Here is a 144,179-nt window from a genome sequence, read left to right as displayed (position 1 = left end):
CAGAACATCAAGTTGCTTTTTATAGATCTGTCATCCTTCCAAGGTCTCTTTCCTAAAAGGTATTGGCTAATACCAGAGCATATCTAAAGAACATGTCATTACACACATTAATTGAGGGGACTTTTTCCTTAGGTGCCTTACTCTGATTTATCAGTGCTGAATTCCTTCTGGCATTTTTTCATCAGCATTGTGAAGCTGATTTATTGTGTCTGCATGTCTTCATGGTAAACTTTCATTTTTACCCTGGCCAGTCCTGCCTGGGCTGGTGAGCAAGGTCTGTACTTTCACCAGACATGGAGGTCATTTAAATAAGTAAACATGTGTGTGTTGCACAGCTCCAGCATAAACAGACTTACTTGGAAAGCCCCCAGCAAACATTCCGGAGCTGACCATTATTCCCTACTTATTGTTTTCCCTCTTTTACACAGGTATGTACATGTAGCTCTTACCTATCTCCCAGCAGGTTCTCTAACAGGCTTTGCTGAGGGGCTTTGTTGATTTTGTTTAATAAATCCAGTTAGACTTTGTCAACCAATTCTCCTTTGTCCATGTGCTCACTGGATTCCTCAAAGAACACAGTAGATTTCTCTTCCTGTCACAGAAGCTCTTTATAAATTAACAAAGGTTATTTTCTCATCTATCATGTTCTTTTTCCTTATTATAAGCTCTACCACTTGCTTGGTACCCAAACTTGTATGTTTCCACTTGAAGAATTTTATTAAAAGGCAGGTTTAAATGAGAGCTCACACTCCACAACCAGAAGATCCATTATTTCCAACTTGCCTTTCTTTAAAACTCATTTAGTGAACAATATATCATGCTGACAATTTATTTCTCCTGATATTTCTTCTTTGTCCTTGAGTTGAGGCAGACAAAATATGCATTAAGGCCTCAGGGTGAATAAATATGGAAAATAAAAACTCATTTCTCTTTTACGCTGTTGCTTTTTCTCATTGCTACTTTCATGACTTCCCTGTCTACTGCTCTGCAAAATCTCTGCAAGACATTCATAATATAGCTCGGTAATTTATTATTGTTCAATCTTTATGCCTTTTTTAAAGGTGATTCCAAACTGATTTTCAGATTTCTCTTTTTGAATCTGCATATTTCATAGAATCATGGAATCATAGAATAATTTGGTTTGGAAGGGGCCTTAAAGATCACCTAGTTCCATCCTTCTGCCTCGGGCAGGGGCACCTTCCTCTACAGCAGGTTGCCTAAAACCAGATCCAACCTGACCTGGAACACTTCCAGAGATGGGACATCCACATCATCTCTGGGCAACTTCTTCTAGTGTCTCACCACCCTTTATAGTTAATCTGCAGAAAATAGTTCTCTTCTTTTTTCCTCAGTTGACCACAGCTTCACCTTTTTCAGGAATATGCCTTCTTTCTTCTAACAGCCTCTCTTATTCCCTTGCTTAGCCTTCCCATAGTTTGTTTCTTTGGTCTCTATATATGGTATTTTGGTGGATAGTGTGCATTTGATCAGAGCTGTCAGTAAGGAAGTATCCTCACAATTCTTTTATCTGCAAATAGTCCTTTTTACTAGCTGGTGCTTCATGCCTCAAAGAAATTGGAACAAGCACATCCCTCACCAGTTGTCTCCCATCCAATGCAGCTTTTCTAATTATTTTCTTTACTTGTCAGTCTATCTTTACATTTTTGTTGCTTTTACTTGAGTTCCTTCAGTTACTCATCTGCCTGCAAGGACTTGTATTGCTGATGAACCTTATGTTGATGTTTAGCTCTGCTTCTGACAAGTCCTCTGAAATCCAGGTAAGGTCTCAGCAGGTTTGAATAGAAACCTATGCAGAGATGTCAATCACCAGGATTGCTCAGGCCCACACACGGCTGCTTGTGTCTCCACAAAAAGAGTGCCACAAGATAATATTGCTATATAAATAAATAAACAGAGCCTCTGATTCCCAATGTCATGTAAAGAGATGTGCAGACATGTGCAATGTGGCCCAAGGTTGGCACTGGGGCAAGAGTCAGCAGTATTTGGGGCTGAGAACAATAATTTCAATTTTTTTTCTGGGTTGTTTGTTTGTTGGTGGGGTTTTTTTTGTTTGTTTGGGGTTTTTTTTGAGTCCATCACCTGTATGTCTCCATCCAACGAGTATTCAGCAGTATCTTCAATAGGAAGGATTGACACCCTGATGGTCACTTGGTACACAGATTTTCTAGGTTTCACAGCTTGGTCTGAATTAGGTGTATTGAGGGGCTGCTTCTCTGTCTTTATCAGTGAGGTCTTTGCTTTTGTGTCATTGGCAGTGCTGCAATGTGATCAGGAGGCAGGGACTGGTCTTGCCATTCATTTAGAAAGTTTATCCTCAACACAGAATAGTGTACCTGGACCTTACATTGAACATTTCAAATCTGGCAAACCAGCACTTTCAAATAAGGGGAAAAAAATAAAAAAGGTGTCTATCAAAAGCACCTTGGCCAGAAGTCTGGATATCAAGTGACTTGGGAAGGGACACATTTCTCAGGAGCTGTATGGACATGACATAAGGTTTTTCATCCCAATTTATTCTCAGTGTCAGTAAACGTTGTATCTTTAAACTAGGACAACTCAAAGTCTACTACTGGCATCTCAGGGGATAGTAAATCCCAGCCATGTGATGAAATTCACCCTGCAATGTTCACAAACATAGGTCAGCAGGAGGCTAAATGGATTCATAGGGTTTGGCAAGTGAGATGGAAACTGTGAAGATTACTGATGGGCTAACATCATAATATCAAGAAATTACTCTTTGGAGTATCCATGGAAAGTATACAGCAAACTCCCAGAAAATAAACTTTAATGTGAATCAGCCATCTGCCCAAAATCTGGATTTATATTGCAGCTGAGCTTTATTAAGAGTTTCAGGAGCACCAGTTCTGATGTGAAAATTTAGGTTCTTCAACAAGGTGTTGGCTCTGTTGAGTGAAGATATTCAGATCTGTTGGGTTAGATGAGGCAATAGGAGCCATGAGATGTAAAATAATGGCCACTAGAAGATAATAAGTTTCAGAAAGGATTGGAAATAAATATGTGAACACTTGCTTTTCACATTCTTGGCTAAAATTCTGTATTTACTTCACATTAGCACAGATGTTAATCAACCTACACATTCCTAAAGCAACTTTTGTCTCACACAACTGGTAGAAATGGACTGTATGTTTTTTTATTTGATAAAACCTTTCTAAAGCAATAATCTGTACAGATGCAGAGATTTATTTGTGTTTAGAAACACAAGGTGCATCTAGAAGTCCCTTCTCAAAAAAGGGGGATGATGGAAGCCAATTACAGATCTCCAATTTCCAATACTGGTTCTGAGATTTTAGAAAAAATTACAGAGTATTTGGGAGCGTCAAAAATTAATTCATAATCTTAAAATATTTTCTGAATGCCATTGTCTCACAATTTGAATCATGTAACATGTATGGATTACTGCTGTGATAGGAAAATAGAATTCCACGTCTGTTCATTAATTAAAATATTTTTCCTCCATTAAACTTCTTCATCATCAGAGCTGATTTTGAAAATCTTTACTTTATAACCACCCTCTTTGCAGAAAGAGCAGTGTCACCTGACATTTCCACCAGAAAAAGGGTCCAACTAGCTGTGTTTTGCAGGAAATAAAATTTAAAAATGGCATTGATCATGCACTAGAAATGTGTGCACATACTTGCAAACATCACTGGGAGCAAAGTCAGCACTCTTGAGTGTTAGGGACCAGACTGGAGGCAGAAGAAGTCTCCTTCACAAAGGAGATCTGATGGTTTGGCACCTGCCCCTCACACTGCCAGACATTTCATTCCCTTTCTAATAGTTTTCTGTTTTGTGCATCTCAGATTAGTTCTTAAGCCCATGGCTCTTAATAACAATGCATCCACCAACTTTTAGCATGGATGTGAAAAAAGTGGTTAGCATACATTTTCTACTTTAGTACAAATGATACTTTGACCTAAGAACTACCAGGTTTCAACTTCTAAACAACTGACTTGATCAGGTGAGCTCGTTCAGAAGTGATGTGGCAGCAACAATTCATAGCTGAGGAGTGGAAGAGAATCTTCACATCCAGTACAAGGCAGATATTGCCCTGTGCTGTGTCGGCCCTGATTTTACAACATTACTTCCGTCATAAACACGTCTGTAAATCCTTGCTGGTTCACTTTGTTTTAGTGCTCATTTAAAACGAATGCAGCTCTGTAGCGTTTGAGAAAACACAGTGACAAAGCAAAAACCATAAAATTAAGCATAACTGAAGTGTTTGTTAAAACAAAACTGACGCCAATCTGGCACACTTGCATTTTATTCTGCTTTAGTGCTGGAATAGTTCCCTCCAGCAGAAAACAAACAAACAAAAACCAACAAAAAGCTGCAATGACAACAACAACAAAAAACTCAAACAAAGAAGCAAACAAACAAAGCAACATAACCAACCAAACTAAATAAAAAGTCTGAACCTCAGAAAGGAAAATAATTCCGTCCAGGCTAAGGGTATTTCTGACAGTCCCAAAAGAATAGCTTCACATGAAGGAAGCTGTTTTAAGAAACAAGGACATTAAGGTGATTTCCACACCATTTCAGGGCTGTCATTTTCTATGATGACATTATTATGCCAACTTTTTCAATCTTCTGTGCCTGAAGTCAAGCCTTGTCATAGAAGCCCGTGTTCCCAACACCTCCAAGAAGCAGAACTGCTTTCATGTAGGAACCAAAATCCAGACTTTTAGGTGTCAGCATACCTGTGTGTAAGTGAAGGCATATGTTTGTAACTCTGTTGGTTTCCTTGTTAGGAGGAAGCTTATTGTTAATACCAGAGGGTCAAACTGTATGAAGTGAATTTGTGCAGGAATTCACCAAAACCACATCAGCTCTCTGACAGGAAGGACCTAAAGAAAGGAATTAGCAGGATCGGATGTGGTGCTTTCTGACAGACGGCCAAACCTACAAGGTCAAAACAAGAAGCCAGTGAAAAAATAGATTTATTCTTAAAATGAAATGTGCACAATTCCCCTTTTTATTGCCATGCTCTGCATTAAAGAACTATTGTGTGGAAGTTTATATATCCAAAAGCCCTAGGCTCAAAAAGCCCATTTCACCATAACTTCGTCCTCACTCAGCAGGGTTGCAGATGCAGCATTTCTAGTGGTATTTTCCCCACTTTCTCCCCCAAAGGGACAGGGATCTGCATGATTTTTCCCAGGGATGTACATCCCAGGCTCCTTTGGAGCACCATGTAGCTGAGCCATCACAGGCAGCCATCACAAGCAAGGCTCCTTGCACGTTTCCCTCTCTCTTTACCCCATCCACCACCTTGCCCAGGGTTTTTAAGGACAGGGTGACATTCTTCAGCCTGGAAAGGGGATGTTCCCATTGCCCAAGGTGGACTGTCAGAAGTGCACAGGATCCCTTTCCCTGTGAGTATGAGGCTTTGCTCATGCAGACCACATAACCACAGAGATAAGTACCTGCTTCCTGAGGCAGGGGAGCAAATGCCTTGCAAGAACAGTGTAAGAACCCACATTTCAAACTTCAGCCTGAAAGTGCTGACCTACGCTGAAAATAACCTCAGCAGATTGCATGGAGAGGTTCATTGTTCTGTCTCAGCCTCTCATGGCCTTAACTATTCACTGGCAAATGTTCAGGTGGTGAGTAAGCTTCCCATTCCACTCTGTCCCTTATTGACGGGTTGGGAGCAGCTCCTTGGAGAGAACCCCCTTGTTCCACGTGCCTCATGTTTAACCTGATCCTGTCCTTCCAGGTCAGGCATCTCCAGAAGTGAATATCCTACAAATGGAAAGTATTTATCCTTCAAGATATTATCCTCAGGGTGTAGGGTGGTTCAGAAGAGTTTCCAGCTCTGTGCTTAAAAACTGCTTTATCAGCTTCAACAATTTTCTACACTTGTTTTCATCAGTGTGTTTTAGACATGCTTAGTGAGCTGTCAGCATCAAAACATCATTCCTTGTTCAGTTCTGCCCACCATGAAGGCACCTGAAAGGGGACCACTGTTCACCTCTCCTCAGGAGAAACCTCACTGGACCAAAAGTTGATATACATGAGGACAGAGAGCTGAACAAGGCACCTGTAAGTGCACCTGTGTTATCCAAGGGGACAGCAGGTTTCCATCCACCCAGAATGGAATTTTCATCACTTTCCTTTTCATTCCAGCTGTGGGAAGCAGCAAAGTGATTTGTTTACTACACATGGCTCAGCTTTACCAGGTAAGAAGTTTTTACTAGGACTTGTAAACTCTGTGGTGGCACTAGGAGTAATTAACACCATCTTTGCTCATGCTGCCTGCCCATGCCTGGGATGCACTCTGCACATCCCTAGGCCAACCTGCTAAACCTCTGCTCTGCTCTTTTACCCAAAAGGTCACCATTCCTTGCCCATAAACCAGAGCAGGAGAGAAATAAGAGGGCACAAGTTGCTGCTGAAATGGGGCACACAGAGGTGTGGGTACAGTGCTCCTGAAGTTACTGCTGAGGTGCTGTGGCTTTGGCAAGATGTCTAGATGCATAGCTGGCTAATATAGACCCTTCTTTTCTCCAGAGCCACCTCAGAAACAGCTATTGATTCTTAAGGCAGTAATATTCATCTGACATCTCATTCATTCCAAGTTAATTGCTTAAATGGGTGGAAAAGGAAATTTGTGAAACGAAATGTGCTGCTGCATCAAGCATAAAGGAAACTTCGTCCCTATTAAGCTGAAAACACTTCCCAAAGACAACACATAGGCTCTGCTGTGCTGAGGCACTTAAGTTCAATTCTTCAGTGGGGCCACTGTTTAAAGAGAGAATTACTAACTCAGTCACAGCAAGCTTCTGTGCTTCGACTTCCCAGTCGCTCAGTTTACTCTTCAGGATGGTTTCCCCTACAGCTTAAAAATATTACCTTGGAAAGAATTGCTAAATAAGTAAATACTTGAGTCTACCAGGGTTTTCTTCCTAGATCCTAACCCTGGCACAGGCTGAAGCCTTGCAACTATGTCCTATCTGCTAGGGAGGCTTCTGTTGGTATTGAGTGGCATATTGTTTAGAGAAATAACATATTTTCCTTACGGAAGGAGAGAAATATTCCAAATAAGCTGCTGGTCAAACACACATTTTTATGCATGTCAGCAGCTTGAGGAGAATAAGGAGAAGGGAGCAGTTTCATTTTAAGTTATTCACTGAAGAAAAGTTCCAGTTTACATTATCATGAATTTCTCCTTCAGAGTGCTTCTCATTTTCAGGATGCAATTTTGTGCTTCCTTCTCACAGCAGACTTTTCACAATCTGTGTAGCAGTGCTCATTTTAGAATTGGCTGTTTCACCTCTCTAAATAAAGCTACTTTAGTACCTGCATTAATCCCTTGCACTGGCCATTACTAACATTAAAACATGCCTTTATGCAGAGATACTACCACTGCAGCTATTCACTGAATTATTGAAAGTAGTTGGTGTGTTTTAAAGCAGCTCTTTTAATGTTTCTATTCATTATTTGTTTTTACTTGTGACCTCCATTGTATTGGCTCACAGGTAAGTCTGGAGAAGTTTCTTTTCCCTGAATTAAGGCCTGATGAAGATTTGAGGGGTGTTCAAGGGATTGGCCCAGATGCCTTCCTGGGGTCTGCTGCCATCAGCTTTCCTGTGCCTGTGAGCAATTTTCTCCAGGAAAAAACCCAAAAAACAACAAACCAGTCAAAGGAGACTTTAATCCTCAGTGGAGTGTTTTTTCTTCCCCAGCTCTGGTACTGCCGTGTGACAAGCTGTTCTCTCCTTACACCTTAGCTACCAGCAGCCTCAAGAGCCAATGCAACCCATGATTGCCAAAATAGAGACCTATTCCTGTGCTCTCATGGTCCTCAAGGCTCTCCAGCTCAGTGGCAGTAGGGTAAGCCAGGCATTGCCAGCTCCTGTGGGTTCCTAATCCAGAGATCCCATTCCCAGCTCTTGGTTCAGGGACCTGGTGTGGTCTAGGAGTGCATGACTTTGCTGGAGAACATCTCCTCCAACTGCAAGGGCCTGCTCAGTTTAAGTTTTCTCCAAAGGAAACAAAAAAACCCCTATTTTTTTCCCCCGAAGAAAATGCCATATTGTCGTGTTTGTGGTTTTGTTTAAGGGGTTGAGGTGCAAACTGCTGTGCAGTCAAATTCTGTGGGATATGGTTGAGTGGTCAGTTTAAGAGTTAAAATTACAGGCAGTCAGAGAAAGGTGAGAGAGAAGAAAAGGAGGAACAGCAAAGAACTAAAAGGAACTGTCAGAGATTGAAGTGGAGCAAGGCAAATCTGGAGGAATGGCGCTGAGAAAGTCAGGATTTTTTTGAAAGTGGCAGAACAAGTTTTGTGCAGTTTGGTGCAAGTCTGTAGCTGTGAATTCATTGGCCTTCCTTCAGGCATCAGCAAAACAGGCAAATATTCTTCAAATTCAATATTCCCTCATATTCTGCCTAAAGGACCATTTTAGCTGCTTTTTTGGTGCTGAAACACTTCACTTTCCTGCTCTGGAAGGAGGTGGCTGCAATGAGGTAGGTAATGACAGCTGACAGCAAGATTTGGTGCTCAGGCAATGAGAACACCATTGCCTTGCTGGGCAACTGGCTTCACCAAGGCTGAGGAAACAACAATTTAACCTGGATCTCTAAGGCTATCCTTTTCCTATCAGGCACACACAGAAACAGCAAATCATTCCCTCCTTCTCTATGTCAGCAGCTTTCTTATTTCTGGAGAACCCCTCTGAATACATTTCAGTGGATTTCCAACTTCAGTACTGCTTCCAGGGTTTGGCCCCCCAGGACTGCTGCTTTACTTTCTGCACAGCAAAACAAAGCTAGAAGTTTCTGTAAGGGTCTCTTGTAATGAAAATAAGGAAACCGACAAAAAATTAATCATTAATGCTCACTCCCACTGACATACCAAGTCTGTTCATCCTTGTGGCTCTTATTTTGCACTTGTTACTGCAGTGTGTGGTTTAGAAGTAACTTCATCCTCACTCTTTTTATGGGCACTGTTTCTAAACATAGGAGATTTCAGCAAAACAGCCACACACACCAGACACATACACCCCACCCCAAATACTAACCAGGTACTTCTGTAGGACAATGAATTTCATCTAGGGGAGGTGGAAATGATTTACAAGAAAGAGACACTTGTAAGAAAAAAGCCCTAAGAACAAAGCCTGTAAAGCTGCACCTTTGAACATAAAACAGCATTTTGTCTCTCAATCAAAACTGCTGCCCAGAGGACATGTCATACATTCTGTACAGCATCAACATTTCTACTGATGCAGAAGGTCAAGGCAGCCACTCTGTCTAGCCCATGTCTGCCATTCCTGCTGGAGGGCAGAGTGAAAAATGAGCCTTACCTGCGACACTGCTCAACGCCACAACAGCATCAGGCTCTGCCCAGAACCCTGGGATTTAATGCAGTGTTTCACAATCTCAGATGATTTTTAAGTGAAGCTTACAGGAGAGAAAGGCTGATGAATATTTACTCAGGAGTTTGTTCATGATTTGGCTGAGGTTTCACTTCCAGGAGCCTGTGACTGATGCTCTGCACTCTTGTTCATCAATGCACGGAGTGTTGGGGATGGTTGTGGAGCAACCTCCGTTTCAGAGGAAGGGTGTGCAAGTTCAACAAAACATTGGTGTCCAAAGGAGCCTGTGGTGAAGGAGACCTCTAAAGAGCTATTAATTGAGCTAAAAAGAAAACCTTGTGAGAACACTTTAGCTTTCATAGGTTTTCTGCCCCAGGGAGATCTGTAAAGGGGGAGCCGAAAGATAAAGAAATCTACTCATATTTGCCTGTTTGTTTGCCTTGGTGTCAGTTATCTGGTACTTGATAAATGCAGGAATTGTATTCACTCAACTGCTAGGATGATGAAATTTTACTTTCTTCATCTGCTGTGGTTCTGGCAAGACATAAAGAATAACAAAAACCAAGTTATTAGGAAACTCAATGGCTGAACCCTGGAACTGCTCAGGTTTAACTGACCTCTCTCAATGAGAACAGCACTCACTGCCTTCATATTTTAGGCTTAGGTCAGGAACCAAGTTCCTGAATAAATGTGCAAACCTTCCCAAAGTCTTGAGTTTGGTCTATTGAGGCTTTCATCTGCCTTCCAGAGAGATTAGGAATGGTACTAGAAGAAATAATTTCTGGAATCCAGGATGAGTGAGAGTCTCACAAATCACTCCAATACAGGTTTAGTTCCAGAAATAAGTGAAGAGCACTGCAGAGCACTCAGTTATTCTGCTATTTTTTCCTGTAGGAGAAAAGTAGTCATTCATATATCTGGACAAACTTGCCTTGCTTCCTTTCCAAACTAAATGAACACTTTGCTCTCAGTTTGGCTTCAGTACACAACAGTGAAAATGAGAAAAGAATCCAACAACACATTAATAGATTCCAGAAATTCTGTACAATGTCAATAAAGAGGTCGCTGAGCTATTTCAAAAAATGTGAAGTATTTGCAAGATATCATGAAGTGAAAGAAATTGTTCCTCTTATGGCTCATAAAAGAAGCCCTAGGAAATGTAGAAAGGATTCCAATTATTATTTTATCAGAAAAAAAATAATAATTGATTTATATTTAAGCTAAATTGTAGTAATTTATTAGAAAGATTGTTTCACTTGTAACCAAATAACTTGGTTTGCAGCATGTCATTTCAACTGAGTGCAAATTTCAGGCAAACAGAAAATCCTCTTCTGCTAAATGGTTTCATCATCTTTTGTATAAATATTCTACAAATGCTCATGGTTGTGCAAGCCCTAAATGAAAGACATTTTTTCAGAAAAGGTAAGGAACAAGTCCAAGAAAATTAGTAAAATACTGATAGGTCTAATAGGAGACATCTAATTAACAGTAAGTCAAAAGTCATCTATGGATTAAATCAGTGCAAACACTTTTTCCTACATGGTAAAGGAGGAATTGAAGTGTCCAAAGTCATCTCTAACACAGGCAGCAGACAACTGGTAGGAATCTGAATTTTGGACAAATGTTTCTCCAGGAACATCTGGACCAAACATAAGCTCCAATTTCCTCTGGTGGAGTTGAGTCTCTGGTGGTTTTGCTCTTCAGCTGTAAAATGGAGGCATCTACTGTATTTTCCTTCCTCACCAGAATGTTGTGAGACTGACTCAGAATAAAACTTTCAACAGCTGGCTCTGAGGAGCGGGGGGGTTGTCTGAGATGTTAGTTTGCATTGCAGTGTCAGGAATGGTATCCACTTGATGGTCTGATTACTACAGGGATTGTTTTCTATGCAAGTGCTAAGAAAAGAATTAGAGAATGTCAGTTTTCCACTTCCCATTACCTTGTTTCCTTTCTCGAGGGCTGCTTTCTTTGGGTTTACAAAATGAGATTAGTTATCACTAACTGTGGATATCACTATTTATTCAGCTTGTCAAGATTTTTTTTTATTGCCTAGAAGGGAGTGTCTGCTATTTCCATTTTCCTGAGAAAAATGGGAGTTAAGACATATATCTGGAAGCAGCCTATAGTGATGACACATGAGATCACAGACCTCTGACCACACCAGAGATTTCAAAGAGAATTTAAACACCTTAAACATTGTGGTGGGCTTGGTCATACCATCCTACCAAAGTCATTTTAGGCTGGTTCAGGTAACTGAATATAATTCTCCAGAATCTGAGAGTTGCTGCTGTGGTGGCACCTTCCTTCATTGCTTTGTTTTGTTTTCACCAAGCAAGAGTAAATTCCAAGCACCTGATGAGAGTTTGCAATTCTTGTTTATGAATACATCCGCTACAGAACCCAGAATGTGGAATCTCTTGTTCTGTTGATTCATCCATACACCTAATTTGGTTTTCATTTCCACCCACCTCAGTTTAAGACCCAGCACTATGTAAGTGATAGAAAGACACAGGCTTCTTTCTAAGTGTGATTTCTGGAGAATAAACTCCTGAATTAACAACTTGGTCTTCAAAGAAGAATCTGGTAAAGGAAAACAAGGTTATTCTGAAAAACACCACTGTTTACTATGTCCCTGGAGATCTTATCATTCCAGAATAGCTGCAGACCTCACAAACACTGGAGAACATAGAAAATCTTGTGTTTTATCATTAATATTTTTTTAATTCACTTTAAAATAGTAAAAAAATCCAGGCTCCACTGAATTCCTGTACATTCAAAGGCAAAATGTAAATATTCCCCTAGAGAACAGTCTACTGGACAACTAAGGAAATGGAGAAAATGAAATTCAGGTGAATATATAATAAAAAACAACTCCTTTCATGTAGCTGCATTATTATAATTCATCTCTAACCTCTTGCTGAATTCTTAATGATGACAAAACTAATTTGTGGCAGTGGCATTAATGTTGAAATATCACACTTCAGCACAGCTTTTTTTCATTCTCTGAACTTTCATTCTCTTCCTCACTTTTCTGACTTTTCCACCTCTGCTCTCTGAGCTTATAATCAGATATACTGTATAGGGGTTTCTAAAATTTTTCCAGTGCTTATTCTTGGGGGGAAGGGTTGCTTGTTTGTTTGGGGGTTTTTGGAAGGGAATAAACTTGTCACTAAAGAAATGTTAAAGGTCCTCTTTTGTCTCTGATACTGTTTCTGCATTTAAATCTCTGGCCAGGACTGACTAGGCCATGCTGCTCAAAGCCTTTTCCTTTGTGTAGGCAATAATTCTAATCAGTGCCATTTCTGATTTAGGGAATTTGTCCTCTGACTTCATTAGAAATTGATAAGCTCATTTGCTAAATAGCCTCAAAAATTAGGTTTGTGTTGTCCTGAAAAAAAATATCTTCTTTGTCTTGGTATAAGTCTAAAGCAAATCAATTTTTTATCCTTCTCCATCTAAATACCTCAGAATTCAGTGTATTCCCTTGTGTGCAGAGAGGCTGCAAATGTATTTCTGATTCCACTCATAGGTGAACAACCAGGGCACAGAGCAAAGAAGGGATTTGCCCAGGGCCATACAGACACTTTGTGGAGAGCAGGGACCTGAACCAGCTTTCCCACATTCCTTCTCTGGTTCAGTGAGGAACCAAGGCAATTTCAGTCCATAGACATCACAGGGTTCTTTGCCTGACCTGCTCTCCTTTTTCCCAGCGCAGCAGCCAGGTACAATATTTTCTGCAAGATCATTCCACTTTCCTAGAGTTCCAACTTACCTGCTTTACTATGGGTGTGCTCACTACTTCCCTCAGAAAATGCTGGCAGGAAGAATAGTGATTTTACCATCAATCAAAGGTCTCCAGATTTAGCAGAAACATTGTCAGTGTGGCATTCCTGATGGCCAAGCCACAGGCAAGGAGGCTTCCTGAAAATATGCCATGATTCTTCTTCTAGAAGTTGCTGGTATATATATAAATGCTTTTTTTTCCTTTTTCTTTTTCTTTTTCTTTTTCTTTTTCTTTTTCTTTTTCTTTTTCTTTTTTTTTTCTTTTTCTTTTTCTTTTTCTTTTTCTTTTTCTTTTTCTTTTTCTTTTTCTTTTTCTTTTTCTTTTTCTTTTTCTTAATCTAAGGTTTCCTATTTAGAAATATGCAAGAGCTGCTGTGTCCTTTTCAAGGCTATAGGAATGATGAGTTACTTTTTGCCATCTCTGAAATATCTCCATTTGGAAAATCCAGAAGCTCCTTATGCCTTGTAATATTTTGGTGTAAGTAATACTCTAAATTGCTTACACCAGAGACTGTGCTTGCTTTAAAATGCTACCAATTTCTACAGTGAAGCCTAGTGTTTCTCAAACTTAGTAGGAAGAATAGAGGAAAAAAATTAAGTGATTAATGATTTCTATATCTTCACTGCACTGGTAAATTCTAAAACACTGCTCAGGAGACAAGAAAAAGGTTTTGAGGGATTCTAGGAACCTTTCTCATGTCTGTATGTGCAAAACACATGACAGTAAAACTAATTTGATTTATCTTCACATGACTGCTAGCGATAATTTCAGTCTGAGATTAACACCTGTATGTCAGCAGGGAATGTAGGCATGCATCGAGGGGGAGGACAGAACAGCAGTAACACTGTACAGCTCTTTATTAATTATCTGATAAAAGACTGCTGGTGAAAAAAATATGTGTTAAAACACCATCCTGATGTTCAATGCCCTTTAGTGTATGAGCAGTTTTACTAAGGCTTCTCGGTTCAGTATTTTTAGAACTGTTTAGTATGTTTAGAACTGTTCCTGGTATTTTCCTACTTAAATCTCATATGTATCATAGCTCACAAGATCCCTCTGTGCTCAGCCCCACAAAGATGGCAGAATCTTTAAGGGCACTGGTTTCACAACTGGCATCTATATTCTTTACAAGAAATAATATTCAGGAGAAAGATTTCTGAGGTGATCACACAGGAATAGCAGAAATTAGGTTGGCTGCTGCTAGAAAACCACAGCATTCCCTCAATAAAATGTAACGATAGGTAGTGCTCATCCTATGAGCGAGATGTTTTATCCCAACACATCTTTCTGGGAAATACTGAATTACCACTCAGCTCAGCACTCCTGCCAGCCACCAGAGGCATCCCCCAGAAGGGCACCATGCGGCCAGTGCCAGTGTGAGGTCTGCAGCTCCCCTGCCCTGCTGAGCCTCACCCAGGAGCTGCTGGATGCTGTCTCCTCATTGATGCCCCATCAGACTTGTGGGGCCTCTCTCGTGCCTCCAACCACAGGCGACTCCGTGTCTCTGTGCCTCTGAGAAATGATGTGCCAGAGTGCTGGGCTCCTTTGGAAACAGAGCTGTGACTTCCCAGGCAGAAGCATCCACAGAGAGCTAAGGAAGGTTTCTGGGCAGTAGCCAAGCTAATTCCTGCTCTCGTTTCCACCAAAATAAACCTGAAACTGTGTGACAGAAGCAGAGAAGCACATCAGCACCTCAAACCCCACACAGCTGAGATCCCTCTGCATCTGCACACAGCAGCACCTTCCCTGTGGACACGGGCATGCCCTGCCTGGGACACAATTGGCCCAGGGCTTGTGGAGTTTGTCCTCAATCCCCCTCTAGACGAGCTCTCCTTGCAATTCCAAAAACGTAGTTCAGTAGCACAGCACAGCTTGGCTGATGACGAGGGGACACAGAGCAACTTTGGAAACACAAACTGGCACGGGGAGAGAGTCTTCTTGGCTTTGAAAGGACAGCACACACGTTCAGAGCCAGAATGTGTAAAGGCTTTTGTTCACAAACAGAAATCCCTTGTGCTGACAGGCCTCGAACAAGGCTGGCACTCTTGTGAACGCAATATGAAAGTTGCCTTGTACTGGGATTAGCTGAGTGAACAGTTAGCAGCAAATAATTGACTCAGAAAATTTAGAAGGATAGTACTCCAATATTAAAAAAAAAGCAAAAAAAAGAAAACAAAAAAAAAAGAAAAAAGAAAAAGAAAGAACAAAAAAACTGACTGTGAAAGCTCTGTTGTTTTGACTCTCTAAAATCAGCAAATGTTTCAGGAGAATAGTCTTCAGCCCAAGAGTGGCTCATGGTCTGCCTATTACAAATATTCACTCTTCAAGGTGTGATACTCAGTCTGTGTACTGTGACTGTTGTCTATGTGCATCTCTGGAGCAATGAACTGCTCCCTGCAGCAGCAGGACCCTTTTCCTTACCCAAGGCTGTGTAAAGTGAGTAAGGTCAGATCTCTGTGCCAAGTCACAGAGGGATTCTCAGCCAAATTTGTCTTGCTCTGTCACAGGCACATCATAATGTCAGAGACACAAGCTCTGCTGGCAAAAGTCTTACCTTCCTGGTAGAGGGTTCTTCAGAAAATGGAGTGTCCACATGGACACTCTCTCCTGGCCACAGCTCTCCCATCTGAGGCAGGATTGGCTTCCCTTGGACCAGGTGCTGCTCCATAAACTGGAGATGGAGCACAAACAGGCCAAGAAGCTGTCTTACAGGCCTTGAAGGCTGATGTGGAGGAAAGAGGCTGAAGCCATATTGTGCTGTTGTGCTGAAATTTCTGTTTCTGATCAAAGCCCTGTATTTTACAGGCCACCTTTCTTATTTTTTAATTTCTCCTCAAAATAATTAATTAATTCCAGATCAGTTTAAAAAAAATTGCTCAAATGTCACTTTTCTCTGTGAACATTCATATGTCCCAGCTTCTCCAGACCAAGCATTCTCCAAAGAGGTCATGAGCACAGACATTATAAAATCCCAAGATTATTTCCAGCACCTTCTCCTCACTTCAGGCAGATGCAAGGCTTGGTTCTGCACTACTGCTGTAATTTCACTGCAATGGTTTAGATCCTACACCCTGTTGTGTTAATTACCTGGAATGAAGCTAATTATTACTGGATAAGTCAATTTATGCAATGTGACTAACAGAGAGAAGAAGAGTGAGCTAAGCCTAAAAATTACTGGATTAAAAATTATGAGATTCAAAATTTTTTTAAAAGTAATTAGATTTTTCTCTTTGCTAAAACTGAGCTCCACATTTCCCTTCAGTTTCAAGCTTTCTGCAATGACAAGAAACTTCTTGCAGTCTCAAAGATCAGTGCCTTGCTGCTCTGCAGGGCTCATCTGGGAAAGCGCCAGCATTGGCAAAAGCTCCAGTGTTTTGTGGGGACTGGGAGGGCTGTCCTGGGCAAGCAAGAAGCTCAGAGAGGGACCTCAGTGCCAAGGAAAGCAGAAGATGCACATGATTCAGCTCCATGTGAGAGCAGTTTGGGACCAACAAACACCCTTGAGTGGTTCCCTTGTACGGCTCAAGCCCTGTGTGTGTTGCCATCAGCTGTCTGGGAATGAGGATTTAGGGGTTTGTTGTCGTATTTCTTACATACCTGTCACAAGACTGTGGGTCCTAGAATCACAGAATCATAGAATGGTTTGTGTTCAAAGGGATCTTAAAGACCATCTTGGTCCAACCCCCTGCCATGGGCAGGGACCCCTCCCACTAGAGCAGGCTGCTCAAAGCCCCATCCAGCCTGGCCTTGAACACTTCCAGCAATAGGGCAGCCGCAGCTTGTTCCAGTGCCACATCACCTTCACAATAGAGAATTTCTTCTTAATATCCAACCGAAATTTCCCCACTTTTAATTTGCATCCATTACTCCTTGTCCTGTCACTGCAGTTATTGATGCAGAGTCCCTCTCCAGCCTCCCTGTGGGCCCTGTTCAGACCCTGGAAGGCTGCTGTGAGGTCTCCACACAACCTCCCTTCTCCACGCTGAACAGCCTCCCATTCCAAGCCTGTATTCACACCTCACACCCTGTCCCACCAGGCTGTGACCACTGAGGAGCCCCAGGGAGGTTGAGTGGAAGAAGTTCTGTGAGAATTCCAAGACCAATGGCAAGCCTGTGAGATCCAGGCCTGAGCCCAGGTGGAGAAGCTTCAGGTGTTTAAAAAGACACTTTAACCTGCTTTCCTCTCTGCCACACAATGTGAAGCAGCATCTGTTCCCCACTTGCAGGACATGCCTCCAAATGGGCCTTTTCCCCCCCTTTTCCACACTTACAACCCCTTCTTCATGTCTTTACTCAGTCACTATCTCACATAGAGGGACTCTATGCAAAACCATCTGAGAGTGAATGGGAAAGACCCTTCCACTGAATATGTGGTTAGGACTCACAGGCACAAGCATTTTCCAGCAGCACTGAAAGGATTAATTGAAATGTTGAGCCAGAGCAGTAATTATTTTACCAAACAGTGAAACGCTATTCAGCCCTCACTTTTCAACTGCTACTGATGCAATCAAGGCCAAACAGAGCCAAGATATAAAATTACTGCTGCAGCCCAGCATTTTAAAAGCAATTAAAAGTGAGAGGTGCCCATGATTACAGTGCAAGAAAGAGGGTTTTCATTAAACAAATGGGTGTAATGCTTGCTCCAAAACCCTGCTTCCCAGCAAAACAAAACACACAGGACTGGACTCACTCCTGACTTTCCAGAATGAATCCATTCACTTGAGGAGAGTTACTCCAGATTTATTCGGTGAGATCAGAGTCACACCTGCACAATGAGGGACGTTGGAGGTGCTTTTGCTTTGCTTTGTGGTACTTTCCTGTACGTGTATTTTTGTCTCTTCCTATTTGCAGTTCAAATACCGGGACAACAATAAAAATCCCAAAGAAGAAACTCAACTGGGCTGGGGAGCAGGAAGTGAAAATATTCCAGTCTTCATGTTTATTCTTGCCGTAGGAATAAATAGGGCTTGGTTCAGTGCACAGTTCTGTCACAGCATGTTGTGCAAGCCTAAGGTTTGCTTCTCCTTAGGCTGGTGAAGCTTCACTGACTGCTGTGAAATCACCTCTGCAGTGAGCAAATAGAAGCTGGCTGATGCTCAGGGGGGACAGCAGTTATCTGGAACTGCTGAGTGATCTGCTCTCTCAGTGATCCTCACCCTCATGCTGGCAGTGAAGAGCCCTGCACATTTATCACTGTGAATCTGCCTCCTCTAGTCAGTGGAGGTGAAGGACGTTTGCCCCGTCTGCATTGCATACTCTTATTTATCAACCATCTTTACATATTTTTGATCCTTAATACACTCTGAACTTCCAAAAAAATTCAACCACATTTGCTGAAATTTTCCATGTTTCATTTCTGACCAAAGGTGGGCCCTGGTTTTTTGAAAAGCCAGAGGAAAATTCCATTGGCTGCTTGTGAGCTGAAAAGAAGTGCCAAAACAAAGAAACTCTTTCTCCCATTTCAGACGTGTCTTTAGGGAGTGAAACACCAACCATCCAGCATAAAGGAGCTGCACACAAAACTTATGAAGGTCTCACTCCACCTTTCAACAGGCAATAGAGCTACACCTGGACTTGCACAAGAAATGCCAGCTTGGAAACCATATGATTCAGTTGGTTTTCCTATGCATCCAACCCAAACCCTGCAGAAACCTGCAGCATCTTTCCACCCATCTGATAACAACTCAGCTGGACCTGAATATCAGCAATAACATGGTGATATGTGGGGCTTCTGTCTGGGTATTGTCTGTTTTCTTGCTAGTTGGATACCTATCACCCCAAAAGGCTCCCTGCATGCCTTCTATCCACTTTTTGTCACCAAAGCAAACATTTTTCCTAACAACTGTCCTGATTCTAGCCTGAATTGCCAAAAATTACCCTCTGACTCTGAACAGATAACATGGCCGGTAATTTTCTACCTTTCATGGCCAACACAGAGCTAGCTAGTCTCCTTCCAAAAGAACCAAACCCTGAGAGAAAAAAAGATTTTCATAGGAGGAGGAGGAGGAGGGACTATTCCATCATTGAAGTGATCTTGAAAGTTTGCAGAGATCTCCTTGATCCAATAGTGGAAAGCTCTCCTGAATGCAATTGCCTGCATCACTTTGCTTTGGAAAGCATGAAGGATAAGGATGCCAACCTTTCCTGCTATTTAATTTTCAGTTTTGTTTCTTTCACTCCAGTTTCTGTTTCTTTCTGCCCATTGTGATGTTATCCCTAAGCTGCTGGGGGATTTTTATTCTTCCTCTCCGTGCTAGTGCCATCTGACTGGTTAGAGAGTAGAGCTGTTCGGCGCTCAGCAGGAGCTCTCTGGGGCAGGCCTGGAGCACGTTAGGGGAGTTTATTATGGCCCCTGCCTTGGCTGGCACCCTGGGGTTGGGGTGGGTGCCTCCAGAGCTCAAAGCCCAGGTTGTTGCAGGCCGGGGTTCGGAGCCAGGCTGCGGGGCTGGAGCAGCAGCAGCTCCGATCCTTGCGGATTAGCACAGAGGGGGAGTTGTGAGTGCTCCGTGTGATATCTGCTCAGGAGGTAAACAGAGGGCTTTAGTCTCCTGGCCTGTCTAACCAACTCCTTTGACAAGCTCTAAATTCACTTAAAGCCATGTAATTTGAACGTGCTGTGGGGTCCAAGTCTGCTTCACCCTTGATACTGCGTAAATGGGCCCATTAAGGTGTAGCCAAGTTTTGTGTGGTTTGTTCCCAAACAGTCACCGCGACGCCTACTTCGGGGAGATAAGCTCTCCTCTGCCAGGGCACAATGGGGACTGCTCACAGGATGAGAATCCACGGCTTTAAAATCATCAGAGGGGGGAAAAAAGAGCAAAACAAGAGCTGTGCCCAAAAAACGTTATTAAACCTCAGCAGCTTCGCCATCCCAGATAAAGATGGTGTTTGCTAAGCTGTGATTTCATCTGCACTTGAATCATAAGCACAGTCTTTTATAAATCAGGCATAAACCTTTACCATGGGACAGAACTTTGCTTACAACTCATCATCTATGAGAGAAACATTTTTTTTCTTTCTAAGGTTAAGAAATTCAAACATTGTAGATACCTCTAAGTGCCAGGACAAGAAAATTGCATGCAGAAAAACATCATACTGCACTTACATTTGATTCGAAGTTTTGGGAGTTTTTTGTGAAGTCACTGCAGCATCAATGCAGTCTCAGCCCTCAGATTGTGCTCACAGTTCTTGTCTGAAGCAGCACCAACACCACTTGGCAGTCATATGAACCAGATGCAGTCTTCCATAACACTGAGTATGAGTCTCAAACAGGATGATTTGGCAAATCTGTTCCAAACTTCAACAAAAAGTACAAGCTGAACACTGTCACCTAAATAGTTCTGGGGGGAAAAATCTGCCTTTTTGATTGGAACCATACCAACTTCTTCAAATCAACATCTGTGATTATCTTCAAGATATTTTTAAGATTCTATTTTTAAGATTTTTCCAGTGGCATCTTTGAGTAGGAGCCCAAATTATTGCCACAGGTAGGAAAAACCAGTTAAGGAGAAAGAAACAGAAAGCTGAGTAGCCCACAGATGCTGATTGAAGCCACAGGGAACATAAGGTTGCAAAGGACCAGTATTCATCTGAGTTGTTGTTTTCAAACATCTTAGAAGAGAGCATGGTTTAAAAAAAATTGCTGAGAAATTGGACACATAAGAACTCACTGTTGGTCATGCTGTTGTCCCCAGTGTGACAGAGTAGGACATGAAGAGGACATGCACAGAGCTGGGCAGGGTTAGAGCGCTCCTGAGGGCACTGGGGGCAGACAAAGCACAGGGCCCCAAGCCTCCCAGCAGGGTCACAAACCATGCTCTTCCACACGCACAGCACTTGGTTAGAGCCAGGTCCTGGCAGTTTGAGCATGGCTGTGTGAGAGCACAGGCAGCCAAAGCAAGGTCTTCTTGCAGCAGACTGCTCCTTGCCCAAAGAGAGCTGGCCAGATTGTGTTATGGCTATCTGCTATCACTGGCAATATTTGTTTTATCAGTTTTGTGCCTTAGTCATCTCTATGGCATGTAATAAGTTTGCAGTGGTGGGTTAACCCTCTTTTTGCTCTTATTATCCTTTGAAGGGCTGTGCTTGCAGTAGGCCCAGTGCAGAATAATTTGGATGCTGATATATTCCCACCTTGAAGGCCAGTGAAGGGCTCCCACTGACTGCTGCAGGGCAAATTCTCCTCTGTTTTTTTAAGAAGGAAGCAGCCCTGAACCCCTCCTGGAGCTGGACTCAATCTCACTTCACAGGACTCCTAAAGCCAAACCCCACCTTTCCGGTCCACACTTCAGACCCTGAGCCTCTGCAGCTTTCCAAGCCCCTCATCACTCTTCTCCTTCATGTTTTCTGAGTGCACACAAAACTTCTGCATCATTCCCCGGTGTTTAGGCTCAGTAGTGTCCCTTTGCATTGTGAGCTGGATGAGATGAATGCCTTTTTATCAGCTGGAAAGCAGGAAACATCACCCTGCAAAAACAGCAGCCATCCAAGCACCAAAGCTGCTGGCACTCCAGGTGTGTCTTGGCTCCACTCAGGCACATTTGCTCACCTTCTTTAGCCCCTTGGTGTTGCTTTAATGATTTTCTATATACCTGATGCTCTGTCCCTTGCCTAGGCTTCCCTCTCTTTCCTGTGTCAGTTTTCCAGCCCTCCGTGTGGAAAGGACCATCCCTCTCACACGGTGAGACTTCAGGGAAAGTGAATGAACAGAAGAGAGCACTTAGAGCCCAGACATTGAAAGGCTTCTTACACAAAACACAAAAGAGCTTTTCTTCTCATCAGTGTTTTCAAGAGACAAAAGAAAACACATTTGCTGAAGTGTTCCTTGGAGATACTTTGTTTTGAAGTGGTTGAAGAATTTCGAATGTGAGATAAGGGGGAGACACTGGCATGGAGCAAGGATAACAGCTTGTTCCTCCAAGGGCTAGGATTAAATTGCAGGGAATGCTGGCACTCAGCCCAAGCTCAGCTTCCCCGGCCCCAACACTTGCTTGAAAAGGTAGAACTTGAAACATGTGCTTTGCACTCTCTTCTTATCATCTCCCTCCCTGCTTCAGCCATTGTTCATGTGCTCTGGCACTCACAAAGCCTGCATCTAGGCTTTGCTCAGGACAGCATTGATAAGCCAGATGATGAATGTGGAAAACTCCTCCCCGAGAGGGTTTGATTGGAGCTGCATTTGAAGTTGCTGGCAAAGCACTCTTCTGTTGTTTTTTGTTGTTCTGTGCCCAGCATCAGGACAGTGCCATTCTGCAGGAGGCTGCACAATGTGGAGCAGAGATGCTCCACTTACAGGTGACTCATTATCAGGCTGGCAGTACTTATTGCTGGATTATATCAGTTTCTGTTTTGACATTATGAAGCTCAGGATCTCTTCAATGAGCAGTTTGCACTCTGTCTCCTTACCTTCCTCTGCCTTTTTTTTTTTTTCAGCAGCAGAGACTTGCTTGCAGACATTTCAAGCTTAACATTATTCAAGCCAGAAACTGTGCAAATCACTCACTAAGTCCTCCCTGCTCAGTTTGCAGGCATTGCTGACAGATATGAGATGTTTCACCTATCTAACCCTCAACACACAAGTTCTCACAGCAGATGGGTGAGAGGGGATTTTCATGTCCTCAAAGGCAGCATGGAGTGGCAGATTGGTCAAGTCTGTGAATCAGAAAATGCTGCAAGGACTTTTTTGTGTGCTGACAGAGAGTGTCAAGACCTGTGTTTGCCTACATCCATTTATCATGGCTTGGTATGTTCAAAAATGTTGTTGATCTTCGTTAACTCTTTCATCTGTAAAAAAGCCAGAATCTTCATGTTGTCTTTGCAGCTGCATTCCTGGAGCTCCCAGGTTAATTGATTAATGAAGTGGAGCTGCTGGTATCTGTGTAAGAGAGGGCATCTTGATTTAATGTAGATACCAAAAAGATGGTCTGATGTAAACACAGGGGGCTGGTATGCAAAAAGAAAGACAGACCCCTGAGAGCTCTATGTGTTAAATGGCAAGGCAGAATAGCATTTTGCCCTTTCAAAATAAGGGAGGAGGTGGGAGCTGGTGGAAATTAGGGCAGGAAACACAAAATGCCTTGTCTGAGATCAACAAGTTAGCAGTGGGACACCTAAAAGCTATGTGTCCCAGCCACAAATAAATCAACTTTCAGTTTTGGGTGCGTATGTCTTGTTAAGTATGTGAGCTGTGTGTCTATCCCTGGCTTACTCATTATCTCCTGGTGAGAAATGAAGCACAGCTCCATCCTCCCTGGACAGAAGGCAGGGACACACACTGAGCCAGAAAGCTCCCTGCTGGCTCCTAAACCCAGCCCCTGTAAGGAGGTAAGCTTTGTGCTGCTCCCTGTCTCAACCACCAAGAGCAATTTTGGCATGTACGAGCATGGCTGGGCTGCAGGTGATCCTGTGTTCATCATGTGCCCAGTCATAACAGGTCCCAGAACCAACACAGCCAGGCACAAATATTATTATTGCAAAGGTTAGGATTCCCCTGGGGATCAAATAGAGTCATAAAGCCCACTTCCCAGTTAGGGTACAAAACATACTGGCACTGTACTGGGGCAAAAAATGACCCATCAACATCAGAAATGTCAGTTTGAATCTTGATCTTCTTGTGACTTAGAAGGACACTGCTGTGTGGTTTGTGTTGGCTCACTTTCATTTGGTTTAGGATTTTGGGAGACAAAATACAAATTCTAGCCCATATATCTTAAGTAGTTGTATCACAGAATTTGGCCTGTGTTGTCTTTGACATATTGTATGCATGCAGCTTTATTTAAGTAACAGCTGGGATATATGAACATATGTCATCCATCAAAGATTGGAGAGGGAAATGCATGAGCTGGTGCATTTTTGTATAGCTTGCTGTCATCACATTCAAAAAGAATTAAGTCTCAAACAAAAATACTTGTTGCTCCATCTGACCATGGAAATCTTCCTTTAACCTTATGGCCTGCATGGTTGAGTAACTGTACGGAAAAGTTTAAGTGGATAGTGCAGAGATCAAAAGAGCCCCATCCATTATAAATTATTGCAGTCTCTTGTTCTTCAAAAAAACCCCAGAGTCAGGTTCTGTTTGTGTTCCTGTGGGTTGTTGTTGTTGTTTTAACCTGTTTCTTTAACTTCTTATTTTGATGCTGACTGTGCCCATCAGCCAAAGCCTAAAAATAATCATAAAAACGGGGACTGTAAGCTCTGTGGAGTTAGGACATTTCATGTTTCACTCTTGGAGTGGCAGGGATCTGTTCAAATATAGAAATAAAGGTTAGCGATTTGGGGCCCTTTCATGGACTGACAAACCTGAAGGGATTGAAGCCCCTAGGGAAGATGTTGTGTGTCTATGGGGACTTTGCAGAGGGCATCAGATTCTCACTTTCCCAGGTAACACAGGTGATATGGATGTGATACAGGGGATGGGAGAGCCTGTGGAGGTCAGAGCACACCTTTGTGGGATGGATGAAATTCCACCCAAATTGAGACAGTGTCTGAAATGCACTGTTTTGGTAAAATACCTTCTCTACAAAAGCTCCAAAAGATCCAAACACTGGTTATTGCTCACTTTAGCCTCGCTCAGACAGCAAAGGCAGCTGGACTTTGAAACACTGAATCTAGGCTAGGATAGCCTTTGTTCTTCATGCCACATTAGCAAAGTCAGTGAGGCATAAAGGAAAGACATGAAAATTGTATTTATCTTCTGCCTATCTCACCTACAGATCTACAGATTGTCTTCCCCCATCCTCAGAATACAGAAGCTGACATTTTAAAGAAGACCCAAAGCTGATCTAATCCAGCATCTTGACTCTGACAGTAGCCAGTGGCAAATACTTGAGATAACTGCATTAAATCATGACTGCAGGCAAATTTTAAGTAATCTTCCCTCTCAGAATACTCCTTTTGCATTGGAATCATTAAGGAATGACTTCATCTCTTAACACGGAGTACTAGCCCTCCAAATGTACTTGCTGTTAGGATGTCTAATTTACACCCAGGTAGTTTCATTATTGCTAGGAATATACTTCTTACACCCAGATATCTTCATTATTGCTAGGAATATACTTCTTACACCCAGATATCTTCATTATTGCTAGGAATATACTTCTTACACCCAGGTATCTTCATTATTGCTAGGAATATACTTCTTACACACAGGTATCTTCATTATTGTTAGGAATATACTTCTTACACCCAGGTATCTCCATTATTGCTAGGAATATACTTCTTACACCCAGGTGTCTTCATTATTGCTAGGAATATACCTTCTGGATATGGCTAAGCCTCTCCCTGCAGCAGGGAGTGCCTTATGACTTCACCTACCAGGAGATGGTGTTTATTTTTATTTAGATGGCAGTTCCCCTGAAAGCCATGGTTTGGAAAGCATGCCAACTTTTGCACTGTGAGTTTGGAGAAACACCTTAGGAGGCCTCCCAGAAACTTATTTCTATCACATTCTCTGGTATTTACCTCCTCTCTCATTTGGTACAACCACTGCTTATCTGGGCCCCTTCAGCTGAGGAGCTGTGTCCTTGGGTCCATTCCTCCCAGCAGCAAAGGCTCACACAGATCTCAGCCAAATTCAGGCATCTCAGGAAGCTGACTGAGAAGAGGACAGCTGATATCTCCAGAGGACAGCTGAGATGTGATGATCATGCCCTGAAAGATCATGACCCATTCTTTTTCAGAAGGGAAAGCTGAGCTTCCCAGTGCCCATGTCTTGCATCAAGGGCAATCAAGGCATCTCCATCTTGAGTTTGCTTACAACCACTCCTACCTGCAATCCACCTGTATATCCACTTCCGATCCTATCTTGATTTAGTGAAACACCATGTCTAACCATGCTCTAAGAGCAGGAATCTTTCGAAAGGTGACAGGATTTACAAATATACAGTAAAGCAGTTACAGATTGCATTCAGCTTTGGCTTTAAAATGCTCAACAAGTAACACCAACTGAGGTTTGTCTTCACAGCCTTCTCGTGTCCTGAATTTCAGCACATGCCAGATCATGTCTTTCCCATTCCAAGCTGCTGGGTGGAAGGAGAGCTGTCACGCTGTTCCCCATTAACACCACCACTGTTCTGCTCCTCACTCCCAGACTTTCTTACAGAAACCTAATTCCTTGCATGAGATGTAGGTGGGTTTCTAAGATCTAAATTTCCCTGGAAGCCTTTTCCTTATTTATAAGCATTTTCCACAGGCCTATCTGTAACTCAGTCTCTGAAAAGGCTTTGACATGGATGCCACGTATCTCCACAGGCTTGCTGCTGCCCCAAGCTTGATCCTGTTATTCTACTGCAAATAACATCATTTCACTTGTATGCATGACTCTTCAGCCAAAACCATAATCTGAACTCTGTGTTCTGGTTCTGAAGAGCTTCCCACTCCATTTCAGCACGTTGATTTAAATGTCCTTTGTGGAAAATGCTGTTAAACCCATATGGACTGGGTTTGGCATACCAGCACTGTTCCAGTTATCCCTCTGTGAAATACTGCCAGATCAGGAGAGCTGTGTTTTACTGTCCCTCATCCTACAGCAACTGACAGCACTGCACAGTCCCATGGTTCATGTTTAACTTAATCTATGGCTGTTGGAATTACTGGATACTATCAAAAGAAAGGAAGGAAAGAATGGAAAATCTTACTTCCACAGGGCTGTGGTCAACCGAGTGTTGAAACTGGCATAACTGACATTAGAGAGACACAGAGTGAGGCAGCCTATAAGTAGGAATAAAGAAAAATGATGAGCTGTGAGGATAACCCAGGTCTGTTAAATGTCCTGCAGTCCACGCTGGGAGGCAAAGTTCCTTAGAAGGGCAACAGATGAGCTGCTCTGCTCTCCCAGTGGAAATGATGCCATGGGCAGGGGGTGGCCTCTATATCTGGCTTTGCCCCTTTTTGCAGCTAATGGGAAACTTTTGGTAGATGAATGAATTTTGAGAAAGAACCACTCTGGCTTCCAGATGAGGTCTTGCAGGCCTTAACATTGCTGGAGAAAGCAAGGCCCACAGGGTGAAATACTTTGAGAAAAGGGCCATACAAAGCCATGTGTGTGTGGCTATTTATCATGCTCTGCACCCACACAGACCTCAGCATGCTGTGTGCAGATTTGCACCTGTACCCACCCCCAGAAGGTGCTTCCTCGTGGCTTTTCATCTTCTAGTGAAATGTCTGGGCAAATAGTGAGCGATTATTTCCTTCAATTGTTGCCACCATCCTCCACCACCCTCAAAATTATTAATTTTAAAGGAAATTTCAAAAAGCTTTTGTTTGAAAATTCCCTCCCTCTAATTGAGTGCATTGTACAGAGATCAAAGCACTGTTTTCAGTGGGTCTTGGTGGGCAGGAGTTTTCTGAACAGACTCCAAGCTTTTGGTGTAGAACAGGTCAAAATGACCTTTGCTTTTTCTCCCTCTCACATTTTTAATTAGTGACTGTTAATTCACATTACCTGGCATGGTCTAGACTTCACCTCTAGGCTGATAATTCTTAGAGCCTTGTTGTTTTCTACAGAGTGGAAGAGCAAACATTGCTCCTAAATGGCACATTTGAATCTTGGAACATCAATCTAGAAAGGAGAATATCCCACTCAAAGTCTTTTTTATGGATACATTTCACCTCTAGTAGGTTTCCACTTGTTGGACAAAAGTAGAGGGAAGCAGAGAAAATACTGAACCCACAGCAAACTAATGTTAAAGAGACCCAGATCACACGTGTGGATGAATTTCCTAATCCAGGACTCTTATAGGTTGGCAAAGCAAACAATAACTCATTTTATAGCCCTGAACATGACAGAAATATTCATCACAACGAGGAACAGGGACTGTTAAGGACCTAAAAAAGAATAATAAACAAGCAAATTTTATACACCATCCCTGGGGAAATCTCCTCCCACGCACAAGTGTCAGATGCTAGTCTTGGCTTGACTAATGCTAAAACACTAAAAAGGGGAAGGAGATGGGCACTTGAGCATGGCTTCAAAGCTGCAGCTCATGGAAGGAGACATTAATCACCTGCAGGAAGTCCTGCATTTATAAGGGCCAATGGCTTATCAGAGAAAAGCACTGGTGGAATGGCTCCAGAGAGAAATATTTAATGGAAAAAAAAAAAGCAAAATAGAAGAGCGGAGAAAGATAATGTGAGGATTTACTCGTAAACAGACACATTTCACTGCTGCCAAATCAGCAATCTTACTAATGAGGGTTTAGAGAGCCTCTTGCCAAATAACTAGTATTACAGTGTGTAAAAAAGCTCAGGTTTTCTAAATGCATGACTCTCCAGCCAAAACCAGCTGAATGCTTCCTCATTTAATGCTCAGTAAAATGTTTTATTTAAATATCTCATAATGCTTCCAGTGTTTCTAGCGTACTGAAATGCAATATGTATCATTTAAATACTGAAAATACAAGCACTTTGCAAGTTTGTTCAAGCTACCAAATATATCATATTGTCCAATGCTGCTATGTTTGGGACCATTTTGAGGAGAGACATAAGTCCAAAACAGTATTCATGTTACAGTAGTTTCCCAGTCTCAGACAATTTTTTTTCCTAATTTTCAAAGTCTGCAACAATCCATCTGGAATTTTACATCTATGATCTTTTGGAAGAACGGGTTTTTCTCTCTGGAAAGTTTGAAGTAGAAGTGGACAAAGCTTCTTTGAGACCTGGAGATTCAACAAATGAGGTGTTTTCATTCTTGGAATAGTTGCCCAGTTTGTGTTTATTTTGGCTCATCTGATTGTACATGGCTGGAGCTACAGACAACCAGGCAGGATCAATGCTTTTCACCAGCTTTTAGGAATGTTGTTTAGGGACAAGGACTGGAGACCTGGCCCAACAGATGGAATTTAAAAAATGGGCCAATACACTGGAGTTTAAAGCTGAAAATCTTAACATGAAAGATCATCAAGTCCAAGAGGCAACTAAATTACAGTTGCCTAAATGAATGAGGCTCCTCATATATGGTACTGTGGGGCGCTTTGAGAAGGAGGAGGACTGTCAAATTCACATTAAATGCAACATAATTTTTCCAGTTTCTCCCTGGCAGACCAGTCTCCAGAGGCTGCAGGGGATGTCCTGCTGGGCTGCAGCTCCTCCCCTGGTGCCAGCTCCCCTTCCCAGCAGTGAAGTTAAAGTCCTGCTGCCAGTGCTGGTCCTCAGCCACATCCACAACCCACCTTTGTGCGCCTGGACTTTGTACCTAACTTCTTCACCTTCCGACCCACTGGGGTCAAATCACTTTGGATGTTTCCAGCAACTGGAAGTCCATTTTTCTTCAACTATCCTTTTACTATTCCAGCATTACATGTTTGCAAAGATGTGACTAAGCTGTGGAAGTCCCTGAAGTAGAAATTGTTGAATCTTGTTTACACTTATCCTTTTCTTACACCTTTCTTAGGCATCTGATCCTGACCAAGACTTAGAAATAGGATAGTGGGTTATCAGGGTCTTTATAAAATCATTCCTATGTTCTTGAGCTTTCATAATGCATTTTTTATACTATTTTATAATGAACATAAATCTGTGTGAGTGATGAGTCTGTATTACTTTCAGGAAAAAGGATGTTTCTTCTTTTAGGTGGAGCACTGATCTGTGTATGCTATTATTAACTATCCTTTCTGTCACATCCACAAAGGAAGTGAATTTAGGACTGGCAACTCAACAGAAGGAGTGGCTGCAGCCTTGGCTGCTCAGTCCAGGCAGAACATTCACAGCAGCACTGGCAAATGGTGGTGCTGGGTTTAGCAATGGCACTGTCAGTGAGGATCATGGTCCCAGGAGAGTTCTCACCAAAGCTCTGGCTGTGGGGTGTCTGCTGCTGCTGCCATTTGCTCCAAACATTTACCCTCTGATTCCACATTCTGATGGAAATTTAAGCCTGGTTTTATAGATTGATGCCTTTCCAAGCATGATGCCCAGTGTGAGCTCAAAACAAGGACATCCAAGTGGCCAAACCTGGTCTACACTCCTACACACAACTCAATTTCTCTACTGTAACCTTAATTCAACCCACAGATGCCAGAGAGGCAAAAGCTCTGCTGAAACCACACGGCTTCACTTCCACAGCATTGCATCAGCCCTGAATTTTGAAAAGTCCTACACCCTGTGCAATTTGTGTTTGTAAGGTGTTTGAGAGGAGTCACAGAGGCTGAGCCAACCCCTCACACTTCCTTGCCCCACTTTGCCATTACAGCACTTTTTGTGTCACATCACCCAAAATATTAAAAACCAGCATGGAATGACACATGTCAAACACCACTCCAGCCAATAGATTACCAACAGGTAGTCATGTGAGACTTAATGATAGGAAAAGAAAACAAATATTTTGTATTTTCTAATGATAAATATGCTTATGCAGCTACAGTAATAATGCTTGTTTGATATTAGCCAATCTGCTTCAATAAATGTAATGTAAAATACCTCCTAGAAAGAGTTCAGGATACTGAAGAGTTTGGAAATTGCCTAGGATAAATAATACAGGAAGCAACTTTCCTTTTAAATTAAAAGCCAAGCTGATGAAGGAGTACAAGAGGAATTTCCAAATGTGACAGTCAGTGATTACAAGCTTGCCTGTGTTCAGTTGTGTACATATAAGTGCCAGTGAAACAGGAAACTGCTTACAAGGAAAAAAAAAATCATTCCAGGTCCTGGATGGGAGGGTAGATGAGAGAGGAGCAGCAGCATCAAGGTTTGTGTCACTTGTTCTGCAGCCTTCTAGGCAATGTCATTACCCTTTTCAAGTTACTGTACAAGCTGCCTGGATAAAGAGACTGTGTCTCTGCAGCATGAGGGTGCTCTGTCTCTGGAAAGTCTCAGTCACTTGGAAACAGAAGTAGCAAATGCTGGCAGTGTTAGCAGAGTCATTTTTCCATCACCCAGGCTGCAAGTTGTTTAGTTGTTTTCTGCTTCCAATCTCTTCAATACAAATAGTTTGATTTGGGAAAGAAAAAAAAAAGTGAGTGTGCAAAGAAAACCATTGAACAGAATGGGAAGGAAACATGTTTGAAGTGATCATTTATTTGGGTCCTGTTGTAACTTCTGTATTTTCAGGGTTCACAGGTTGCCCACTTCATATTAGAAAAAATCATAGATAAGCACTCTTTACAAAATTCTGAGATTTTCTTTAAAAAAATCATGAGATGTTTGAGCAACAAACTTCTACTACTTTGAATTCTAAACATTAAAGCATCATGACCCATATTCTCAGCCTCTTCTTTACAACTGCTGCTTATTTTTTTGGGGTTTTTTTAAAGGTGAATTCTTGCGTTGTCAGCCATAGGAAAACAGTCATAAAAAGTTCACAGAGGCTGGTGATTTTGGTTCAGTCAGGTGCTTATCCAGATAAATGCAGTCAGAAATGTCATGGTCCTGCTAGAAATCTCACAATGTTCTGTGGTTTTGCTAAAGGTCCATCAGGTGGGATAAAGAGATGAGCATGAAAATTCAGCTTTCAGTTAGAAAAGAAAGGGACATCTAGGCTTTTACATTGCAGAGAAATATTCATATGTGTGAGGCTCAGATGTTGGTTCACATCTTAAAGGCATGACTTTTACAGTGAGATGACAACACTTCTGAGTGAGTTTCTCAGGTCTAAAGGCCTGGCTCAGAGTTCAGGCCATGAAATTGGGGTTTTAGTGGTATTCCAAAATACTGAGCCAATCTGGGGAAAATCCGAAGTTAATTGCACAGGGAGGACACTAATTGAACATGTGCCTCTGTTACAGGTGCTGTTTATATACAGACCAGTCTGAACATGTTTTAAAAACCTGTATATTAACAGAAGCAAGTTCTGGGAGCATTGAGAATGCTCTAAAGGTGTAATTCAATGATGGTCCCAGCTTGCAAACCTGGGATGCAACAGCTGCAATCAAGGAAGGCACAGCTTGGATTCTTCTCAAGCAACAGTGAAATGTGAATGATAAAGCTACCATGTAAAGAGCAGTACATTATAACACCACCTTTTACACCTCTGAGCCTTGTTTGGAAGGTTACTGTAGGAAACCCAGATCTGGTGCATGAGACACATGATTACACAACTGCTGGCAGGATGCAAAATTATTCCAAGTGTTGTGGTTCAAGAAATGCTTCCCTACATCCAAAATGATTCCAGGTGCTGTGGTTCAGGATATGCTTCCCTATATCCAAGAGTGACATAGGGACAGCCAGAGCAATGCCTGGCTTGACACCTCTGCACAGAGGAAACAGGCACCACCTCACCTAGAAACAAAAGCTGGAATTTTATGTCTTCTGTGACAGTCACAAAGAGACACCCATCAGTCTGTACACAGCATGTATGCCATAGAATCATAGAATGGTTTGTGTAGGAAGGGACCTTACAGATCATCTTATTCCAACCCCTAAGGCATGGGCAGGGACACTTCCACTGGACCAGTTCACTCAAAGCCCCACCAGCTTGGCCTTAGATACTGCCAGCGATGGGGCATCCACAACTTCTCTGGGCAGCCTCTCCCAGAATCCCACCACCCTCTCAGGAAAGAATTTAATCCTAATATTTAATCTAAAAATCATCATCATCCTACTATTTAATCTAAATTAAGTCTCTTTCAGGTTAAAGCTGTTTTCCCTTGTAGTGTGGGTATGCAGTCCAGAACCAAAAGAACATTCCAGAGTCAGGCTCCTGCTGCAGCAAATTCTGAAAGCTGTGGGTCACAGTGGGTGGGTCTGGCTATGGAGGGTCAGACCTTTGCTGTGATCCTACCTCAGCCTGCAGGGACCTCAAGGAAATCATAATTCAACTTAGGTGTCAGACAGGTGAATGCTGGGCAGCTCCTCCACAGGGCAGAGGCATGAAGTCATGGCTCTTAATAGAGCTACAAACAGCCCAGCAATGTTCATCCTTGCGCTGAGTCCGAGCTGGGACACGAGCACATTGCTGCCAGTGGCTGCAGAGCCTCTCCAGGCCCCGGCTGGGTCTCCCTGCAGGGCCAGCAGCAAGGAATGAGCAGGAATGCAGACTACAGCCGTGGGATGGAGCAGCCTGAATCCATTTTCCCAGAGCTTGCTTTGGGGGATGTTTTTGTTTATCCAGCTCACCCATTTGCATTTGCTGCTTTGCTATTTCACCTCAGAAGAGCTTGCTAAGCAATTCTTCCCTGCTGCAAGCACTGGCAGGGTGCAGCCTTCTACCAGACACTGCTGGGACTCTTCTCTCCTCTCTTCTCTAGCTCTGTGGAATGAGTCACTTCAGCATTCTCTCTTCCCCTCCTCTCCTGCTCCCTGTGCACAGAGACATTTGTGAGACACAAAAGAATAAAAGCTCTCCTATAAACTGCCAGGCTAGTGCTGACACTTCTTGCCACACAACTGACAGGACTGAGTTTATAAAAATAAATCTCGACAATGAAGAGCTCAGGATATTGCTAAACTCAAAAAGATCCATTTGCTCAGCTGGGGAGGTCCTCTGGAAATCACCATCCATGGGGATTTCATCCTGGTTTCCTTCTGTTGGGACAATCACTTTGTTATGATCAAAACATGCCTTGACTGAATAAAGAATTTGGAAATAGATTTGAAAATATCTTACTTCCCCTCCATATTTTGTGCTCAGGGTTAATCGGCCTTGCTGTTTTAATTATTTAAATTGTTTTTCCATGCTTTATCTCCCCTGTGAATTTGACAGTCCTGAAATTCCAGGCTGAGCTTCTTCTTACTGGTTCTTATTGTGCCGCTCTCCAGCTGAATTTGAAAAGCCCTTGTAGTGCCCGGTATCTCCGGAATGTACTTGGACACTCGATCAAGTCAACTCCTCAATCTTCCTTTTATTGTCCTATTTATCTGGAGGACAGGAGGGAAATGGGTCACATGGAGACAGCCTGAGGGAAGTCACAGGTAGTGTCCAGCTCAGAAGGGATTTCCTCAAGCCTCCCAAGCACCCACTCCTGGCTTTTTATATGCAATCCAGGAGAACCATTCTGCTGCCTTCTTCACCCACTGCCTTGGGGACTCACCCCTGCCCCAGGAAAAATGTAGGAGATATTCTGGGTAAATTAAGTAATGGAGGCCACTCTGAGACGAGACTGAGGACCTCGAGCCCAGCCCATCAACAAGGGCCCTCTACCAGGAACCCAGATTTCTTTGTTTTCATTCCCCTTTACAATAACCTTCTTTTGCTTTGGCATTTGTGCCTAAAAGCCTGTTGTCAGCAGGTTCTGGTCCTTTCTCTCTGTCTCCTGGACTACAAATTCCCGGGAGAAGGATTACAGTCTCCCACATCTACCAGGCAAGGAGGCAAAGCTGTGTCCCCAGTGTGAAAGGTGGTGCTCGTTGGTGCAAATGAGCCTCTCCAGTCTCCAGTGCATTGTTCTTCACGAGTCTGCTCCCTGATTTGTCCAGCAGTTTTGTGTTGGAGGGCCCATGCCTCAGTTTTCCCAGCCTCTGGAAGCATTTCAGTGAGGTTATCAGTGCTACCATGAAGGAACACACCCTCCTCATGGAGTGGGACCAGAGGTGTGGTGCAAAGGTGTTCTGAGTGGTGGTTCTCAGATATGAACTGGTTGGTTCCTTAGATCTTATGGGGAAAAAGGACAGCCCTTGCCAGGGTTAAAAAAAAAAAAAAAAAAAAAAAAAAAAAAGGCATTTTTAGCAGCAAATGCAGAGAGCATTCATTTTGCAGCCTAGCAGCGACTGAATTTCACACCCTTTCTCTCTGAAATGGACCAAAGATTTCTTCTCTCAATTTTTCCTGCCTCAAAATCCAGGTTGGTTTGTTGAAATAAGAAGTAAACATAATGACTTTAATGGGATGAGTTTGCAGGGCTGTTGGCTGACTGAGGCCACCCAGCTAGAGCTCAGTGTGAGACAGTCTGCACCTTATAAGGCCAAGAGATGAAGGCATTTAAAACAAAAAAATAAAGGATCTGAACTTGTTATTTAAATCATGGTGAAGGCAATTTTTTTAAAATTCTTTTTTTCCCCTTCTGGTTCATGACAAAACCTGATATATGCAAGTGAATATAATGTCTAACATTTGTTAAACCCAGACTGAAGGCCAGCCAGATAGCTCTGAAAACAAACTGTGAATATTTTAAATGGAGTGAGATATACATGATGGAGTAAATAAAGGGCACATACCACATAAGAAAAATTGGACAAAGTTCAAATGCTATTCATCTTGGAGAAAGGCTTTTGAGCAGAGCAGTGCAGCTTGGAAACACTTGCATGTGCATTAGGGTCCATTACTGGGGTCTGACTTTTGGGGGCAAGGGGAGTTAAATCATTAAAAAGAAAAAAAAAATTGCCAGCCCAGGTATTGCATGCTCTTAGGTAACTCTGAAGTGCTAGAAAAAGAGAATAAGGGTTGTATTAGGCAATAGGTGGAAGTGGTCCAACATGTCAAGAGTTCAGTGCTACTTCTAGGACTTAAGTGCTAATAAAATAAGCTTCTAAACTGCTGAAGGCACATGTCCAGCCCCAAATGCTCTCCAGTTCCTTAGCAGTTATTACTTTTTCTGTTTTTTCTAGCATTTTTAACTCTACTTCTCCAAGCCCAGAGATACTCCCAAATTTGGCTTGTTTTGTCTTTCTTTGGATGATTTTTCAGTTGACACCATTCTGGAAATTGAAACCCTTGAACTGAAATTCCTGGTACGCATAATGCCACTTCTCCAATGTTTAAAAACTTGTCTCACTCTACTTGTGGGTTTGGTGGGAATCCCAGCCATGAAAAAAGATGACATACACGAATACATACAAGAAAAAAATTGATATAATTTACACATATATCAGTAGTTTGCTCTGTGCAAGCAGTAGGTTCAACTTTATGGCTGGAGAGAAGTTGCCCAAAAGAAAAAAAAGAAAAAGGATTTGAGAAAAAAAAATATTATTTTTTGGAATGTTAAGACTGGACTAAAATTATTTTTAGGAATGTTAGAACTGGACTAAAATTATTTTTAGGAATGTTAGGACTGGATTTTGGAGCTGACAAGTGGTAACTTGTGGTTAGGGGTACATGATAATAAATGAGTGATAGCTCAACATCCCAGTGCCACCAATGGAAGTTTTTAAGCTCTCAGCTGAGTTGAAGCATGCTGGCTGGGGAGGTTTGCAAGGCAGTTTATTCTGGTGAGAACTGGAGACATTCTCGTGGGGCAGCAGGAGAGCTGACAGAACTGCACCCACGATCTCCTCGCAGCCCCTTCCCCAAAACCCAGCTCGTCATTCTCGCCCTCAGCCAAAAGCTGACAGCTCCTGGCAGCCTGGCCTGGCCTGGCTGCTGGATTTAATCACATTGCTTAATTTCTGTTTTCACTCCGTGCTCTTGTGCCTGCTGCCCATGAATTCGGCATTTTAGCGGCAGCGCGTCACAGGAGCGCTCAGCCGCGCTCTGGAGGATGAGCAGGGGGGCTCGTTTGTCATCTCCCACAATTTGGGCAGCTCGGGCTGTTTGGATATCTCCACGGGACCTGTTTGCCAGGGTGGAAGGCTACAATATTTTTCCAAAGGCTCTTCTCTCAATCAAATGACAGGGGTCTTTGTGCTACCTCATGGGAGTCCCTCTCACCCCACACTGCCCCTGGAATAAAAAAGCAGAGAAGCATGCTGTTTAAATATGCATATAAAGCTCTGCTGCACAATAGATTAACTGCTGTCAGCTTTCTATTTAGTGTGAGGAAAAAACAGTAGAGATTTTTAATTGATAATTCAGAAAGACACTCCATTGAATGGTGTTAATAATTACATCTGCCTATTCTGAGCTCTTCATCTACGCAGGGGTAATGGAGACTTGTCCCTCAGGGACTGGAGCCCAGCTGAGAAGGCGGGACACCAAGCAAAGGAGTTGTAATTTGTATTTTGTCAACAAAAGCTGCTTAATCCTCCAGAAAGGCATCCTTCAGAGAGGCAAGCCTTTGTCCCAGGGTTTTCAGAGTGGAGGGGGAGGATGGGGAGGGAGGGAGAGAGGGAGAAAAGGGAATTACTGGCCACATGTAATTTATGGTTGAAAAGGTTCATTTATAGCTATCCCACTGTTGTATGCTTAGCCTGAGACCCTACTAGCTTCTCATTCTCTCATCAAGTTTGCCTTTTGTGGCTATAGGAATGGTAATGATTTGAGGAGAGGCTGGTCATGGTTGTTAAGAGTCATCTAGCATGATCAGAACTGAAGTCTCAAATTTATATTCATGTCTAAATACATTTCGGCAGCATGAAATTTGGGGGTCCTTGCAGTAACCATCTAGGAGCAGGCAGTCATGATGCAGTGCTATGCATGCATGTATTTATTAGCCTCCTTTCTGTAAGTTTTCTAAGTTTCAGATGACACAAATTGTTTTCAACATCTGGCAGAAATTATTAATGTATATGAGGGATAAATAGATAATAAAAGGATTGGAATTGGAGATGTAGCCATGAGCCCTGGTGATCTGAACATACTGTCTAGTTTTGCTTTCAGGTCACATCCAAGCCAGAAGACACCTACTTTACTTTGGATACAGTGAGAAGCTCTGAAACACAAAGCAAGAAGCCTGTAAGTGCAGCAGCTGCTTGGCACCTGTGCCACATTAGGTGGCATCTCATGGGAGGAGCATCACCCTGTTCTCCCTCTGACTTCCAGCCTGGACAGTCCATGAGACAGAATGCTGAACACCTTCATGGCAGGTATTTCAGCAGGCTGGCCACAGCTACCAACAGAGCTGCTGTGCTCACCCTGAACCTTTGCAAGGTGTGATTCCCCATGTGTGGAATCAGCCTCGTGCCCAGAGCAGTGAGAACCCTCCACCCCAAGAGTCTGAAAGCTGCAAGATAGGCCATGAGAAATTACAAGGAGTGATCTAAAAAAAAAAAAAACATGGGCTGAAGCCAACAAACCTTCTGCCATCCTCAGGCTCAAGTCCTTTGGTGTAGCACCACTTCAAAAAAGGTTTAGGTGTACTTTGCTACGTGTGGATCCTCATTTGTCCACCAATGGGTGTCTGGCCAGGCACCTTCTCTGCAAGGGGCTCCTCCTGGCTTCAAGGCAGAGAAATGGCTGCAGGACAAAGGCTGAGGAGGATCTTCCCCAGTACAGGACTAAAAGATGCTGCCAGCAAGGGAGGGCCATATCAGCGTGGGGCAGTGGCAAAGCACAGCCTGGCCAGCAAAGTGCTCACTCCCTGAGCTGAGGCTTAATTATTGTTCAGGAAACTCGTTATTGGAAATGTAATGCCTAACTGCACATTTCAACACACCCACATCTGAGGACTTTTGAAATCCAAATTTGCACCTTGATTTGTATTCTGTGATGGAGTCCTGGGTCTGTGACCAACCCAAAAGCCTCATTTCAATTTATATCAATTCAATCCATAAAAGTTGTTTATTTGAAGCTGGGCTGGCACAGGATTAGGCCAGGCTCCAGAATTCAATCTGAACTGGATACTTTTGATCCATCCTTATATATTTTCCTTCCTTGCAGCTTCCTCCTTCCTTCTTCTCTCCCTTCCTGCCCACCTCTCTACCTTTCTAAATGAAATTGCACACCCTGTCCTGGTTCTAGATGATGGCCTTGTCATAGAAAGTCTAATTTCAAGTTCAAATGTACTTTCAGGATTTCCATTCTCTTAAAAATGCCATTTTAAAGGATGAGCAGAAGCAGCAAGGGCATTTCTGGGACAGAAAGAAAAGGCACTTTACAAACCCGATCAATAAGCGTTCCTGCAGCAGACTAATCATTAATTTATGCATATAGGGTGTTATCAGTGCATCCTTCCAACAGGAAACTCTCAAACCAGAAGTTATTTTCCTCTGTACTGTACATACCATGGATAATTTCTTCACTCAAAGGCATTTTTCAGGGGATCAATGGGACTAAGTCACTGCCACGCCACAATTACTGCACAACCTCCAGTGAACTCCTCACCCTCAGACCTCAGGGAGGTTTTACCTGGCTTGCAGACCTATAACACCCGTGCTTCTTTATGTCCTGACAGCTACCCAGTCGGCAAGCATGTTAGAGTACTTTTTCATCCCATTTTTTAGCAAATCAAGAGTTGAAGGCCATTGCCACGTTTCTATGTTCTGCCTTTCTCTCAAATTTCTCTGCAGATTTGATCTTCATGAAAGCAAACAGGGACAAATAATAGTATGTACATATGGGCAGAGGAAAAAATGGTTCCTGGAGACAATCCACTGCATGAAAATAGTAATGTAAAATCATTACCCAGGTAATGAATTTGTCCCTTCTGCATTACCCCTGCTAATACATGCAGTAAATGCCTCTGAGTAAATGTCTCTCAGCAAATGTCTCTTAGCAATGGGCTGTCATTTAGTTTTAACTCTGTTTTAACACAGCAGTTTCCTTGCCCATGCCTCTCTAAACACCTTTGATCTTGCATTTGGACCATTAGGAACAGGTTATTACATGGTTACTAATGCTGGGTCTGTGTAATTTCTCCGTGGCATTACCCGAGTTAACAACTGAGTCACAGGGAAAAGGGCTCCGTGCACCACGGAACCAGAGCAGACACCTGGGCTGCTCTGGGCTGGCTGAAGTATGAGTGGTGATGGCTTGTGGGACGGTGCTGGGTGCTGGCTCCTGGCACAGCATGGACTGCTATTGATGTGTGCCTGTGTTGATATGCTGCAGCCACAGGAGTGGGGGCACTTGCCTGTTTAGCGTCACGCTTGCTTTACTTCCCTTTGGTAACTATTTGCATTACCTCTCCTTGCCTTTATTATTACTGAGGGGGGGACCAGTGTGTTCTTAATTGCAAAAAAGACTTGGACATGTACCTGATAAACCAGAAAAACAGGATAGGAACAACAGTCTTGAGGGAAACTTACTGTTCTTACAGAGTCAGTGACTCGGTAGAGGAGCTGCTGAGAGTGGGATCAGGATCTCCTCCCAGTTATTTCCCTCTGTATCCCCCCATGTCTCCATGGAATACGAGAGGTTTTTCTGGTCTGTAAATAAAACCAGAACAGAGACCTTTTTTTTTGTCCTCTCATCATTCACAAGATGAACATTAGATCACTTAAAAACCCATTAACTAAAATCCTTTTGCAGAAGCAGGAACTGACTCAGCTTGACCAAAACATGCTGCTCTGTGCCTGTGTTTGTGAGAGGATGACTCCAAATAACACTTGGGGTTTACTCACAAAACAAAAACAGTGTGTTTCTGTTGAGCCAAAACCCCGTTTAAGGGTTTCATATGCAGCAGACCAGCTTCAGCCAAAGAGGCTGTGCCAGCCTGCTGAATTCACTCAAACTTTTCCATTTGTCTAAATCAAGAGGGGGAAAAAAGGCACTTTCAGCAAGGGAATTAAATAGTTGCACTAATTTACCCCTTCCCCATGTTCCTTGGGCAGTGTGTCAAAGGGAAGTCCTTGTCCATCTTTTCAATGGGGAAGATGGAAGAAAGAAAGAGATAAATTAATTTTATCCTTTTATAATTTAACCAAATGCTATCAGCTCATTGCTAGCAACTGAGGTGGTCTCTTTACAGACTTACAAAATCTTCTCCTGCATATTTTTTCTGAGTTTTGCTATATTTCAGGCAAGAAAACATATTGTCATCAAGAAATGAAGTCTCGGGTTATTTAGCTGTGCCAGTTCTATCTGCTTCCTACATAAACCAGAAAAAACCATTTCACTGCTATCCCACATTTCATTATCTGTTCTTATCTGTCTGGCTGAATTTTCTCACTGGTTATTTCTATTCCATGAGAAATTATTTATCCCAGAAGCAATATTTTCCCAGCAAACTGCCAGCATTGTTACAATTTTCCATTTTTTTTCCTTCCACCCCCACTTGTTATGATTTGCATTGACAGAAGAAGGTGGGATGGCAGGGTTCTCCCAGGCCCTGGATCCAGTCCTGGCCCTCAGGATATGCCATCCCTGCCAGAAAGTGGCCAGGCACCATCCAAGCTCAGCCCAGCCCTCGCTCCCACTGCTGCTGGCAGCCTGTGTCAGAGCAGCCCTGCTCAGGTGGCTGAAAAACATCTTCTGATTTCCTGGCTGTGTTATTAGTGACCAGTTTACAGCCATTTGTTCTTGTGCCAACCCTGCCTTTTGCTTTAATAGCTCTTTTTCCTCCTCTGTATTTACATCCCTGCTGTATTTATAGACAGCAGTCATGTTCCCTTCATTTTGCTGGGCTTAACAAGCCAATCTCTTTTAGTCCTGTCTCATAAAACAGGCTTTCCAGGCCCTGATTATCCGCCATCCTAGCTGCTTTTCCCTGCACCTGTTCCTGTTTGAATTCATCTTTTGTGATAAAGTCAAACCAGTTTAAAACCACTGAAATATCCCACTGACTCAAGGAGACTGGATTTTATTATTTTTCCAGCCAGAAGCATTGTAATAAAGCTCAGTATTATTTTATGAGGGCCATGAACAAAAGCTATGTATTTTCTTAGGCTCAGGTATTATCTAATTATTACTTGAGGACCACATTACTTAATAAAGCTGCTTTTCTGACTGCTCAGGAGACACGTGGCTGTGATTGGCATGAAGCAGATGCTTGCTCTGCCTGTGACATCATTCCATTCTGTGCTGGGAGAGAATCTATTTATTTAACTCTACCAGTTAACCTTTATTTTTTAAAGTTTGCAATATCATCCATCAAACTGGGAGGATTGCTTTTCACAGGTGCAAATGAGTCATCACATGTTTGCCAGCTTGGAAAACATTTAGCAAATTAGGGGCTAGAACTTCAAGAAGGAAAAAAAATAAAGGAAAGAGAAAAGAAACTTAAGAAACTACAGTCAGTCTCACTGCCCTTGCTGGGTTGTGGCTGTCCCACAAGAAGCAGAGATGGGTTTTCTTCCATCTCAGGTTTTGTGCTGGTTTCTGAGATCCTTGTCAGCAAACATCAGTGGCTCTAAAGCTGAGCTCATCCCGTAATGAAACAGTTATCCCAGCCTTAAAGGCAGGATTAGCTACCCGAAGTGGAGCAGAGAACCCCTCTGCACTTTTTAACACCTCATGAAGAGATCTGGCTGCCAACAAAAGGAAAATCCTAATGTGTAAAAAATGCATAATAATGAGGACTTTGGCTGAGTGGAATTCCATCACGGATCAGATGAAATTGCCTTGTGCAACTTGCTGAGGGCTCCATGCTATGCTAAATGACCTTTGTACCATGTAAAATGGGCACTGCAGCAGGATGCAGGCAGGATCAGGGGCTGGGCTGCTCTTTTATTTTCCCCCCCTATGGAGTTCAAGCTTGTCAAGAATACAACAAAAACGAGAGGGAGAAAGAGGGGGAAGAAACGTCCCATTGAATTTTTCATGAATGATTTTTGTCAGAGGAGAAGGAATATCTGTGTTTATGAAGGGTCTGGGGAGGGGACACAGAGATGGCAGGATGCCACTGTCTGCTCCTGGGCACCCAGGGAAGTGTGCAAAGCCCCATTCCAGTGGTAAAATCCAACCTGTGCTGCAATATTTTAAGGCTACATCTGAAAAGGACCCTGCCTTTGCCCTCAGTCTTGTCTGCCTGCTTTGCACTTGTGAAGAAGCAGTGATTCCCAGAGAATTTGGGTCTGGACGCTCAGCACCCTAAAAATCAAGCCCTTTCTGCCTCAAAATGATGAAAACCTCATGACAGCCCCATTATTTCATGCGTCTGAGAAGGGCTGGGGTGGCCAGGCAGGTTCATGTCCCTCTCCACATAGGACTGATCATCACCTGATCATGGTGCCCCTAGAACCTGTGAGGAGCTTTTCTTTCTTTTGGGGGGTTTCCTCACCTCCCTCAGAGGCACCTGGGTCTGACAAGAGCTGGAAAGGTGAAGCAGGGAAGGACAGATCCTCATGGAGGTGTTGAACACTGTCTTGGGTCATCCACTCAGGGCCACATTTGGCACCATATTTGAGACCAGCAGCCAGCCTCTCTCAGCTCTGACTGGCAGGAGCTGTGGGGCTCTTTCCTTCTGTTTGAAGTAAGGGCTGTGAGCCTTTCTGTCGAGCCAAGGGGGAATTCTGCTTCACAATTTCTCTCCTGTGTTGTGATCAAAGATGCCCTTGAGGAATCCTCCACCAACAGCACAGCTCTGAGTCTCTGACTGTAAATGTGCAGTTTATTACTGCAGAGCAATGGTTTTATCCCATGGAGGTGGACATGTGGAACAGCTGCTCAGTGGTGACTTTGGGATTGGACATGTGTTGCAGAGTTCCCTGTCATGAAGGAAGACTGAGCTCAGCATCATCGTGTCTGCTGTCAGTTCTGTTTGTGCTGGGAGCCCAGACACAATCTCACACCTGCCACTAGCATAGGATGCTCCCTTAGTAAAATAAAAAATAAATAAATAGACACCCAAAACTGATGAAAGGGATCCCAGGTATCTCACCAGCTGTGTTGTAGGTCTGCAGAAGCAGGATATGAGCATCTCTTGTCATACACTCAGTGGCTTTTTATTTGATCTGGCTGTGCATCAAGCGTCAAACTTCCCAAGAGCCCAATGGCTAGATTTCAAAACAAATGTTTTTCACCAGAGCTCACCAGGTCAGCAGCCACCCTGAAAGCTTGCCCAGGAGGGTGATGAAGAGTTCTGAAAGAAGCAAGCTGATTGCAGGTGCAGAGCACCCAAAGATCAGCCCCTGAGCTGTTGTCAAGACTTATAGTTCTGCTGTTACCTTCTGCTCCCAAATGATCCTGCACTGCCCCACAGGCTCACACAAACATACCCCAAAGGGTGAGCATGCCTGAACAGGCAGAGATGAGAATCTGCTCCCTGGCATTGCAGGCCTGAAGCGCTCCAGTCTCCTGAGGGCCATCCATGCTGCCTTGCAGCTCTTCAGACAAAGATTCCCCCAGAAAAGACACAAAACTCACACAGAGCACACAGTACTCCTGGAGGCCAAAAGGCACGTGGAAAACACAGCCAGAGAGGAGCTGGAGTGCTGGGTTCTTCCTCTACCCACTCCAGTACCATTTTGCATGACAAAATTGTTTATTCACTCTACCTCCAAATCTCTTTTCACCTATCTGTGAAATTCATATCCACCTGCCAGGAATTTTTCACTAATTAGCTTGGTCTGGGAATGTTGGAACAGCTGTTGCTGAAATACAAAGAGGATTTTAAAAAATATTATTATCTTTGTTAAATCTTGTTCCTCTCCTCACTACTCCCTCCACCCACTGCCCATGGCCAGAAGGTCACTCTGCACCTTCTGAAGGCATTGCAAAGCAAGTGCTTCCACAAATCTCCATAGAACTTCCCTCCACATGGGCTGGTATCATCAGTCAGAGACCTGATCCATCTGGAGATAACAGGAGTGATTTATCCTTTGTGGCAGCTCATCTTCTTGCCCAGACATCCTCAATGCTGTAGCAAAGTAGAATCTATTCTTGGAGGACAGGAAAGAGAAATTGCCCTTGATAAGCTCTTTTTATATTGGCAGCAGCAACATTTCACTCTGGTGATGTCCAATGCCCCTTCCCTGGCTGAGAAAGCCACAGAACAGACACAGGAAGCATGCCTGCTGTAATTCCAGCTTTTCCTCCCGTGCTGCCTCCCCTTGGAGGGGTTTTGCTCTTTATACAGAGTTGGATCTCTGGGCAAAGTCTCAGGGGGTGGAGGTTCCCTCTGCCCCATCAGTGCTGCTCACACTCCATGTGAGAGCACCAAGGCAGCTGAGCACGGTTCCTCCAGCGCCAGGGATGGACAGCAGACCTCTGCAGCTCTGAGGAAGGACCATTCCCCAGGGATATCACTGGACACACACAGAGTCAGTCCTGTTTGTGCTTTTTGGTGAGCACACGGCAGGCCCTGCCCTGTGCCCCACAGCAGAGTCAGAGCTGCTCTGCCAGCCCCCACCACTCCATGGTGCCTTCCCCCAGCACCAGCCAGTCCCCTCACAGCAACCCCTTTCTTCTTCAGTTCAAAGTGCCCTGGCACTTCATCTGGAAAATTCTTTAAATCTACATTACCTCTGCCTTATTTAATCTTTTCGGGAGCACTGACAACCAGCGCATGAAAAAAAAAGAGATTTTAAGCTGAAAAGAAAGCAGCCCCTGATCACTTCTTGGGGCTAAGTTACAAACTGAATTGGAAACTGGAAGATGAAAAGAATATGTTACCATTTAAGTGTCACGTTTTTCTCTGCAAAAATGCCTTTTAACTGAGCTGTTGCAGGAGGCATAGAAATAGCATCAAGCCATGGCCTTAGATCTTGCTCTGTGCTTTGCTCCTAAACAGGTGCCTTTGGTGCCTGGCTTTGTTTTTGCAGAAATGGGGGCCACCAGGCATTTACTTGGAATCTGGAAATCTCTCAGACTTGGGAAGATTTCTATCTCTGTGTTGAAGCACTGAGAGTCCCCACTGCTTACAGCACTTCATAGCACAAATCAGATCCATCCTCAGCATCAGCAGCACACAGAGAGACCTGGACACTGCAGATACCAGAAAGAAAAGCAAAGAGGAATTTGTAGGCAGTCCCAATGTAGATGAACATCATAAATCCCCATCTGTCACATCTGAAAGGTGCAAACCACAATGCCACCTGGAGATAACCTGGCTTTCAGCTGAGGGGCTGCAGTCTATGTATCTGAGGTGAAGGATGTGCAGCAACACATGGTACAAACATTGCCCCCATGCTGCAGGACACAGGGCAGGCAGCACTGCCATGATCCTGGCTGGATCCCATCAGCAGCACTATTTTGGGACACAGTCAGGGATGGACAGCACAGAGCACATCACCTCTCCAGGAGGCACAGCTGCCTCCAGCTGATTTTGGGTCAAAACACATCCAAGGTCACCACAGCCCCAAAGAGCCTCCCTGCATCAAACATCTGTTTACCTAGAGGGGAAAAAACACCAGCTAGCCCATGGCACATCCCAGCAGGACTCTTCATACACTTCTGGTGGATTTGCAGGTGCCCATGACAGAGAGGAGATGGGCAAAGGTGCTGGGGCAGGACAGGGAGGTGCATGGGTTGACTGCAGAGGTCAAAGGCAGACAGAGGGAGAAGAAACTCCAGCAGACAGAGGGAGAGCAGCACTCCAGCACTCCAGCGCTGGTTTTTCCCTGTGTAGCTCACAAATATCAGAATCTTCAACACCTTTGCTGCAGCTGCACCCCCATCTGCACCAGGCTCACATCCCTGGGGTCCAGTCCCTCCTACCTGGTGGCTGTCTCTTGGCCCCCTTACACCAGCCACCCCTGTCTCCTCATTTCTGAATTTAGCTCTGAAATACTTTTGTGTCTGACCCCTTTTCCTTTTTGCCCCCCAGGACACTCACCTGAGCTGGGAACCATCAATTTTGATGGAACTTCAGCAGGAATTTTGCCCAACTAAGCAAAAGAAAGCCACAATTTCCCTACAGATGAGATAATCTCTGCTATTTGTGAGTAAACAGGCTGTAAGACATGAATAAAAGCAGTGTAGCAGAATAAAATACTATTTAAACATCAGACAGGCTGACAAATGTTGATTAAAATGTCTCCTTTCATAATCAAATGGCAAATATAAAGACATATTTTCTTATCTGTTGAGGAGCTTTCATAGCAGCCTAGGCCAGAAATGTTTGATGCTATACAGTGTGCAGTGATGTGAGTGCTCTTTGCAGAAACAGGCACAAGCTTTTGTTGAAGGAAATCTTGTCTCACTTTTCTCTGACAGTGACTTAAGACAGCTCAATCCAGTTGTTCATGCACAGGCCTCCAGTGCCATCAGACACGGTCTTCAGTGTCCCTCTAGCCCCCAGGTGACACAAATGTCCCCAGCCCTTCTGTTTGATCTGCAGGGCCCCTTCAGGTGTTTGACAAACTCCCAGTCTTGTCCAGAGCAGCAGATAACCAGTTCAGGGTGGTCAGATTGAACTCTTAATCCTCTGTGCATCAAGCTCCAGTTTGCAAAACCTGAAATACCTTTTCCTCCTTGTTTTTTAAAACAGCCTGGGAGATCTGGGAATGAGATCTCCAGCAATGCCCTTTCTTAAGCAGGCACCATCATATCCTTCTCTCATATACATACCAAAGCAATCTAGAGGAGAGCTCTTTCCCAGAGCACTGATTAGAGGTTTATTGATCTCCCTTGGGATGCTGGAGAGCTCCCCATGTGTGTACCTCCCCTGCATGCTGTGAGACCACTGAATATGAAAACAAAATGCAAACAATAAGGAGCAAATTGCTTTTTGTTTTTACAACAAAGCTGCAGGGCAGAGGCAAAGGAGCCTCCTTCCCTGCCTGCTGGAGACCTCCCTGTGAGCATCAGGTAGAGCCCCAGCTCAGCAAGGCTCCATCAGCATCCAGCAGCTCCAGGGACAGCACTGGCTAGTGGAAGGGAAGAGGGGAAGCAGGGCTGTGTTTGCCCCACAGTGCTGTGGCTTGCACCCTACCAGCTTGAGCTTTACAAGTGATGGATGCATGTGCAAAATCTTGGGAGCAAATCCCAGTCCTGAGCAGATGCAGACAGCCAGGAGCTGGAAATGTGTCTGCTACCAAAGCTGCAGCTGGAGGGAGGGCTGGAGGGAGGGCTGGCTCCAGCAGCTCCAGCAGGGCAGCCCCAGGACAAGCTCTGGTGCAGCCAGCTCTGACTCACCAGCTCTCCCACGTCTGTCCTGGAGCAGGAGGGAAGGGTGAGCCCGCACAACCCCACAGGGGTGATGTGTGCTCCCCCAGAGCAGCAGCTGTGCAGGGATGTGAGCCAGGGAGATGGAAATGCTGCTCACTGCTTGCCCTGCTGTCCATCCCATCTCTTGCACAGACAGGACAAACAGGAGGAGTCCTGCTTAATTCTCAACCTACAGGCCAGGGCACTGAAGGAGGCAAGAGCAGACCAAGACCAAGGGACTGATGACAGAAAAAAGAGGCAAAGCAGGGAACTGAACATGGATCCTCTCAGGATCTTTTGCTGGTCACCGTGACCCCGAGAGATGTTAAAAGTCTCTTTTCCCAGTCTGAGCGCTTGAAGAATGAGTTGGAGCTCTTCAGTTCTCAGTCTCAAGGTTGTTTTTTGCATCTTATCTATAAAAAATTTTCTCCTGTCCAGCTGAGGTCTGCTCAGCAGGACAGTCAGAGGCACTCTGCCGCCCCTGGGGCAGTGTTATCTTTTTATACTAAAAACTGCGTGTACAATGTTTATAATTACTTTCCAATACCTATCACCCGTGTTAGACAGTGAGCTTCTACTCTAAACCAGTCTGTAAGTGCCACCATCACAGCAGAAGATGGAGGCCAAGAAGAAGAAGGAGAAAGGCAGGACACACCCAGATTCCTCCATCTTGCTCCCTGAACCCCCATTCTAGAAACCCCAAAATCTACTTTTCCACCCCGTGATAAATTCACTATCATTCTACTTAAACTGTCGTGGCTTGCTGATCTTCATATAAGGTTGGTAATTTGCTCCATGGGTCATAATCAAACCCACAGGCATCTTGGGTTCTGTGCCAGGGTCTCTGAGCCCCCTGGCAGGGGCTCTGGCTGTCCTGGACAGCCAGAGGGATGTCCTGGGTTCCTACAAGATCCCTTGGGGTGATTCACCCACTGGCAGGGTCTCCTCTCTAAGGAAAAGCACTCCAGTGAAACACCCATTTCCCCAATGTTTATGCACCCCTGAGTTTGCCAGTGCCTCTCATCACTGCCAGGGCCTCCCTCTCCCAGATCACCCCTAATGTGCAATAATTCCCAGCTGGAGCTGCCCCAGGGAGCACAGGCTTGGCTCTGATGCTGAGCAGACAGGTGAGTGCTGATGGTACTGCAGCTCCTCCAGGGGAATGATTACCTGATTTATCTCCAGCCAAATCCTCCCTGATGTAAATTGTAGAAGCTCTCTTGGCAGGAAGCCCCATCCCCTTATATAAGCTGAAATATTGCCCTTTGAGATTTATCCATTACTGCCAGACTGCTGAGCTGTCTGTCTACAGCAAGGGCCCCAGAAGAGGAGAGGGTGGTTGTGTTCATACTGGTTTTGTCTGTGCAAGGTAAATATTATTGCTCATTTTCCCCTGCAGCAGAGAGCCCAATGTCACCTGGACTGAGATTCCTCCTCTCTGCTGTGCCAGGACACTGCCTCAAATAGCAAGAATCCAATTTGACCCTGTAAATATCTTTCACATCTAAATGCTTGATCCTGGGGGGGAGCAAAGTCTCTTTTGGAGGTCTGAAATTTATATATATGCACAGAGAAAAATGTTTCTGAAGAAAAAATCCAAGCAGCAAATCACTGTGCATATGGGAATGGTATAGAGTAAACTGCAATCCCATTCCTCTTCAGTCCTTCCTCCCTTCCTTCCCACCCACAGTGGTACAACCACACATTTACATCCCAACACCACCAGAGCCAAGCACCCCCGGCCCTGCCCAGCTGCTCTCCCACACAACCAGCACATCTCCAGCCATTTGTGCCCCAGTTTCCTGGAGGCATCTGGTCCCCATCCTCCCAGCAATCACACTGCACTGTTGGACCAGTTCTGTTTGCAGAGCTACATACTGGAACCCTCTGAGGGCTGACAGGCCCAGGGAATGAAGGCAGCTCTTCCCTCTGCAAAGCTCTGATAAGGCCAAGGTACTGGCTGGCAGACCTGGAGGGGCTGATGGGATCTGCTGGGGTTTGAAATTCCCATTACGCAACTGCAGATTGCAGAGGAGAGCAAACCTGGTGCCCAAAGTGGAAACCTAGAGATAGGGACACAGAGCCTGGAATTACACTGCCTGGGACATGGCTTCCCTCATTTAATGTCACTTGAACTTAATGATAAACTTCATGACATGAAAGATGCCACATGAACTTAGAGCCACTTCCTTGCACTGAAGTTTAATAGTTCTCCTGTGGCTGCTCGTTCCTGAATCCACTGATGAGCTCTGACATGAGTGGAGCTCCTGAAGAGAGGTTTCTGGGCACAGCTGGGTCAGGTCTTCCCAACTTGGTGACAATTCACAGGCCTGAGCAGGAGCATCCACTGAGAGCTATTGTCCTGGAAAGAACACATCTTCCCTTTCTATCTCCATGTCCCTGTCTCATTCAGAGTGATATCTTTCCTCTCATCCTGCCCAGTCCACTACTCTGAGCTCATTCCTCTCTACCATTCCCACATCACTGAGACAAACCTCTGCTTCTCCAAGGGGAATCCAGTTTGGATGCAATTTTCCCCAGCTGCAAGGGCAGCAGGGAAGTGAACTGCTGGCTGTCACTGCAGGAATTGCTGTGCCCCTTCCTGGTGCATCCTTTATTTGACTCCTCTCGTGACAGACCCCTTTGCCACCTGGCTGCAGGGAAGATCCTCATATGAACCCCCAAAAAAGCACTTGAAGTGTGAGATCCCGGACTAGGTTTGCCCCAACTTACAGTAAGACAGCTCCCCATCACTTTCAGCATGCTGTCATGTTTCTCAAGGGCTGGGGACCATTGTTAGAGAACAAAGCAGCATTTCTATAAAAGAGGAGAGCACAGTTAATAAGTTCACTAACTGAGAAAAACAGCCTTTTAATATCTCTCTTTGTGACTCATAGTGAGAGAGCCAGCTGTTACTACTGGAGAGAAATTCCTTGCTGATTAGTCTTTTAAAGGGCTTCCCAGATAATTAAATAATGATTTCTCTCCCCATTCATTCTAAGTGACAGGAGAGCCTGGCAAAACCACTAAGCATGGAAGGGCAGCATGTTTTCCCAAGCCTTAGAGGAGCTTAGCTATTCTGCAGCTAATCCGGTGCTTAAACCCAGCCGCAGATCCCTGTGTGGAGGGACAGGCTGTGCCACCTTCCTGCTGCTCCAGGGCTGACCTGGGACAGCCTGAAATCCTGAACATGGGCTTTGGGCCAGGGATAAACATGTTTTTAAAGATGAAATTACAATAGGAAGGATGGTCTCACCTGAGCAGATGAACTAACTTTTCTTCGCCTCTGCTTCCTGAGAATTCAGCTTTGCCTGGGGTTTGCAGGAGCTCAGCGTGGTGAAGGGGAATCAATCCCTCTGTCCTTCCTGGACTGTGCTCAGAGCCACCACTAGCAAGAATGAGTGACCAATACAGAGGCCATTTGGGTTTTTTTCTGGGATGATCTGGCCTTCAGCACATCCATTGCATTTCCAAGGCACAGCATGAATCACAGCGATTTACTCCGGCAGGAATTCCAGCCATAAAATTCCATGGCCTCTCTGGGTACAGATCCACTGGGCCTGATGGAGTTATCCTGGGTTTCACCTAAAAGGGGAAGAACAACCTGTGTGCTCTCCAGGAGAAACCAGGTGTATTCAGGTATATCCAGTCCTGGATGCAGGATTGGGAATCAGGCATGTCTACACCTGAATAACTGCATTCTCACTTATTTTCATGTATTTGGCTTTCAGAGAGGGTCATTACCTCATACCTAACTAAACCAGTGGGAAATTTCAGGATTCAATAACTTCTGGGAAAAATTAGGGTAAAAAATTAAGGTCACCACCAGCAGAAAAAAAGATGCAGCACATATTTTACCAAAGATCCAGATTGGTTTGTAGCTTAAGTTGTGCTGAAACATTTTTTCCAGTGAGCAGATGCTTTTATTTAATTGAAAACCAATGAGAAATATCATCTGAGACAGAAAAACATTGACCAACCATACAAATATGTGAAAATGAGCTTGTGAGTTTTGCCCATTCCTAATTGAGAATCTGTTCTCGTGGTTAATTGAGAATCTGTTTAGGGGCAAGACAGGGGTGGGATAGATAGAAGGGAGAAATATTTAAGAAGCAAGTGTTCTATCAGTAACATATTGTAATGAGAATCTAGCAAAAAAAATTAATTTTATTTTTTTTAACTAAGATCCATCTGGACATCTTGGCAAGGGGAAAAATGCAGCATTAACAAAATAGATTTTTGAAGAAGATGTTCCAACCTCAATGCAACCCACAAGGGATGTTCAGGCACTTGGAAATGTTATGGATTTGTAATGTCCTCTCAGAACCTGTTGTTAACCATTGAATCGGCAGGTAAACTGAGGCAGAGAATGGCTAAGTAATACAACTGTGTGATAAAACCTGTCAGAGGATGAAGTGCTTCCTCCTCTCTTTGCTCCAGCCCCCAAGGAAATATCACCCAGCCATAATGAAACCCCAAGATGGAGTGAACTCTCTGATGACAGGAGATTTTGGGTGAAGTGCTCCCCAAACTGCAGCCAGGAAGGCAATGGGCACTGCAGAACTTTCCGTGGAAGCCTGGCTGGGGGAGGATTCTCCTAGGAAAACTTGCATCTAAATGGCATTGAGCACTTAGCCTGACAAAAGGCAGGAAACTCAAAGCAAAGGGTGACACTCTGTCTTTAACTTACATTTTTATGCCTTTTATTCCTTTCTTCCCCCCAGTGCAAATGAAAGACAGGGGGTCAAGCTGACTCCCTCAGGATTCCCCGGGTTCAGAGATATTCTACCAGAGATGTCTGGTGGCCTGTATCATCAGACTAAGCAACTTTTCCTGGGAATAGGAAATTTAGGCAAGATCTTGTAACTCACAGTGCAGAAGAGCTCCATGGCCACCCCTGGTCCAGGGGAACCAGAGCTCCTGGGTGCCAATCCCTTGACCCTGGAGGGAAGGTTAGTGAGACAGAGGTGCTGGGAGACAGGAAGAAACAGGGGTGCTTTGTAAACTGATAATGTTCCTTTTGATCTAAAAACAGTGAAGGAAGGCAGAACCTTTTTTAGATAAGACATGGAAAGAAAGCAGCCCAGAGCATGAGGGCTGAGCTTCAGTAGAGGCTGGAAGAAAGATGGATCTCTGCTAAAAGATAAATGCTTCAAAACCCCAAAGCTGAGCTTTCTGAGCAAGAGACTTCCTTTTTACTATCATCTTTAATTCAACAAATTCTAGTTTGCACATCTGTTGAAACTATTTTAAAAATTCTAAAAACCCTCAGCAAAACTAGACTGAATCCAGGGAGTCCTAGGCGTTTAGAAGTTCAAACTTATGGTCAAAATGCTACCACTCCCAATTCCTTTTTATTAGCTGAGTCCTTAGGAAAAAATTACTTTTAAAGCATTATTGCATAATTTGCCATGTGAAAAGTCCCTGTTGTTTTGTCTCGTTATTCTGCTCCTCTGCAAAGGCAGCCCCAGCATCTTCCCTAATGGATCAGGAGGAAACCAAACCCTGCTGGTGGCTTTGTTGGGCAGCAGCACCAGCAGTGGGTGCAATAACCAACATCTGGGAATTAAGGCTGGCTCTCTGTTCTTTGCATTGCTTTTTTCAAGAGAGTCTCCAGGTGAATAATTATCCTGGGGTGAATCTTGGCCTTCCCATTCCCCACAGTCCCTCTTGAACTGCACCAGGAAGGGTTCGGTGGTGCCGCAGTGAAGTTGTTCATGCTTTCAGAGGGAGCTGCACATCCAGATAACTCTGGATGTGTTTGTTTACCCACCAAACTCAGCCCTGGCATCGTGGCTGGCACTAGAAATCTGATTTTTAATGCCTTCGACTACTGGCAGCAAGTCCCTGGCAATCTCAGCTGGTAACATATTGATAAAGCAATGAAACCCTGGATGCAAGGAGCAGCATCTGCTTCAGCCTGGGGATCTGGGGTGGGGAGAGGTTCGATTTTGTCTTTTTTTAACTATTAGGAAAACATGATAATCAAACCTCTCTGCCACTCTTAATTAGCAAGGGGGAAAAGCAGTACAGAGAATAATTAGCAGAGGCAACTTTCCTTTAATACGAGGCCACAGCCAGCCCCTCCAGGCGATCCAAACACATCGGATTGTGCAGGGGCATTCAAAGTCAGCTACAAAAGCAGAGGAACTCCCCTCCATGCTAACATTACTGCCCTCCTTATATTGCACTATAAAACCGGGGTGTCAAAAAGGCTAGAGATTTTACACTTAGCGTCAGTGGTTTATAGTCATTAGACTAATTATGTTGGTGTTTTTACCACCTTTATTCTACTAATTGGTCTAAAAGCCAAACAGGGACATCATTACTTTACACAAACAAACAATTATTGGGCCATAAACACACCCTGGTTTGTGTTCCCTGGGTGAGGAGGGAGCTCCTAATGCTCTCTCTGTGGTGTCTGCCTCAATTACAGGCATTGCTGATGCACTTGACTTTAGCTCTGCTGACAAAGAGGCCTCAAAGCTGCTGATACACAAGAGAAACTGGCTATTTGTTACCTCCCTTCGAACAGATTAAGGAAAATGGCACCACTCCAGGTTCAGCCCATGCATTGCTCTTTGTGCCAGCACAGCTCGACTTCGTTTTTAGTTGGGTTTTGTTGCGTATTTGCTCTTCTAGGAAGGGACAGCTCAGTGGAAGCAGCAAGAATAATTTGTTTATGATACACCCATGAGAAATGTTGTATTTCCAAGAAATTTGGTCTCCTTGCAGGTTACTGGGTGGAACATTAGCCGTGACATTCCAAGACTTGTCATTGCCTCGAGCTCTAGTAAATTCATTTGCTTTTCCCGAAAGGGCAGCATCTTCCCAGCTTATACACCCTGGCAGTCCCGTCCCATTGCTCTCCCACTTTGGCTGTGTCACTAAATGCTTCCAGAGAGCAGTGCCTGCTCCTCATTGCTCCCTGCGCTCCTGGGATGGCCATTCCTGCTGGATACTGCGTTTTGCTTGAAGGCTCTGTGCATTTCACACATGCAAGCACAGACTGCAGTTTGAAATTGCGCTTATTGGAGAGCAAATATTTATTTGCACGTGGTCAGGAGAGCTGGGTTTATGTGTCACCTGGCAGGAGCACTGCACTCACCCACAGCAAAGATTTCAATACCACAATCCCTCTCAGAAACCTTAACACACCTACTGCCAGTGACTGTGTGTGCAAGGAGTGCTCCAGCAAGGTATGGGCAAACCCCAACCCCCCCCAAAAAAAGATAAATCCACCTTAATATTGCCACACTGGCAATATAAAAGTGATCCAATATGAACATCATGGTCTAATACTTTATTTTATTTTACCACTATACAGATAGCTCCTCTTCAGATGAGATTATAAATTGAATTTATCTTTGAGTAGAACAAATGTTGACCATTCATTGTCTTTAAGGAGTCTTAGTGATTTTCTATAAGCACTAGGATATCAGGAAATGATTAGGGCATCTGGAAGAAGGAAGGTTTATCTCAGGCAAAGCAGGGAATGACCTTGCACCATCCAAAATTCCTTCCCCACTGTCCCCTGGGTGTGATAGTCCTCAACACTGATCCAAATGTGTTTCAACAAATTGAAAGGCAGAGATGTCATGAACCATTAAATAATACATGTGTTTCCTACAAGGGTGATCTACCTTTAAATGTTTTTTTGAAACAGTCTGTGTGGTTAGTCTGAGTTCGGATGCTGGAAACTTCTGTGTTTCACCTTAATAAAGTGCTCCGGAGTGAAGCCTTTTTAGGTTGCTGAAGGGTTTTGAAATCCTTGTGTCCTTACCATGTCACTGTTTTTTTAAGCCCTTTCCCTAAAGACTTCATCAAGTATTCTCACTTCAAAACTGATGACACAAAATGGTCCATTAGAATTAAATACATATGAAGAAAAAGTCAAATGTTCAGTGTTTCACAAACGCTTTCTGCAGCAGGACTCCGGCTGCTGTATTTACTGAACACGTCAGATTTTTGACTCTACAGTTTCTTAAACAAGCCAAGCTTTTGTTTTATTTTATGTTCCATAAATCCATTTAAACTGGGCTATAATGGTTAATTTTAAGCTCTCTCTCAAATGTTTCTAAGGGGCTCTGTAATATCCAACAGAGCTGGCTCCTCTCCTTTGGAAATAAGAAACTGCAGCTTCAGAAACACTATCTGAACAATGTCTTCTTTAAACAGCCCCCAGAAGCACTGCATTTCCAGCTCTAAGGGGAATTTGCATGTGTTTCAGCATCAAAGCTCGATATGACCCTATCACCTAGGGACTGTCATGTTATCTAAGCGCCCGCATATCAGGAGCACGATAACATTGTGCGGCTCGCAGCTGCTGAAGAAACGACATATTTTCTGAATTAACCTAGGCTCGGATTTATATAAACTATCCCTGATAACATCTGCCCAGGACTCTGCTTTGAAAATGAGCAGAGATCCTGCCCGGGCGCGCTCCCTCCTGCACCGGGAGCGGACAAAACCCCGAACCAAACCCGCTCCCTCTGCCTGGAAAAGCCACGCTCGGATTCGCCACGCTCACCCCAAGAAACGGTGGGGGGAAAAGAGTGTTGAGCTGCGAAGGTAGAACAATGAAGATGTCAAGTGGCTTCTCGGGAGCGAGCCGCTGTGTCTTGTCATGCTTGGACATGAACGGGGAAAAAAATGTCTTTATTACCGGCGCGGCAACCCCGCAGCGCGCCGCCGGCTTGATCCTATAACTTTCCCATTAGAAGAGGGCGCCCGCAATCCTAATGAGGCACAATAAGTAGATTATGGGAGTCCTTTTGTTTTGCTAAACAGGCGCTTTTTCTGGCGGGGGTCTCACAAAGGTGTGCGGGGCCCCGGTGCGGGGCAGTGTCGGCTCGGGCGGAGCGGGGATGGGGCTCATCGGTGCCGGGGCTCTGCCCATTGTATCGGGGCTATAAAGCTGTCAGAGCAGCCCGATTGAATGTTCCCTCACTCCTAGCCTGGCGCTTCCTCCCCTCTCAGCAGAGAGCTAAGCCCCGGGATCTTTTGTTTTCATGAGAAACCACTGGCATATCACATTTATAAGGAGTTTTAAAGCGCTGCTATGAAAAATAGCTCTGTCTTAAAAATACTGGGGGATTTTCTTCTTGTTGTTGTTGGGTGTCTTTTAATTGCATGCAAACCAGCCAGTGAAATTGCGCAGTCCTCTGAGTTATTTTTACAGGGAGATCAGTGGTTGTTTAGCATGCAAAAGAGAGCACAGCTTTTCACCAGGCTGCAATCTTTCCACCTTGCATATTCATTTCGATGACTAGAGTAGGAGACTGCTCCAGGGGGAAAATAGCAGGGATGGATTCCTGCCTCTATGAAGGGGCTGGATATTCTGGAAAGATAAGAGAGAATTGCAAGTGGGCCCACCACCCCTGTAATGGGTTTCTTAGCTATGTTCCTGTAACCATTTACATGCTGGATGGATGTGGAAAAGATATTAGAAGTGTGAAAAAGGTGATAGAAATGATCAAACCCACCTGTAGGCTGACTTGCAGTGTGCAACATTGCATTCTCATTTTCTGTTGGTTTTAATTAAGCCACCCAACCTTTGAAAATTGAGGTTGAGGAGTTGCAGGTCACATGAGGACCCTGCAAGGAGGAAGGCTGCACAGCCAAGCAGGAAGTTTCATCACAGCCTGCTCAGATGTTGCTTGTCATCACTCTGGTCAAACTGGAGATTTATGGAGAAGAGCCTCTCCTGCTCTGCTTTGGTCTGTCCATGTGACTCTGACAACAGAGAGAAAAGAAGTATAAATTTTGTGAAAGCAAGTAAAAGTAACCGGGGTTTGAGACCACTGGGAAGCTCTGTTTTGTGTTATAAAGTACTCTTGTTGCACCTTCAAGGGGGCAAAGTTGCCCTGGTGTCCTGACCAACCTGTCCATAGGAATAGGCTGTGCACATCTCTGCAAATCCTCATTTCACCAGCAAAGCCCATGAGTGCCTGGATTCAAAGCCTGGGCAAAGATCTTCTCAAACCAGAAGCAAATGTTCATGCATTGAACTCTTCTGGTGGATCTGGAAATATTTGCTGAGGAGGTTCCCTGACAGTCCTTGGTCTGGAAATGTTTCTTATATTTTTCAGTGGATACTCCTGTGGAATTTCATTGAAAAGCTGATGTTTTTAATCCTCCAGAACCACTGCAAGTGTTTCTACTGAACTGAGACGGCAAGAGGGATAGGAGGTTATTCAATTTGTCACTGCATGTTCCTTCTTGAGTGTGATTAATACTATCTTAGTGATGGCATTAACCATCATGGATTGAGATCCCACTATGTGGACCAACATACCAGGGCAGGTGGATGTCAGAAACCCATTTTTTCCCCCAGAAGGGCTCTCCCAAGGCACCAATAGGCACACATGAAGCCATGCAACCAGCAGTGCCATCCCCAAGAGTAGATACTTTTGTATCTCATAGTCTAGGAAAGAAGACTCAGTTGATTGGTCACACCACTCAGCATTGAATCAACTGCTAGGTTCATCTCAGTCAGCTAAAATAAAGTACAGCATAAATGTGATGAAACTGATTAAAGTTGCACCAAAAATACCACTGATTAAAGTTGTACCAAAAATAACACCAGGAAGGATTTTGGATGTCAGGTATTTTGAACTTCCTCTGTATTAGAAAAACAAAACCAACTAACCAACCAACCAAACCCCAAAGCAATCATTTCAAACCTTATCCAAGCAGCTGGCAATGTTTTTTATGGGGACTTGAGATGTGTTACAGGTGTGTTGTTGGGACTTGGCAGTCCTGGTTTGTACACAAGCACTAATCACTGCCTGAAGAAGCCCTTTTAGAGAAATCTTATCCTTATATTTTATTAGTGCATTTTGAAGGATTTTCCCAAAAATATTTCTCTTTGATGTCCCTAATGCCCCATTGGTTTTATATTTTTTCTCCCCCATCACTGCCTTCTCCTTGCTCTGCACTGCCAAAGGGCTCTGGGAACTGCCTCTTTCCAGAGCTTGGATGAGGACTCTCCTCACAGCCATGGCAAAGCCTCTGCATACTTGAAAACACATTGCAGGGCATCACACTGCACGCTCTGTCGCATTTTTAAAACCACTCTTCTCATGGGATCCAAAAAAACCAGCACACCCTGACTTCTGAGAAAACTGGGAAGACATCTGCAGCCCTGGGCTGCGGGATAGGTTGGAATAGGGTGCCCAAAATCCCAATAATACCAAACATTACCCCCTTCTAAGGTCTGCCCATCCTTCAGAAGCCCCTCCTAAGAGTCCACCCTGGACCCCCAGGGGACTGCAGCAGTTGGTGGGAAGCAGCTGGGGATGTTGCAGCACCAGAACTTTCCAACACACAAAATACAGCCTCGGGTTACCCAGTGCTGGATTTCTCCATGGAGCATCTAGGGATGTGCTTAGATAAAAGACATTGTTGAGAAAAATCTTGCTTTTCAACCGCTTTTACTCTTGGCAATGGGTGGGCCACGGGAAAAAAGGACTGTTAGAAAACAAAACTGAATCTGTATTGTTGGCCAGGGCAGAAAATGATTGTTCAAAATAAAGCATAAAACTTGTTAACAAGCAAAGCACACTATTGGATTCAATGGCAAGACCAGTAGGCAAAAAAATATGAAAACCTTCTCCAGGCACTCTGAATATAGCTCTTCTGAACTAAACCCTTTCAGAAATATTATTTTATTTCTTGTAACCCACCCCCACTTTTTTTAAGGGCTTGGATTTATTTTTTAGCAGCGATCCTGGTTTGGTTTTTTTTTCTTGTTTTTCAGATATTTTCCTGTAAATAATAATTGGTCCTTTTGTGGCAGCATTTCCACATTGGCAGGGGTGTGTAGGGCTTTCTTGGAGGTGGCAAGAAAAAAGGGAGTGATTTGTTTCAATGGGTTATTGTTGAGTGAATGCAAATATCTGCAGCCACTGGAGCAAATAGGAGCAGGGGATTAGGTGCAGGAAGCTGGCTGAGTGGCATAGGCCATCTGTCCCGGGCCTGAGAAAAGAGGAATCTCGTTTGCAGTGTATGTTAATTAGTTGGATGATTGGCTCAGCTGTCACCTTTGCAGAGTGAAAGCGCACGGGCACAATTAAATTCATGTCCATGTATGTTTATCAAAGCACATGTTTTTAGACAGCTTTTGGGTTTTAGGTGTAATTTTGTCTTCTCAGGCACAGAGAGGATTCTTTGCTATTGTGCCCACAAATGGAGGGGACAAAAAAGGCAGAAAGAAAAAAGAAAGAAGAAGAAAGAAAATACCTTAATTAAAACATGATCTGGATTGTTTGCTGAAGCGTTTCTGGCCACATTCTTTAATGCACTTGAAATTACCCATTTGCATCAATAGGCGTTAGCTGAATTTATTTCCATTCAAATGTATTCCCTTGATGTTTCTACAGAAGGTGGTAGGTTTGGAAATACATGTATGGCAAGTTTGGGCTCCTAGGGTGCCCCCATTCAAACACAATGTCAATATCCTACACTTAAAAGGGACCCGTTAGTTAAAGTGAAACGCTCCCAGTTTGGGGTGGGTTTTGGTTTTGTTGTCATTACATTGACATCTCCAACACAGCATCCCCAGTAACTTTCCTTGGGAAGAAGTTGTCTGCCTGCAAGCCCCAGGGAGTTATTTCCCATGGTGTCATCTCAATTATTTTTGATTTATTTGTTTACTGTCTTCCAATCCTTGTCAATGCACAATGGGCACATCTCCCCCTCCAAGGGCACACAGGGCCCTGCCTGCGGGGTTTGGGGACACTGGAGGAGCCCTGGGACATCCACCCAAGTGCCACTTGTGCACTTCAGGGGCTTGTGCAGAGAGGGCAGCCAAGGGGACAGGCAGGGCTTGGGCAAGGGACCCTCCCTGGCCAGGGACACTGACATTGACCTTCTCACACAGAGGCAGGGAAAAGCTGCAGAGGCTCTTGGTTCCAGGATGGAGGAGCAGTCACAGAGATGCTCTCCTGAGGCTGCTTTGCAGCAATGGAAGAGTTTTTTCCTCCCCAGTCTCAGAGTAGAAATCTGTCACTCATCCCACTTGGCTTAGGCAAGTCCTGGGAGAGGAGCAGCCTCAAAAGGCTCCAGCCCAGTGCCATGAGACTGTTCACAGACCCAGCTCTCTGGAGAAAAACCCTGGAGAAAGCCCTGTCCTTCCCATCCTCTGGCAGGCTCTGGCCATGGTTTCTCAGACTACAAAACCAGGCAAAGGTCATTTATTTAAGCCCTGGGGAGATGCTGTGCCCCTTGTTTGCCTGTGTCTGCCTGCAGGGATTCCCCACAAGCCAGCTCTGGATTCACAAGGCAGGGTGGGAAAATAAATTGCCAAGAACTCCCTTTATTGCAAAACCCAAGAGCAACTGCATTCAGAGCTTCAGTGGCCAGAAAGAGAGGGGGAGATGTTTATATGCAAAACAGGCAGCTCCTAGTTGTGAGCTATGTGAGAGGAATACACATCTGTATGTCAAGGACTCACATACTCTTTAGGAGTGGGGAGGAGCAGGGGCATGAGGGTATCAGCATGGTGTTTGGGCTGTTTTCCAGCTGATGGACCAGTTTATAACCTAGTATGTTTGAATGTTCACCTCTGCAGGGGTAAGACATCTTCTGTGTGCATATAATTTGATAAAACATGTAGCAAAATTCAGGAGAATGTAAGTAACACCTTCTTCTTCTGTTAGGTAGCACTCACACCCTTTACCTGCTGAGTCCTTCCTTCCTTCCTTCCTTCCTTCCTTCCTTCCTTCCTTCCTTCCTTCCTTCCTTCCTTCCTTCCTTCCTTCCTTCCTTCCTTCCTTCCTTCCTTCCTTCCTTCCTTCCTTCCTTCCTTCCTTCCTTCCTTCCTTCCTTCCTTCCTTCCTTCCTTCCTTCCTGCCTTCCTGCCTTCCTGCCTTCCTGCCTTCCTGCCTTCCTGCCTTCCTTTGACATGGGGCACAATCCTCACGCCATGGCACCTTGCTGGAAAGGTGAAAGCTGGTTTGAGTGCAACCACTCACTGGGATGCTAAATCCTGTGAGAGGAGAGGCGTCTAGGAGAGACAAGCAATGTCACCAACATGGCCTTTAGTGGGTGTCAGGCTATTTTGGAATATTGTTCAGCCCTTAGATCAAATTGATCCCACAGCACATTTAGCCATTTAATGGCTAAATCTGGCTAAACCTGGCTTAATGGCTGAATCTGTGTGATTCATGGGTCCTGGCCAGCTCTATTTCCTAATACCTTTCACAGGCACCCCCTTACAGGTTGTGTGTAAATGTGTGTCTTATTCCTTTTTAAGACAAAGCACTATATCAGCTATATTTATAGAGGATCAGCAGATGGCCAGCAAGCTGGGGAAAAAATTGTATTTGTCAGGCTTATAAATCTGAAAGGAGAGTTTCAGCGAGACCTCACAGAACTTGACACAATTAATTTTTGGAATGGGATTTTGTCTCTGAAAAATCTTCCCAGGCATCCCTTCAGTGCATGGAGGGTGCATGGAATTATGTGGGTGCCCTAAGAGCAGCATCCAAGGGCTCCTGGTGTGTCCTTAGAGTCCCACGGAGGAAGAGTGCTGCTGTAGTAACAAAATAGAGGGAAGAAAAACTGGTCTGCTTGTGTGCTGAGAATCCCATAGCAAAAAGGGGAACTCAATTTGGGTTCAGGGTGCAACCAGAGACATGGGATGAGCACAGCCCTTCCTATTCACCAGGTGCTCGAGGTACATCTGTGCTGACTCTAAGGCATTTCACTCACTGACTGTTCTGGACATCAGTGAACATCCCACATCTTTGCAGGGTTTTTGGGGAAGCCTGGGAGAAGCCCCAACATGATAATAAAGAGAAAAGCTGGAGAAGCTCAGGGAGGCAGAAGCAACATTTGTCTTCTTGTCCATCAGAGAGGGAAAGGTAGAAGTCCTGCAGGAGTGAGTAGACGTGCTCCCAGCATGATCCCAGAAATGGCACAACTAATGGAAGGCAAGTTATCCCTTTTTTTCTTTAACCACTGTGCTAAATGTGTCCAGAGAGTCATGCCATGGCACTGCGGTGCTGCCTCTCACCTCCTAGTTAACCTGTAACCAGTTTACTTCCTCTCACTACTGGAGACATGGAGCCTTACTCAACTGGGCTTAAAAATGCATGTAATGTATTAGTGAAAATTGCCAGAAGTCCTGATTGAGATGGTTTAAAATGTGCATTAACATCAGCTGATCAGAGCAATCCCTGGGAGTTCCCCTCAGTAAACACAGCAGGTGTGAAAATGTAACTGGTCCCCTCTACGGGAGGCTTTAGGATGCATTAGCTGAAATGCTCTTAAAATACACTTTACCCTCTAATTAAAACCAGCTTTCTGTGTCCTATTACTTTGGAGTCACAGCTTTTAGAGGCAGAAAATTGCTTTATGGTGCGTTTTAGCACATCTCAGAGCATGGGATGGTGAGTCTGCCCGGCCATCGGAGTGTGGGAGCGCCACTGTGCCCGGAGATGCACTGAGCACCTGCTGGTCCTTCCTCACAACAACTCCCTTTGCACTGAGGAGAAACAGCAAGTGCATGTACAAAAATAGCCACCAGTGCTCCTAGGTCATTACTCTTGATTACACTGTTACTTGGCTCAGGACTACCACAAAATTATCCTGATTTGCCACTGTCTTAAGCAGATGTTTAATCCAGCAGAAATTGAGTGCTAAGTGGGTGTAAATCAATAACAACTCCTGAACAGAGATTTCTGGCCTGTCAGAGGTTTAAATTCCATTTCTGTAGCAGCAAAGGATACCATATGCAACAGTGGAAAATCAGCTCCTCCCTCCCTAATTTTATCTGCAAGATCTCTAAGTGGTGAGCAGCCCTCACTTGGACCACTCCCAGCAGTGAATCTCATATATGCACACAACTTCCCTTGGAAATCCTTCCTATTTCACTTTTTTAGTCCTTGGCCCTCAAAATTCCTACAGCAAGTGACAGCTCAGCATCACTGAGGCTGTTTGTGTTCCACAGAGATTGGCAATGCTCCATGTTTCATTTAAGAGCTGTCTCGAAACAGCCAGAGAGTTTTCCTCTGAAAAAATAAATAAAGCTCTGAACCCCATTCCTCAGAGAAAAACTCTCCCCAAAACCCAGCAAGAATCAAAGCTGAAGTATCCAGGAAAGTTTATTCCTTAAAAAGGACAAGTGAAGTTATTTTGGAAGACAACTGCCAGAGGTACTGTGAGAACACTGATATCCAAAGCTGTCATAATATTTGACCTTCAGAAAACAGGGCTATCCGTCCCTTGGGTAAACTGGGATAATATTAAATGGTGAGAGGCCAAGAAAACACTTGTTTTCCTTTGGAAGAGGGTCGTGGAGCTGCAGCAGAGCATGCAGGCAATGGGGAGATCAAAAGCTGAGCTCCACGTCCGGAGCCTTTCATCTGCAGCTCTGCCAGCATTCAGAGATGAAAGTCCTGGAGTTTCACTGGGAGTGACGAAAAACATTCCTTCGGCCCTTGCTTGAAAGCATGGCTGTCTGCAGAATGGATTTGTATTTAGGTTTTATGCTGAGTTCCTTTTTTTATTTTAATCCCGATTCCTAGGACTTAAATACCCATGTTGGGTCAAATGCAGAAGTGGAGAAACTTCAAGCGAAGGAGATGGAGTTGGGATGTAGGATCTGCTCCACTGAGTGTGGGTTTCAACCCCAGCCCTTCCAGGCTGATGTGTGTGAAGGGTGGTCTTATTTCCCCCAGAAGGAGGGTGTTGTCTTTAATCTTCTCCCTCCATTCCAGCTCTCCTGGCTGTCTCCAGGAGAGCAGACGGGGAAGGAGGTGACCAGACTGTGGCTGCTGCGGAAAGCGTCGGATATGCAAGTATTCAGTGAATTCTCACAAATGATGGTTCTGTTCTCAGAAATCAGGATTACTCAGCATACGCTTCACAAACAGGAGGGGATAAATCCATGGGATAATTTATTCACAATGAATAATTCAACCAGCAGAAGTGACTACTCCAAAGATCGGGTCAAAAGTTGAGTACTTGAATAAATGAATTGCCCTTTCACAAATATAAAAAGCAGAAATCTCAATATTTATCATTTTCAGACACACAAATATTCCAGAACAACATTTTCTAATGAAGTGGGGAGGGGTGTTAATAATAAATTCTATTGATAACAGCAGTTAGAAAAGCAAATAATAACTGACTGGAATATGTTTATATATGAAAACTGACTTTTCAAACAAACTATCAACAGTGGGCTGCATTATAAGACTATTAGGAAATAGAAACTCTGCAAATAACTTGCCTACCCTGGCAACTGCTGAACCTACTGCCAGTAAATAAGCATTACCCTGGAGCACGAGCCAAGCTGTCACAAGCTCAGAGACATATGGCAAAAAGCACAAGCAGAGAGACTCGAGATCCACAGCTGAGACCAGATGTGCAGCTGACCGAGGTGAAAAATTGGAACCATCAGAGTCCTCTCTCAGTGTCACTAGAGGAGTCTCATCCCCTCCCTGGCTGGGTGTGAGATGGGTTGAGCAGTCACTGCTGCTCAAGGACTCTGTGCAGCCTGGGAAGGGTGCCTGCATGTGCCAGAGACACCCACCTTCAACCCAGCCAGCACAGCCAGTAGCCTGAGAAATATGCCTGCATGTGCCAGAGATACCCCACCTTCAACCCAGCCAGCACAGCCAGCAGCCTGAGAAATATGCCTGCATGTGCCAGAGATACCCCACCTTCAACCCAGCCAGCATGGCCAGCAGCCTGGGAAGGGTGCCTGCATGTGCCAGAGACTGCCCGCCTCCAACTCAGCCAGCATGGCCAGCACACCCTTTGCAGCACAAGCAGCCACTTTGAGGCTCTTCTGGTTGGAGCAGACCACAAGGATTCAGTTTGTGCCTCTCTTTTGTCTCTCTGGTGAGATGTCCATGGGGGCTCACTGTGCTTTCTAGGAAAGATGTTGTCCACGGTTCCTCCAGAGTTGTGGGAGAGTCTGCCCTCATTGTCCCACCTTCAGTGCCTTTGGGTGAACCTGTCCTTTTCAGCAATCATAGGGACACATCAGATAGCAGCTGATGTGAGCTCATCAGCTCCTTTCACCTGAACTACTGCTGGTCATACCTGCTCATGGCTGCCTAATCCATGGCAGGAATTCCTCAGCCCTGGGGCATCCTTGGCCACCTTGCTGGCAGCAGCAACTGAGCTTCAGACAGATTATGGGGAATTTAACTCTGTGCAGTTTGGGCTGATGAAAATTAGGGTGCCAGTCCTGTTGGTTGGCTTACTCCAGTGTTGAGGCTATGCCTTGAGTTCACATTTGGAATCATCACAGCACCAGGTAGGGAATTAAATTGAATTTTTTCTCATACTGTTCATAGCTGTAGTGAAGAGAGATCAGTCTCTGGCACATGCAGAGTGGGAAAAATTACTTGAGACATGAACAATTCCCAAAAAAGGGGCAAGGAGGTTGGTGAGAGGTAGAGGCTCAGCTAACAGGGATTGGAGCTGGGGCACTGCTTTCCTTCTGCCATGGAGGTGCAGAGAAAAAGCATCCGAAACATTGCTTTTCTATGAAGTCCTTCATCTGCCCCAAAGAATAGACACCTCCAACTACCCTGAAGACCAGCTAGGTGTTCCTGACCTCCAAAGATCTGTGAAACACTGCCCAGATGGTTTGCAGCCGGGGTTTATGCCTGGAGCAGGACAGAGGAGCAGCTCTGCTGGGACAGGGAGCCTGGGAGGGCTGGTGTGCTGAGCTGCACTTGGCTCTGCCGTGAAGCCCTGCCTGCTGGGGAGAGCCATGGGCCACACAGCAGCTTGGTGGCCAAAGCAGCATTCTCAACCACTTTGGAGTCCCCATCCCCTCACTGCAGCCAGAGCACAGCCTCTCACTCAACTGCAGACCCAGATTGCAAGAAAGGTATCTTAACTGGATTTTTAAAAAATTCTTTTTATTTCTGGAGAAAAAAAGTAAAAGGCCATTTTCAGTTTGGCTACAATAATAACAAACACACAAGAGCTGAGAGCGTTGATTTGTGTTTGCACTTCTACAGTTTCATCTCAACAAGGATTCTGGACCCAGGAGAGGCAAATAGTGCTCCTACCCTATAAAAGAGGTACAGGGGGCAAGAATGCAGTCCAGTAATTATAGAAATGGTCTGGAGTCAGAAGGACTCTACTACGAGCAATTAAAAAGAAAATTAACCATAAGAAAAGTTTTCTTTCGGTTTTATAGCTAAACTCACAAATAGAAGAAATACTGTACTGCTGAACTCAAACAAACAAGCATGCCTGATTTTAATGAGCAAAATGAAGGGCTTGTTTTATGGGATATGTAATATAATAGTCCCATGGTAAGGGAGTCTCTTTCTCCACTGCTCTGCACTGCATGCAGTTATTCCAAGTGGTGTGAAGTGGATGTAAAACATTACCAAACCCAAATCTCTTCCTTTTGTCCTCCTTCAGTCCCCTCCTACACCCCCTCAATATATGTGTGCAACCCTGTGCTGCATGTGGATCAGCAGATTAAAGGGAAAGGACAAGTACAGTGGTTGGGAAAGGAGGGGAAGGGAGGGAGGCAGGTTCTGGACTCATCCCCTTGCCACAAACTTCCTGTAGGATCCTGGCTGAGTCACCTAATTTTGGCAGGAGGTGTGATGGCAGAGCTCTGGCAGAGGTCCAGAGATGCCAGTTGCTGGTGAGGATGGGATGCAGGGGACTGGCAGATGTGAAGCACCAATGCCATGACTGAGCCATGCATCTTCCCACTTGATGCTCCTTAAATGCTTCTGTGGAGCTCTAATTCTGCTCTCAGGGACAAAAAACCATTCCTCATGTGACTGCAGCCATCAAGGCACTCAAATACCCCTACAACAGAGGTGCACCAGAGTTTGGAGACGAATTTTGCTGTTACTGTGGCAAAAAAACTGCTGTGGTCAATGAATATAGAGACAATAAGCAGAAGGCAGGCAGCAGCAAGGATGCAGTCCCAAAAATTCCCTGGGGGAGCTGCAGACAGCTGGGTTCTCCGTCCATGCCAGCAGAGACCATGGATGTGTATGAGGGGCACCATCACACACAACACAACCTCATCCCTTCCCACCACACCCCTCCTTGCATTCCCTGAGCTCTCTCACACCAGAGTTAAAAAACCCTAACTATGCTTATACCCCCCACCAGTGCAACCACCCTTTGTCCCACAAAATAATCTGTGCTTACTTGCCCAAATGTTCTAAAATATAAAGGCAACTTGTTGTTTATAAATGCAAAAGAAAATATATGACTTGTTTGCCAGGGTCTTAAGGGAAATAGTCTTAAGGCTATATAGCAAAAATTATTTCCAGTTGACTCCTTCCACCCCATCAGTTTCAAAGAACCAATTTGTTGGCTACTTTGTTTTTGCTTTATTCAAAAAGAAAAGCTTTTTTTTAAATTATTCTAGCTCTCATATTTCATGCCATTCTTCTTGTGGGCAAGAGCAGAGCAGGGACAATACCAGCACAGAGAAGAGAGAAAGGTCTGAGCAGCAGCTGGGTACGAGTGAAAGCAGTAATCTTCAAAGCTGGCTTTTGTCTCTCCTAGCCCCTATGGTAGGAGACAGTGATCTCACCCAGGGTCATGCTCCTGCTCCTTCTCTTCCTCCTGCCTCTTCTCCCTCAGTTTTGGGTGTTGCTGGTAGAGGCTGCCCTGTCAGAGACAAAAACCTGGGGCTGCCTGTCTCAGGGCACTGCACGTGGTGAAGATCCGAGCATCCCCAACTGCACTTTCCAAGGTGGTGGCAGCCCAGGGCCTTTCCCCAAGGATGGCTTTGGCTGCCAGAGAGGCCAGGCAGCCAGGATCAGCTCCAGGCAGACAGCACTGCAAGCCTTGGGTGCCATGAGAGTTGTGGAAATGACTCAAACACAATGACCCGAACACAATGACCATGGGTGCTTTGGATGGCAACCTGGTCTAGTGGAAGGTGGCAGGGGTTGGAAACAAGGTGATGTTTCAGGCCCTTACAACCCAAGCCATTCTATGATTCTGGGATTGCAAACCAGCTCAAGTTGCTGCTCCTCAGCAATTTCTCAGGGCTACCAGCAATCTCTGGAGTAACCAATCTCAAAACTGCATCACCTCCACCCCTGGGGAATGCCTTCCTTTGAGCCAGTAAGGGAGTCACCATCCCCACCAAGTTTGCTGGAGGTTGGACTGTTGAAGAGGGGGATGAGGAGGCAACACCAATTTGGCACTCACATCCCCCAAAGTGAGAAAAAAACTCTCTGTAATGGCTGCAGCAGAGGATTTAAAGGCAGAGCTATCCACTGTCCTTGTCCTGGACCAATGCAAAGTCCATTTCAGAGATGCCCAGCTGCTCTTCCTCCCCATCCATACAACAGCAGCATCCAGAGATGATTCTCAGAGGTACTGCAGGGTATTTCGTATTTGTTTTATTCTGGGTTGGGTTTTTTCTTTTCAGTAACAGCAAGTAAATCAGAAATTAAAGATTTTGGAAGATTAATTTGCTTGCAAATTCAGGGTGATCTGGGCTAATAGTTTCAGCCAGAGGGGGGAAATAAAAAAAAGAAACTAAGAGAATAGAGTGGGAGGAGAATTCTGAAAAAATTTCAAAACACATTGTTTCAAAATCTTCTAAACAAAATGGGTTGGGTTTTTTTCTGAAGTACAAAAATGTTCCATTTCGACATTTTCCCATTCGGGTCTCAAAACAGCCTTTTTGTTTTACAAACTAATATAAATCAAAAGAAAACAAAGTTGAATGAAAAGGTTAATAAATGAAATAAAACATTTGGAGTTTGGACTAAAGAAAATACTTGGTCTTGACCCTACAGGAATCTCTTCCTTTTTTTTCCCTCAGTTTGCCAAGAAAATGCAAATAATTTGTTTTGGTTTGACCTGAAGCAATTTATTTATCATTCTTGGAACATGAAACGCCATTGTTTACCTAGATCAACTCATCAGCTCCCTGGCACCCTTTTCTTGGGGGAATTAAGGAGATCAAGGGGATTAAGAGAGACCACATTGAGCTGCTGCCAGGAGGGTTGATGTGGGGTCTGGGCTTTTTGATCCCAGGAGAAGTGCTTAGGTGCTGTATTTCCCACAGTGCCCTCAGGAGAAGAAGCAGATGTGGGGAGATGTGAGATTTTTTTATTAGACTAAAATAAAGGATTAATTGAAGATGTTATCTACACTCACAAGGCTTACCTTGCCTGGAAGATGAGGCATGGTCACTGCTAAAGCACAGCTCTGTCCCAGAGGACACCATAACATCCTGACAGAGTAGATTTTACGGGCTTTGGAAAGAAAATCAGGATGGACAGGTTTCACAACTTGCCCTCTGAGAAAGAAGGCAGCAAATCCTGCCCCTGTCCATACACTTGAGAGCTGTCAGACAGACAGACAGACAGACACGGGAACAACGTGGAGGATCCTAAAACAGGGCTGGCCCTAGGTTGAGCTCCTCACCGTGCCGTGCCAGGGGCTCCTGCATAACATGTGATTTATTTTGGTTGCGTAATGCTGAGCTCTAAGACCTCATCAGCTGCTACTCATTACACAGGCACAGCCCTTCTTGAATAGAAACCATAGCAGAAAATAGATCTGGGGATGTAAAACCTGACATCTTGAATTCATAAACGGAGCGACAGCATTCTTGTTTAGAGTCTGAGGGTGGCCTGTTCTGAACTCGCCTTTTTTTTATACCAGATGAGTCTAACCTCAGAGCCAGGATGACTCCAGCTCGTATCATTAGCCTAAGGCAAAGAAAAGACCATGTCTCGAGTCTCAGTGCTAGTCTACAAAGTGCTCAAACAGGGACATCAAGTCTGATCCTGCCATCTCAGCAGACCCACTGACTCTTCTCGGCAGGGACAAAGGGTCCAGGCTGCAGTCAGACTGTCTCACACACAGATATCCTAATCAGGAATGAGTCCCAGTCACTAGAAAGAGGCAGAAAATAAACCAAGAAATTACTCTCCTTCCTACTCCAGTACCAAATCTGTTTCTCTTCTGAAAGCAGTGACCCAGAGCTGCGTCAAAGAGAGGGACAAGATCAACTGTTTTCATTTACCAGTGCAGGGCCTGGGGGAAGGACTCACTGACCTCTCAAGGTCTTTGACAACTTTTCAGTCTTCATAATTTTCTTTACAGTTCCACATACTTGTTTCATTTAGATGGGGGTTTGGGGAGATTGGGTCTTTATGCCAAATCTCCTGTATGAGCTCAGGGAGCACATCTGACCTCTTCCTGCCTTTCCAAACCCATGACAATATGTACTGACAGACCCACGGTGCTGGCTTGGCTGGCATAGAGTTAATCTTCACAGTGGCTACTATGGGGCTGTGTTTTGGATTTGTGCTGGAAGCAGTGCTGATAACCCAGGGGTGTTTGTGCTGCTGCTGCCCCAGGCTCACACACAGCCAAGGCCTTTCCTGCTCCTCACCCCGCCCCAGCAGTGAGGGGCTGGGGGTGCACAAGGAGCTGGGAGGGGACACAGCTGGGGCAGCTGACCCCACATAACCCAAGGATATTCCACACCACAGAGATGGCATCAGGTCAGGATATAAAGCTGGGGAAGGAGGAGGAAGGGGGGTCGTTTGGAGTGGTGGCATTTGTCCTCCCAAGGCACCCTTATGTGTGATGGAGCCCAGCTGTCCTGGGCATGGCTGAACACCTGCCTGGGAAAGTGCTGAGTTTATTCCTTGCTCTGCTTTGCTTGTCTGGGGCTTTCGTTTTATCCATTAAACTGTCTTTATCTCAACCCATGACTTTTGTCCCTTCTGCTCCTCTCCCCCATCCCACCAAGAGGTGAGTGAGCAGCTCTGTGGGGCTGAGTTGCTGGCTGGAGTTAAACCATGACATCCATTCATGATAGTGAGATACTTACATGGTTGTGCAGGAGACATGAAGTATCCATCTGGCCAGCAGGTATGGACAGTTGCAAGAGTAACCTGAGTAACCTACTTGTCTCAAAGTGTCTTTTATCACTGTCCCTAACCTGCCCACATCCAGTCTTCCTCAGTGCATCCATTAACAACAGTCAGCTCTTCCCCTGCATCTCCTTGTGCCCTCTCCACACTGTGGATCACCCTTTTGCAGATTCTTTCCAAGATGTCTGGCAGTGCAAGCCCCTTTCTCACCTGCACAGTGTGAGGGAAGAAATCAAGCACGAGATAAAAGCACACCCTGAGCAGCAGCCTGGCTTAAGCATGCTGTCACCGGGTCCTGTCTGTTTATTCTTTGTCAGCTCTTTCTGCTTGCTCCATCTTTCCTCACATATTTCAAATCTGCATCTAATTCAAGTATTACATCCATTTATTTTCCTAATGCACTTATTCCCCTGCACTGTGTTTTTGTGCTGGGCAGCCGTGTCTGGAAGCACAGTGCTGAAATAAGGCACTTATTGGCTGCAGCTCCAGGGATTTTAACCGGATATCTGCCTTTGTTTAAATTAAGTAAACCAGGATGTTTCCTAAACACCATAAGGACAGAAGTTTAGACTTCTACTGAATCAACTTTTTGACCTAAAGCCAGAAATGCTTCAGTCAAGGACATCCCCCAGAGGACTCCAAGGAGCCTGAAAATCCCCTTCCATTGGGTCCAAGGGGCTCTGTGACTCACTCTGTGGAGACACCAGTCCCAAAGCTACAAAGTGCCTTCCCATAGCCACTCAAACTACATGACACACATCCCACTCTTCAAATGCATTTTTGGACACAAGGCTGTAGTTTGTATACTTAGAGCCACACTGACTCATGCTCCTCAATGAAAACAAACCTGCAGCCAGTGATGGGGTACAGCTTTGGACACTTCTACAGAGCCATGGGCTGATACCTTCGGTTTTTATCAGGTGAAGAGTTTCCAAAGTGCTCAAAGGTGGACATTATGGTGAACTCAAAATAAAACAGAGATTTCAGCACTGTTTCTTACACTGACTAACTTTCTGGAAGCCTGGAAATTAAGTATACAATTCTATAAGCAACAAATGGCAGATGGACATATGTTCTAAGCAGATCCACAGCCTCCAAAGACTGGAGAGTCCCAAAAGCCAAGCCTTTAAGGCATCTCTGCATCCTCAAACTTGCATTTTTATTTCCTTCTGACGAACCAAACTGTGGTGGCCCAGATACAGCACAGAGGGATCCAAATGAATAGGAAAGTATCAGTGTACCCAAAGAAAACTGCTGCAAATATTGACTGCTGGGTGAAGAGGGAGGGGGAGTAATTCCTATCAGAAATTGGTTCAATTATTGGAAATGCTGACAAAAGGAAAATGCGCAATAAACTATGGCTGTTCCCAGCCAAAGGCTCAAACAGCTTTGCTGTCCTTCAGCCACAGGGCACCGACAAAACAACCCAGAAACTGCTGATGAAATTAATCATTAATTCTCTTAATTAAACAACCGAGGAAAAGCTTTGTAATCAAATATCCACCTTCCTTTTGTCAAGAACAGCTAACACTTTTGCAACACAGGGTTTGGAGAACAATCTCTCAAGGTCAGTTTTGGATTGAACTGATTCTCATTTGAGGCTCTGAGGTGCTTGGCTGGGTTGTTTCCCTGTGAGCTCCACCCATCAACCATTAACTGGGGCTTTACTCTTCCAGCCTCCTTCCCTAAAGTCAGCTGCTCTATTTAAGGAAAGAGACACTTCTCTGTAGGAATGATGTTAGTAAAATATGACCAGCAATGCTGACTGTGGCATGTCTACAGAGGTCACTGGCTTTGGAGGACTTGTTAAATGTTTTATTTGTCTCAGGTAATGCCATCGTGGTGATTCACCCTGGTTTTGTATGCCAGCAAAATGAAGGAGCATTACTAATGTTTTATATCAAGGTGCAGAGTACATCATTAAATGCCTTCACACAGACAACTAACGTCACACAAGGGTTTTTTTCCCTTCACTTCTCCTCCTTGGCACTGCCCAGGACTTCATCAGGAGAAAAATCACACATAGATGCAACACAGGCCTCGTGTGGCTCAGCAGCAGTGCCCTACATCACTCAGATTTTACTAGCAGCACAGTTTCTACATGAGAGCTGTACTCACATATAAACAGAGCTCAAAATGTTGTCCAGATCAGCAAAAAAGGAAGTTAAATAATTAGCTATTTTAAAAAAAAGCAAACTTAATGAGAAGCCAGGTAATGCCTAACTGAATGTGATATTAGAAAGCAAAGGAATCTAAGTGAGGCAATTTACATGTCTTGGCAGCAACGTGCAGCTCAGTAGGAATGTCTGGAAGGAAATCACATCCACAGTCAGCACAGCAGTGTTAACCAAGATTTGAGCCTCAAAAATCTACAACTTAAATTGCCATCACTCAGGCTTCAGTTCATATGTTATTCCCATGTTAGCAAATGGGTAGAAAACCAGAAAAAATCCTCTCAAGGTCCAGAGAGCCAGCCAAAGGACTTTGGATGCAAACTCCTTGGGAAGAATGATATATGACTAAAGGAGTTTATTTCAGACAGTGCAGAAGTTGATCAAAGGCTCTGCTGTAGAAGAGATAACCTGTAGCCATACCTTAAAGCAGCTTTAAACATATAATTAGCAGCAGCCTAAGCCAAAAGCATAGTGGAGTAACTACTCACACACTCACCTCTTCTTTGGGTGGGTTTTGTCACTGCTTTGGAGCTGGCTGCTGCTAAAATTATATGGCTTGGATTAATCTGCTCAATGCTTCAGCCACAACAGTGATGGCAGAAAGGGCTCTCAGAGTTCTGAGACTCCAGCATTACCCAGTGCTGGAGAGGCACACAGCAGATAGATGCCAAAAATGAAAGCAGAACTTGTCTCAAACACTGCAGAGGTTGTCCTGCCACCAGGCACCTGGAAGGAAGCACAGATGGGGATGGCTGCAGCACTCTCCTCAAAGGAAGAGACATTCAAAGAGCAGCTCAAGACAGACAGGGCTGACTAAGAAATTGTCCCAGGTACCCAATGGTGAGGGAAGCATCGAAATTCAGTTTCTTCAGTCTTGTAAGTGGGTAGCAGAAGCAGAAACTTCAGCAGAAGCTGAAGACAAAAGGAAATAATTAATTTTAAAGCTTGTTTCCACTACTGTCCTTCAGTGCCCTCAGAGCTAAAACTAAGTGACTGAAGCGCAGCTGGGTAAACACAAACCAACCCCAAACCCAGCCTGCTTCTTGAAAACATCACTAGTAGCTGCTTATTTGCAACTAGTTTGAGCGTTTAAAACCTGCTGGACCCCAAGGACGTGTCTGCATGGACATAATCCTGCTCCCAGCTGCTGGAGCAGCCTGGTGCTGCTCACCACATCCCTTGGGGAGGTCCCAGCTGCCCAGGCACAGAGCTGGGAGCAAAGGTCCTCCCCAGCACCGCTCTGCAGGATGGCCCTTGAGCAAAGGCGCTTTCAAGGGTAAATGCTGCTGCCCATATCTTTTCTCTCACCTCCTTAATCTTATCAGTCTGCCTAAACCTGGTCTAACAGGCCATCCAAGGGACAGTGATTGCCTCGGGGGTGGACATGCAATGGGAGAGAGCCTGCCAAGTATGCAGATGGTTGTTATCTGCAGCAGCATTGCTGTGCAACAGGCTGAGCCGGACTCTGGGCCATCTCCTGAGCAAGAGCAGAGCATGTCCCAGTGTTCCCATCCTGCAGCCTTTTGAATTCAGCCCCGGCAGAGGCTGACTTTGATCAGATCATCACCAAACCCTCCCCAGATTAAATTGCCCCGAGCTGTGGTAAATCAGTGGCTCCCCCAGGGTGGATGGAGGATGGCGAAACCCCAGTGCCTGAGGAGCCATCCAGCCCTCTTTCATCCGGATCGAGCATTAGTGATAAATGCAGCTACTTCCAAACGCCTTTGTCTGCCTGCTGGAAGAATGCAGATTGTGAAATGGGAATTTGCAATGCTAACAAAATCCCGAGGAAGGGCCTCAGAGAAAAATAACTGCAAACAAACATGACCAAGCCCTCTCCTGTTTGGATGATTCACAGCATCCCAGGGAGGTCAGAGCAGGGAGTCAGAAAACAACTCCACTTTCTGAGGTAGGTCTGTGGACAAAGGACACCTGATATTGCAGAGGGATTTGCTGGCTGCTTTGCAAGACCCTGAAGATTCACCCAGCCACGATGGAGTTGTGCACCACAGAGGTTTTGGCCTGCCCTCTTTTCTCCTCACATTTGCATTTACTGTGGATACAATCCTCACATTTCTGCTAAACTCTGGTATTCCCTTGGCACGCTGCACTGCCACTTCCAGGGTGTATCATTGCACTGGTCAGTGGAAAGGATCCCACTGAAGGATATGAAAGCAGAGACCCTCACTCCATCCACCCACTCACTCAGCTTCTCCCCTGGTTTTCTTGCACCTTCTCTCATTTCTGAGAAACTCACTCTCTGCTCAGTTCCTCCATCTGCAAAGTCTTTCATCTGGAATTAAAAATAGAGTTGCTGTAGGCAATTTCTGGACTAGCTGTGAATATGGAGAGGTGAGATGTGAAAACTGAGTTTGCACCAATTCTGGCCCAGATTCCCTGCACCTCACCTCTTGCATTTTCTGCCCCAGTGAAAAGGCCATACTCAGAGCTTTGAGGAAGAGAAGGGTTACCTTTCATTGCCTTTGCACAGGACTGCAGTCCTTGGGCCTTCCCTTTAGGTTTGACATCCTTGAGAAACAAAAATTACAGTACAGACCAAGGAGGGAAACACAGAAAAGAGCAAGTACCACAGCAAGTACCACCAGGTGTACTAGAGCAAAAAAACCACATTTGACTTAAGCAAGGCATCATCTCTCCTGCTTCTTCTGGATCTGCAGAACTCAGCATGAATCCCCCACAACTCTTCCCCAGATTCCCTCTCAGAACAGTCCTCAAGACACCCCTGAGCTTCTCACTGCCATGGGACAGGCAATGCCCTCTAACATTTTTTTCCCCATAAATAACTTCTAGCTTGAATTTGCCAGTGGTGACCTGTGGTGTCAGAGCACAGCTAGGTCCCAAAACACAGAAGCTTTGTATAAATAAGAATGTGAAAAGGTGTGAAAGGTGCACACCTGCAGGTGTGAAAGTGGCACAGCATTTTTATTCCCTTTCACATGGGTCATTGCAAACCCACAGGTGAGGCTGAAGCACATCAAATGAAGGCAGAGAAAAAGACTGAGTGCAACAGAATAAAAGAAGCCAGTATAAGGACAAATGGTTATTGCATATAACAACCAAAGGAAAAATAACATTTTTCAGTCTTCCTCCCTCCAGTACTTTTGACAAAGAAGAAGCTAAAGTCCAAATGTTTCTCCTTTTTTTTCCCCAAACAAGCACCACAGTCTCTCGGTAAAATGAATTTCACCCTGAAAATTTAGCTGACACCAGTTAAATTTACAGATCTATAGTTTTCCAGCATCATCCACCTAAAAACCCCCCAAACACTTGAGAAATTAAAAGTGCTGCAAGAGCCTCTTTGATTTGGAGAATTTTCCTTGTTCACTCTCAGGCCTGATCATATGGTTGGCATTACAGCATCCTTTTCTAAAGACTAAACACCCCACCTTCCCCAGCTGCTCCTCGTAAAACCTGTGCTCCTGACCCTTCCCTAGCTCCATTGTCCTTCTCTGGGCACATCCAGCGCCTCAATGCTGTGCTCAATTCACCCCTCTTGCTGTGAGGGGCCCAGAGCTGGGCACAGGGCTCAAGGTGTGGCCTCTGCAGGGCCCAGCACATGGGACAATCCCCACCCTGGTCCTGCTGGCCACACTCTTGTTGATACAAGCCAGGATGCCACTGGCCTTCCTGGCCACATGGGAGCAAGCATCCTCAGGAGAAACACCTTTTCCCTAAGGCACATCCTGTGTTTCCACCTGTAGGTAGGTTTTTCTTTGGCTTTCAGCTGGGAGGTTAATTCTGATAAGCCACAATACCTTGTTTTAAATTGTTTTTATTACCAGTTTGACACATTACACTAATATTTATTTTTCAAATCATTCCATGAAATACCTTACTGATACAATTGAAATGGATATTAACTTAATGGATATTAACTTAATGTTTGGTCTTCTTGGGACCAATATTCACCTGGTATCTCAAATCGGCCCAAGCCTGCTTATGAAGAAATGTTTTTGAAAGCTGAAGTGAGGTAGAAGCAAATACAGTATATTTCACACATAGTAAGAGACTAAGAGAACTCAAAGTTACCATATGAGTCCATTTCCTGCCACCAAACTCCTGAATGTTCTTTTAATTTCTCTGAACACAATATTCCTCCTACAAAATGATCCATAAGCAGCTGTTTATCAGACTTCAGACCTTCCAGTAATGCTTGCAATTTCCTGAAAAGTCAACATTTATTTTTCAAGTGGCTGAGTCAGGCCTCAAGTAATTTATTGGCTGAAACAAAAACATGAAGTGAGGCATTTTGAAAGCTAATGTATAACTCTGGATGATATCCATTGTGCCATAAAGTGTTTGAGATACCAGCAGTGATGACCATGATAGTAATCTTTTGTTGTGTTTGTGTTTCATTACTGTGTTATGTCATACACTCCTGCATAGTCAAAATCAGTGCTGTAATTTTGAATCATCTCACAGCACACTGCAAAAAAATGTATGGAATAAAAGCAGCATACTTCAGTCACCTAGCATGTCTCTCCATCAACCTTATCTTTATTATCTTTAAGGAAAACTATAATTGGATAATCTTTACTTAATGTAAACTTCTAAAAGCTGGAAGCTATTTCAAGATTACACAGATTAACTGTGGCTACCTGTGAGAACATGCTTCAACATTTTGATGAGTTCAGGGTGGATAAAATCAAGCGTCTCCAGTATTTACAAAACTATTTTGGCAAAGAAGTGACTGAAAATTTTTCACACAGCCTTGAAGAAAATAATTGATAACTTTACTCTGGTGTCCTTGTCTCTTTTATTACCCCATGAGCCAGTCATATTGGCTGGAAGCAAATAGTGGTTTTAATTTTCTTTGCAGACAGAATTCCCTCTGGCTCCCGGGTTAACTCTAGCACTGTCAGCTGCAGAAAGGAATATATTTTCAAAGTTCAAATAATTTTATTTTGGTATCCTTTTTTCATGTGCAGATATCCCTTGTTATGAGCTGCACAGCTGTCTGCAGAGAAATCAGCCCGATAATCAGTGATTATCCCCCTTCCACTCTGTAGTAAAATACAAACTATTACAAATATTTTTATATTTCTATGGTTTGAGGCATCAACAGCCACAGAGAAAATATGCCCTTTTAAACCAAGTTCCTACTTTGAAAGAGGAGCAAATATATTCCTGGCAATATGCAACGCTTTTGTCTTACCATGGCAAATGATTAATACTACGCCTAAAATTTGGGGAAGGACACAAATTTGCTGTCGCAACCAAATGCCTTGTGTGAGCCAGAGTGGATACTGCAGCCACCTCCTTGTCACTGTTCCAAAGTGCCTAGCTTTGTGCTTTTTTCTCACAGAAAATGAGGATTTTTCTCCATCTAGGCTACAGAGATTCCTTGGATCTGCACTGTTTGCTGCTGTCTCCCATGAGCCCACCATAAGCAATTAAGGAATAATTTCTGGATAAACTACATTAAGCCTTTTGGCAATTATTGCTATTATTCTGATTCATTTAAAGTCTTTTCTCCCTTCATTGCAACAAGTTCAGAAAGTGGTGATTAAGAGGAGTAACTTGATTTTGTCCATTAGTAATTGTTCCCAGTTACAGCTGTTCTTACACTCCAATAGGGACATCACTAAATAATTGAAAATATCTAAATAATATTTGCCTTCAGCCTTGGAGGAAATGTCCCACCTACCTAGAAAGCCCACAGATCCTAGACACTATAGAGACTGAAGCAGACAGTTCACATAAATATATGGCAATATCTATTGCCCATCCTATTTAGTAACATAAGAATAAATACATAGCAGTTTTCATCGGTTTCACTGCAGTTTGTAGGTCTTTCAAATGGTCTACAAAAATTCACAAGAAAAAGAAGCATATTGTCAGTAGGCTTCAGTTTAACTCTATGAGGGGCTGAAGCTCTGCTGGTAAAAAATGTGAATGCCTGCAAATGAAAAGATTGAAAACCACTGACTGAAAACCACTGGCTACTCTGGCTGTTTGGTTTTTTTTTTAAGGAGGACTGGAGTTCTGCTGTAAAAATGCTTTCAGAAGGTCCTATTTATCCCTAGTACTGAAAACATATTTGAGCGATGTTTGCAATGAAATTGTGATCTTTGGATTTAAAGATGATGCACAAATGAGAAATGGTGCTGTATGAAATGAAGCCTTAAGGGCCCATGGGACTCCTGCCTTGGACCCACCTGTGGCACTTCCAGGCAGTGTCCATGGAGTCAGTGGAGTCCTGTCTCTCTCTGCACCACAGGGAACGCTTCAACCCCCTCCATCATCAGAAAGCACTCCTGGAGGCTGAGAGAAAGGGGTGAAAAACAACCCCTCCTCATCAGCTGAGCATCCCAGATCCCTCCACTGTCAGTAGATAGAAACAAGCACCATTAGAAGAAATGTAAGTTTAAAAAGTCAGGTTTTGGAGGCATCCCTCATGCTCCTAATTCAGGTGTTTGCTAACTTCACTTGAAACCATGGAGTTTCTCAGCCTACATGGGCAACACAGTGTCACAGAGGGAGGAGATGCTCAGAGAGGGTGGGGAGTTTCTAGAGTCACACAGTTAATGGCAAATCTGGGGGTAAGCCTTGGGTCTCCTCCGTAAATAAAAACCTTTGACCTGCCGGTGAATCTTTCACAAGGTGCTCAAGATCAGTGGTACCTGGCACCCAGGGTTTCCAAATGCTTATTAATGATTTATCTGATCCACTGACCTGAAGAAAAAAATAGCTGTGAAAAGCATGGCAAACCCATGCAGGCCTTGCAGGGCTGGTACACTTGTCCCCCAGAAATTTTCTAGTCATGTTTTGAATGAGTCAGGGCTTCCTTTCAGAACAGGTAGAGCCAATGTGTTAAAAGTATACGCAAAATAATTGGGGCAAAGTGCAACAGAGGATGGAGCCATCACCGTGTTCTGGAAAAATGTATCACAAGCAATTTTTTCATATAAAAGGATAATAAGGAAGAGAATTTCTACCACAAGAAAGGCTCCTAGCATTGAGTTCACTTCTCTTCTAAGAAGAGGAAATTTGTCCAGTATAGGAAGAAAGTGCAGTCATTTATTAAAAACATTAATTTGCCCATCTCTCCCAGTACCACCAGCACAAACACCTGCCCCTGCCCATGGCAGCTCCTCCTTTCCAGCTCCTCTGGAAAGGCTGCTTGAACACTGTAAACTGCACTACAACTCAAGCAATCAATTCCCTCCCTAGGAAAGAGGCTGCTAGAGCATCACAGTGTTCCTGGAATGTTTGGAAATACTTGTCAAAACACGACTCTGGTTTCATTGTTATTTCTATTAACATTCAGACATTTCCCTTGTTGATTAAAGGCATTGGATCCGTGAAACGTCTTGAAGTCAATGCCTACCTGCCTCCCATCCAATTTCTTAGGCAACTGCTGCTTTCCACACCACAAATGTTTTCCCCTTAATGGTAAATGAAATTATTTATGCCACAATTACTACACAGAGGCCTTTTAAGGCTGATGGAGGCCAAACCTCCCTGACCACAGGTTGCATTCTTCATTGTGTTTGATCTGGACATGCAGCACGCTGCGTGAGGGGAATCACATTCCTGCAAAAGCACAAGATCCCTGAGGTAGTTATCGCTTTATTGTGACAGAGTTGGACATGGTCCCACAAGCCAAGCTGCAGACCAGGAACTGATATTTGGGAAGGCATTTTGCCTTCCTGGGCTTTGGAATGACTGAGTGTACCACAGGGATAATAGCACTTAACTATTCCCTACAGGATTATCTCTGTTTGCAAAGGCCCTCAATTGCTTTTCCTCTGCAGAGCTGCTGGACATGCACACTGAATCTGGAATACATATTTCTGTTTCTTCTTATTTCAAAGGCCAGTAAAAGCTGTGGAGTCACCCAATTCTGTAATTAATCCTGTATATTTAATATGCTGATACATGTTTGATCCACCCACCCTACCTCCGCAGCAGAATACACCCAGAGCAAAACTACCATGGGAATTGCAGGAAGACAGCCATACAAATCAGGCTCTAAATGTGGCTGGGCTGATGTCAGACTGTGTCTGCACTGGCTTGAGGGAGCATACAGTCTGTATTAAAGCAGAATTGAGCGTGACTGAATTGTGCCCGTATTGGAGCTTCCTCCCAAGTAAGTCAATCTTCCACTGAAAAAGAGCTTGCCTTAAAGTCATAGCAATAATGACTAATATTGACAACAATTCTGCTGTCCCTTACAGATGGAAGACCTGAACCTGTATTTATTTTAGGATGTAGCTGCTTGTTCTGAAAGCTCCCAGGCCACTCACTACTCATCCCTTTCCCTGCCTTGGAGTGGGGCAGAACAGGGGAAAACCCCTGGAGAAAGGAGAGCCACCAGGCAGCACAGTGGGGCCAGGACCTAGGGAAGAGTCCAGTGTGTGTGTGAGCTCTAAAGGGCTGCAGAAAAGGGAAGTTCTGTAACCCCTGGTGCAGGTGAGCAGTCAGGGTGGATGGCAGCAGCAGACAGCTGGTGCCCTTTGGTGGCCACATCCAGGAGAGAAGACTTCAAGGGCAGCTGCTGGACTCCCAGAAGCTCCTCTTGGCAGTGTGAGATTTCTCCTTGCAGGCACCAGCCTGCACAGGTAAGGGATTAGACAGGCTGTGGCTTCATTTCAAATGCCCCTCAAAGTGAGGTGCCCTGCTACAGCTGCAAGTGCGACCCTGCTGCACACACATTTGCCTGAAGTACCCCTGTGGCCATGGCATGAAGGGGTCTGGCAGGCAGCAGTGATCTCTGTCTCATCCCCTCCAGGCTCCAGCATGCTGCCTTGGTTTACTCCAAGGACAGGCAACACCCAGCCTGTGCAGGTGGTCAGTGACACCTCTGAGAGCCACTTGTGACCCTGGTGCAGTGCCACAGCTGCTGTGCTGAGTCAGCATTGTTTCAAGGTCTGATTTTAAATCCTTGCTTCTCACACCCTCCACAGGCTTGCTCCAGTTTTTTTTCTCTTTTTTTTCTTCTTTTTTTTTTTTCTCCCTACTTTCTCCAATTGCCTGCTTTGCTTACCAGGCTGACAAATTATTTTACCTCTGCCAGCACCTCTCCATGTGCAGCTCTTGCAAAAGAGATCCAGCCTGCCGCTCCAGTTCACTTCTTCCTTCTTATTTCACCTCAAATAAAACAACTCACTCCTTGCAGAGCCTTCTATTCCTTGTCTGTTCCAGGCTGCTCAGTGGGAAACAAATCCAGCAGGATAAGGTTTTGTTGCAACCACCTCACAGAGGATGCAGGCACACAGAGATCCTTCACAAGGTGCTTGACTGCTCACAGTGTTTACCCTGACAATCATTTGGATCCTTAATCTTTGCAACAATGACTTTTGAGCTGGAAATTCAATAAACCAGCCTGGAACTGCAGTTCTAAGGGCTGGCTAGCTAATAAAAAGGGGTTTAGCCGTTCCAATGCACCTTATTGATATAAATGGGTAGTGACATGAGCTCTGGAAAATGTACCCCAGTGCTGGCATCCACTGATGCTATTTAACCCTTGAAGGCTAAGGGTGAACTGCTTGGGATTCTACTCATGCACACTGATACTGACCTCTGAACCAATATTTCAATTCAGTTTCATGTGAGCCCGTAGCATTCAGCTGGGCAGAAGGAACAGCCTGTTACAGCATTGTGAGGCCACAACACTCAGTCTGGCTCACAAGTCACCTAACAAGACCCAGTTTTGATAAGAAATATTTGGGAATATTTACTGTGTGTACTTAACCTGATATGGTTCAGCAAATTATGTGATCGAGACTCTGATCAAACTTGCCAGCATATTAAAGCTTCCCCTACTTCATTGCTCTGCTCCAACTCAGTCTTGATTCAGGAATTGCTTTCTGCTGACTGAGGAAGCAGCTCCTGTGAGTATCAGATGTATAGGGGCAGCAGACCCCAGTGCAATTTTTGCAAGATCCTTCTTGAGGCCAGAACTTTGCTTGAGCGTTCTGGCTGTCGTGGTATATCTGACAGCTCAGATGTGCAGGGGAGAGCTTTGCACAGCTCAGATGTGCAGGGGAGAGCTTTGCACAGCTCAGATGTGCAGGGGGAGCTTTGCACAGAGCACAAAGAGGACTGCAGGGGAAGGGAAGTGATTGCAAGCTCTCTGACAGCGATGTCATCAAGGCTGACATTGGCATGAATAAAGCCTCTCTCCCTTCATGCCTCTCCAGAGCCTCAGTCCCAAGGGCTTTGGGACAAACCTCTGACAGCCTGTCCTGTCCCCATCTCCTGGACAGAGAGGCAGAAGGGACTGCTTAAAGCATTCCCACCTGGAGTCAATTTTGCTCCAGTTTTTTTGACAGCATCCTTCATGTAACTTAATTTGAGACTATCAACAGGTTGCACTTTCACAGAGAGAGATTAGCAACCTCCCTCTAATGTAGGGCGTTGGAGAGAGGCACGAATGGAGGGAGGGGGTTTAGCCATACAAATGCCCCCAGGGTCTGCAAGGCTCTCCAAAAACAGTCCCAGGGCAGCCAATCTCAGTGGCTGAGCCCTCAGTGGGGTCTGGGCAGACAGAGGTGTGTGACAGTGACAGGCTTGGAGCCACTCACTCAAAAAAGGGCAACCACTCACCATCCCTGAGCTGCTGAAAGGGGGTTGATTTTCATCACAGACAGCTTTGGATATTAAGGGGATAAACAAATATAAAGTTCTGGGAAGGGAATTCTTATAAAGGGTAAAAGGAGAACAAACATGCTGGCAGAGAAAATATCCCTACATGAGGGGGGTGCATGCTCCTAGCCTGAGGGGGAAGAAAAACTTTGGGGCTAATATATGGCTTATGGCATAACAGTGCTGAAATAAATGCAACTGTGTTGTGGAGGCTTTACTAGCCTATGTACATGGATTTTTTTTTTTTTTAATAGTAAGAAAGTGGCTGAGACACAGTCCAGAGCTGCAGGTTTGCTGCACAGCACTACATCCTGGGCTGCCTTACAGTGGCCACCACTGTGACAAAGCAGCATCAAGAAATCTGTACTTAATCGGGTCTGTGCTCCCCAACACCACATAAGTGTTCTGCATGGTTAATAAATGGGAAATCTAAAAATATCCTGCTGCAGGGAAAACTGCAAACCTTGAAGTCCTTCGTACAGGACTATCTCAATACCCATTTGATTTCCTGTTGTAAAGGGCTTCCAAATGTTATAAGCTCTTGGTTTTTTTTCCAAATGAAAACCAGTTCAAAACCATTAAAGGGCTGAGCTAACTTGATCCACGGTGCAGACCTTTACATCTCCCAGCAACCTCAAAACTCTCAGGGTTCAGATCTGCCGTTTCCATCCTGTTACTCCAGGAGCAGCATGACCGTGTTTACCCTCACCGGACAGAAAGGAACAATCACTGTGGCACTTTTAAAACTTCACACTCACAGTGTGAAAAAACACACTGATTCCTCATGGACGTTTTTATTTTTTTCTGCGAATTTAGGAAAGCTCCTGGTCCTCCTTTGCCGCTCTCTCCTTGGAAAATTTGGGTAGTGGTAGTAACAATACTAACACTTGGTAGCATAGGAACAACAATGTCACAACAACAATCTTACCCTGGTGGCTTTACTTGAGAGCAGAATTTGGCTCTGCTTTCGCAATTCTGTCTTCAAAGTAATGACCCCAACAACTCCTTGTGCAGTGTTATAATTATGATACTGTTGTTTTAATTTTTAGTGATTTTTCTGGCACCTCCAGCACAGCAGTTATGAGAGCAAACATCGTACAGCTTGATGTGCTGCCAAACCTTCTCTGTGACGGTGAAATAAGCACATTTTATTTATATGTCTGCTTTTCCTTCCATTGTTTTCACTTAGAACCGACGGTGTCATCGGCGAGGGTCTCCGCTGACATGTAGGATTTCCTCGCCGCAGCCCCGTCTCAATGCTTCCCCACACAATGCCACAGTATTGAGATGTCAGAGCCTCTGTGCCTGATAAAGGTGTCAAGAGAGATCCAGGCTGCAGCGACAACTGCGAACGCCGAGCCCTCCACGGCGGCCAGGAGCGATCCCGCTGTTTGCCCTCGCTGCGAGCCAAAGCTCCGCACTGCCCGCCTTTCCTCTGACCCAGAAAAACTCCCCTTGACTCTTATGCAGGTTGGGTTTTTTGGACCCCTTCTGCAGGGCATTTTCAGTTCTGATAATATCTGCGTCTATTTTCAGCGAATGAGCTGCTGTGTCAAGTGGGATTAAAGCGGAGCTGTGACTTCTCCGTATGAGGCAGCTCAGCTCGCTGTCAGCAGGAACTGATGCATGTCACTTCAGCAACTCGGCCGTGCCGGGGGTCTCTGAGACGACCACAATACCCCGAACCGTAACTGTGGTAGTGGCTAGAACACGGTAATCGCAACTGTAAATGCGACTAGATCCATTTAGTCAGACTTTATTAAAACAGCTAGTCCAGCGGGCCGAGGAGAACACGCAGAGTGGAGTGGAGTCTGTCATTATCCCATACACGCACCGCAGCGATTATGCGTGTGGGGGAGTGAAGTCAGGGCGCTGGAAGCGGGCGGCTTCACTTCGGGGTACAGAGTGGCAGCCATGCAGAGGGAATGGGTGCATGGGCTGACCGAACTGCTGCACGCACAGAGCTGTCCCCAACCCACGGATCCCCTTCCCGCCGCCTCTCCTCAGCAATCGCGCTGTTCCGGGCCAGCAGAAGGGGACGCGCGGGTGACGGCCGCGGGATGCAGCAGGGGAGCCCCGCACCAACTCTAATCCCGGTCTGTGGGAAGCGGTGCCGCTGCCCCCGGGGGCTCGGCGGGCTCAGCCCCCCCGCGCAGCCGCGGGGCCGGGCGGGAGCGGAGCGGCGCGGGGCGGGGCGGGGCGGGGCGGGCGCGGCCCCCCGCGGCGGCGGCGGCGGGGCGGGGCGGGGCGGGCGGTCCGGCGGGCGGGGACATCGCGGCCGCCCGGCTCCGCGCCCGCTGCGCGCCGAGCAGACGCAGGAGCGCCGCGGCGGCGGGCGGGCGGCAGCGGCGGCTCCTGCGGGCGCTCCCTCCCTCCTTCGCTCGATGCGCGGTGCGCGGCCGGCCGCGGGGCTTGCGCAGGTAGGCGCCCCGCCGCCCCTCGGCGCACGGCTTCGCCCGGCCCCCTGCACTTTTTTTACTGCTCCCGCACCACTTTTTTTCCGCCTTTTTACTGTTATTTTTCCTGTTCCTTCTCCGTGCGGGCACTAGGGGCGGGGGGTTTTCTCGTCCTGCTCCCCGCGCTGAGCGCCTCTCTCCCTCTCCCGGCAGCGCGGCGGCGGGGCGGAGCGGTGAGCGGCGGCAGCATGCGGCGGCCGGGGGATGTCTGAGGCGGGCGGTGCGGCGGCGGCGGCCGCGCTGCCCCGGCGCCGCTCCGGAGGCATGCGGGCGGCCTGGGGCTCCGTCTGGTGCCTGTGCCTGGCGGCGGCCGTCGGCGGGATGCCGGCGGCACGGCGACAAGGCGGCGGCAAGGCGGCGACGAGGAGCGGCGGGCAACCGGCAGGTAAGGGCTGCGCGGCCGCGCACACACACACACGTGCTCTGCGGGGACCGCTCCGGCCCGGCCGCGTTCGGAGTCCCCGTCCCTGAGCGAGCGGAGTGGGGCGGATGGATGGAGAGCGCCGGAGGCGGCTGCGGACCGGGAGTTACGAACGCGGGGCCGGGGCGCTTGCACCTCGCCGTGGCTCGGGGTAGTCTCGGAGGCGCCCAGGAGGGACAAAGTGCTTTTAAGAGGATCCCTGTCTGCCAGGTGCCCTCTCCCAGCAAGGCAGTGCATGGGGCGTCCCGTGGCTAGCAGCTGGGAAGATGCTTGCGTGCGTGTGTAGCGGCGCATCTTCGGCGCTCCTCGGGAATGCTCTGACTGCGTGTGCTCGGGTGGGAAAAGTAAGGAAAGGGCATTTTATATCCTCATATTGGGAGCAGAAGGGGTGCTTCCACAGCTCCGGGTAGGCACAAGCTGGGTTGCAGCTGAATAAGGGCTGTGCTGAGAAGGGAAGCGCGTTTCGGGGGAGCCGGTGACGATCTCCCCTGGAGTGGCAGCACTGCAGTTGCCGGTGAAAAAAAGTTAACACGTCGGGCAAAAGCTGGGTTTTGCTTTTTGCCTTCTTCTTTCCAAGTAATATACGGCGGGTTTGAAACATCGTGTCTCTCTGATCCGCCTCAGCTGCTACCTGAGTCCCTGTTTATTTTTTAAAGCTCTTTAATGGAAGGGAGCCCCCTCGCAGCCCCCTGTCCTCCGGTTTGCATGTACCCGGCAGAAAGTTTCCATTGTTCAGGAAAGGGTTTGAAGCCTGTTTGCCAAAAAAGTGACAGGGGAATAAATGGACTTCATGGAGGCTGGGGGGTGGGGGGCATTACTTTCCTACCCCTTTTGGTTAAAGCTATAAATCACACAGGGGGTTGGGTTTGTTTTCAAGAAAGTCCTAATAAAACACCAGATTCTTAGTGTAACTCGTTTGGCTCATTTTTCACAGCCAAAAGAATTGATTTATGGGGCAACATCGCGGGGACTTGGTCGGAGCAGATGAGGTCGGTGTGCGGAAGGCAGCGAGCAGCCTGTGCTGGCCACAGGGCTGCGAGTGACAGAAGTCAAGTGTCCCCAGCTCGCTCTGGCTTAGCCTGAAGGGCGCGTTGGTGCTGTCACTTCAGGCACAGTCGATCCCATGGGGTGAGGAGCAGCCTCGGTGGCGGCCTCAGTGGTCCCTGGGCTTCCACCCTCACCTTCAGCCCGTAGCTGGGGTCGGTGATGTGTTGAAGTGCTGCTAAACCCTTCCCGTGCTCTAAGATAGTTTTGCAAGTTAAAGCTGTTGGAATCGTAGCAAGTGGCACACTCGAGGTCACACGGTGGGAAACATCCTTCCAGTGATGTCTGTGAAGTGAGGGATGGGTTGGGATTTCCAGGACCTCCCGTGGAAATCCTCGGGACAGGCTCTCTTCCCTCTTGGTCACCTTTCTCCAAAGCCAAGGTGGCACTGTCAACTCTTGCTCTGCTCCCTGGAATGGGATTCCTCCCTGAACCAGGAGGGTTCCCGCCAACTCCAGCCCCTAGCAATGTCTTCAAGAGTTGCCCCATCACTGTGGGCTGTTGAAATCTCCTGTGGACAGGGACTGTGAAGGGAGAGACAGCTTTTCAGTGCCAGTGGCCGTCCCACCATCATCTTCCACATGGATGGGGAAGCGTGAAGCCAGCGCTGCTCCCCCAGCTCAGTGCCAAAGCCAGCGGCTCTGCGACCCAGAGGGCACCCACTGCCTCTCCGACCTGGGGGGGAAAGGTTGTGCAAAAGAAACTGTAAAGAATATAAACCTTCAGAGCCAAGTAAAAACACATTTTACTTTTTCAGTCTTTTTGAATTGAATGGTAAAAAGCAAATTCTTTCTCCTAGTCAAATGGGCCATGGGGTATTGGCTCATTACTGAGGGTTGTTGTTCGCTGGGCTTTGCATTTACAGTCTAAGGCCTTATTTTCCATAAAGGGGCTTGGAAGGATTTTTCCCCAGTGATCTAATTCTCCACACGGGGCTGTGAAGGCTATAACAGCTACTGCTTTGTGCCTATACTCAGCTACATAAAACACACATTGAAGGGAGGCATTCTCGAGGTATGTGTATGTTTGCTAATATGAATACTGGCTATTAGCGGAGGTGGAGGGGGTGCAGGTTTTAACATCTCCGCAGGGAGGTGTTCGGCTGTTGGCAGGAAGGAGGCAGATGGCGGGGCTGTTGCTGAATAGAAGCTAAACTAAAAACACCAGGGGCCTCATCTGGGCTGAGTTTCTCTTCTCTCCCGTTCTCGGAGCTGCTGTAGGAAGAACAATGTCAAATTTCCCCCCTCCTTCTTTTTTTTTTTTTTTTTTTTTATGAATGAAAGTGAGAGAGGCAAGGCAGGATTGAATGTGTATGTCATTCAGGGGCTATGACAGAGATGATTAGGGAGGTCAGTGAACTCCTTTGCAGCCTTGAGCATGCGGTCACTCTATTCAGCAGCCACAGAATAGACATCAATATAAAAAAGCCCGTCCAATTTGCATTAGTATTCAGATAAAGATATTACTTCGTACGATTTGTGAATGTCAAGTAATGCTGGCTGTTTTCTTAGAGAGCAGCCCAACTGAAACAGCAGCATTTAACTTTTATGAAATTCTGATAACCAACCATCCTGTCTCCTATAACTGGCTGTGTGCGTGTCTGCACGCGGTAGATGTGAAAAAGGCAATTTCTGGGCTCTTTAGGATTTGTGTTGCAATAGTTAGCTGCTGAGGCTGTGTGAGTGCATTGAAAGAGTTGTATAGAGAGCTGCTAATGTTTGATCAGGTTTGTGCGAGGAGGGGAGGGGAGGGCAGAGCTCTCCCAGTCTGTCAGGAGCAGGAACCAAAGTTTCCTTGTGGAAGGAGTGGAATTGTCACCCAGAGTTTTAATACTGCACAGGCATTTTTTTTTTTTTCCATAACGACAGAACAAGGATCGTTTAGGGATTTTGTTGATGTTTAATGGGAGGGCATGTACCAATTCCTGTGACTTTTTTTGTGTGGAAAGAAGTGGTGATGTGCTGGCTGCAGTGTTTTTCATGCAGCTGATGGCAGCTGGGCTCTTGCACCCTTCCAGCATGAGCTCAGTGAGGGCTCCAAGGTGTAGGGTACTCCGATCTGTGTCACTTTGCTTTGTGTATCTCAGTGTTTCAAAGTTCATCCTGAAGTTGTAGGGGTATTGAAGCGAGTGCCAAGTGGCCCTGGCTGTTCCTGGAGCTGGCCTTGGGGTTTATGTGTTCCAACCCTCTGCAGAGAGTCTCTCTTATATTGATGGTGCTGCTTACTTTGTGCCTTACACCAGAAATGTTTTAGATTCAGTGGGCAGCTGTGAGTGATAGTTTTGAGATTAAAACTTGATCCATTTGTTCTCATGAACAGTAGCAGCTAAAGCTAGTTAAGTCTTTAATATTGAGACTAGCCTATTTTGCTATATGCAATAAAATAAGAGGACACAAATAAAAGATGATGAAATACCACTTCTTAAAAAAAAAATAAATCTATTTCTTACCTTGCAAATAGTGAGCTAGAAACTGAACTCTGTTCCAGTGCAGAGATGGACTCAATATATTCAATAGTAGCTGTATAAATGATTTCTTCTACACCTACTGACATGGGTCACTCCAATTAAATCTGAGGATTTTTTCTTTTAATAAAGACTTTATTAGCAGCTGCTGAGTAGGAAATGTGATGAAAGTAGATCTGAAAATTGTGTAGCAAACTGTTGATCTGCTAATTAAATTATGCAATTAAGGTAAGCCGCTCTAACTGGCATGTTAACTTTTACAACTCCCTCAAAAAAAATCCTCAGTGCTGTTTGGGAAGGTGAACCTGTCCTGAAGCCTGACTGAACGTGGTGAAAATTAGGTGAACACCAAAGAACTCTTGATTACAGCATTCCCACTCTATCCAGACCATTTCCATGCAGTGGGACCCAGTCTGCTGGTTGCTCAAAGCTGAAAGTTTTCATAAAGCTGCAGGAAGGTTCTTCCCCCACACCTTACAAGGCTGAGAAACAAAATTTTTCCTTTTAAAATAACAGTGAACTTTGATATCCACCTGAATGCTTAGAAAGCTGTCCTTTCTGAATACTTACTGTGTACATCTGCTATTCACTGAGGGATCCTGAAGGATAGGGAATCAGCCTGGTTTGTGAGCAATTAATAGAATTTTCAGTTTATAAAAGCTTTGGATCAATGTGTTTCTGGCAGTGATCTCTCATTGGCATGCAGAGCTGTGACTGAAGACATTTGCTGCACCTTAATTTTAGCTAAGGTTAGGGCATGGCCTGCTGGTGGCTTTTTCTGGTTGGTCATTGAAGTGTGCAGGATTCAGAGCGGGAGCCTGAGCATGAGCCATTCATGGAGAAGTGGCTGTGCTGTCATCATGGTTTAGCTTTTGGCAATTTTTGCTATATATAAGGTAGACCAGACCCATCAGGCTTATAACAAATTCAGATATTTATACTGAAAATAGAGTTGAAATTCCCTCTGCAGTTTTTCCAGCTCAGCTGAGCCTGATACACAGCTAAACAATGAATCTGGCTATTATTCTTATGTTTCTTATGTTTGAATAGATTTCTGTCTTGTCTGTCATGGACTACATGCTCGTAAATTTTCATGTATCCTGGGAGTTTCTCTGACTCTGCATCAGAGTCAGTTTCTTCCTTTTTTTCAGACCCTTAAAAAACACTCCAGCCTTGAAATTGCCTGCTGACTCCAAGCCATTGAATAGAGTGGTTTGATGTAGCTGATTCAGTGTTTGCCATTTCATCTCTTTTAACAGCGATTAGTGATAAACTTGATTGTACATGTACAAGACTGTGTGCCAGAGAGGATGGTGCCTGCTAAAAGCTTGCCTTACACTGGGTTTTTTCAGCAAATGGGACTTTGGTTCAGCACAGCCACTCGTGGTATGTGGCAGCAGGCAGCCCAGACTGGAGGAGGAGTAAATCTGAAAGCATCTCTCTGCAAAGGCTGGGCTAAAACCATGTCTGAAGCTGCATACAAAGCCGAAAGCACCTTAAAATACCTTGTTACACCCTGAATTTTTTTTTCCTTGGCCTCCTACATAGCTTGTCAGTTTAGCTGTTTCCCCTCTTTTGGCTGTTTATCTGCTGGTCTTGTTAAAAAAAAAAAACCTTTTTCACTGAGGTAAAGCTGACTCCTCCAGTGTCTCCCTTCTCATACGCTCAGAGCTCAGGTTGCCAAGTGCCACAGTGTGATTTAAAGCTCTATATGTGTGAAGAAGGGCTTTTTTTCCTGCACTGAATGCTGTGTTCCTGGTGTGCTTACCCCTGAAGTATCTGCCCCTTGGCTTGAATGACCAGGAAGTTTCTGCAGTATCAAAAGCAAACAAGCACTGTGAGATACGGGCTGAGTAAAACCTTTAGCAAACTTGGTAGTTAAAATGTGAAAGGTAATCAGATGTAAACCTGCCCTATTATTCTGATAGGCTATCAGGGCTTTTGCATTCAGGTGGATAGAAACTAGCCAGGAGGTAGATAAACCAATTTTTTTTTTTTTTTTTTTTGTGCAGTGTCACTCAGGTTACTCAATGTAGCAAAGCTATTTTTGAAGAATAGCAGCACAGTCAAGTAAGAAAACATTTCTCCAGTCACTGCTTCAGTTTCAGATGTATTAATCTAAAAAAGGGGTGGTATTTATTGCAGAGGTGGAGGGTAGGTCTAGTGTGCTCTTCTTGCCTTCTCAAATCCAGAGAGCAAGGCAAGATAACGAGCTGGTTAAATAAAAAGGTTATATTGAAACTTGGAAGTAGATCTCTTTATCATGCAGAACTGTATGCAAAACAATTGCCGTGTGCTTACATGTTTAGCATCTGTGAGATTTTGGGGCTGTGCCATTTCTGCAGGTTGTGAGGGGTTAAAAGCGTTATTAACTCAAGTGAGAAGGATTCCAAGTTTTTGGGTGAGGAAGGGATGGAGCCCAGGGTTGCTCTCTGGGAGCAGGCTCTGCTGCACAGGCTGCTGTGTGTGCCAAAGGCGCTTTCCTGGGAACATCACAGCACCAGGACCTGTTTGCTGTTTGCAGCAGCACAGCCAGGGATGTACTCTGACCTCCTGAACCACCTGCAGGTGTCACACTGACATACAGCATGCTGGCTTGGATTGTCTCCCCTCATTTCCTTTTCACCCAAGGAGCCAAGCCATCAGTTAAGTTCCTTGAGTATGAGGCTTTTAGGGAAAGACAGTAACAGACAATGATAGACAATGATAGTTAGATAGGCATGCCAGAAACCTCCAGAGGTGGCTTCCCAGCTGTTGCTTTTTCACAACTGATAAAAGTGTTTGTGAGTTTATCTTAATTTAAAACTGTTGCCCTGGAAATTTGAGTGTTTATAGTTGATTTCACTGAGCTACCTTTTGCTGTTCACAAGGAATCTCACTAATGTATTTCAGCTGAGTAGTGAAATCAGTAAAGCTTTGGAGACCAATGCTGGGTTATAAGGATTGGACTATTATCCAAAAGCAATGGATTTTAAGTATTTTGGATTTGACCTGGTTTGAATTGGGTGTAGGGGAGACAACAAATTAGCTGGGTATTGCTTAGGGGCCAGATCTTGTGGTGGGGATGTGTGTGGGTGGGTTCTCACTGATGCCAGGAGGGAGGAGTGGTGTGAAGTAACAGGCGAGAAGAGGAGGACTTCACTGTCAGAGGGCTCCAAGGAGAGTGCTGAGGATGAGAGCATCTCTGATGCTCCTCTCACAAGAGGCAGGTGGCACCTGGCTCTGAAAATGGGGTTCAGGCATGGTCCTCGTAGCAGAGCCGTGTCCCAGGAGCCATCTGGTGCCCTGTGTGGCTGGTGGTGCCTCTGCAGAGGGGATTTTCTGGGGGTTTCACTGTGGTGAGTGTCAGAGGAGGTCATGTGAAGCCCTGGAGCTGTTTCTGTTCCACAGGGCACTGCAGGGTAACTGGCACCACCCTGAACTGACAGCTCACCCCCGCTGCTCTCTCCCCCTGGGGAAGGTGAAATACACCTCTGTGAGTGCTTTTCTTTGGAGTAAAAAAGGAGCTACAGGGGATGTCTCTGGATCCAAATGATGGGGCCAGCCTTTCTCAACCTTCCGCTTTCCCTGTCAGAAAACTGAAAAGATCCCAAGAATTAGATTTTTAGTTTTATTTTGATGCTTGACAGAGCCTGTAAAGATCCTTCACAGCAAATTTGGCTCCCAGTTTGGAGGGTCATTGCTTTCTTTAGGGGTTTTGCCATTCTCTGCTTCTTGTCCTGTAAAAATAATAATGAGGTCCTGATCTTGTGCCTTTTCAATCCTAGGCAAAAAAAGCCCCCATTGATTTCCAAGAGAGCAGGCTGAAGCTCTTCACAGTTCGTGGTGGGAGCAGCTATTTAGCATAAGCAGGGATTGTTTGGGAAGTTTTCTAATGACCCAAACATTTTAACAAGCAGAGGAAACTCTGGTGAGTAAAAGGGCTCCCAGTTTGGGGGTGGAGGTCCCTGGAACTGGCTTTCAGTGACCTCCATTCCTCTCCAGGCAGCTGTAACACAGACCTTCACTTCCCATCTGCTTTCTCTAACTCCAGATTCCATGGGAGCCTGTGGCAGCATCACAGCCCAAGCTCAACACCAGAGGCAGCAGTGACAGCCACCACTCAGCTCCCTGTGCCTTTGTGTGGGGCTGTGCTGGCCACTGTCCCCTCCTGCGCCATCCTTGCTGCTGTTTTATCAGTGTTACCAGCATCAGCCCCAGTGCCATGACCTGCAGGCAGCACAGTGCACCAGGAGAGTGTTAATAATTTCCTATTAATAATCCTGTGGGTGAGCTGAGCCCTGGGACCCTGCCCCACACAGGAGCCTGTGGAGGAGCTTTCCTGGCACTTCCTGGGCAGACAGAGCACAAGAAAAAGTTTTCCCACAGGATTTTTTTTTTTTACCCTATTTTCATGGGCAAGACTCAAGTACAAGCAATTCCCTCCCAGCAAAATACTTCAGCAGCTTGTGTGGAGACTGTGGGGCCTGAACGAACTGGTGATTTCATTTATTTTTTAACTTCTCTCTATAGATTCCCCCAGGAAAGCATTTTGTTTCTAGGCAGTAGCAGGTTCTGTGTGAGATGTGCCTTGGGAGATGGGAGTCTCACAGCTAAAAGTGAAGAGGAGAAACCAATTGCAGTGAGAAGGTTAAGGAGTTCTGAGTGTGCACTGACAATTGGCATGTTTGAGTGAAGATAAATCCTCAATGAGCCTTTCTTTAATTAAAAGAATGATTGGAATTAAGCACAGTATCATCTCTCCTGATCAGTATCATGAGTACCTGTACGAATAAAGCATTTCTGAGGAGGGAGAGAAGCGCCAGATTTTAATCTTCCTTTGGTAGCCGATGTGTCTGCCTTTTGCAAGGGCATATTTCTCCCATGTCTTGGAGTACCCAGGCTTGTTGACAGTAAACAACTGTCACTTGGCAGTTTATGAAAGAAGAATGTTTTAACAAAACATGTCCAGTTTAAATAGTTATGTTAATAGGCTGGGGATTCATGCAGAACTGAGGGGATCTGGTAAATGGAGGTACATAAATTAGCTGGGATTTAGAACCATAGGATTGTGGATTGGTTTGTGTTGGACAGGACCTTAAATATCACCTTGTTCCAACCTCCAGTACTCACTTTGTAAGAAAAAAAGCTGAATGCAGCTGGGGGAGAAAAATTAAAAAATGCTTTTCATTTTTACAGTCAGTGTGTTATGCATGAATTCACAGCTTTCTGTGAAAGCATAATTCTTTTTTCCAAAGAAAATTCCGAAAGCCTCTTTCTTCCAGCATGTGCTGGGTTGGGCCTGGGGGGCCCCGGGGTGGGATGAGCTGCGGGACCCCAGTGCTCCCACCGAGTGCCCCAAATGCTGCTCCCAGCTCCACAGGCAGCGTTTGGGCTTTGCAGCTGCCCTGCCCTGTCCTCAGCCTTTGCCTCGCGGGGTGGTCGCACGAGGAGGCTGCAAGAAAACTTTGGCTCCTGATTTGTGAATTGATTAATTACAGAAAGGAAGGGGTGAGGGAAAGTAAGGAACAGCAGATGGTGTCCTCTCTGCATTCCTGCCCAAGGTTGCTACAAATCCATCACCCACCTTCTTTTGAGTTAAACCCTGCTGGATGCAGTGAGAGATGAGTGAGCGCAAAGTGTTTGTTCCAGCTCAGCCCAAAGTTATCACTGTCAAAATATAATGAGTGGGGGCCTGGTGTCAGGCACTTGAAATCTGTAGTCAAGCATAAAAAATGTTTCAGGCTTTCCAGGCTCCTGGATCACCCAGCTTGGGAAGAAGGGTGTAAGTGGCTCATGGGGGATACTGGGTAAAACCACTCTCCTGCACTCCAGCTGCCATCCTGGGATATAATAGAAATATATTAAATATATTAAATATATTAAATATTAATATTATATATTATAAATATATTAATACATTTTATATAAATATAAATATATAAATACATTTTATATAAATATAAATATATTATATTTTAAATATGTTTATATTAATATATTAATATAGTAAATATGTAATTATATATTATAAAAATATAAATATATTAAATGGAGTTTAAATACAGAGTACTGTGTTACAGATATCCCAGTCTGAAAGAAAGTACCTCAGAGACAGCAGCAGCACCTTCTGCCCTTGTTGCAGTTAGGGCAGGAGAAGTAAATGGGAACCACCAGAGTTTTGACAAAGGGTCCCACTCAATTTTCTTTTGCCCAGTGGTTCAGTTAGTATTGCCATTATTTGAACTAGGAGCCAAAGGAAACCCAAACACAGAGCCTCCCACTGCAGAAATGGTTTGTGATGTGCCCAGGCAAAAAAAGGAAAATAACTCCCAGAAAGTGTTAGTGGAGTTGTGCTGGGGCTCCAGCCTGTGAATTATTTACTGAAGGAATAAGATTTCTGCCTCATTTTTAAGTGCAGGCATTCTGGCATCTTGATTTTGGGGAGGCAGTGGGCTCCTGCATTGCAAAAAATCATGAAGCAGATGGGCCAGCAGGGGTTCTCCTTTTGCCCTGTCCCCCTCAGTGCAGGGACAGAAAGGGGCAGGTTTGCACCCATCCCTGTGGTCTCAGTGCTGGGTCACTGCCTGAGCCTGGGTCTGGTGGCCCCATGCCCTGCAAGTCCTTCCTGTGAGGAGTCACTGCATGCTCTGAGCAAGATTGTCTTGTGGGTGGAAGGTGTTAGTCCTGGCAAAAAAAGGGCCTGAAGCCTCCTCAGGTGCTTTCCAAACACATGTAAATGTTTGAAGTAGAGGTTTTCCCCCTCTCTGTCCCCTCCTCCCAGTGCATAGCAATGAAGTGCAGACAAGAGGTGCAGTCTTTGCAGCAATAACTTATCCCAGTGTTTGATCCCAGCTGCTTTGGGCATGAGACAGAGCACTTGGAGGGGGGACAGGGGATGTTTTGGGGCAAGCAGGAAGAAGAGATGACCCTGGATTAGCCACCCACCCCTGGAAAGGGAGTGGAGGAGGCAGAATGCTGTGTGCAGCTCTTGCTCCATGTATGGGTTATGCATCAAGTGAGGTTGTTTAACCTCGTGTTTTCATGAGTAATGCACAGTGACGCTTCATCCCACCCAAGGGAGCATGACAGGAGCTTTGGTGCCTGACTTTCAGACAAATCCAGCCCTTTAGTGGCTGCTGGGCTCAGTTTTTATCATCTCTATCTTCTACCTGGCAGAGAGCTGTTACCTTCCTCCCCTGCCTTGCCTGTTGCACTGACCATCTTTGGCATCACAGCAGCATCCATCTAATTCTTAGAGGCTCATTTGCACAGAGAAGAATTATTAAGTGCTTCTGGTGGGGAAAGGAAAGGGAAAGCTGTGGAAATGAGAGTCAGAAGGATGGGGAATATATCCCGAAGTGCCTGTGAAAGGTCCCTGGTTCATGCAGGTAGGACCAGCCATGTCCTCTTGTGAGAAGGTGGAAATAGCCCTCTGAAGAGAGTCTCCATTTCCACACAGCAGCGCTAAAATATACCTAAAAAGGGGTATCTAGCCTGCTTCTGGAAGCTCTGGATCCTAATGTAGTGCAGGTTGTAGATGATTATTTGGGAGCCCTAAAACTGCTTGGAGGCAGTGGGAACCAAGACACGCATGACTTCCCTGAACTCTCTCTTAATTTGTAAAGTGGAGTCCCAACCCTGCTGTAATAGATAGGGTTACAGGAGACCATTAAAAGGTCCCTCCTGGTGAACCTGATGCCCTGGTGCTGCTGCTGGAAATGATAAACCTCTGCATTCAGGTTGGATGGTATGCCATGCCCTGCGTGTACGCAAGAATGCATGGGAGCTGGTAAGTCCTGCTAATTTAGGGGTTGTTTTCCAAGTCTGTTTTCTATAACCCTGTAGACTTAGTACAAATAAAGAACTGACTAAGTTTCCTGTGAGAAGCGCAGAACAAATGCAAAGGGTGGGATTTGAATGCAGAAAGGTGATAACACAAATGTATACAGAAACAGCAAGTCAAACAAGCTGAAAAAATATTGTAAGGTTGATTTAACAGAGCAGTGAACTCAAAGCTGTCTAATCCCTTTAGCAGCCTTCTTTAAAGAGGAGAAATAAAATAATTTTTGACACTACTTTTCTTTGCCATCTCTCACAACTCTTTCTAATAATGCTAAAGGATAAAACTTGAGTTTAGCACAAGGACAAAGTGTTGCAGCTTTAGTTAGAGGTGTTTTCTAACAAATAACAAAATCTTCGTTTGTCATTTGCAACATTAAAGTGGATCAGACTTCTTGAAAGGAGATTACTGTTCAATTTCTCCAACTGGGGTACCTGGCACCTAAATCTCGCTTGAGACTCTGAAATAACAAGCTTGGTTTTATAAGATGCTGAGCCAGGTCAGGCTCTGCATTTAAATCGTTTAAGCACTCTCAGAATCTGGCTATTCATTTTGATGCATAGATATGGATTTCAGAGCTTAATCACTGACCTTTGCATTTCAAATGTTTGACCTTTGTTTTCTTTACTAAGTATGCAGACAGAGTGGCCCCCAAATTATTATTATTTTTCCCTTTTACACAGCTGAAAACGGCCAGCAGAGAAGACTTGAAGTTCTGCATCTTATTACTGAGAAATAGGGATCTTTGGAAATAGCATTTTATGTTACTCAAGGGAAACTTGCAAAAGGGGAATATTTTCTTATTTTCATTCACGAGAACATGATCCTTCATATATCTAAAACCTACAATCAGTTGAAAAAAAACCCACCCAAACTACCCTAAACCTTTGCCCTCTCTTAATCCCTGTACAAGAGGGTTTTTTTTTTAAGATGTCCTTTTCTCCCCCCTGAAATAAAGGCAATTGATAGGCTTATAAACAAATACCAAACATTAAGTCCTAATCTCCATATAGAGGAGCCTGACCCTTTTTATGGAGAGAGAGGGTAGAGAGAGGAAACGGGGCCAGGAGTTTCAGGTTTAATGCTTATTAAAGTTTTAGTGGGTGGGAAAATGCAATCAATAAATTTTGTTTAATGCCTCAAAACTGGTGTTAGTTTTCACTAGCTACACCGGAGAGTAGTTTTCATTTTGAAACTGGGACACTCGTAGTTGGAATGACAATTAATGTGGAGTGAATATGGTCCCAGTTGGAAGCTGATTTTTTTTGAATAGCATGAGAACTTCCCCCACCTCCCTGCCTTGGCTCCAAAGTGGGGTAGCTTCCGTTTTTAATTAGCAAACCCGGCAAAATTTAGCTCATTGTGAGTTTCTGATCCTTTGGCCCAGTGGATAGCTTGGATTTCTCCATCTTGCTGTCTTGAGGCTGTTCTTTTTTTTTTTTTTTCCCTTCAGTTTTGGTGCGGGAAGGAAAGGGGGGCTTCAGGATACTTAGGATTAAAGTCATTGTTTGGGGGTATTTGCAGCCAGCTGCCTGCATTAAATGAAGATTAGAGGAGTGCACATTAAAAGTGCAAGGGAAATACAGAGGACCTGGGATTTGGGAGCTGCATAGCTGTGAACCGAAGGGGAAAGGTTGGGGCTTTATGGCAAATTTTTTCTGATGCCATGTGATCTTAAAGCCCACTTCAGAAAGCAGCACAAGTAGCTTCCAGGGCAAAACTGGCTTGGGAATTGGAAAGGGAGCAGGAGCATTTGCATCCCTTAGAAAGTTCTTCTGAGGTAAACCTAAACTTTTGAACCTGGGGAACTTCTCAAAAATTCATCTGCAAGAGCGCTTGAGAGGTGGTGAAATTTTGATAGAACCGACCAAGTAGCTGAAAGCCCACCCTGGAGGTCAAAGCTCCAGCAGTAATGAATATTTGAAGGATTTTTTGGAAAGAAATGAGGGTACAGAGAAAGAGCCCAGGAAAAAAAATAACCAGAAGAATCATTCAGCAACATTGTAAGAAAGTTTGAAAATATTTCCAAAGATACAGCTGCTGTCCTTTTGCTATGCTTCGTGGAGCAGTCATTTGTGAAAGCTGTGTCTGTAGCAAACTCTGCTAATTGCTTGGGGTGTGTCACCTACAGAACCCTCCCGGTAACCTGGAGTAGGAGGGATGCTGTGGGTGCACTGGTGCTGAAGAGCACAGGTTTGACCAGGACCTCCACAGTTTGGTCCTGCCAAACTATGGTTTGGACCAAGTTCTGCTCCAGTGGAATTTGGGGCAAGCTTTGCCCAGTCTGTTGGGATGCTGGGGAGCCTCCTTCTGTGCCTCAGTTTACACAGCTGCTGCCACTGGCTTTGAAAGGGCTCCTCGTAGTTGCTTGCTTGCTGCAGTGATGAGGGTTTTTTGGACTTCCTCAGGCATGTAGAGCAGAAATGTAAAACATCAGCTGCATTGTGGTGGGATCTGTCTGTCAGCATCAAGCTGGGATGCCCGTGCTGTGCTGAGCAAAAGCTGGGGCCGAGTTGGCCACTGCTCTTCAGAGGCAGCAAGAGGCAAGACACCAAAAGGATGTGACAACACAGTCTCTTGTGCTCCCCAAGCATCAGCCCAGGGAGTTCCATCACTGCCTGGAGCAGGGAGCAGTGTGGGATGGCCACGTTTGGCACCAGGGTTGGGTGAGGTGCTCTGTGTGACCTGTGGGGTGCAGCTGCAGGGGTGTGCTCACCATGGGGTGCAGCTGCAGGGGTGTGCTCATTGTGGGATGCTGCTCTGCAAAGGTGTGCTCATTGTGGGGTCAGCTGCAAGGGTGTGCTCACCATGCCAGGCTGGGGCTGGTGTCACCCTGCTGTGAGTGTGGGCTGCTGAGGATTGATGCAGCTCATTGCTGCCCTCCTGGAGGAAAGCACAGAGACTTTGGCACCTGGGAGAGCTGGAACCATCTGCACGGGCATCCTTGAGCAGGAGCTCTCACAGTCTGGGGACACAGCGTGCCCATGCTGCCTCCCATCTGCTGCTCCCTGCCTTTGGGGACCATTCATGGAGTGGAGACATTTCACATCAGTTCTTTTATTTCTCTAAAACAAGTTCCATGCTGAGTTCAAAAAGTTCAATGCAGAGCTCTGAGCTAACTAGATACATACAAGGGGTGTTGGCTTCCCTGTTTTCAGTGGGGAGCTGACTGGCTGTACAATCTGGCCAGATTTTAGGGAAAACTCCCCATCACTGCTTGTCCTTTTAAGCCAGCAATCCCCAGCTGAAGGCTTGGGGTCAGTTCTGGGCTCTCAGCAGCAACCAAAGCTTTGTGCCTCTTGGAGGGGTTTGCATTCCCATCTCTTTAGGTGTAGCCAGGAGACCCCTTTGATTTGTTCTCTGGTGGGTTTTTTCCTGTCCTCCTCAGGGCTTCCAAGTGTCAGAGGGAAATTCTCCTGGCCAAAGTGTTTTTGTAACTGTTTTAGCTTTGTGACAATTTATTTCTTTAAACTCTCTGTGCCTGAATTGGGTGATCTATGAAAACAGTCCATTAAAAGGAGGATACTGTAGAGTCCTGATGAATCCTGTTTTCTACTTGGCCGATGGAACAGAAAGCTAATTGCCAGTAGTAAATCCATTCAAAGGAGAGCTGGAGGGAGGGAGAAAAGCTAATATTCCTCCTTGAATGCCATTTAATCTCTGAAACCTTTCATGCAGATGTAAATTAGGATTTGCACAACAGAGTCAACAGTTGCTCCCTAGATAAGGCAGATTTGCAACATCTGCTTTTTCCATTTTGGAAGCTCTTCCAAAGTTGGGGATAGCCAAGCTAAACAGTAGAGATTTTTTTAATTCCTTTCCATAATCTCTTGTTTATAAAGAAGGCTGCATATGACAGAACTAAACCTGGTTATTGTTTTGCTAATTCTCTGAGAAAAAGGTTTGCTTTTCTCCCAAAACAGATCTAAGAAAACCCCCACAGGGTTTTAACACAGTGCAGTTACTTGTTAATGTCTTTGAAAGAAATGTCTGGTAACAATTGCATAGGCCACTGCAGTGCAAATACAGTATAAACATTATTATTATTATTATTATTATTATTATTATTATTATTATTATTATTATTATTATTATTATTATTATTATTATTATTGCAGCTGTTTTAAGCTTGTCCAGGAGAACTGCCTCCTCCCAAGCAAACACTTGCAATATAGGAAAGATGAAGTGGTACTTTTGAGTGATCTGGTCTAGGGGGAAGGTGTCCTTGCCCATGGCAGGGATGTTGGAATGAGATAATGTTTAAGATCCCTTCCAACACAAACCATTCAGTGGTTCTATGATTCTGGGAAATAATGGAGGCAAACCCTTTTTAGATGTGATTATCTAAAGACATATTTTTATATCACAGTTTAGACTTTTGCAGATACAGATACTTTGTTTTTGCAGTATTTTATTTCTGGGTGTGAGCCCCACTGAGCAGGGGAGATAACCCAGCACAAACACTTTGGGAGGTGATACTGCTTCAGCAAAGCATCCTGTGCTGCTGTGGTTGCCAGAGCAAGCCCCTTCTTCCCAGGATGGCTGCAGCCTGGCATGGGGAAGTGTGGTGCAAGAGGGCTCCTGACCCAACAAGGGGAGAGGAGCTGGGGAAGAGAAAAACCAGAAGGTTTTATGTAATACTTTTTATTTTATAAATAATAAAAAATATGTACATGTACACATTTATATAATATCATGTATGTATTTGATATATTTGCTGTGCCAGGCTTTTGGGGTGACAGGGCCATAGCCAGACAGGAGTGTTCCACCTCTGGCACCATCACATCTGTGCAGAAAGGAGGGGAAGCTGTGCCCTGCATAAAGCACTGCCAAATGTATAAAAATATATATAAATATAAAATATACATAAAATATTTATGCAGAAAATATATATTTTTTATACATATATAAATATATATTTTATATATAAAATATATTTTTATAAATGTATATTAAAAAAAATATATGTGTGTGTGTGTGTGGTGTGGTTCCTTTGGGGGGGTTACACTGAGGCCACTTGTCACTTTTCCTGGCTGCTTCTTAGATTCAGACAGATCTTAAATGAGCAATGTTTGATAAGGTAAGTGTTTTATTTCCCTTTTGGGAAGTTTGCTTTTCCCAGTGCAGAAGCCCCAAGGTGAGGTAGGGAAATGACTCCATCCTAAGAACAGACACACAGGTATTGTGAAAAACACCTGAATATTATCCAGTGAGTGAATATTACTCAGTTAACACAGGTAGGACACTTATTTAGAATAAAGCAGGGCTAAATAGACAGGACACAGTGCTGGTCTGAGTCTGGAGACAGTGTACAAGCTCTTTGCCACCATGGCTGTGTTCATCCCCCTCATGCTGGAGGTTTTCATATACCTCCAGCAATTATCCACCAGCTTGCTGGCTGGGACTATGGTCCCCCTGGGAATGGGGTAACAAACTCAACAGGAGAAAGCTCTGGCATGGCTGTTGCTCTCTGATCCTATAATGTGTCCTGTCACGGTGGATTTGGTGCCATAAAATACATAGAACAAGAAACAATTTCAGATTAACCTGATGAGAGAAATGCGTGGAGCGCTGCTGTCTGTGTGCTTGTTAACGTGCCAAATACAGCTTGTCCAGCTTGAAAAGGGAAAAATATGATCTGCTTAGAACTGAGCCTTAATCCTTTCCAGCACTGGGCTGTGGAGCAATGCTGGAGAGCCTCCGGGGGTTGCTGGGGTTCAGGGTGGGGTGAGGAATCTCCTGCGGGTGGTACACAAGGTGTTGTGTGCCTCGAGTGCTCTGTGGGGCTGTGCCAGCGTAGCCTGAGCTGTGGTGGTGCTCCCCTGCTGCAGGACGCCCACTGAGGGAAAAGGATGGTGGTGATGGGGAATGCATGTGCCCCACCAGAGCAGTTCCTCTGGACACTCCCCAACACTTTGGTGTTTGAAAAAGTAGGGCTGTGGGAAGTTGTTACAAGGAAAAAAATCAAAGGTGAAGAGAAAGAAATTTTCTGGAGCCAGAACCCAGTGCCCTTGAGGTGACATGGGAGCATGGGGCTCCCTCACCCCTCGCTGTGAGCCTTTGCAGCCCAGCCCAGCAGCAATCCTCAGCAGCATGTGGAGATAATCCCTGACACCCAGGAGGGCATCAGGCGGCCTCAAGGTTGGCTTGGATTTTTCACCCTCCACCTCTTCCTCGTCCTTTTTTGCCTGAATAAAAAATAACTTGGGAGCTGCATGCGTTAAAACCAAAATAAAACATTTCCAGGCTCAGCCAGAAACAAGTATTGATGTCTGAGAGGAGCAGACAGCTGATGGAAATACTGACACACTTAAGTACTTGGAGCTGTGAACCACACAGAAAGTGAATTATTGCTGGGATGAGCCAAGCAGCCAAGGAGATGAAGTATCTTATCCTTATAAGTGAATACATACAAAAGCATTTCAGCGTTGCTGGGCCAACTGCTCCTCATTGTGGAAGGTGTTTCCAGCCAGTTGCTGCCTTTTTGCTCCTCTGAACAGCTTAAAAATGGTCTCTTTCTCTGTAGTGTGTTTGCTACTAGCAGTGATGATGCTGCGAGTGCTGGTCTCCATCAGAGGCGTCTCTTGGTGGTTCTCAAGTCATTACTGCTTTGACTAAACTAATAATTAGTGGAGTTTTAGTCATACCTTGGGAGCCCACAACCCAGATTGCCTCTTTCTCAAAGAGCCCTTTAAAGCTGCAGATGTGTTATTCAAGTGTCAGAGTGGGCTCCTGTAGCCCCTACATGGGTTAACTCCCTGGTAATTTATACTTGTGTGTCATGGTTTAATCCTGTCTGGGAACTCAGCCCCACACTGCAGCTTGCTCACCCCAACTCTGAGGATGGAGGAGAGAATTGGAAGAGTAAAAGTGAGAAAACCACCCATAAGGGTGGTGACAAAGGCAGTCTAATAAGAGAAGCAAGGGCTGTACACAGAAGCAAAGCAGAACAAGGAGTTAGTTCTCCACTTCCGCAGGGCAGGTGTTGAGCGCTCCCCAGGACAGCCAGGCTCCCTCATAGGGTGACTGAGAAAGATAAATGCCACCACCCCAAAAAATCCCCCTTCCTCCTTCTTCCCCCAGCTTTATTGCTGAGCATGGTGTCATGTGGTGTGGAATATCCCTGGGTCAGCTGGGCTCAGCTGTCCTGGCTGCGTCCCCTCCCATTTTTTTATAGCTGGAGAGTTGGCTTCAGAGGGGGCACCTTCATGTCTCCTTCATTTCTCCTTCATGTCTTGGTGTGTCTGGTTGAAAAGGTGTTGGAAACACCAGGCACATGGAGCTGGAGGGTGGGAAGGAGGTGCTGGACTCTGGCCACCCTGTGGGAGATGTGAGCTTTGCCTCCCTGCTTTGAACTCCTGCTGTTTCAAGCATGAAAATGAGACTGTCTCTGCTTTCTGATTTATCTTGTACTTGAAAGCTATATAAGGAGTGAGAGTAAAAATTGGTTCTCCAAGGTCACAGTTGGCAAAGTGCTTAAAAGCATTTGAGTGCCCATTTAAATACTTTGTCGAGATCTCTAGTTTGGGTCCTGTTTATTTTTTAAGCCACAAGTATATAAACAAAAGTTTGAAAAACAGTTAAGAGAAGTGAGATTAAGACCATTTGTAGTGTTCTCCTTTTAATTCACTGCTACATCTACCCTGAGATTGTTCCCAGTCAGTACAAGTGGTCACTAGAACCAAACTTTGCATCACAACATCTGCTGGGGAGATTAAAGGTAGAGATGCCAAAATCAAGTTGTCAGAAACAAGAGGTGCTGCTTCATTCCACAGAAGAAGCTTGAGACTTCAGTCCATCTGCTGAGTCTTACTTTCCCCTTCATTGCAGCATTCCCTGTATACATTTTATAAAAATTCTTTGTTGCTTTGTCATTAACCCAGCTTCATTATGGTTTTTGAAAAAGAGTTATTTCCTTTTAAACAGCTAACCAGTACAGTTTAGGCTGTGCTTAGTCTGGGCTTGTTCCTGTTCAGTGGGTTTATAATACAAAAGCCAAAATATACAAGGCTTGATCGTCTGGCAAACAGCTTTGGTAGAACTGTGTTTAGTGTGGAGGGCTTGTACAGTTGTGTGGGGTTTGTTTTCCAGTAGATGAGATTAGCAAGAGGTTCCATCTAAGTTCGACCAGTACTCAGTTTTGCAAGTGCAAAGCTGTCCTCAGGACTTTTTAATTTAAAGCCAAGGTTGGTACCAGTGAAAAAAATCCTCATAGTCTAGAAGAAGGAAGAAAAAACTTGAACATTTAAACCAGAATATTTCTTGACCATATTTTCCCCAGAGATTTATCCCAGTTGGGAAGAGACCATGGATGAGCACTTAAATGTAGTAATGAGTGCTGGTCTGATAGCAAGGAGATTCTGGATGGAGCTTCTTTTTTTATTTACTAAGAGTGTATGCTTTTGGGGAAAAAATTTATTAAAAGGGAAAAAACCCCAATGCCCTAAACCTCTGACTGTATGAACACCACAACATTCTGGCCAAACCATAAAATATTTGAGTTGGAATTGCTGCCATGGTATGAGGAAAGGTTCTTTGTAATCCCAGTGAGTGTGGGCTTTGCCTCCTGTGAGACAATACCTCCCATGAAATACCACCTTTTCAGGCTCTCAGAATCCTTTCTTTCTACCCTGCAAGGCTATTGACTGCAACAATTTTATATTTTGAATCTTTACATTCACACAAGAATAAAAACACACATGACAAGAAGAGAAAAGCAATACATTTTTCTCTTATAGCCCGTGATAGGCAAGGGGAAGGTCTGGGCACATGGAAGCATCAACAACAGAGCAAATACAAGATGTGTTTCTTTTTTAAACACTCTATCCCTGACACCTGTTCTTATTTATTTATCTCCACTTCTTTCTCCCTTTGCAGAATACTTGAGGAGCGAGACCGCCTTTCTGGAAGAGCTGGTGTTTGGAAATGGAGATACCATTGAACTTTCCTGCAACACCCAAGGCTCTTCTGTGTCTGTTTTCTGGTTTAAAGATGGTATTGGAATTGCACCTACCAACAGAACTCATATTGGACAAAAACTGTTGAAGATAATCAATGTGTCATATGATGACTCAGGGCTGTACAGTTGCAAGCCAAGGCATTCCAATGAGGTCCTGGGAAACTTTACAGTCAGAGTTACAGGTATGTGCAGAAATGCAGCTGTTTCAGTGGCTTTTTATTTTTTTTTTTTTTTAATTTTTGCCCTTTCACATGTTCAGCACAACTGGTGGTTTGTGGTGTTTGTCTTTCCTTGGAAGGTCTGTACCTCCGTGGTAACTCCTGACAGTGATTAGACTGGCAAAACAAACCAATTGAAGAATGCTTGTATGTCCATACCAAATGCTTGATGTTAATGCTGAGAGAGACTTAGAAAGGGTGATGGTCAGATTAAACCTCAGATCCCCCTTAACACTCAAATAGATGCTATGCTACGTGTGGCTTTGAAGTTTTTTGTGAGTGAGTGAACTGTGGCTCACAGGGGTTAAATGATGTGTTCTATGTTATGTGACAAATCAGTGGCAAAGTTGCATGCTGGAAGTTCCTGAAGGCTGTTTCTCTGTTGTAGCTGGTAAATCTCTGCCCTCTATCACAGTTATCACAAATTGCTAGCTTGTTTTAGAGGTAGCTTATCTGTAAACTGTGTGTATCTGAAATATGTGCTTCATCAAAGTTACTTACTGGGATTCATACATTGCAAACAAGTGCTGTGTTAGCAAAGCACATGCTGTCATTTGCTTGGCCATATTTTTTGTGATGAGGACGATAGAACAGAACAGCTACAAGCTGTCCAAGCCTGGATCACTAAACACAGAGTGCCAGAAAAATCTGTTGTTTCCAGATAGCTAACCACCAAAACAAAGGTAATTTTCATGATTTCAGGTGGGTGCATTGGTAGGTGGATCACTGTGAGCACATAGAAACTCTCCTGATCAAAGGTTAAAAGCCTGAATTTTCAGGAGAGTTAGCCCCTTTGAGATCTCAGGTTTTGAAAACTTTGATTTGCCCTTAAACTGTTGGAGCTCTTTCAAGAATCCTTGAATAGTAGGTCCTTTCTCCAAAAGTTGAGTTCCCTCAAAAAGTGAGAGTCTCTGTCTGAAAACCAAACACAGAGATGTTTGTGATTGTGAATCACAACCACTCCATAGAGAGCTTTCTTATGCAATAGGATTTTGTGTGAGAGAAAACCATCATGAGAATAAAAGCTCGTTTCACCAAGCCTTCAGCAACATCTGCTTTTTATTGAGCGTTACTGGAGATTGCTGTGAATGCTTCAAGGTCATATCAATTAAATGGTTAAAGAAGTATTTGGCCCTTGAAAGGCTTTCTTTAACTAGGTACGATTATTGGAGCTATCCAGCAAACTGCAGGTTGTTAGAAATGTTACTCTCTCTTTTTTTCTTAAGTGACATGAAAATGCTTTTGAGTTCAAGGGGCAGCAGAGAGGCAGGAGAGGGCAGCTGGTTACATGCTCAAATGAAACAGCTGCCAGCCCCAAAAGTTTGTAAAGTGAGAAATTGTTTTTAATAGTGGAAGGACTGATAATCCTCTGCTTTTAAAAAGTTTAAGCCCCTGTATTTTTCCTCTTCACTAATAATAGCTAATAACAGCTTAAGAACTAGCGAGTAACCTGAACCTGCTTTCTGACAACATTATGAGTCTTTGATTCTATTAGCCCACTGTCATTACCACCAAAGTGCTGGTAATGTGGGAGCCTCCTTTTTAGCTGTCAGCAGCACTTGTTTTAAACTTTGAAGCTCTGCTTTATGTGGCAATAGTGGCGCCTCTCATATACTCAGATATTTCTTCATAATTAGTATTGATTGCTCAGCGTGGCACTGCAGAGGTGAGATTGGGATCAGAGATTTGTGGTTTGTGTCCCCAGTTCTTAAAGGTAATGCCAGCAATTAGCTCAGGTATCTGGTCAGGTGTTCATGTGGGTATCTGATGTTTGGGGCTGGAGTTGTTCTCTGCATTAAACTGGTTTAAAGCTGTACTAACAGACTGGAATTGCTCTGATCTCTCTTCTTAAGTGAGCAAAGCTAGACTAGGTGTGTTTGGAATAGCTGATCCACGTACAAGTTCCATTTGGAGAATGCTTCCATGTCCTAGGGGCATATGAGGATTTTCCTACACAGAGCCATGAGACAAACTGATTGTGCTGCGGGGGATGTTTGATGCTGGAAGCAGAGCAAGTAGATGCTGGAGCTGGCATTCAGGGGCTGAGAACCAGGCTGATTAATAATAGCAGGATTTGATCTCTTTAAAATTCCTCCCTTGACAGACAAGGGCTTGAGTGTTTTGCTTGTTTACAAAAAGAAACATACTGTCCCCTAAAAACCTGAGCACTTGGAAAGGATTGTGTAGAGGCTGCGTGCCCAAACTGATATCCAGCCTTGTTGGCATGAAGCTCCATTTCTGCAGCCATTTCATGCACAGAACAGCCTTTGGATTTAGTGGCTGAGCAGCACCCCTGTGATGAGCCTGGACTCCAGTCTGGTACCAGCAAACAGAGCTTTCAGAATACCCAAGGCCAAGCATTACAAAACAGGTGACTGAACAAAGTCCCTTTTCATTCATAATTAAAGCCCTTTTGAGCAGTTCTTGCCAAAACTTCAACAACTTCTACTAAAGATTATTCGTTTAGTAAATGATGAACAAATAGCTTATAATTTTTAGTCACCTTTTAAAAAAGGTGATATTTTAGTAACTTGAATAGGACAGTAGCTATGAATATGGGATATTTGGTCTTAAAATCTAAGCTGCACTTCTCATCTTAAGAACAAGCAAAGTCAAAAAACTTCCTTCAACCTTGTGAAAGTGATTTTGTATTAGTTTAAAAATTGATTCTACTCCTCTGGTCATGATGGATTCATTGGAAAGCAGAAGTAAACTATAATCATGTGTTAATATGTGGGTAACCTAATCTGAGAGCAGAGCTGAGAAGGTGCTGATTTCTCCGTCAGTGCTGGTGGGGATTTGGCTCAGTTTCTGCCTGACTTGAGTAAACCTGCTGGATCAGCCAGAACATCCCCTTCACTTTCAGCAAGCCCCATGGCATTTCCCTGGTTCTGCTGCCAGCAGGACCTCAAGTGTGGGTTTGCAGTTGGAGACGTGCTTGGAGTCGTCCTTGAGGCTTTGCCAAGGAGAAGGTGCAGAGCTCCATGAGCCCCCACAGACCAAGGCAGGGAGATGTTTCCTGTGTTGCTGCTGTGGATGGTGAAAATGCCTGGGAGGCCATTCCAGATTCTGCAGAGAAGAACTATTTGTTGTTAGCTTTCTTTCTTTTTCCCTTCTTTTATCCCCTCCCCACCTTTTTCTTTCTCCATTTTTACCTCTACTGTGCTGGTCAGAAGATAGTAGAAAACTCAAGTGCATCTTGTAATGAAGGGTGTTCTGCCTGGCTTGATCTGAAACAGCTCCTTGCATTTCTGGCCACATATTGAACCCTCATAATGTTTCCTGATTTCTAGTGTTTAAGGCCAAGTTCTCTTACCACTGTCTCAGAACATAAAGGCTGCTGGGTTACTACCATTTTGCCTTTATTTGAAAGAAAAATTCCTGGAGATTATGTAACAACAATGATGCTAAATCTTCCAGATGCTGAACTGTACTAAGCTAAACTGTGTAAACTAAATCAAACACTAAGCTGCTATTTGATAATGGCATTTACATTTACAGTAGTCAGTTGATGGGGGGAAGAGGAACTGAGCCTTCATTGTGGACAACTTGGAGAAGGTGAAATGTTAGACCACATTAAAAGAAACACTTCAGAATGTTTTGGAGAGATACAGATGGAAAATTCCCACCTGTTTACCTGTATTGAGTTACAGTCTTGAGGTGCCTCTGTGGGAGGAATATAACTGAAGGGAACTGGAATAGCCATCAAAATGTTGATGGAGAGAGGTTTGATTGCAAGAAGGTCAAAAGTTTTGGTCTTAGTGTTTGAACAAGGAGTTAATGAAGGGAGGTGTGGCAGGAGGATATTGAGTTAAAAGAAAAATGCAGGGAAAGTGAATTTGAAATGCTGACCTGCCGTTTTGAGACATGGTAAAATAAAAAGTCTTCAGAGTGAATGCTAGAGGGAAGGAACAAAAAAGCAGTCAGAGAGCTTGTTCTGCAAAACAAAATTTTCCAGTTTACAATTCCTTTTGTGTTTATGAGGCAGAGAACATTTCACAGGGAGAAGTATTTGACATTGGACCACGTTTTCAGAGTGCTGGCAAACTCCTGACACCTCTCTCCCAGCTGAGGCAGCTCCTGTGCAGTTGTGCCTGGCCCAGCAGCACCAGAGGGCTGGGCTGGTGGGGCTGCAGGGAAGGGTGAGCCACCACTCGGATATCCCTTGTGTGACACCAGCAGCCTCATCCAGCTGTGTCCCCACGCGCCATCCTCCTTCTGCTTCACTCCTTTCTTGTCTCTTTCCAGATTCCCCTTCGTCAGGTGATGATGAGGATGACGATGATGAGTCAGAAGATACAGGTAATTAATTTTTCTGGGATACAGAGGCCTTTAATTTGCAGAAGCTGTGCTCCCAAGCAGTGCAGCTCATCTGGGTGTTCACACACAGCAGCTTTGTGTTGAAAAATCAGTGACCTTAGGATGAAACCACGATGAATGAAATTTATCTAAAAATTTAGAAGCAGCTGACAGAATGATATTGCTGCTGTGGAATCCTACTGTATTTTGAAGATTAGATGCTGAGAATCTGAATAGATGGGTAGTTACAAATTCTCCTTGCATGTTAATCCAGACAAGCCCACTTACTATATATATATATTTATATATATACACAATATATATATTTATATATATACACACAATTGTTTTACTGCACTAATATTATACCAGTTTTATACCATTTCAAACCTTGACTGCTCTACTTTTAACTATTCTGATTCTGGTCCTTACCAGCATCTTGACAGGAGTCAGAGTACAAAACATAGACTAGCCAAGGGCCAAATTTACTGGTGCCATAAGTGAGAGCAGCCTCTTTGGCTTTATTGACTTTTTCTTTCACTCCTGTGAGGAAAAGAGTCCCAGGTCAGTGCTTGGTGCTTTCACAGTGAATCTCTTTCAATCCCAGTGCTGCTTTCTTTAAGTGCAATAGCATTAATCAGGATCATTACAGGCTTCAGAGGTGTTAGTGCTGGGTTTTATTCTGCTCTTTGTACTTCTGCAGAGTGCGCTGCCCATGTGTATGTATTTTTAATAAATAAATGTCTTTGCATTTGAACTCCCAATCAGCTATGTGCATTGGCAGAAGTTCAACATGACTGGAAAATCTCTCCTGCCCATAACATTGCACATGCAGGACTCTGTCAAACAGATCTGCCACTGCAATGAGTTAATACTGCTGTGTGAGCAGTGTGTGGACATTAATGGTGAGTTACAGTGCCAGCAGACCCATCAGCAGCAATTAGTGGTTTTCTGATAGCTTCTAATTAGGGGCCAAATCCTGCCGGGTGACAGGCACCTTTGCAGAGGTGCTCAGGGCTCCTGGTACCTGCTGAAGAATGGTACAGACATAGGGAAGGTCTGGTTTGGTCAGGATTTTTTCCAGCTGCAGAGCAGCTTCTGATGAGGACAACTGATTGTTCTGTACAGTTTTTTATGTGGTTTGCAGAGAACTCAATCTCTTAGCAACAGGTATCACAAAACATCAGCTGGCTTATGGTACAGAAAGCTGTTTTTCTTCACTGGAAAGGAAAACACACATTTCACCACATGTATTTATAGCCTGTTTTCTGGGTCTTCTTGACTTTGAGGCTGTCTCTGGTTTTAGACCTGAAGGTAATGGCGGGCTTTGCTTAAAATCTCATTATAAAAAGTTGGATTCTCCTGTCCTTTAAAAATGGTTGATTAGGTTAATGCGTCTGTGCGGTGAAACCTCGCGGTGATGTTTTGTGACACAGGTGTGCTTTGTGTTGCTTTCTTTGATGTCAGATCCTCCACTTAACTCTCAGAGATCTCCTGAGTGTGGGGAGCTGTGTTGTTAACCCTGGTACCACCACTGGCAGGACATCCCACCAGGAGCAGGGGCTGAAGGACCATCCCAGGCAGGCACATACGGTGTAGCCAGTGCCATGTTCTGTGAACAGCCCCAAGACCCAAGTCCTCTGTCTCCTGTGGCAAAAATGTGCCCTGCTGATAGGGTGTGTGAGACACAGCTGTGGTCAGTAGAGGAGGAAAGGCAATAAATGCTTTCATGCAAAACAAAAATACCACGGACTTATAGGATGGTTAGGGTTGGAAGTGACCTTAAAGGTATCTTGTCAGTATAACTGATACTGTTTCATATTTAGGGGGAGGCAATCCAGCCTGGACTGGCTCACTGAGTGTTGCCACGCTGCATATCACTGACTAAAATCCTTTTGTCCTGGCCCCTTGTGGTGCTAAGTTACTTTTCTGCCTTGTGTTACTCAAGAGAGTTTCTCATCCTCACATAGTGGAGAGTTCAGAAAGCTGATTCCAATAGCATCATGCATTTGAAGCCAATCTGGGTAATTTTAAGGGTTGGTAATACCAAATTCTGTGTGGAGTGCCCTGCTCTGCTCACTCTCAGCTTCCTCTCTGAAGGGCAGCACAGAAACAGGGCATCCTTTAGGGATGGGCAGCAAAGGAGAAACTTCTGCAGCTTCAGATCAGCTCGTTTGTCGCAGCCTTGTCTCAAGCCGTGATTCGCCTTTGCAGAAAGAGGCTTTCTAATACCTCTGTTCTCTACAGCTGTTTTTCCTGGCCCTGAAACAAAAACAAAACTCCCTTTTCACACACTGTGCTTCTGCCCCAGTGCTCCCTACCCCTCTTGTATCTGTTTGTTTGGGGCCCCCGCTGCGCAGCCCCAGCACCTTCAAAGAGCCCCCATAATCTCCAATTAAATCTGGCTCTGTCCTCCGAGGCGTCAGCTGGGGAAATTACACAATTAGGGTTGATTCTGTCTGCCACAGAATTTGGTGGCAGCTCCTAATTGCTAAATGAGTGCTTGGCTGTATTAATTATTCCAAGTATTGCTCTCAGGTTTTTTTAATTGGTCATTCCAGTTGGATGGGTGGCCGGTGTCTTTGACGAACAAAACGGACCGTCAGGCTTAGTGTTTGATGATGGGAAAGGGCTGCTGATAATGTTTGGGGGTCCCTTTCTTTTTTCCACACCTGCACATGCAAAACCATTGCTAGTAATTAATTTACAGAGAGCTAGTCTAGAAAATTTTCCTGTCTTTCATCCTTCCTCTTTTCCCGCTCCCCAAACTCTCTGGAGCTTTGCTTGAAAAGAAGAGTTAGCAACATTTTCAGGCCCTTAAAAAGTGGTAATGAAGGGACTCCGAGGGCAGAGCAAAGCAAAAGCAGGGAGGTTTTGTTCGCTGCTCCTGCAAGTGAGAACAAAGGCACTGTTTTCAATGTGTAGACGCTTTCTTCCAGTTCCAGTTTGACTTGAGAGCAATGCCCTATTTGAGTCTTGGCACAATAATCCAGGGGTGCCCAGCCCTGGCAAGCTCTGAATCTTACAGAAGAGCACTGAAACGAGGGAAAGCACTCAGGGAAGAAGTCGTGTCTAATTGCAGCAGGCAGGAGTGAATCCTGCCTTTGCTCCATATGGAGAATATCCCCAGCTGGAAACTTTCCTGGACTCCATCTTGCTCCTCTCTGATGTCTGATAGCAAAATTCCCTTTGGCTTCAGTGACTACATTTGCAGCCAATGGGTTGATGGGTCTCCTGTGAGACTCAAACTCATCTTTTGAATGAAAAAATGTGATAAAATGTCACCCTGCAGCACATGCAGATGTTTTGTAAAAGGGAAGAACCCCAAAAAGCAAAAGGAGGAACCTGGTCCTGACCAGGTGACCATGTGATGTAATTATACCTCCATGCCTAGATGATTGTCACCAACACCATAAAATGGGATTTCTTGTGGGCAGATACATTAATCAAACAGCAGGACAGGTTATTTGGCTGCCCTCTGTGGCAATGGCAAAAGAGGGCTTTTCCATCCATGCCTGGCCTTTGCCATACCTCTCCCCTCTAGCCCTGTTAACCTCTTGTAACATCCCCAGAAAATAAAGGTGCGTTGCCAAAAGGAGGCATTTGGCCAGAAAATGGCCCAGGTGTCAGAAACCAAGGACCAGCATGAGTTTCTGGAGCCCTCTCCTCTCCAGCCTTCCCAACACCACCCCAAGTGTCCTCTGCGTTCACTCCCCTGTTACTGCCTGGGGATTTGCCCAGTCTTTGCTTGGTTTCTGCCCTTCCTTCATGCTATAACAGCACCATCCTTTTACCATCAAGACCTGTTCTTTCTTTAGCAGTTGCACCCTCTCTTCTAACATTTCATGGAATATTCCCCATTTTTGTGCAGTTCTGCCATGTGGAATGGTAGATGGCTGCATGATGTCCCATTTTAGCTCACTTTATCATGCAGTACTTCAGGCCTCCTGGATGTGCTGTGTGTTCACAGCAAAGTTTGTGGCTGGGATTTTCCAGGGCCATGGGAATTGCGGGGATTCCTCCTTTTGCTGTTGTTTGTGCCAGCCATGCTCCTGCAGGATCCTGGCAAGAAAAGGGCCTTAAGCAGTTTCGTTATTTGAAACGTGAGGCGTACGCGGGATGTGCGAGTGCTGATCCCTCTGATACGTGGGGCTGACTCTGATAGCATCACACTGTTGTGCAAGGCAGGCTGGGGGCACATTCAAACCCTCAGTAGTGGATTTCCCTCCCTGAGATGGTGTTACTGAAGCACCTGTGTCCAGCCATCCCACTGCAGAGCTGGGAAAGCAGATGGGACAGGAGGTGTGCCCAGCAGGGCTCTGTCTAGCACATCGAGGGGCATCCCAGATGGAGCTCCTGGCATCCAGTTCCTCATGGACTTTGCAAGGTGGAGGAAACATAGGGAGAGTGTTGGCAGGTGCTGAAAACCAATGGGTGCATGGTTTGCCTTGGCTGAGCAATATGACCTTCCCTGCAATATCCTTGGAACTGGAATGCAGCAGGGAGCCTGCATGGGGGACAATGGGGACCTACACCAAGGTGGGGTCAATCTCTGACTTACTGGAGTTGTAATGGGGTGGGAATCATGCAGCCAAATGCATCAGAGAGTGCTGGAGAAAGGGAGCAGTTCCCATGCATCTCAAAGGGATGCAACAAGAGGGAAAACTTTGTACACGCTTGCCATTAAGCAGGGAATTACAGGGGCTTCAGAGTAGCACTGAGATGGGGCTGTGATGCTGGCTGGTGTTTCTGAGCATTGTCACCACTGCAGGAGAGGCTGCAGCAAGGCTGTCCCAACAGCTTTGGTGGCTGTCATGTTCTCAAGGGCAGTTCTTGGAGGACCAATGCCTTCAGTTTGTCTTGGCCAGAGGCACATGTGCCTCTACAGCAGGTGCTCCTCGTCTGTGAGATTTTCCTACCCAGCTGGAGGAGATGCCATTTACACTCCTTGCGCCCCTTCTTGCTATTTGCAGCCCAGACCCTGCCTGCCCCATCTCCCTTTGCCCTTTGTGTGGAGCCCAGATCTGGGGGGCTGGATATGGCCCTGGTGTGGCAGGGGAAACACAGCATGTGCAACTATGCAGTGTTGCCTTAAGCAGAATTGAAAGCTTGGAAGGCTTTTTTTAAAAAACTTTTTCTTTCTTCCCAGCATAATGAGTTTGCCGCTGCTGCTGCCTTAATTTGGAGTTAATATGTAATGTTTGTAACACAGCCAAGGAACGTAGCTGTACTTGAGGCAGATTATAAAAAGTATCTCATGCTAACACTGGTGTTTTAAAATGTATCCCTGTTCAAAGGTAACATGAATCTTTAAAATCACTTGTACTTAAAGAACATAAACACGATAAACCAGTTTGGTACTGGTGCATTTTTTTTTTCTTTCCTTCCCTTAAGGAGGCTACACTACATTAGTACTCACTGAGGAGGAACATTTTCCAGTGCACTCAGCTCATACATTTTGTCTGCTCCCTTGCTGGCCCATCAACATTCTTTTACAGTTCTAACATCTTTCTGCTGTTTATGCTTCTTGGCTACCAATGTCCCAAAGGTACATCTGTATCTTTTTACACACTGAGACGAGATTCTCATCCTGATCTGGGATAACTCCACTTGTTGATTTAAAAGGAGCCACTTTAGATTTATACTGGCATTACCAAGACAAGAACCTGGTCATGAACCTTTCATCGCAAAACTGAAATGCAAACACCCTCTCTATGTCAATGAGAGTCATTTAGCTGGAAAGCATTTCTGTGTCATTTATCTTAACGGCAGCAGGTGGCAATTTAACTGTCAATCTGCACACGCCAAAGACTCCTCAAATGCATCTGCTCACCAGCTGATATCCTCTGCTGCAGAAAGGGGCCTGTTCAGCTTGGTTTTTCCTTTCTCAGGTGTCCCCTTCTGGACCCGGCCAGATAAGATGGAGAAGAAGCTGCTGGCAGTTCCCGCCGCCAACACCGTTCGCTTCCGATGCCCGGCGGGTGGAAATCCAACCCCTTCCATCTACTGGCTGAAAAATGGCAAGGAGTTCAAAGGGGAGCACAGGATTGGGGGCATTAAGGTAAGGTCTTGGTTTGGATCTCAATTTTTTTTGTTGTTTCTACCAACTAGAAAATTGTATTGCATATGGGTAGTTTTAAGAGCACTGTCCTGAGTGTGTAGAAATGAAGGTGGTCCTTGCACTCTTTGGAATTGCTTGGCACCAAAAGTGTTTAAAAGGGCTGCTGTCCTTTGGGATCAAAGGCTAATTCCCTCTGAGTTTGTCTATAGTGGTCATTCAGGGGAGTAGGTAAAAATGGGGCTGGGTTTATGGTTGCATTGTGAACAGGGATGAAAAAGCAGGAGCAGAAACTTCTGTCCTAATTTCTGGAGATGAGCCCAGTGCTTTGAGATGTGTTGGACCAAGCCATAGCTGCTCCTAGCCCTCAAAGAAAACCTATTCAGTGTCCTTTGAAGGTATAGGAAAGACCTCACCAAAGAGCTGGATCGTCATGCTGGTAGTCATTAACATTCTTGTGGTATAAATCACTGACCCTTGGTCAAGTGTTGGATTCCCTTGTTGCCAGAGTAATAGCATCTGCTCCTTGGCTGCTTTCTTCTTCCTCCTTCCTTTCGATCATGAGGTGTTCTGGAAAATGCTCTGGCTCATGTTTACAGATAGAGCTCAGGGACGCAAAACTCCACCGCAGTCAAATTATTTAATTAACCAGAAGTCTCTGTGCTACTTTATATGACAAATTATGGCAGGATTTTGAAAGGAAAATCAGCTTTTCTCACATTTTGCTGCTGTTGTTATTATTACTTTGTCCCCTTGAGGTCACAGTCCAACTCTTTTTTTCTGGTTTTATTTGGGGACAATAAAACTGCTGTAGCTCATTATAGCAAAATCACCATAGCAGGAGGGAGTCTTGAGCAGCAACTTTTGCCTGCACTCTCCCAGCTCTGACATATCCCTGGACTCTGCTACTAAGGAGAGAAGGTGCCTTGTAGGAAGGCACCTTCATCAGAACTTGGAATAGCTGTGTGCTGATGCCTGCCACATCCGTAGTGTTTTGAAAGGGGACTGGGCATGAAAAGTGTGCCATGCTCCAGAAACCAGAGAAGGATTCAGAAAAAGTCCCCCCTCCCCACAGTTCTGGGCTGTTTCTTTCCTGTTAGCTCAGACCTGTTCCTGAAAGAGCCTTTTGTGATGGCTTCAGTGAAGCCTTTAAAGCTCCTTCCTCAGTCCTGTCCCGGCTCCAGTCTGGATGAGGCTGAGAGCACGCTCAGGTTTGGATCTTCTGAAAAGCCATGGAGGGTAAAGAAGTGGGGAGGCAGCTCCTGGGGGTAAGCTGCTCTTCAGCAGATGACATTCACAAAGCACAAGCATCTTTTACTAATTGCAGACTGTAAGGATCATCCTGAAGTGTTTTCAGGCTTGCGTGCGCCATTCCAACAGCTTTTACCAAACTGTGTCGCATCAGCTGCACTAAATTATGCCTGCAGAAAAAAAATCTGAACTTGAAAGCAATTCCTCATCCCACTTTCCAGTAGTTTTAATCTATCTTTGAGTTTAAATTGACACATTTCATCCTCCAAAACACAGTAGTGAGTCTTTGGCATCACTGTGCTTTGTTTCTCTGGGGGCACCTTCCAGCAACAAGTCAATGCTTAAAAGAGCTGTTGAAGGCAATGTCAGGACAATTACAGGAAGATTGGTTTAAGCTCCCTGTCTAGGTGTAGTTCTTTGTCCCATTCTTGATATAAAGACATCTTTCTCTGTAATTTTCCTTCCTTTATTTGCTTGCTTTTGGTCATGCGCCACAGTTAGATATACATAATCTAGTGTAAATCTCATCCAGTATAAATATACTGATAGATATCAGCTGAGATTTGAACCAGAAAAGGGGATTGAAAACTTGCTTGGTATCTCATGTATTTAAGATTTAAATTCCCTGTTACAACTTAACTTCATAACAGGATTAGGCAGCTTGAAAAGAATGGGCAAGATCCAGATCTGGCAGAGTTTGGTTGGCTTGCTTCATCTCGAGATCTGGTCTTAACCCAGAAATCCTTGAGCTGGGAATGTTCTCATTTGTTTTCAGTGTGTGAAAGACTTTTAATGTTGATTGTGAGAAGTCTGTTGTCAGCAAATAAAGCTGACCACTCTTCCACATCTGCCCCTTGCACATAGCATTTAGATCTGTGTGACTGGCCAGTGTAAAGCTGGCAAGAGGGAAGGGTGAGTGTTGAAAACATGATAAGCAGGCTAACCTGGTTTTGTTACAGTTCATTCTTAACTGGTAAAGGAAAGAAATTCATATGACTTATCATATGAAATTTCCCAAAGAGCATTAATGGTTAAATCCGTGTTGGAATCTCTAATATTGTAACCCTGTGTGTGTTAAATGACCCTAGAAGGGAAGATTGAGGGGGAGGGGAGATGAAGGATTATCCCTTCCCCAGACCATTGCACTGACTTGCATACCAGTCTCGCAAACACGAGGTTCCAAGTGTGTCTGTAAATGTGTTTGTTTCACAAGGAGCCAAGAATGACAACACCAAATAAACCAGAGGGATTTCCAGTATCTCACCCACTTGATTAATGCCTGCACTAAGTCACTTCATGTTTCTAGTGTTTTATCGAGTGCAGTGACTATCCTAACATGAGAATTACTATCTTTTGCCAAAGGCTTTCAAAACTAAAAATGTCTTCCCAAGTTTCCAAACAAGTTCTGTGCCCCCAGGTTCTTCTCTATTCAGAGTACAAAGTTCCCATCAAAAACCTGGCGAAGAGAAGTTTTTGGAAGTGTCATAAAAGTGTCTTTGAAAGTGCATCCTTTGTAAAACACCTAATTTGGACCTGGTTTTAGAATATAGGTCAGACTAGGGAGTCATCCATATGTCTGGAGCCCCATTTCCTTGGAGTAGCTCCTGGGGGTTCCAGATGCAAACATTTTGCAATGCTGAAAAGAGGATTCAAAGAAGCCTTTAGACAGAACTATGAGACATGCCAGTCTGGAAATGAGCCACTGAGCAGCCACAAATTTGCATTGAAACTTCCCTGACAGTCTGGTGTGTTCAGCTGTGGGCTCAGGGTCCAGGCTCTGTTCTCAGAGCTTCTCTCACTCTGTAATTTCCACACAGTTACAGAGATGCAGCAAGGCGGATGGATGTTGCTTTACAAAAGGTGACATGTTGGTTCTGCTCCTTCATTGAGCTCCTCCATTTGTGCCATCCTGGGTGGGCAGAGGTGCAGTCAGAGCTGACCAGACATTTGCCACAGCTGAGACGTCTATACAAAATGTTTGGCCGCAGCCTCCTGATACCCATACTCTAAAATGAAAAGAAATACCATATGCAGCGTTCTCTGAAAAATGGGGTGCTCAGCAATGCTGTTTTCAGGGCTGTAGAGGTCTACAAATTGTTAAAATGACATTTGCTTGCTTATCTTGCAACTAAGCTGTCTAGTCTCCTATGGTTTTAAACCTGCTCATTGCAAAGTTCTGGCTTTGATTGCAACTTGGCCCTCTTTGGAAAGCATGTGGATGCAATTTATGTGTAGCAAAAGAGGTTAAATGACTTCATATTTGAGTTCACCTGCTGCAGCAAGAAATCTCCAGAAGCAATTACACCCTTGTTTTTTTCCATCAGCCCCTGACATTCTGTAGTGCAGCATTATTGTAAATCTCCTATTTCTGTGTCCTTGGGGTCACCTTCAAAATGTTTAATAAAGTTAAATGTTCTGCTTTGGGCGGCAGAAGGCATCAAATTAATATCCAGAGATTTGGAGAGCTTTCATATGCTATGCACCCTGAAGTCATCTTTGTTACTGTTGGTTGCTTTCTGTATTAATTCAAGATTTGCTTTCCATATCCATTATTTCCTCTATAATCATTAGAAACAAACGTTCTAGCTGAGATCACAGGGCAGCAGGTCAGGGTGGAGACAGGGGCTGTGCTTTCCCTTCTGCTACTGAACCACCATCAGTTCTGGACATGAGCCACATCCAGAAAACCATCTAGTATAAAACTTGGTGCCAAAATAGAACGGCTGGCCAAGCATCCTAGGGACCAGATTAGAGGCTGGACACGTTTGTTCCTGTTTTTTAGAGGGAATTCAGCGGACTAACTCAGCTGAGAAACCTGTTTCTGTTCAAATGCCATAACCTGTTGCCTCCAGAGCGCACACATTTTAAAATACAGCTCAGAATAATAAAATATATAAAATACATAAAATATAGATCCTATATGATGCCTGTTGAAGTCATTATCTAGTGGGAGGTGCCACATTCAGTTGTCAGCTGGCTTTGTTATTGTGATTATTGTGGAAACATAGAACTCCCCATTGAAATCTCAATGTGTTACATTGTGTTGCATCATTTTTGCATTGGTCTTAATGCCTTTTCTCACTAAGACTTGACAGAATTCACAGAATCACTGGACTGGAAGAGACCTTAAAGATCATCGAGTCCAACCCATGCCCTAACGTCTCAATTAAACGATGGCACCCATGGCCACATCCAGTCTTTTCTGGGATGGTGACTCCACCACCTCCCCGGGCAGACCATTCCAGAACTTTATGGCTCTTTCTGTCAAAAACTTTCTCCTTTTCCTGTAATTAACCTTATACACGGGTCCTTGTGATGTTCGAGCTTCCTCTGGGGCCCGAGTGTGTGGAAGCTCAGTGATTTTTCATTGGTTTGCAAGGTCTTTAAGTGTTTTGATTTCTTCTCCCAGCTGCGCCACCAGCAGTGGAGCCTGGTGATGGAGAGCGTCGTGCCGTCAGACCGAGGGAATTACACCTGTGTCGTGGAGAACAAATATGGCAACATCAGGCACACCTACCAGCTCGATGTGCTAGGTGAGACCCCTCTGCTTTCCCTCAACAGCTCATCTGTGGCTCTGTGGAATAGCTGCCTGATAGGATATGGGAAGCAGGAGCTTGGTTTCTTTCCCTAGGTGTTGGATTGTGTGTCTTCTAAAACCAGAACAAGCTTCTTTTTGGCCAACAATTTGGGCTCACATCTGTGATCAGTAAATTACTTAGTGGGTCTGCAGAGGGCCAGAGAAGGAATGGGAAGGCTGAAATGCCACCTCCCTTCCCAGGTGGTCCTTCCCCATCTGGCTTGAGAAGCCCTGGGTAGAACAGTGATCAGGACACCCTAATTTGTGCCTTTCCCCTGAAAAGCCAGAAGATTAACATTTCAGAGGAGAATACTTGCTGGGGCAAAATAAGGCAAGTAAATTGGGATTTCCCCTCTTTTCTGTTTTTCAGAAAGGTCACCCCACCGACCAATCCTGCAAGCAGGGCTCCCTGCCAACCAGACTGTGGTGGTGGGGAGCAATGTGGAATTTCACTGCAAGGTCTACAGCGATGCCCAGCCTCACATCCAGTGGCTGAAACACGTGGAAGTCAATGGCAGCAAGTACGGACCCGATGGAACCCCCTATGTGACAGTGCTGAAGGTTGGTACAAGCTCCTCCTTCTCACCCTCAGGGCAGTCCTTCTGTAAGCCTGGCCAGTGGATTGCTCTTCTTTTTGGAGGGGATACAGCAAAAAATGTCCTGAAATCGATATTCCAAACTCTTCTGTTTGCCAGAGATAACAATACTACTGTGGTGGCACAGATAAGCAGAGTTGTAAGAGCTGAGGCAATTGTGAGAAATGCAGCATAATGAAAGAGCTGTCAGATTGCATTTGGCCTAAAATTGTAAAAACACCCTTTTTTTTTTTTTTTTCCCCACAGCTTCAATGGAGGTATTTTCAGGGTTTATTAAAATAAAAGTCTCCCAACTAAAACACATTCTTCCTTTTCCAAGTAAGCACATTGCAGCATGCACATACCAAATAATTCTGAACTACCAGCACCTGAGAGCCAATGTAATCTTGTTCCAGCCACTAAATTTGTGAACATTGCTGTTATCAATGCTCAGAAAAGCCTTTTTTTTTTCAATTGAGCAAAAAGTACATAGCAAGACTTTACTTTGTTAAAATGCTTTCTTGAAAGGCAACAAAGCCAGGGGATTTGGCTCCCCTCAACCAATGTAAATATAAAAGCAGGGAATAGGGAGTGAGGAGCATATTGGACTTCTAAAATACTTAAAAAAGGACAGTTAAAGGCATCATGTGGTGGTTTTTATTAAAATATATAGGGCCATATGGAGTTTTTCTGGCTCTGCAGTTAGTGCTGAAAGCAGATTTTGTATATGCAGCTTCAAGCTGAGGCTGTCCTGTGTGTGGACATTCCCTGTGCACATCCTGCTGCACACACCCTTCTTCTCTTTGTATGAAGTTTGAAAAAAAAACAACCACCACTTATCAGACAGTATCTACAAAACTGTAACGCAGCCAGATACATTATAATAAAAGCCAGAGACCCTGGAAATAATCACACAGATTGAAATAACAGATTGGTTGGAAGAAATGGTTGGAGACAGTTCTTCAGGACTGGCAACATGTGCTTCTCGCGAGCTTAGAAAACTTTTTATTCCTCGCCACCTCTCCAAATGTGTTTGAATTATGCATATTTGAATTTCCCCCTGGTTTCACAGCCCAGCACCAAGCTCTGAATAGCTGGTTGTGTCACATGCCATCTCATATAGTCTCCGAGCTCCGTGTGTGGTCCCCGTGGGATAAAGTGCTACCTTTTGGAAGTTTGCGAAGCGGCTGTGAACAGTGCCTTGTGTCACAAGCACAAGCCCCCATTTTGCTTTGCTGTGGCAGAGAACATATAAATAGTCCTTATAAACAGTGTTTTAAAATTAAGTTGGAGCTGCACCGGGGTGGGTAGGTAATTAGAATTGCCAAATACCTCCTCTTCTGTGGACGGCAAAGGCTCCGCATTCCTCGAAGGGGAGCACAGGCAGGCGTTTGAAAGCACAAGTTTTGTTTGGTTTTATGTTTTTTGCTGAATAGGACCAGCACACGTCTATTTACTACTTCTGGTTAATCAGGAATGCTTTGAATTGTGTTAATGCCGGCATCAGCGCTGGGGCACGGAGCATTTCCATTTTGGGATGCATCTTTTGTGCGCTAGTCCTGGGCCTCCACAGAGCTGTGTCAGGCCCAGCTTTGCAGGGATTTTTTTTTTTTTCTTTGCCTTTTAAAATGTGGTGTGCTTGTTTTCTATATGTAAAGATGTGATAAAATGATCTTGCTGTGGTCTCAGGGCTGTCCATTGGTGTTATGGAGCCGTTTCCCTCATGCCATGCAGTGCTGCTGCCTTGCCCCAGCATCCTGGCAGGGCAGGGATGCTGTTAACAGCCCCCCTGCCCACAGAACTGCTCTCTCCTGCCCTGGGAGGGAGATAAGGCTTTTTTATCAGCCTGCCCTTCCCTCCTGCTTTCAGGAGATTTTGTGGAGTGTAGGAGCTGCTTTGGGGCAGTTTAAGTGTGGGGAATATCCCATGCTCTGTCGCAGCAAGGGAGACAGAGAGGTGCCCAGCATGTGAAATTCCTCCCCTACACCTAAAGGGGAGGGTGAGGGGGTGTCAAACCCCACCCAAGTCCAGATGGATAAGTTGAATGCTTTACTTTCAAACCATTTTTTAAACAGCCTGACAAAACCAAGCCATCACCTGCATCAGTTCCTGAAAGCCTGAGCTAATTTGTGATCAAAGAAAACCCCTTTTTCTTTGCAGAAGAGCACTAAATGCATTCCAGTTACAGAAGGGGGCTGGCAACACTGTGCCCAAGCTTTGTCAAAAGCTAAATAGTACATTCTGCATTGAAACATGCCTGGTTTAATTATAAACAAGGCAGCAGCAGCAGGCAGGCACGTTTCCCCACTAGTCAGGGCAGACAGACTTGCACGTAAGCCTTGGAGATGAGCTCAGGTCAAAACTGGTGGTGTTTGTCATCAGACATGGACACTGGGGCTCCTCTCTGGTGCCTCCTCTGGGTTCAGTTCCTAATAACCTATCAGAGCTGGCTGCCCCAATGATTTTAATGAGCTGCAAGTCATATTGGCAGGATCAGGCTTGGAAATGAAAGGCATCAAGCCTGGGCTGGAGAGTGTAAGACCAAAACAGAGAAGACATTTGCTTTATTTTCATTTCCAGAACTGAAGCTTCTTCTGAGGCCACTTAAAACAGTTATGCATTTTCAGCCAAAATAAAAACAACTGTTTAGTGTTTAGGGAAAAGCTGGTGTGCTGTTGTGGCAGTATAGAAGAAGATAAATAAACCCATTGCTTAAAAGTCTGAAGTTTGTTTGATTTATGTACACCACTTTATTTAGTAAAGAAGAGGCTCCTATAAGCAGTGGAAAAAATTACAGCTAATTTCTGAAAGGCAAAGTCAGCAGCAAGTTTCAGACCGCCACTGCTTATATTTTGTTTCCAAATTCTATTTTGGAATCTGATAATTGAAACAGTATTTGCTGAGCCGGGTTGCAAACAAAAATCTCTGCTTTAAGCCCTCTCTCTGGTGCTCCTGTCTGGGGAGTTATTCAGAAACCATGAGCCTTTGAGTGCTGTCAGATGGAGAAGGGGCAAACTGGTCTGTTTTTACATAGAAATGGCATGTGTGAAGGGAAGGGAGCTCACCTGCAGCTGGTTTGGGGGCCAAAGGCAGCTTCTTTTCACCAGCCAGGTGCTGGGTGAGGTGTCCCAGCAGCCCAGCGTGAGCCGGGGATGTCACCACAGCCGTGCAGTCAATCCTAGCTGATGTAGGTGCCGTGCAGCTATTGTTTGGTTTACTGAAGTTCAGGTTTCTGTCTATTCCTGCAGTCTTGGATCAGTAAAAACGCTGAAGCCGATGCTAACCTAAATCTGTTCAATGTGACAGAACAAGATGAAGGAGAATATCTGTGTAGAGCCAACAATTTCGTAGGCATAGCCGAAAAGCCATTTTGGCTCCACATTCGCAAACCAAAACCAGGTAAACCACAGACTCTGTCCCAAGGCCCTGGCAACTGCAAGAATGAGCTATAACATTTTTAAGAATCTAGTGATTAAAATTACTATTCATTTTGTATTATACCCTGTCAACTGACGCTGAATGGCTTTATCTTATTTTCTTGCTAATTTTTTTTTACAAGACTGTAACGCCTATACAGCAATTGCCATGGAAAAATTCCCACAATAAAATGACTGTCAAATTTTCCTATCAACTTTTCATACTTTTATTCCTTTCCTTTCCTTTCTTTACAATTGAGTGCTGATAACAGAATTGCATGTTAATGACCTGTGATGTTCCAAGCTCTGGAAAACCAAACTGTTTTGAGTTTTCACCTACAAAACTGAGTTAATCAGTTTTGTCCTTTGGAGAAGTAATGGAGAAATAAATATCAACATTGGCTCATGCAAGCAAACATGTTAACTAGAGAGGAGAACCAGTCTCATGGGCTCTGGGGTTTGACTCCAGCCTAGAGGGTTTGACTGCTGTATTATTCAGTACCACTGCAGGAAAGTTCCTTACAGGCACCCTTTGGTTATCAGCCAGATTTCCACTGCAGTGTCAAGGTCTGTGTAATCAATACATGGATTTGAGATGCCCACTGAAGAAATTCTAAAAAATTCTAGAGTTCTATATTTTCAATGAACTCATGAACCATAATGTTTGTATATTCCTCTGATCAGCACTTGAATCTTTCCCCACTACATCTCCCCTCCTTCCCCCTTTCTTTCTGACTGTCCTCGTTTCCCATCTCTCTTTCCCCACTCCTGTACTCACCTCACTAACCCAAAGTCAGTCATATTGTGGGGGCAATTTTTCATTTGGATGCTTTTGCTTGCATGCTTCTTTAGTGGGACAGAGTAAGAACCTGGTGAAGGGAACTTTTTTTTTTGTTTTTGCTTTTGACTACAGGTTGCAGAGGGGAATGAATAAATAAATGCGGAAGATGGGCCATTGGAAAATAATAATAAAAAAAGAAAAGAACCACCTTAATCTGCTTTTGAAATTTGCCTGTGGTGTCCTCACACTTGCTGGGAATGTGGCTTATTCTCTGTTTTCCCTCTTTCTATATGTGTGTGTTTTTTTCCCCCTAGACGGCAGGTGTTAACACAACGGATAAGGAGCTAGAGATTCTGTACTTGCGAAATGTTACTTTTGAGGATGCTGGGGAATATACTTGTCTCGCAGGGAATTCTATTGGGTTCTCACATCACTCTGCTTGGCTGACGGTGCTACCAGGTATTTCCTTCTGTGCTGGCCTCTCCCTCCCTCTCCAGGATGTTTTGCTTTGGAAATGCCAAGTTCCCGGAGGCTGCAGCAGGGGTGTTTTCCAGAGAGGTCTCTTCTCTGGGATTTGCTGCAGACGCCTGTTGCATACTTGCAGCTGACTCTTTTTGCATTGCATCTCAAAATTTAAATTATTGCAGTAATGATAAAATGCACAGAATTTTTTTTTCCTGTCTAATAACAGGGAGGTATTAACAGCCTCTTTCTTAGGGCTGTTAAGTGCCAAAATAAGGAGCTTTGTCTTCTTACACTGACAGTGGGAGAAGAAAACCTCCCCATCAGATGATCCAGGGCACCTAAATTGGACATGAACTGTGGATCATCTTATGAAGGATCCTTTCTGTCTGACCTCATATCTTAACCTAAAATTAGATGCATAAGTGTCTGGTGTGAGCACACCCTTCCCTGCCTGCAGCATTATTTCCACTTCATGGATGAGCAGGCCAAGATAGCGATCTCAAACAGAAGGTCAAGGAGAGTCATCTGTAGGCAGAGCACAGGCGTCCTGGCTCCCAGGGGCATTGCATGCTGCCTGCTCCAGCTGGGATCGATGAAAGCTGCAGTGGGCTTGAAACCCGAGGCCGGAGTGACCTCAATTTTGTGGTCCTTTCATGTGCAAAGCTCTTACTGACAATGAAGCCAGCACAGAATGTGCGACAGAGAGAGCTGTTCTGCAAAAGGGGGAATGAGGTGTGCTGCCCCCTCCACCTGCTGAATCTGCCTCTGGCTGCAGGGCCGGCTTGAGCACGGTCCAGGGAAGTACCAGCAATATTCACATTGAATCTCATAGGTGCTGTGCCTTGCAGACAGTGCAGAAGCAAACCTTGGGTATGTTCAATAGCCCCCTACTGAAAAGGCACCCAAAATCCTGAAGAGCCCACTTTGATTTACCCAGTCATGACCACATTTGGGTCCATCTCACAACACATCCATCTCAGGATGTGTTTAGGAACCGGGAACTTTGGCATTTCTAATCTTGACTTTATCTGTGCGGGTGATTTGGATGTAATCACTTTTACTGGGGCTTGAGAAGGTCTCCTCCATGCCCAGCCCTGCTGCCAGTGGGATCTGCTGATCTTTTCTGTTTATTTGCCAGCTCTGTAATAGCTGATCTGATCCTGTTTCTGTTTCTGACATCCACTGGATGAGAAAACATTTCCTTTGGTTAGAAGACTAATTTCTCTGTTATTTTCAGAATATCATGATATTGTCTCATCTGACTCACACTCTGCTTTTACAGTTTATGATTTCACACCTCTTATTTAAGCAAAAAATATGCAGGAGAAAACTGACCAAAAATCAAAAAGTAGAACTTTATTTTGAAGTCAGATGCAGTGAAGGACAGCTGTCTGAGCAGCAGCAGGCCCCCACAGAGAGGGGTGCAGGATACAGCCCACCTGGGGAACTTCAGCTTGCAATGCCCTGTCCATGCTACAGGAGGAGGGACAGAGCAGAGGGCAAGGCAGCTGCAGTGCCAACCACAGTGCCTGATCCCAGGAAATCTGTTATCCTGTCATGTGGGAGGAGATGGCCATTGGCAGGATCAGGCCCTTCACAGCTGGCACACAGGCTGGAGCAGCCCCAAATGTCACCAACAGCCCTTTCTCCATGTCCTCCTGGGCTCTGCCACCAAACACTTGAAACAGAGCCTGCTGCTGCCAGGGAAAGGCTCCTGCTGCTTGCTGAAGGGACTGCTCAGCAATGGACACGACCCATTCCTGAGCAAACCACACCAGCATGACTTCATCATAAAGCTTCCCACTGCTGACTGTCCCTCTGATGCCAGCACACCTTTGGGGGACAGAAAATCAGTCCCACTGTGGCTCCTTCCTCTGGTCAACATGCCTGTCCTGAAAGGAACAAGGGGGAAAACACAGCTGACCTATGCTGGTCTCTAAGAAGCCTTGCAAGCAGGTAGCCACTGCTGATGGGCTCATGCCATCACCCTCCTGGCTATGCCACCTCTCTGGGACAGACCTTCCAGCCTCTTCCCAGCAGAACTAAGTTTTCATTAAATAATTAAGCAGATTTTTCCCTTGAGACTTTCTCCCTGTGAGACTTTCATCCTCACTGCTGGGTGCTGTTCAAGCCCCTTGGTCCCTCAGGGCAGGCACTGGTCGGGTGGAAATGTTTGTTGGAGAATCTGAATCAGCAAAGTGCAGCAAACCCAGTCCTGCACATCCAAGGCATCCCAGCCACCTTGTGTGGGTTTGTGGAGAGAGCAAGAGCTTGGTCAGAGGGACAGCACAGATGTGTGAAGATGCCTTCAGCCTAGAGCAGTGGTTTTCAATCTGTGGACTGGGGGCTCTTAAAACCCAAAGTAAAATGACCCCAAAAAGGGCAAACTGAACTAATGTTTTAGCTACAGCTGCAGGTGGAAAACCACTGGCCTGGGAGAGTCCCTCACTAAAGTCACTGACACTGACGTAGCTGAACAAGTTCTGCCCAGATTCCCTGTGCTGTATGTGTAGTTGTGTGTGGGCAGCTGCCCAGACTGTCCTGACTGCCATCTCTTGTCACCCTGCAGCCGAGGAGCTCATGGAGATGGATGATTCGGGCTCAGTGTACACTGGCATTCTCAGTTATGGCACTGGCTTTTTCCTCCTTCTCCTGGTGCTGGTCTTGGTGATTGTCTGGAGGATGAAAATGCCAAACAAAAAAGCCATGAACACCCCCACTGTTCAGAAAGTCTCCAAATTCCCACTCAAGAGACAGGTAACAGAAAGTAGATACAAGATTCCTATTCCCCTCTATGGTATCCCTCCTTTTTTTTTTTTCCTCCTCCATCTCTTTGAAATTCTCTCTCTAGGTGAGAAGCTCCACCAAAAAAACATTGCCCAAGAGGGACATAATTTGGCTGCAGCCTAGAAGTGTAAAATAAATGATATTTTATTTGTTTCTATGCCCATGGAGCTTTGGCAGAGGTGTCAGCTGACTGGTTCGTGAGCAGCCCCCACTGCTGTTTGCCTTGTCCAAGAGGTTTTGGCAGTGCAGCTGTGAGTGCCACAGAAAACACATCTGGCAGGGGAAGTCCAGTCCAGGCTCCCTGGAGGAGTGGGGATTTGGGGAGAAAAAGCGCTGGTTGTGCTCATTCCTGCTTTCACAGATGTCACTGGTGAGCCCAGAGCTGTTCCTGTGATGGTGGCAAAGGTCCTCTGTGAAGTTAGAGATGTCCTGCTGCATGAAATTGCAGAGGGGCAGGACCAAAAGACAGCATGTGAAACCCCACAGTGAGGGGTACAGTACAGATTTCAAGCTTTGGCTGCAAGCTCCCAGTGGGCATTGACAGTGCCAGGATGGAGAAGTCACTTCATAGCCTGTATGGGCTGTGGAGATGCAACAAAACTGGATGGGTTACACCTCCTCATACTGGAGGGCACTGGCTGACCTGTCCCTCTTTTCCATCTGCTAAACACTTGACCACAAATGCCTAAAGGAGTGGATTTCTGCAAGGGTGGGGGCATTTCCCAGTTAGAAATTCCCAGAAATCTGTCCATAGGCCCAGAGAGCTCAAACCTCCTCAGTGATCCATCTCAGCCACGGCCTGCCCTGGAGATACAGTTGGCAATAACACTTCATTTGCTCTACCCAAGCAGGTGTCGCTGGAGTCCAACTCTTCCATGAATTCCAACACGCCGCTGGTCCGGATCACGCGCCTCTCCTCCAGCGACGGGCCCATGCTGGCCAACGTCTCCGAGCTGGAACTGCCTCCAGATCCCAAGTGGGAATTGACACGCTCTCGGTCAGTCAGAGCCACGGGCTGGGGTCTCTGTGCCTGCTCGCAGTGTCCCCACACCAGGGCCCCCTAACATTCCTGTCTGTTCCTCCCTCCAGCCTGACCCTGGGGAAGCCGCTTGGCGAGGGCTGCTTTGGCCAAGTGGTGATGGCAGAAGCCATTGGGATTGATAAGGACAAGCCAAACAAGGCCATCACAGTTGCTGTCAAGATGCTGAAAGGTATGGGGAGTCCACAGAGGACAGAACAGCATATTGTACTGGGATTTCCTCTCTGCCTCTCTTTTAAGTCTTTTATTCAAACTAGATACAAACAGAAGAAAGCAGGAACAGCCTCTCCTCCCCTTTACCCACATAGCCTGGGGGTGAGGGCTGTCCCTGGAGAGCAGGCAAAAGTGCAAATCCCATCAGGAAGAGGGACTGGGAATTAACCCAGTTCTCTGCCAGGGGGTAATAGCATCCCTGACAAGAAGGGGAATCCCCCTCACTTCTAGCCAGCTCCATGAATCAGCCCACTCCTTACTCCTCCCCTAACCAGCGCTGCCTGTTCTACCAAAAGCTTGTGCAGCAATCTCAGATGGAGTTTGCAGAATTTCAGCTGACAAAACTCCTTCTTGAGGAGCTTTTTCATTGAGGAAGCTTGGCCCCAGACACCTGAGAAGTTAAAGGGAGACAGAAATGGGGGATTCAGTGGGCTCCTCTGGATAAGTCTCCATTTCCCATCCTGCCCCCAGGCACAGTATCCACAGACAGCTGAGGAGTTCACCTGGAGCAAGTAGGACAGTGAGCAGCCTGGGCTTGAGGTTACATGGGGGGACATTGGGTAAAAAAAATAATATTTCTTAAGAGAAATGGGTTTGGTTAATTTACATTTCCTTCATTTCTTATCTGAAACAGGTTTGGTACATTTACACTTCCCTCGGTCTTTTCTGAAGTTGGTTTTGGAAGTTAGGAGCATTTCCATCTTTCCAAACCAAAACATTCCTTTGGGGAGGTTTTGCCAATTTTTCTACTTTTGTAGATAGATTTTTCTATTTTTGTAGAGAAATTGCAACTTTTCATCCAAAAAATACATTCCCTCCCAGCCCTGACCTTCCACCATCATTAACTGCTGTCCCCTAGAACTGAGGGACAGATGCTATCTGAAGAGCAGGTACCAGGTACCAAAATGTGAATTTTTTTTCTTTAATACTTTGAGGATGAAACAGAAGACAAAAGGCATTATTGATTTCCATATGAACATTTACCTCCACTTATATGTTCTTTTGTCTTTTTTTTGTTGCCATGGTAGTAGGTTTTTTTTTTTATTTTGATTCTTCTTTCCAAAGTAGAATAAAGCCAAATACTTCCATATTCTGAGTACTATTTCCCCATCAAAGCCCCACATGGCTGCACAGCAGTTGTAACTATATCCCTAAACACTCATTTTCTTCCTGACATTTTTTTGTTTTCCTCCTCCACTTTGTCCAGATGATGCCACAGACAAAGACCTTTCTGACCTGGTCTCTGAGATGGAAATGATGAAAATGATTGGGAAGCACAAAAACATTATTAACCTCCTCGGTGCCTGCACACAGGATGGTACGTAGCAGGATCGTGGGAGGCTCAGATTTGGCCCTCCCTTCTTTGTAATCACTGGCTGCCCAAACTGGCCCAGATGAGATTTGGGTGGTCAGCTCTTCCCCTGCTGGATGCTGATGTGCTGTTCCTTGCAGGACCACTCTACGTGTTGGTGGAATACGCGTCAAAGGGGAACTTGCGGGAATACCTCAGGGCACGGCGCCCACCTGGCATGGACTATTCCTTTGACACCTGCAAGCTGCCCGAGGAGCAGCTGACCTTTAAGGACCTGGTTTCCTGTGCCTACCAGGTGGCACGGGGCATGGAGTACTTGGCATCTCAGAAGGTGAGTTGAGAAACCTTATTTGGTAGAAGCCTTGGTCAAAGCCATGCATTCAAAGGCAGGGAATGCTCTGTGTGTGGGATAACCCCAAGCAAAACATTGCAGGCTTCTCCCTTTAGAGGCCAAATATTGCTGGATGAAGTATCTCGGGGTTTTGAAGCTGGAGGCTTCATCCATATGCAAAGTCCCCGTATGCAGGCTGCATTCCTGAACCATGCAGCTGCACAGCTGTCACCTGCCAGGACCATTAGCACCCACAAAATGCCTATAAAAGCACCAGTGACCCAGACCATTCTGTGAGTGTGCATTTTGGATGTAGTGGGGTACCTTAATTTGAAGATCCCCAAACATCACCCTGCACTTCCCTTCCTGGGGGAACCAGCACAGAAAAGCAGCTGCCCATCCCAGGGGAGGGAAGTTGGTTTTCTCATCCCTAAATCCCATCTGGAGAGGAAAAGCACGTGCGTGGCCATGCCGGCTCTGAGGCCACCAATTCAGTGTTGCTAAGAGGTGGCTCCCACTGAGCAGGCACGGTGGTGTGGTGACACACAGAGCCAGGAGCTGAGCAGTGCCCACAGCTTTATGAGCCTGGGAGTCAATGAAACAGCAGCTCAGCTCATAAACCACACGGTGCCGTTGGTTCCAGCTAACGAGCCCGAATTTATTGGCTTGCTCACCTTTCACAGTGCATTCATCGCGACTTGGCAGCCAGGAACGTGTTAGTCACTGAAGATAATGTGATGAAAATTGCTGATTTTGGCCTCGCTAGAGACGTTCACAACATTGACTATTACAAGAAAACCACCAATGTAAGTACAGAGCTGCCAAGTACACACAGTTCTCCTTCTGGCAGGGGGCTCGGTCATCCCTGCAGCAACAGGCCCTTGTCCCACATCTCCCTTCCTAGAGGGGCTTAGGAGGAAGAAATCTGACAAGGACTTCACCTGGTGAGGGACTGTAGATAGGCTGGTCCCAGGAGTCTATCCACCATCTGTTTTTATCCTGACAGATCCTGGTCCTGCTAGCAGCTGGTTGTGAGGTCTCAGCTCTGACCAGGATGCTTTAGACTAAGAGAAACTCAGGTTTCTCCCAAACAGGAATGGAGCCCTTTCCAGTCTGCTCCACTACTGTTCATAAATGACCCAAGGAGCTAACTTCTGTCTCACCAGAGCCCTTGACAGAGAAATGTCATTTCTTGTATACCTGGATCTACCTGTCTTTCATGTATTTCTCTCTTTTTTGCATCTGAGCTTCTTGACTCCACTGCCAAGTGTGAGAAGATGGTCCCAGACAAGGGCTGAGGCCTGGAGCTGTTTATATTTTCTGTAGAGATGAATTTACAAGTGAAGGGCTGAGAGAAGAAGCCCTGTGTCTTGGTTCAGAGCCTGCAGCAGATGTTGAGCCCTGAGGGAATCACAGAATCACACAGAATCACAGAATTTCAAGACTGGAAGAGACCTATAAGATCATCTAGTCCAGCCGATGTTCTAACTGTTCAACTAGATCATGGCAGCAAGTGCCACATCCAGTCTTTTTTTAAATTCTTCAAGGGATGATGCCTCCACCACCTGACTAGGAAAAAACCCTGACTAGGACAGAGTGAGGAGATGGCAGGGGAAGATTAAGGGCAGTGCAGAACCTGCGGGTCCTGGGATTGCAAGGGGTTTAAATGTCCAAGCAATCGTTTGAAGTCTACCATGTCCATCCTGATCCACTTCAATAGCATATCAGAAATCTTCCTTAATTGCCAGGATTTCTTAATCATAAATTAATAACAATTCTTGGGAATTTTAATCACAGATCAGATGGATTTTTCTCTGTTTGAGCTGTGTGGAACAACTGAGAGCATAATCCCATTTGTATACCCTGCCTGTGTCTCATCTCTAGTTGTCTCCCACAGTGGGTGAGGAGAGGACAAAATTCCTCCATATCCAAATCATGGTTCAAACAAAAAACAGTACTTTCTGTCTCCCTCCAGGGACCAAACAAAAAGCCCCAGAGAATTATGATTAATCTAGCCTTTCTCATCTTGTATTTCTCACATGGCAGTCTGTGTTTCTGACCCTGATGTAGGATGGGATCTGACCTCCTCCTTTAGCCTCCAGCAGGATCAGGATTTGTTTCTTAGAGGACCTGGCCCTTGCCTTCACTCTTTGGAAGTTTCCCTTCAAGTTGAGCCTAAACTGGGTTTGGACTTGGAGTCAACTCTACTTTCCAGACAAAGAGATGGAAAGTGTTGTCCCATGCTCTGCCACAGAGTTCACTGCATCTGTGAGCCCTGGATGCTGTTCCCATGCAAAGCTTTAGATGCACTGATATGCTAAACCTGCCTTGGCAGTGAAATACAGTCCTCTACAGAGAGCATTCACTGCAGAGATTGTCAGTGAAGATCCAGGGGATCAAATGCTCTAATCTGTTTATATGGCCACTGCTGCTTTGCCCAGTGACCGGGAAGGCAGATGTGGTTGTTAATGAAAATGTTTCAAACTGGATTAGAAAAGAAGATTCAGATGGTGCCATTGTGGCTGGGGGAATATGCTGATGGGATGTTCCCATTGTCTTCCTAATTACAGGGTCGGCTGCCTGTGAAATGGATGGCTCCAGAAGCCTTGTTTGACCGGGTCTACACTCACCAGAGCGATGTGTAAGCAAACCCTCACTTAAAAAAAAAAAATACAACAGGGAAATCAACACCTATAGTATCTTACAGACAAAAGTACTGCTAAGTATGACCAGGGCTCGTTCTCTGCTGGAGTGCCTGGGAATGCAAAAGTGCAGGAATTTATTCCAAGCTGCATCTTCACGCACGTGGTTTTATTTTGCTGTTAGCTGGTTGCTTTCATCTGAGGGTGTCTAGGGAGCTGCTGAAAAATTACTGGAAAGCGGACAGGTATTTCGTCCACTTTATAGATGAGGTGATTCATCCAGCAGTTGAAAAATACTGTGCCAAAAAAACCTCATGAGAAAAAAAATTACCCTCAGCATCCTCCACACTTTGCCCCAGACTGTTACACTTCAGTCAAGTATGTGGAATGAGCTTGAAATATTCTCTCTCTTGTTAAAATTGATCAAAGAATATTCAACAAATATAGTCTCAGATTAATTTTGTCATTTCATTTATTTTATTTTTTCTAATCCTGTCTCATCTGTTTTAGCGCCTCTGCACAGTAACCAAACAGCAGAGCAATCCTTACATGTAAATCAGTAACACATCTGAATTTTGCAAGGGCTGAAGCAGCTCCACATATACACTAGCTTTTTATTTTAATATTTGATCAATAATAGCATTTTTGTAGCTAGCCTGCCTTCTCCCCAGAACTCACCACTCACAACTGGACAAACAAATCCTTTCTATTTCTGTATTTTTCAGATATTTTGACTTTTATTGATCTTAAATCATACTTTCCTTGCTTAGGTAATGCTGAAGAGGGCATGACAGATAAATCAAAGCTAGAGAATGGGAGAGTGAGTGTGCATGAAAGCGAAACAGAGACAGATAATCCCTGTTTTTAGAAAGAAAATGAAGAAGGCAAAAGATAGTTTTGAAAAAAGGACTTTTAACCAGAGCACAGCTGCAGGACTGAAGTGTGTAACATAAGTGCTCTGCTGATTTTTGTTGGGGTATTTTTCCCCCGGCTTGGCCAGTGAAATGGGTGTTGTAACAAGCAAGTTTTGGTATCAGCTTGCACAATTAGTGGCCTGTGGTTCCAAGCCTGCAATTCAGTGAAGCCGTGCATGAATAATTTGATTTGTTCCATTCAGTGGAGCTGGTGGAAGACCTAACAAAGAGCTGGCGGTGATAGATGGGCTGTCACCTATCTGATTAAATGCTCATTTCAATTTCAGACTTGGTGCCTGGGATTTCTTTGCTATTGAGTTGGATCAGCAGAGATCTCCAAGTAACTAGTAAAAATGGCCTAGGCAATTAGTCATGCTATTGATGACTTTGTTAGCTATGCATGGCTGCACAGAAATAAAGCCAAGCAAGGGGGATGGGATATGGGGGGGCTTAGAAAAAAAACCTCATTGAATTTTAAAGATCTTTCTGTGGTTTCCAGCTGGTCTTTTGGAGTGCTACTATGGGAGATCTTCACTTTGGGAGGGTCTCCATACCCAGGAATTCCTGTTGAGGAACTCTTCAAGCTCTTGAAGGAAGGCCATCGGATGGACAAACCTGCAAACTGCACCCATGATTTGTGAGTGTGTGCTGGGGGCTGACCCTGCTGCACTCCCCATTCCCTCTGAGGCCAAATACACCCCACTGGGCTCTGGGTTCTGGGCTGTTGGGACATCCCCACTGGGAAATGGTGTGGCCATCTCCAGGTAGACTTTCCTCAGCCCAAGGCTGCTGAGTGACATGCAGCACCTCCCTTCACTGGGCAGATGGCACCTGGGGTGTAGCTCTGGTGTGTCACCTTCAGGACAGGTCCTCCTCCTGCTCTGGGGGCACGGTCATGTGTCAGATGATCACTAATGAGGATCATGGCTCCACAAAACCATCAGATGTTCAGTAATGAGGACCATGGCTCCACAAAACCATCAGATGTTCAGTAATGAGGACCATGGCTCCACAAAACCCTCCTCTTCCCCCCAGCTGGCCGTGGCTGAAGCTGCATTGGCCACAGCTGTTCCTTCAGTGATTTGGAGATGGGTGGGCAGGTGGGTGGGTGTCACTTGGCCACATGTGACTGTGCCATGTCCCCATGTGCAGGTACATGATCATGCGGGAGTGCTGGCATGCCGTCCCCTCGCAGCGACCCACCTTCAAGCAGCTGGTGGAAGACCTGGACAGGGTCCTCACTGTGACATCCACCGATGTGAGTGTGGTGTGATGGGTTTGGGAGGGGGTCACTTGGTCCCTGGCATGGGGGACCCCCAGCACTGATGTCTGTCACCCTGGCAGGAGTACCTGGACCTCTCAGTGCCCTTCGAGCAGTACTCACCGGCCGGGCAGGACACCCACAGCACCTGCTCCTCAGGGGATGACTCGGTCTTTGCACATGATCTGCTGCCTGATGAGCCCTGCCTGCCCAAGCACCAGCCCTGCAATGGCGTCATCCGGACGTGAGCACCCCTGGGCACGTGGACAGACAGACGGACAGACGGGCGGGTGGGCATTGTGCCCGTGGAGGCACGAGTGCAGGGCGCCGAGTGTGAAACCGTACTGAAGGATCTTCCAGTGGAACTATGTGATGGTGCCTGGAGATTTATGTTGTTGACAAGCTGTTCAGGGTAAAAAGAAAAAAAAGAAAAAAAAAAGACACTTTTTTTTTCCATCAATTTTTTTTTTTTTAAATTTTTTTTTCCCCCTATTGCTGTATGAAAAGTCAAGAAGCACTGTTTGGCCTGAAGGAACTAATCTCTTGCCAAGATGATCTATCCTAGATGATTTTTTGTTTGTTTGTTTGGTTGGTTGGTTTTTTTTTGTTTACTTTCCATTTTGTTAGGGATTTTTCCTTTACTAAGGAGAATGTTGAACCTGGGGGATGCTGACCTCCCAGCCTCCGCGTTCCGAGTGCCACAGTAACCGTTCTGTGCCTGCAATACGAAGAAAAGAGAAAAAGAAAACTTCCTTTAAAAAAAAAACAAAAAAAAAGTGTCAAGAATGTGGAAATTCTTCGCTTATGCAATCTGTACATGAACCTTTTTGGTGGAGCTGAAAAGCCACGTTGCCTGCAGGGATTCATATATTTATAAAAATATCTATATTTTTGTTGTCGTCGTTTTTATAGCTTCACGATCATACTACCCAGCTACATAGAAGGAATCCTTTCTGGAAGAAGAGAGAACAAAGCTAAGTAAAATGCAAATTTGTCATGGAGAAATGAAAGTAAAAATGGTGAAAAAGAGATGGTCAAGTCATCTGAAGTGTCAGCGCCTTGGCCCTTGCACGGGGCTGGGAGCGACGGGTCGGTGCCAGGGCAGGAGCAGAGCCCAGGGATGGCAGAGACCTGTGGGGTCCCTGGGGAGCAGAGCATCACACCCTGACCTTTGAGACCAGCCAGCTGGGGGGGAAAAAAGGAATAAATCTCATTTTTGGGGTTTGCCTGTTCTTGCTTGCCAGGGGTGAGTGGGGGGAGCAGCTCCTCCATGCACCCCTCATGGCCAGAGGTTTGGCTCCATCTACATGCAGTGACTTGGAGAAAGAAGTTACGGGTACCTGTAGGCAAGAGCCTTTAACTTATATCAAAAAGGTTTATTCCAGAGAATCTGTGTATATATCTATAAATATATCGTGTATATATATAAATAAATATATTGAAAGAAAAGAATGTATAATACTAATGCAACGTAAAGCAGTACTGAGAGAGAGTCTCAAAATACGAGCATTGCAATCTAGGATATACTGATCTGGGCAAAAGAAAAGATGTTTTTGATTGTCTGTTTTGTATCTTCACAGTTTTGTTTTAAAAATTGTACCTTAACATGTATATTTGTAAAGTTATTTATAGACATTAACATATCTGTTCATTGGTTTAAATAGCATAGCGTTACTGTAAACTTTAAATTTCACCAAACTTAAGGGTGTTTTTTTTAACTTATTAAAATGGAGAAAAAATATATTAATCAAGTTTTTTCTTTGTGTTTATGGGAAATATTGAAAGAATGTATAGATGTACAGTCCTTTAACAAATTACATTTAATGTTATAAATATATATATGTATTCATTAAAAAAATATTAGTTTATCCTGGATTGCAGTGAGCAAAGGTAAGTTTATTTTTCAATACATCACCAGTGGTTAAAACCAAACAAATAGCAGCAGAGAGATGATTTTTACGCATTTCAGAAAAACAGGGCCAAGAATTCTTCCATCAGTTTAACCACTGTGCATTAAGGGGGTGTGGGTGTTTATTTTTCTATTTTCAAATGAAGGTATTCTTTGTGGTCAATTTAATAACAAGTATGCAGCAAAGTGAAATGTTGACTTTGGATGGTGCAGGGTAGGTTTTTTTCTCTCCCCTTTGCCAGTACTGTTGTATTTTGGGCTTCAGAAATGCCATGTGAGCAAAATAGTGACACTGTTTGCAGGAGAGCTGCTACAGCTGCATATTTCTTTTGCATCTAACACATGGGAAAGTGCCAGTGATGCCTGATTTTTGGTGTTTAGAATGCTATGCTGTTTTGTTCCTCAACACCAGATAGCTGTGTAAAAGCACAGGAGTGACCTAAAGAATGTTAGCATGGATCAAGCTGACGGTGGAAGATGTTTGGGCTGAGGATTTTTTGTGGGTGGGTTGTTGTTTTTTTTTTTTTGTCCAGAAGACTTCTTTATGTACTACCAGAAGAGGCAAAGCAAATTACAGCCTGAATTCTTTCTTTTCATTTTTCTCTGGTGCATATTGCATATCAGTGTTTCAGAATAACAGAATGACAGCATCTCATTGAAAGATTTTTTTTCTTCTTAGAGCCACAGAATCCTTATCCTAAAATAAATAATTTATAGTTTGAGGTTACTTCAGTGGAAGTTTGAGAAGGTAGATTTCTATAGATTTTTGTTTTGTTGGAATAAAAAAAAAAGAATTTTTTGGTATTTTCTTACAAATGTCTGCTAATTGTGTACATTCCAAGTACTCGAAGCAAAGAGTTTTCCTGTACTGAAAAAAGAAAATGTACAAAACTGTGCATGGTTTTAAATGTTACTAGATATTATAAATATATATATAATTTATTGAGTTTTTACAAGATGTATCTGTTGTAGACTTGTTGACTTTAACATTTCTTATTCAATGCTTATATAGTTTTATAGCCTGGACTATTATCTTTAAAAGCTTAAAAAAAATTAAAAGTTCCAATTTTGTTACATTTTATACTGTTGATGTTACAATCCACAGGTTTGCATAGTGTGATTTTTTGCAATGAGCAACTCTGTTCAGTTTATTTTAATACTGTACTTCTGTGCCTGACAGCTGCAGCTGTCAAAGGTGTGAGATGAACACTAAATAAAACTATTCTGCTTTTGTTAACATGGGAAACTTACTTCTACCAAAAAAAATAAATAAACAAGTTGATAAATTTTGGGGTTTATTCCCAGTTGTGAGGGTCCTTTGCAAAACCAAGTGTTCCAGGCACTGGGACTTGTAGTGCCAGGAAGGTTTACATTTTTTTTATAGTGCGGCTTTTATAGTGCTGCAAGTCTTGGCCAGTTCAGGTTTTGTATTCCTAATAAATTGTAGCCATTTTGGTTGAAGGGCAGTCTTCTGTATTTGTTAGTGGGTGTATTTGTAGCCACACCAGCCATTGTGAGGTGTCAGCCCTGGCTTTGACTTTGGGGGGGCCAAGCAAGGGAACTCAGTAAAACCCGGTTTTGCTGCTAGCAGACAATGCAGGGAAAATTTGGGCCAATCCTACCAGCACTTTCATACAATACTGATTCCTACAAGTGATCCTGTTGGAATGCATCCCAGACACCTGGATGTGGGCATGCAAGTTTGCCTACCTGTGTACAGCCTGCCCACTAGCAAACCTTTGTGCTTTAAGCAGCTGGGCATGGAATGGCATGCATCCAAGGAGGTTGTATCTGTGGCACTGGGACTGGCACCAGCACTCTTCCATCTTAGATTAAAAAAATATTGAAAATTACATCAGGTTGGGGTAATTTCCTTGCCACTGTAAGAAAAGACACCCATTCTTTTAGTACCACTGTGTTGTGAGAGGAGTCTTGCTACCTGAAATGAGTTGCTTCCTTGCTTTAAGGACACACTTTGGTGGCCAGCTCTGAGCCCACCCACAGCAGGAGCAGCATGAGGACCAGCTCTGGCCATGCAGGGCTGCAGGCAGAGCATGGCTGAATGGCCTTTGCTGGCTCATGAGGCTAAATGGCCTTTTGCTGGCTCATGAGGAACTTGCTTCATCAGGGCAGGGTGCTGAGGATGTTGTGCTCCATTTGCCACCACCAGGACTGGAAAAGCAGAGAGGACCAGATCCTTCTGCAGCAGTGAGCTGTGGTGTACAGCACACCTGTGCTTGAAAGCTTTCCCAATAAAAGCCTGCTGGGCAAGCAGAGAACACAGAAATCAAAGTCACAAAGAGGAAAGTCTGTCCTGGTGCAGTGGCTGACCTGAACATGGTGCTGGCTTGGTGTTTGCTTTCCCTCTTGGGTTTCATGATGTCATTCTTCCTCTGCTGGCCTTTCCCCACAGCCGTGTTTGCTTGTGGCCCAGAAGGAGAGGGTAATATTTGACTTTAATTGCCCCACAATGCATCCAGTCCTAAGCCCAGGATGAACATTTGGCAGCAGTATGTGACGTGCATTGAGCAACGCACTAAACAACCTCAAGGAAAATTTGCAAATTTACTTGGTTAGGCTGTGCGACTGAGTGAATATCCCACTGCAGCTCATCTCCCCTTCAGTGGCTGCAGCCTTCCACCCAAACCCAAAATGCCCTTTACACATGAAAGAGTTATTTTTCAAAGCAAAGCAAAGCTAACGTCTTCTTTCCTCTGTGGGTGACTGCACAAATAGAGCCTCTCACTGGCCGCCGTGTTTCATAGCAACATTCAAATAAATTCCTAAAATTGTGATTTATTTCCATTGGTCATGGCTCCATGGTGAGACAGGGAGGATTTGGCAAAAGGAAGAAAAGTCTGAAGCCTTGCAAGTGTCAGTAGGAGAAGGCAGCTAGAACCAGAACAGCAAAGTTTCCTAGTGGTTGGTGCAATTTCAGACTTTCAAAGGAGGTGTTTCCTGCTGGTGACTCTTCTGAGCAAACTCATCCCTCCCAGGGGCTATATAATCTCCAGAAATGGGAATATGGAGACGTGTTGTGCTGATATTAAAAAGGAGAATAAAGGGTGAGTGATGGCTCTGCTCAACACAGCAGAGCTATAACAACAGGAGGGCACAGGGGAACAGCCAGAGGAGATGCCAGGAGCTGAAGAAATTTCATGGGGCTTGTGGCCCAGGACCATGGGCTCACCAGAGACAGGGAAATTATTTGTCCCTCTTGTTTATTCCCTCTTTTTCCTTCACTTTCTCAGGCATGTTAGCTTTCACTTAGTTCCTCTGTTTCATAACCATCGTGTTGTTTTTCACAAACAGCATCTCAGGTGTCGGTAACATGTCAAGCTGAAAAACCTTCATGCCCTGCCCCAACAAGATTGTTATCTAAAACCAAGAAAGAAATCATTGTTGTAGTGTGCAGTGTTGCAATCAGAGCCTCATGGGGACATTTCTGGCCACACACAACTCTGGGTTACGGTGCCCATCAAAGACCAGCTCTGTCTCAGACCTTTTTTTTTCCTTCGGTGGTGGTGTCTGGCAGGAGTAGGGTTTGGGGAAGCATGAAAGCAGAAGAAAGATATATCTCACCAAATGTGCAAGTGGGATTGGCACAGGAATGATTTTGCTGAAGATCAAAGTCTGCATCACACTCACCATCCATGGTTTGCTCCAGGTTCCTCACTGGTGCAGGAAAAACTG

General features: G+C 44.9%; 1 protein-coding gene across 5 annotated transcripts; it reads left to right on the top strand.

Annotated features, from left to right (window-relative positions):
* Nucleotides 1-86,932: 86,932 nt before the first annotated feature.
* On the top strand, nt 86,933-141,772 carry FGFR3 (fibroblast growth factor receptor 3). Of its 5 annotated transcripts, none has more exons than XM_063157534.1 (17): nt 86,933-87,113; nt 107,357-107,620; nt 111,905-111,958; nt 117,847-118,016; nt 122,674-122,797; nt 123,212-123,402; nt 127,928-128,072; nt 130,648-130,835; nt 131,714-131,862; nt 131,955-132,076; nt 133,325-133,435; nt 133,570-133,760; nt 134,444-134,566; nt 136,331-136,401; nt 137,816-137,953; nt 138,469-138,574; nt 138,661-141,772. In XM_063157534.1, the coding sequence occupies exons 1-17, from the start codon at nt 86,933-86,935 to the stop codon at nt 138,823-138,825; spliced, it is 2,493 nt and encodes an 830-aa protein (XP_063013604.1). In that variant the 3' UTR covers nt 138,826-141,772. The 5 variants fall into 5 exon arrangements, with proteins under 5 accessions (XP_063013604.1, XP_063013603.1, XP_063013602.1 ...); XM_063157533.1 differs by lacking the exon at nt 127,928-128,072 and adding an exon at nt 126,665-126,815 and having other exon boundaries at nt 131,717-131,862; XM_063157532.1 differs by lacking the exon at nt 127,928-128,072 and adding an exon at nt 126,665-126,815.
* The last annotated feature ends 2,407 nt before the right edge of the window (nt 141,773-144,179 follow it).

This window comes from Melospiza melodia, chromosome 5 (genome assembly GCF_035770615.1).
Source record: "Melospiza melodia melodia isolate bMelMel2 chromosome 5, bMelMel2.pri, whole genome shotgun sequence".
In the NCBI taxonomy this organism is placed as follows: Eukaryota; Metazoa; Chordata; class Aves; order Passeriformes; family Passerellidae; genus Melospiza; species Melospiza melodia.
Note: the sequence above shows the minus strand (reverse complement) of the source record. Positions and strands in the feature narration are given on the sequence as shown.

Coding starts and splice junctions, on each gene's coding strand:
- FGFR3 (XM_063157531.1), top strand. CDS start 86,933: ATGTCTGAGGCGGGCGGTGCGGCGGCGGCGGCCGCGCTGCCCCGGCGC. Junction 134,567..136,330: donor ATTACAAGAAAACCACCAAT/GTAAGTACAGAG, acceptor TCCTAATTACAG/GGTCGGCTGCCTGTGAAATG. Junction 136,402..137,815: donor TACACTCACCAGAGCGATGT/GTAAGCAAACCC, acceptor TGTGGTTTCCAG/CTGGTCTTTTGGAGTGCTAC.